Here is a 142912-nt window from a genome sequence, read left to right as displayed (position 1 = left end):
TGCGGAACCCAAGATGTTTGTCTTGCAGGTTCTGAAGAGATGAAACATAGCTGGAAGAAATCATCATGGAGGTCTGGATGAAGAGGAAGAGGGAAAGTGACGCCTCAGATCAAAGAAGACGTCACCTGTGAGTCACTGTATGACAGTTTTCTTATTTTGTAGAACATTATTTAGTAGGGGTGCCCCGAGCTAATTTTTTTCCCAAGGGGTGCACCGAGGTGGAAAAGGTTGGGAAGCACTGGGCTAAAGGGTAAATATGCATGAAAACGAGGAGGAGGAAGTAGTGGTGAGGCATGCGCCAAGCCACTACTCCTTTTTTTACATTTATGTGTCAAATGTTTTTCTAATTACAGGTATTCTTTAATTTGGAACAATATATAAACATGCTAGAATATTATATGACTTTGTAACAATAACCGGCATCTTGCCTATTAGATCTATAGGAAAGTACAGTCGCTACAGCACTGCAGAGTTTAGAAAGCTGTACCGAGTGCAATGATACATGTGAAAAATGAATACAAGAGCAGGACTGTAATAGGAGAAGATTTATAGCTGATCTGTCTGGACATCAAATATTCACAAAATCTTTTATAATCAGACTAGAAAATAAAACATGGGCACGCTGCTCCTTCTCTCCTGATTATATATGCGCTCTAAATATTTATAAAGGTTTTACTGCCTAAATGTTTACTGAGATTTATTTCCTGGCGTTCTTCATAAACAATAAAGATCAGGCATCTGGGATAGAACCAGAGGATGAAAAGAAAAAGGCGAAAACTGAACTTCAAAAGGAGAATTCACATTTATTGCATATTTAACATTTGTGCTCATTTTATTACATGTTTTGTAATTTAATATTTAGTATTAAAACATTTCAAACCCTCTCCCCCCCTCCAAAAAGTCAGATCTAATAAACAGACTGGGGGTTAAAGGGATACTCTGGTGAAAAAAAAAATCTTATATCAACTGGTTTCATAAAGTTATATAGATTTGTAATTTACTTCTATTGAAAAATCTCCAGTCTTCCAGTACTTAACAGCTGCTGTATGCTGTCCAGTCTGACACCACCTCCTGTATGTGTCAGGAAATGTCCAGACCAGGAGCAAATCCCAATAGAAGACTCTTCCTACTCTGGACAGAGGTGGCAGAAGAGAGCACTGAGTACACCACTACACCACTTCCTGCAGGACATACAGCAGCTAATAAGTATGGGAAAGACTAGAGATTTTTTTTAAATAGAAGTATATTACAAATCTATACAACTTTCTGAGCTCAGTTGGTTTAAAAGAACACTTTTTTTTACTATACAACTTTCTGAGCTCAGTTGGTTTAAAAGAACACTTTTTTTTACTGGAGTACCCCTTTAAATAGTAGTCATTTATGATAAATTACACTTAAGTTTAAAGTGTAAGGGCTAAGGTCCTTATGTTGGCCAAACCCGCCGCTCAGGGCGAACTCTAAACCTATAAGCAGCAGGCTACACATTTGAGTCCCACTGGTAAATGGCTTGAACATAGTCACTAGCAGACTACTAAAGGGGTTATACAGGATTGGAAATAACAGGTACTTTCTTGCAGAAACGGCACCACCCCTGTCCTCAGGATGTGTGTGGTATTACAATTTAGCTCCATTCACGTCAATGGAACGGAGCTGCAAAATGAGGAGAGACAAGATGCTTTTTCTGGCAGAAAGTGGCCATGTTTTACAAAGCCTGGATAACCCCTTTTTAACTGCATGGACTCACTACTGGTACACTGCAGTATATGTTGAAATAGACTTGACAGGGTGCAGACTTATACCTACAATGCACTTAATAAACAAAGCGTGAACCCAGTCTAACTCTCAGTTAAAAGGAATTTTCTAAAACAGTCATACAGTGTATCACAAGTATAAAATACATCAATTGATAATAAAATTGTCTTTTAAATCATTATAAAACTGAAATGTTATCAGAATGTTCCAGGAACGCTGGAATTTGCATAGTCAGTGACATACATTGAAAAACAACATGTAAAAATGTTGCTAAGTGAAAGATACTAGATAGACCTTAGAATACATAAAACATAGCATTTAAAATGTTTTACTTAAAAAAAAAAAAGTGCAGGGACACCAAGGATTTTCTTAGCTGAAAGCAACATTATATGCGATCATGGCTTTATGTTGATGTGGAACACTAAAAATTTTAGTCTCTATAGAAACGGATTATGGTCCATTCTTCTGCAATCACATGAGCAGTGTATGGACATCTACCCAAGTAAGCAGCCGCTGCCAGAGAGGTGTATATACCAATGTTAGTCTTATCAGTCAACCTGACGGATTTTAGGTAGTTGTTACCAGCGGGGGTTTCACACTTGTTCTCAGACACTGGTTCTAATCACAGTTGACAGGTTCATTCCAGGAGTAACATTGACCCCCTCTAAGGAGGTTACAGCAACATTCAGAGTATTATTTTGAAGGAGCTAAAAGGAAAGAAAATACAAAATTCTAGTGTTTCAAAAAGTAACCGCAATAGAAATTTTAATATGAATTACTACATTACTTTAAGTAGATTGTGATTTTTGCTTACTTTAAACGGGTTATCCAGGTTTAGAAAAAAGCACGGCTACTTTCTTGCAAAAAACAGCACCACCCCTGTCTTCAGGTTATATGTAGTATTACAACTCAACTTTATTCACTACAATGGAACTGAGCTGCAAAACCCACACCGAGAGGACAGAAGAAGTGGTGCTGTTTTTGGAAGATAGCAGCCATGTCACTGTAAGCCTTGATAAGCCCTTTGAGGTCTAGACTTGTGCCTACCAGCTCTACCACTGGGAAAAGGAAGACAGCCTGACAGCTAGATGTAAATTAACAGATGATAGAGGCCACGAGGACTAATCATGCTTAAAAAAATCTTTTCTTGTTCTTGTAATGAAATCTGAATGCATTTCGTTGTTGTAATAAAGGGATATATTTTGATGGTTAACTCTAGGTTTATCAACCTTAGCCAGTTGAGAAAATCTCTAAAAGTACAACTAAGCGATTGCAGGGGCGATTGCTATTGTGGCCTCCTGCAATCCCAAAAAGGGGACTTGAGTATCCTGTTAGAATGGAACAGCACACCACTGCTTCATTCATTCTCTATGGGAGCTGCTGGATAGTTGAGTATAGTGTTCGGCTGTCTCTGCAGTTCCTATATAGAAAGAATGGAGCAGTAGCGTGCATGCATGACCCACTGCTACATTCATTACAGGAGACTTTGATCCCTGTTCTTAAGATTGTGGGGGGTCCTTTAATCGCTTTCAGATTCACGGACTGAGTGCATTAAAAAAAGAAAAATAAACAATTAATATGTCAGTGGCATATTAAAATTTTTGAACGACTGGGGTCTGAGTGTGCGGACTCTGGCTGATCAGGAGAACAAGCTAGGAGAAGGCTGCGCTTAACACATTCCACTCGACTTAAAGGCACATGACCAGAAAGGACTCCCAATGTATAACTATGAAGCCGTCCTGGTCATGCACTTACCAATAAAGTTGGCCAAAGTTGAACCCTAACAAAAAGCCCATCCCGTGGGTCTATAGAGATGGGGCCATTTTTTTATCACGTATGAGCAGTTTAAACAACTTAAACAGCCAATATGGACTAAAATGTACAAGGCTGAGTCTATGAAAAGATCGTCACATCATCACATGTATGTTTGTTCAGCCATCACTTTTTTTTTAATCTAATGTGTATGTTATCTTAACACTGTTAAAGGTTACTGCCTTCAATAATGTAAAAGAAAAATGAAAAGTCAGTTATCAGCAACTGAAAGAATAATATAGGAATGACAATCTAGGTTAGATAGGATAGTCTCTTTTAATACATACCTGACAAAGTCAGGTGATCTAGAGATGACGTGCTGGAATTCAGAGTGATTTATTGTACCGTCTTTATCAATATCTGACTCTTCAAGGATCTAGGAAAGAAAGCAGAAATGTAACTGGTATATCCATGCCATGTAAGCACATTATAAAGGTCTAAAATATCCTGAATAACTGTGGAATTGCATTACTAGCAACCCCACAACAAATGAACACTCCTGGTAAAACCTAATATTATGTTATGCCTAGTACAAGGCACGGCAGGCCTTCTATCTTTCTTTTTACTGAATTCCTGATTTAGGCAGTATATACATTTTCCCCTTAAACCTTTTACGACCCAGCCCAAAATGGCGTAAATGACTGCATCAATTTTCACTTTTGCATTTTAGTTTTTCCTCCTCCTCTTCTAAGATCTCTAGCGTTTTTAATTTTTCTACAGGGCCACATAAGGGCTTGTTTTTTCAGGAACAAATGTACTTAGTAATGGCACCTTTCAATCTATCTTAACAAGCATGAAGGAACCCAAAAATCGAAAATAAAAATTGGTGAAATTGGGGGGGGATGCAATTTTGTAACTTTTGGGGGGGTTCTTGTGCCTACATAATGCATTTAACAGAAAAAAAGTGACATGTTAAAGTTAGTCCAAACACAATGATATGCAAGTTTACACAGATTTTCTAGTGTCTTATTTTTTCCGATGAATTTTAATTCTATTTTATGGAGCTGTATGGGGTGTCTTTTTGCGCCATGATTGTAATTTATTAATACCACGGACATTTTGATCAATTTTTATTATAATATATATATATATATAACCAAATAGATAAAAATAATGAGCAATCCTGGTGTTTTTTCCCCCTCTTTTCATTTACGCCATTCAGGATCACTATTGTTATATGTTAATAGATTTGACAGATATGCACGCTTCGATATATAACATGTTTATTTGTTTAATTAGGTTTTCATGTTTTATCAAAAAGACTGCATACACTAATCATTGCTATGCCATAGTTCATGACCAGTGTTATCGGCGTTCTGCACAGTCTGCCTGTGGCAGACTCTATAAGCAGATCCCTGGCTGGACCACATGGAGGTAAGCAGAACTCCTTTGGCAGACCTGAAAAGTGATTGCCGGGTCCCGATCATTAAAGAGGAAGTCCAGTGCGGGGGGTGGGGGTGTTGTGTTAAAAAGAAATCACTATGGCAAGCGGAGGGGGAGGAAATGAACTGCTCCCTGAGCCCGTGCTGTGCCACACAACGGAGCTTCTGGATGCGTCTGCCTGTCATTTTCTCTGCAGTTTCAGTTACGTCACGACCCGGCATCCTTGTCACAGGCTGGTGGGATTTCGCCTCACTGATTGGCGAATAGGTGAATATAACGGATTTTTTTTATTTTCCCCCGGCACAATGTCCTTAAAGTGTCACTGTCGCTATAACTTTCAAAATCTAAATCAACAGTAGATGTGATATAAAGCAACAGTAGATGTGATATAAAGCAAGTTTTCAATTTACATTCATTATTATTTTTTAGTTGACATGGAAAACACGGCACTTCCTGTTTTCTGACTTTTTTCTCAAAAATCAGGAACCAGTCAAAAAACAGAAGTCCTGTGTATCCCAGGCTATCTGAGCGCTCACAGAGAGAAGGCAGTCATGTGATTGATGGACACATTGAGCCGTGATTCTGAATCTGTGATGGTCGGAATTCCTGTGTTTAGTCTGTTTTATTCAAGCAGCATAAGTCAGAAAATCTGCCTCAGGAGACTGAACCCAGATGTCTGGTAAGTTTAGTTTTGTGTTACAGCATGATAACAAAAAGGTATATTGCAAACTTGTTTTATATCACATCTGCAGTTGATTTAGATTTTAAAAGTTATAACGACAGGTACACTTTAATGATTTTTTTTTTTTTAGTTCCCTGCCAGACTCTCCTTTAAGTGACAGGAGCTGCTTCTGTCACCTATACTTAAATGCAGCATTATGTCCCAGCGCCAAAAGCAATTTTTTTTTTTAAAAACACCTCCCGCGTACCTGTGCCCCATAACCTCTGTGGTACACGTACCGCAGGTTGAAAAACACTGGTCTAAGCTACTGAGCATGGATGATCACCACAACTGCGCACATTAGATGGAAATTCTCAAAGGGGAGCGTAACAAGTATCAAAGAAATTTTGAGGAAAAGGGCTATTTTAATGCATTAACAAAGGACAAATATAAATAAAATGTTGGCAGAATAGATAGCCTGGTGTACTCTAAAAACACTGAATAGCTAAGCTATATAAAGAACGCGTCTCTACACTATATGGATTCATGTCAGAATTTCTGTAACCATGCCCCCTGGTTAAAGATACTATATTTCCAGGCAACACTGCTGGTTATATTACGCACGAGGAGTCAGGTTACCGGTTTGTACACTACAGGCCATTATACCATTACCTGTCTTGTATTCTCTGAGACCTTGTCACCTGAAGCATAAATCAGTCACCTGTCATTATCCAGCTGAAACTGAGACTGGCCATAAGTGGCTGAGCTTTCAGTTTTTGGCAGGTACAGCAGTCTCCAAAAATAAGATCCCAAGGTAATGGATTATGGCTGAAGGATCAAAGTTGTAGGATTTTTACAGCTGCACAAAAAGTCAAGTCAGTCGATAAACGGGCATGTTGCTCGACGGCTGATCTCTGGTACTTTTACATGGGTGGATTATTGGCTAATTGAGCTTTGCTAGGAATGCTCCTTAGCAATAATTGGTCGGTGTTAAAGGGCTTTCACACTTAAGAAAAGTTGCTCGAGAATTGATTTTCAAGTAGAATACAAGTATTTAGTAAAAAAACAGACATGTCAGAAGTAACACGAGTAAAAAGAAACAAAATACATATTAGAACACTTAAATCAGATGACAACACATCAGTCCTATCACTGCAATAACACTGAACTTACATTTGCAATAAGCTGCCGCATCTCATTGTTACTTAGTTTTGAGTCATCTTCTTCCCCTGTCAAATGATTCACCAGCGTCTCCAAATCTCTTTCATTTAGTGCACCATCTCCATCAAAATCTACAAAAAGACATGTTTGTCAGTAAGTAAAAATAAAGACCTCATACTTACACTACAAGGCTATGTTCACAGAACATAGCAATGAGTAATGACAACTACAGCCATTATTAATGATCATGAACATCAATAACAGCTGTTTATATGTTGTGTGAACATAGCCCAACAGTGGAGACACCAGGTAATCAGATTAAGTAAAAAAAATGTTTCCCTTCTGCTTTACTGTATGGCCTGGGACGAGGTCAACAGGGAGATGGAGATTTAATTATAGGTCAATCATCCTGCTGGAGGACTAGATAAATGATGGCAATAATATACCTGTATGCAGCTTAACTTTTATATACCTGTTATACATGGTCTTTATTTCCTGGAGACTGACAGTTCTCGGACCATTTATTTCAGCTGCCATAAAGTAGCTGCTAACATGTCGATTCACCCAGCTTTACCAAGAATTACAATTTTTACCTAGAATGGGACTTTTGCAAACACAGACACCGTCCTGCTTCAGGCTGTAGGGTGTGTTGGGATTCACAATGTCTCCTGATGGTGAATGACACAAGACTAATAGCTAAATGGTGAGCACCATGATGGGCAGTCACCTGATGTTAAAAGGGTTATCCAAAACATGGCCACTTTTCCCCTCTTGTCTCCAGATTGGGTGGGGTTTCAAACTCAGTTCCATTGAAGTAAATGGAGCTTAATTGCAAATCACACCTGAACTGGAGACAAGAGAGGGGGAAAAGTGGCCATGTTATTGTAGCTCTGGATAATGCCTTTAAGGTGGCCAAACACCTTTAATAATGGACAACTGAACAATCATCCAGCTGTCAGATCTCTCTTCCGTCTGGCCCCTGTGCTCCCTATACACAGGAACATTCAGCACAGCTGAGTGATCCTGTGTTCTCTAGGGGGAGGAAAGGGTTAAACTGCAGCCAAAGAGCTCTCGAGGGGTCTGATATTAAAAGGAGTTTTGGTCCCTTTGACAAAATTACCCAAGGGCAGGCAAAGGCACAAAAATGCCATATTTGCCCCAATGCAGGGTTATCACTCTGGCCTGCTCTGCTCAAATACTCTAAAGATGCCCCAGTACACTCAGCACAAGAGGCACTTACATTCAGTGATGGCCGCAGCAGTCATTTATATGGGGATATTAGTGAGGCACATCAGTTAGTCTGTTACCGCAACAATACTGGACTGGGAGCGAGTGGAGGGACAAGTATGGTTCATGTTTGTGACCACCCCTACAACACTAAACTAATGGGGATACATGGAGCATCTTTTATGTTCAGGGCAAAAAAAAAAAAAATCTAATAAAGATGTAAAAGTTCTTACCAAAGATTCTGAAGGCGTAATGAGACTTAACTTCAAGAGTAGCAGAGTCACTAAAAGCACTCAGCATGTCAAGGAAATCTTCAAAGGACATGCTGCCATCTCTATGTTCTGAAGTGGAGAAAACATAGCAAATCCGTTGCTTAAAGGGGTTTGCCTGCCAGGAATAAAAGGTGAATTTACAAATGTATTTATCATAACCTCAGTATCATACTAATACTTCTTATCACTTCTGCTGGCCTCTATTCTCTCATATACAATTATCAATAGATAACAAGTGGAAACAGAGGAATCCGAGATGATGTGAATCTGTATGCATAAGACGTGGGCACAAACTTCTATAGGTGTAAATTAGACTACAAAAGTTTGACAAATGTTAGTGTGGGATCGCCATGGTTAGCAGCGTCGATACAGAAGCAAAGTGAATTGGTGCCAGGAGCACATCCTCAACCACTGCTACATTACAGCTCCAGGTCACTATAGTCGGGCAGTGAGAAGGAATCAGAGACCTAAGATGCCAGTTCTTATGATCAGAGAAGAGCCGACATTTATCATCTGTCTTTTGGATATGATAAAACCGTTCGCAGGGAAACTCCTTGGACAATTGTCATGCTGTGTATGGGAATGTGTAACCTTAGACTAGTACCTGACTGGTCCAGGATCCACCCATTGTCCTGGTAGTGTTTCTATAGCCATGGTACTACACAGGTTAGTAGTTTGCTCAGGGGAGAGGAATGACGTTGTACAGGACGGTCTGGGTTTATGATCAGACAGCATTTACTTTACCAGGAAACACAATTACCTTTAGTTCAGGCAAAGTGAGAAACCTTTCCTTGGGGACTCTGACAGATTCAATGTTGCTTCTCTGTTCCTTCTGTATCATTTCACTGAATCTTTTATGAGCACTTTAAAATAAAATGGAAACAAAGGACGTAATTATCAAGTGTTATAAATAATATACAGCTGCACAATTCACTGTGAACCATCCTGCGGATAGATATGCAAAATGCAGAATTCTGCTGCAAAATGGCAAGTCAATTAGGCTCTATTCACACCACCGCCATGGCTTCCGCTACAGCGGAAACTGATCAGTGTCTGATAGATCCAGAACTGCCCACACCCCATCAGGTTCCTTCTTTTCATAGGAAAAACAGCGCTGCATACAGCACTATGCTTTCTGTTATAGTTGCAGATATAGGGATGGTAGTATGAACCCCCAAAAGAAAAAGAAAAACCTGCATAATGCCTGCAGTGCCCTGCTCCCTGCGTATTAGGAGCCTGCCCTTTCAGTATTTTCATATCAATGCCTTGATCACCCATAAGCCATTTCAGATATACTAGAACCACTTTCTCTACAGCTAAACCGCATTCCCTGAACCGCATCACGCCTGTACTGAGGTTGTGTCTGAAAGAAAAAATATTTTCAAATATCCAATCAACAAATTCTAAAAAAAAAATAAAAAATGATGGGGGTCCCACTTTTTGGGGTTTCATCAATTAGCAACTGTGGCTATAATGTGCATCTATCTCTCTGGAGAACCTGGCATGTTCCTACACTACAGGCAGGAGGAGTGTGTGTAATTCTTCATGTAAAGCGACTCTGTACCCACAATCTGCTCCCCAAAACCACTTGTACCGTCAGATAGCTGCTTTTAATCCAAGATCTGTCCTGGGATCCGTTCGGCAGGTGATGCAGTTATTGTCCTGAAAAACAACTTTTAAACTTGCAGCCCTGTGTCAAGTTGGCGTGGCCTAGAGTGTCTATGCATTAGGCTGGCACAACCTCTCTGTCCCTCCGCCCCGCTCTTTTCATCATTAGGAATGCTCCAGGCAGGTATTCTCCTATTCATCACTTGTCTGAACACTGCACAGGTGCCTTAACGATCCAGCCCATGTGCCGTGCTAACACAGCTGATGAATAGGAGACTACCTGCCTAGAGCATTCCTAATGATGAGGAGGGCGGAGAGGAGGGACAGAGAGGGTGTGCCAGCCTAATGCACTGACACTCTAGGCCACGCCAGTTTAAAAGTTGTTTTTAGGACAATAACTGCATCACCTGAACGGACCCCAGGACAGATCTTGGATTTAAAGCAGCTATCCAAAGGTACAAGCGGTTTGGGGTGAGCAGATTGTGGGTACAGAGTCACATTAACCTGTGGGGGCACTGTAGGGAAACTGAACACACTGCAGATTACAGCTAATCTCCTAGCTTCTCTGCAGCAATATACCCCATAATCTGCTTTTTATTGCAGGAACCTTCTAAAAGTAATTCCCCAAAGAAAACATCCTCCTTATAGGCTGAGCTGAAATAACCATACAAACTAACCATACTATATTAAAGGGGTAGTGCAGCGTTTAACTCTTATTTACTAAATAACACACATAAAGTTATACAACTTTGTAATGTGTGTTATTTAAGTGAATGGCCCCCTTCCTAGTGTTCCCCCCACCCCGGAAGTGTTGGTGCATTATACTTATGTGTTCGCTGCGAACGCGCAAGTATAATGCACTAACACTTCCGGGGTGGGGGGGGGGGGACATGGGGAAGGGGGCCATTCACTTAGATAACACACATTACAAAGTTGTATAACTTTGTTATGTGTGTTATTTAGTAAATAAAAGTTAAACGCCGCACTACCCCTTCAAATCATTGTATAACTGGTTAGAGTTGTTGTTCTAGACTGGAGTAGAGTGCCAATCCTTGTGGGATCTACAGTGGCAGCTATATTGGTTGTCAGCTACAAAAAGCTGCAAATAAAAATGTCTGGGGAAAAAAAGTCTTAAAAGAGAAGACATCCTGTTATTTATTTACAGTGTGGGGCAGGCCATAGAAACATTTAGCAATGCTTAGTGACAGTCAGGAACAATTCCAGTACATAGAACTGAGCAACCAGTAACATAATGAGAAAACAAGGAAACTGAAGTAGTAGTTGGACACAGTCATAAAAACAAAGTACATAGATGGATTTTGTACTCTGCAAGCAAAGACATCAATATGAGCTCATAAAAAGCCTTAATATGGAGTGTAAATCAGATTTTATAACACAATAACAGCACTATGGCTGAACCTGCACTATAGATGCCAAAGGACGATTATGTTGTATATCTCAGATATTCACCCATTGTGCTTTGAGGAAGAGTGACAACTACAAAGACACTGGTGAGTTTATATCAGGGATGGGGAACATTTGGTCCTCCAGCTGTTGCAAAACTACAATTCCCATATCTGGAAAGCCAAAGCTTTAGCTTTGGCTGTCCAAGCATGATGGGAATTGTAGTTTTGCAACAGCTGGAGGACCAAATGTTCCCCATCCCTGGTTTATAGCATTGTCTAGAAGGGTTGACCAGCAACCAATATAACCAAAACTATGGCTCCCATAAAGGGTGTCAGTCAGCTTTTCCAGCTTCTTAAATGGAAATGTTTTTTCCCTATTATGAAGCATTAACATTGTGGACAATGGCAGAGAAGAAGCGGGTGATGAGTCTCCCTATGGTCCTGATGAGACAATAACTACACGTTGGATACATTAAAGGGGTTGTCCGGCGAAAAAAAATTATTCACAGAATAACACACATTACAAAGTTATACAACTTTGTAATGTATGTTATGTCTGTGAATGGCCCCCTTCCCCGTGTTTCCCCCCACCCACGCTAGACCCGGAAGTGTGGTGCATTATACTCACCGCATGTCGTGTCGTCCACGGTCTCCGATCGTCAGCAGTGACGTCTTCTTCGGGAGCTTGGCGGATCTTCCCGAGTGCCGGCCACCCTCTGCAGCGTCATCCGAAGCTCAGCCGCGATTGGCTGAGCATAACTGTGCTCAGCCAATCGCGGCTGAGCGGCTGATGACGCGGCCACGTCATCAGCTGCTCAGCCGCGATTGGCTGAGCACAGTTATGCTCAGCCAATCGCGTCTGAGCTTCGGATGACGCTGCAGAGGGCGGCCGGCACTCGGGAAGATCCGCCAAGCTCCCGAAGAAGACGTCACTGCTGACGATCGGAGACCGTGGTCGGCACGCGACAGGTAATGTATAGCGCACCACACTTCCGGGTACACGGGTGGGGGTGGTGGGACACGGGGAAGGGGGCCATTCACAGACATAACATACATTACAAAGTTGTATAACTTTGTAATGTGTGTTATTCTGTGAATAATTTTTTTTCGCCGGACAACCCCTTTAAATTAAACTAGGAGCCACTAACAACTGACTTCAAAGTGCCGCAGACCGATGTAAGGATTGTCCCTCCCACTCCTCCCGGCTCGCTGTCTGTGCGTGTAATAGCACAGTGCAGTGAGCGTAAACGAGAGGGAAGCGAGCAATGAGCTGACAGGAAGATTGGCCCCTGTAATATGGCTTTTACTCAAATTCCTTACACAGCAGCTGGTTTAGCAACACAGCCCCTTCATTCAGCGCTGATCAGAGACCCCACTATCTGTGATCAGAAACTCCTTTAAAGGGGTACTCCGGCCCGGGGGTATTTTTAAGCTATGGCTGGGGAAGGGGTGGTTATGGACGGCGGAGGTCACTTACCTCCCTGGTTCTGGTTCCGGGTCCCGGATTGTGCCGCCCGGTACACCCACCCTGCGGCGGCGTCTTGGTGTGAGCTGCCGCATGAGACCTGACGTCTCAAGGCAGCTCAGCCATTCAGCGGCCGAAGCTGAACTCCGCTAGGAACCCGGCGCTGGAACTGGGGAGGTAAGTGACCTCCACCGTCCATTACCACCCCCTCCCCAACCATAGCTTAAAAATACCCCCGGGCCGGAGTACCCCTTTAAGGCATAAAATGAATACGTTAATTGGATTGCAAAAACACAGTGTGAACCCAGCCCAAGAGATTGGAAATTAATGCATGAATAATCATTTCTGGGGAGGTTCCTCACGGCTTTCATCTACCATTCTACTTCTGGCTGCACCACATGATAGTAACACATACACACATCAAAGATAAGGTATAATAAGCCACATACAGCAGGATTTCCTGTTTTGTCAGGTACGTCAGCTCCTACAAGAAAAGAAAAAAAAAATTAACCCGAGTAAGATTTCTGTAGGCATTGTGGCACAGAGGAAGCGAAACAGCGTTGGAGTGAGGTGTGAGGCCAGCGGACTGGGACACACTACATCATATTTTTGTGATTTATTTTATTGCACGTGGTTTACTGGATTGCATTTTGCACATACTCTGTTCAGCGTACTGTGAGCATTTGAGGTGCGGCACTTGCACTTTACTATTATTATATGCATTTATGCTGATGAGTTTACAGAACGGCCATTCATTATCTGCACATGCACTTTATATTTCTCATGTCCCAGTAGTGGGACCTCCCAGGTCTTGTTTTTAACTTGTTTGTGGTAGATTCAATAACGTCTTGTTATGTTTTTCAATACATCAGTATTATGTGTTAGTACTCTTGGGCACAAGTTGGTTAATAGGTGTAGACTACATGACTAATGTGTCATCTTAGAAGGAAAATTTACTCCCTAGCCGCAGGATAGCAGACCACAGGGACGCTCAACAATGCCCCATGTGCCCCCAAGATTTACAAATTCCACTTCTCCACATATCTCATGTGAAATGGTTACTTATAGCCAGGTGGTGGAAATCTCATGACATTGCTGGCTCCTCAGAAGTTCTAAACATGGTTTCTACAAGTTATAACAGTAATGGAAGTCTATACGGCAGGTCTCTTATAATATGTATGCATTTTTGACAGCTGTCAGTTTGTGTCACTAGATCCGCAGCCAGAGAGGGACTTACATATGTAATATAGATATAAAAATGCATCCATATTACGCTTGTGTGAATAAAGTCTAAGGATGATTGATGGGGTTATCCACCCCAGGGAGCCCACCTATCAGACCGTTGACCTTTCTATCCAGGAGTCTGGCACATTCACATTACTAAGGATAAAATGTAAGCCAGTTACCATTAAAGGTACAGTCAATGGGCTCTAAGTATATACTCGCCCTCATGGGGTGACCGATCACTCATCACATCATAGGGGAATCAAAGTGGTTGGAACACACTATATAGACACCCTGCCTCCTGCTTCCACTATCTGCCCCCCCATACACTACACAGACACCCTGCTTCCACTATCTGCCCCCCCCCATACACTACACAGACACCCTGCTTCCACTATCTGCCCCCCTACATACACTACACAGACACCCTGCTTCCACTATCTGCCCCCATACACTATATATACACCCTGCTTCCACTATCTGCCCCCCATACACTATATATACACCCTGCTTCCTGGATGCAGTACCTGTCCCCCATACACTATATATACACCCTGCTTCCTGGATGCAGTACCTGTCCCCGTACACTATATATACACCCTGCTTCCTGGATGCAGTACCTGTCCCCGTACACTATATATACACCCAGCTTCCTGGATGCAGTACCTGTATACACTATATATACACCCTGCTTCCTGGATGCAGTTCCTGTCCCTATACACTATATATACACCCTGCTTCCTGGATGCAGTACCTGTCCCCGTACACTATATATACACCCAGCTTCCTGGATGCAGTACCTGTCCCTATACACTATATATACACCCTGCTTCCTGGATGCAGTAACTGTCCCTATACACTATATATACACCCAGCTTCCTGGATGCAGTACCTGTCCCTATACACTATATATACACCCAGCTTCCTGGATGCAGTACCTGTCCCCGTACACTATATATACACCCTGCTTCCTGGATGCAGTACCTGTCCCCGTACACTATATATACACCCAGCTTCCTGGATGCAGTACCTGTCCCCCATACACTATATATACACCCTGCTTCCTGGATGCAGTACCTGTCCCTATACACTATATATACACCCAGCTTCCTGGATGCAGTACCTGTCCCCCATACACTATATATACACACTGCTTCCTGGATGCAGTACCTGTCCCTATACACTATATATACACCCTGCTTCCTGGATGCAGTACCTGTCCCCCATACACTATACAGACACCCTGCTTCCTGGATGCAGTACCTGTCCCCATACACTATATATACACCCAGCTTCCTGGATGCAATACCTGTCCCCGTACACTATATATACACCCAGCTTCCTGGATGCAGTACCTGTCCCCGTACACTATATATACACCCAGCTTCCTGGATGCAGTACCTGTCCCCGTACACTATATATACACCCAGCTTCCTGGATGCAGTACCTGTCCCCGTACACTATATATACACCCAGCTTCCTGGATGCAGTACCTGTCCCTATACACTATATATACACCCAGCTTCCTGGATGCAGTACCTGTCCCTATACACTATATATACACCCAGCTTCCTGGATGCAGTACCTGTCCCTATACACTATATATACACCAAGCTTCCTGGATGCAGTACCTGTCCCCATACACTATATATACACCCTGCTTACTGGATGCAGTACCTGTCCCCGTACACTATATATACACCCAGCTTCCTGGATGCAGTACCTGTCCCTATACACTATATATACACCCAGCTTCCTGGATGCAGTACCTGTCCCTATACACTATATATACACCCAGCTTCCTGGATGCAGTACCTGTCCCTATACACTATATATACACCAAGCTTCCTGGATGCAGTACCTGTCCCTATACACTATATATACACCCTGCTTCCTGGATGCAGTACCTGTCCCTATACACTATATACACACCCTGCTTCCTGGATGCAGTACCTGTCCCCATACACTGTATATACACCCTGCTTCCTGGATGCAGTACCTGTCCCTATACACTATATATACACCCAGCTTCCTGGATGCAGTACCTGTCCCTATACACTATATATACACCCAGCTTCCTGGATGCAGTACCTGTCCCCATACACTATATATACACCCAGCTTCCTGGATGCAGTACCTGTCCCTATACACTATATATACACCAAGCTTCCTGGATGCAGTACCTGTCCCTATACACTATATATACACCCTGCTTCCTGGATGCAGTACCTGTATACACTATATATACACCCTGCTTCCTGGATGCAGTACCTGTCCCTATACACTATATATACACCCTGCTTCCTGGATGCAGTACCTGTCCCCGTACACTATATATACACCCAGCTTCCTGGATGCAGTACCTGTCCCCGTACACTATATATACACCCAGCTTCCTGGATGCAGTACCTGTCCCTATACACTATATATACACCCAGCTTCCTGATGCAGTACCTGTCCCTATACACTATATATACACCCAGCTTCCTGGATGCAGTACCTGTCCCTATACACTATATATACACCCAGCTTCCTGGATGCAGTACCTGTCCCCGTACACTATATATACACCCAGCTTCCTGGATGCAGTACCTGTCCCTATACACTATATATACACCCAGCTTCCTGGATGCAGTACCTGTCCCTATACACTATATATACACCCAGCTTCCTGGATGCAGTACCTGTCCCTATACACTATATATACACCCAGCTTCCTGGATGCAGTACCTGTCCCTATACACTATATATACACCCAGCTTCCTGGATGCAGTACCTGTCCCCGTACACTATATATACACCCAGCTTCCTGGATGCAGTACCTGTCCCCATACACTATATATACACCCTGCTTCCTGGATGCAGTACCTGTCCCTATACACTATATATACACCCAGCTTCCTGGATGCAGTACCTGTCCCCGTACACTATATATACACCCTGCTTCCTGGATGCAGTACCTGTCCCTATACACTATATATACACCCTGCTTCCTGGATGCAGTACCTGTCCCCGTACACTATATATACACCCTGCTTCCTGGATGCAGTACCTGTCCCTATACACTATATACACACCCAGCTTCCTGGATGCAGTCCCTGTCCCTGTACACTATATACACACCCTGCTTCCTGGATGCAGTACCTGTCCCTGTACACTATATATACACCCTGCTTCCTGGATGCAGTACCTGTCCCCGTACACTATATATACACCCTGCTTCCTGGATGCAGTACCTGTCCCTATACACTATATATACACCCAGCTTCCTGGATGCAGCACCTGTCCTCGTACACTATATATACACCCTGCTTCCTGGATGCAGTACCTGTCCCCGTACACTATATATACACCCTGCTTCCTGGATGCAGTACCTGTCCCTATACACTATATATACACCCTGCTTCCTGGATGCAGTACCTGTCCCTATACACTATATATACACCCAGCTTCCTGGATGCAGTCCCTGTCCCCGTACACTATATATACACCCTGCTTCCTGGATGCAGTACCTGTCCCTATACACTATATATACACCCAGCTTCCTGGATGCAGTCCCTGTCCCTATACACTATATATACACCCAGCTTCCTGGATGCAGTACCTGTCCCTATACACTATATATACACCCAGCTTCCTGGATGCAGTCCCTGTCCCTATACACTATATATACACCCAGCTTCCTGGATGCAGTACCTGTCCCCGTACACAGTGACTGGGAAGTGTCGGAGAGCCGCAGCTTGTTGTCCGGAGCCGTCTCCTACCTGGTACTCGTTGAGGAGCTGCTTGGACAGCTGGCTGGATGAAGCCCCCATACTGGCCGCTCTTCCTGCTCCTCTCACCCCCGGACAACAACTTCTCCTCACTAGAAACAACACTAAAACTTCCGCAACAACGTCACCACCTGCTGGGGAAACGCCTAATTTGCATATTTAATATGACCCCGCCCGCAGCTCGTACATGGGCGTGGTTAGATGTGGCACGGGAGGGGCGGTTTATTCTAAAGCAGGTGGGGGGTGGAGTTCCCTGAGCACAGGTCCGTATACAGTGCCACTGAGAAGCCGGCGATGTGGAGCGTGCATCCATGTCAGCTTCGGGGGAGTCACTATATGGAGTTTCCTTTTGGAGACACGTTCTACTTTAAATGCATAAATGTATCATATATTATAGCTGGGGTTACTGTGTAGGAAGAAAAACGTTATGTTATGAGCTGTTTGCAGATTCTCTGAGGGAGACGGCTGATTGCTTTAGTATTAGAACACCCCTATTGTTGTCACTTGTTGGTACGGTCGGACCAGGAAGTAAGTGCTCTGGTGCTGACAGTGCCCGGCAGGCGGTGTATGAATGAGAGGAGAAGAAAGGGGTCACAGGTAACGGGAGGGGAGGAGGGGGGGGGGTGGTGGTGGTAGTCTGTAGTATATGTTATAATGGAGTTATTACTGGTAAGCCCTCCCGGGAGCAACTTTATTCTAGACCAGTGTTTCTCAACCTGCGGTACGCGTACCCCAGGGGGTACGTGCCGCAGGTTGAGGGGGTACGCGGCCGGAGTGTAAAAAAAATGAAGTTTGGCTTTGGGTGCCGGGACACTGCTATCACCCAGCAATGTCCCGGCACCAGTCACCGCGGCAGCTCTCTCCTTTATTCCCCCAGCAGCAGCTCCTCAGCAATCTGTGGGGGACGGGAGATGCTGCGGGGGAAGATGGAGAGAGCCAGAGAGATCAAAGGGGGATCAGGGCACCAGCAGCGTCTGCTGCATGCTATCCCCTTGCGGCTGCCGGAAGGTCGGCAGCGGGTGAGTGATGGGTGCAGAGGAGGTGGATTTTGCGTCAGGGTCTAATCGGGACGGGAGGGTCTTATTCTGACCTGAGAGGGGTCCGGCCAGCTCCCAGACTACTGGGCCGGCAATGAGTGGTGGTGCGCGGGGCTCCCCCACCCGGGCTGTGACAGATGTGGGATGCAGACTGGAAGATCGGGTAGCCCCCGCGTCCACCGGCCTGCCTCCCGGGCTGCCCCATCTTCCGGTCTGCATCCCACATCTGTCACAGCCCGGGTGGGGGAGCCCCGCGCACCACCACTCATTGCCGGCCCAGTAGTCTGGGAGCTGGCCGGACCCCTCTCAGGTCAGAATAAGACCCTCCCGTCCCGATTAGACCCTGACGCAAAATCCACCTCCTCTGCACCCATCACTCACCCGCTGCCGACCTTCCTCAAGCCGCCGCTCCCGGATCCGGCAGCCGCAGGGGGACAGTGTACAGCAGACGCTGCTGGTGCCTTGCTCCCCCTCTCAGCCCCCATCACCTCCTCTCCACCCCCCATCACCTCTTCTCAGCCCCATCACCTCCTGTCAACCCCCCATCACCTCATCTCACCCCCATCATCTCCTCTCACCCCCATCATCTCCTCTGAGCCCCCATCATCTCCTCTCAGCTCCATCATCTCCTCTCAGCTCCATCATCTCCTCTCAGCTCCATCATCTCCTCTCAGCTCCATCATCTCCTCTCACCCCCATCATCTCCTCTCACCCCCATCATCTCCTCTCACCCCCATCATCTCCTCTCACCCCCATCATCTCCTCTCACCCCCATCATCTCCTCTCAGCCCAAATAATCTCCTCTCTACCTCTATCATCTCATCTCTCTTCCTCTCTCCCCTTCACCTCCTCTTTCTTCCTCTCTCCCCTTCACCTCCTCTCTCTACCTCTCTCTCTTCCTCTCCCCCCTCATCTCCTCTCTGCACCCATCACTCACCAGCTGCCGACCTTCCTCAAGCCGCCGCTCCCGGATCCGGCAGCCGCAGGGGGACAGTGTACAGCAGGCACTGCTGGTGCCTTGCTCCCCCTCTCAGCCCCCCATCACCTTTTCTCAGCCCCCCAATCACCTTTTCTCACCCCCATCTCCTCCTCTCAGCCCAAATAATCTCCTCTCTACCCCTATCATCTCCTCTCTCTTCCTCTCTCCCCTTCACCCCCTCTTTCTTCCTCTCTCCCCTTCACCTCCTCTCTCTACCTCTCCCCCTTCACCTCCTCTCCCTTCCTCTCTCCCCTTCACCTCCTCTCTCTTCCTCTCCCCCCTTCACCTCCTCTCTCTTCCTCTCCCCCCTTCACCTCCTCTCTCTTCCTCTCCCCCCTTCACCTACTCTCTCTTCCTATGCCCCCATCACCTCCTCTCTCTTCCTCTCCCCCCTTCACCTACTCTCTCTTCCTATGCCCCCATCACCTCCTCTCTCTTCCTCTCCCCCCTTCACCTACTCTCTCTTCCTATGCCCCCATCACCTCCTCTCTCTTCCTCTCCCCCCTTCACCTACTCTCTCTTCCTATGCCCCCATCACCTCCTCTCTCTTCCTCTCCCCCCTTCACCACCTCTATCTTTCTCTCTCCCCTTCACCTCCTCTCTCTTCCTCTCTCCCCTTCACCTCCTCTCTTCTGCTATCCCCCTTCACCTCCTCCCTTCCCTGTCCTCCTCTCCCCCTTTCACCCCCTCTCTCCCCATCACCGCCTCTCTCTTCCTCTCCCCCCATCACCTCCTCTCTCTTCCTCTCCCCCCTTCACCTCCTCTCTCTTCCTCTCCCCCCTTCACCTCCTCTCTCTTCCTCTCCCCCCTTCACCTCCTCTCTCTTCCTCTCCCCCCATCACCTCCTCTCTCTTCCTCTCCCTTCTTCACCTCCTCTCTCTTCCTCTCCCCCTTCACCTTCTCTCTCTTCCTCTCCCTCTTCACCTCCTCTATCCTCCTCTTTCCTTCTTTTCCCCCTCAGACCTTACTCTCCCCTTAATCTCCTTGTGGCTCAGAGGCTGGAGAATAGAGGAAGATCCCCTCCATGGGCGGATAACGTGAGTATGAATTTTTTTTTTTGTTTGTTGAGGCAGGAGGGGGAGGGAGTAGAATGGTGGGCATTACTATGGGGGCAGGGCAGGAGGCATTATTACTATATGGGGGGGTCATAGAAGGAAATATTATTTTTAAATGAGGGATCCTAAATACGGGGACAACCCACACACCTACTCACTTTACAGCGCATTACACCAAACAGCGAAATTATTACTGTATGGGAGCCTATAGGTAGGAAAAAGGGACGGAAGTTAAAGGAAAACTGTGACGCCTAAGATGTTTGGCAGGTTCTCTGGCAAGAGGTAAATTGTAGCTGCAAGAAATCATCATGGTGGTCTGGGCCAGATGGAGAGGAAAATGAAAAGTGATATATGGCTACATGGGGAGGTATCTGGCTATAGAAGGAGGTATCTTAACTACATGGGGAGATGTCTGGCTGCAAGGGGGTAGGTATCTGGCTAGATGGGGGAGGTATCTGACTACATGGGGAGATATCTGACTACATGGGGGAGATATCTGACTACATGGGGGAGGTGTCTGACTACATGGGGAGATATCTGACTACATGGGGAGGTATCTGACTACATGGGGGGAGATATCTGGCTACATGGGGGAGGTGTCTGACTACATGGGGAGATATCTGACTACATGGGGGAGAGGTATCTGCTACATGGGAGAGAGGTATCTGACTACATGGGAGAGGTATTTGACTACATGGGGGAGGTATGTGACTACATGGGGAGAGGTATGTGACTACATGGGGAGAGGTATGTGACTACATGGGGGAGGTATCTGGCTACATGGGGAGATATCTGACTACATGGGGGAGATATCTGACTACATGGGGGAGATATCTGACTACATGGGGGAGGTGTCTGACTACATGGGGAGATATCTGACTACATGGGGGAGATATCTGACTACATGGGGGAGATATCTGACTACATGGGGGAGATATCTGACTACATGGGGGAGATATCTGGCTACATGGGGGAGAGGTATCTGGCTACATGGGGGAGAGGTATCTGGCTACATGGGGGAGAGGTATCTGCTACATGGGAGAGAGGTATCTGACTACATGGGGGAGGTATTTGACTACATGGGGGAGGTATGTGACTACATGGGGAGAGGTATGTGACTACATGGGGGAGGTATCTGGCTACGTATAAGGGGTATCTGGCTACATAGGGGAGATATCTGGCTACATGGGGAGATATCTTGCTGCATATAAGGGGTATCTGGCCACATATAAGGGGTATCTGGCTACATAGGGGAGATATCTGGCTACATGGGGGGAGGTATCTGACTACATGAGGAGGTATCCGGCTACATGGGGAGATATCTTGCTACATATAAGGGGTATCTGGCTACATAGGGGAGATATCTGGCTACATAGAAGAAGGCCTCTTGACCACATGGCGGAGGTATCTGACTACATGGGGGAGATATCTGGCTACATAGAAGAAGGCCTCTTGACTACATGGGGGGAGGTATCTGGCTCCAGGGGGACATATCCATCTCTGTGGGATATATCCCACCTGCTTCTCTGGCACCCGGTTTACTGACAGCCTGCTCAGCCAATCAGTGCACAGTCCCACCGTAGCCACTGATTGGATGAGCGGGCTGTCAGTGAGCTGGGAGTCAAAGAAGCAGGTGGGAGTACAGGGAGGTAAGTATGATCTGTTAAGGGCCGGCAGCTAATTAGGTAAATAGGCAGCGGCTACATTCTCACAGCAGATAGAAAATCCTCTGTGAGAATGCAGAGCCATAGGCCATAACAGTACAGAGTATCGCAGTGGATTTTGCTGTGAAACATACATGTAAATCTACCCTGGGCAATGTTATTAATGGATGGCATCGTTGGGGGTACTCGGCTGGAGCATCTCGTCGCATGGGGGTACTTGGCCTGAAAAGGTTGAGAAACACTGTTCTAGACTGCTCAGTACTGAACTCTCTAGAATGATCCTCGCCCCTTATTAAAGGGGTTATCCAGCGCTACAAAAACATGGCCACTTTCCCGGGGACATACTAAAAAGCATGAACAAAAAGAATGAAGAAAGAGAATGAACATTATTTCCTATAGGGAGACATCTAAAATATGGTTTTAATTGGTTTAATTAGTTAGAAAGACCAGGAATGAACGGCATTTTTCTGTAGTGCTCAGTGGACTGAGTGTATGTACTGTAGAAACCGATGTGTAATACCTTACCTGTGCAAGGTACACCTGGAATGAATAGGATAAGTAGTGACATTAAAGGAGTACTCCGGTGATCATGGAAAAAAAAACTAATTTATTCATACATCTGTACGATGTGTCACCACTTTGTCTTGTTGTGTTTTTTTTTTTTTTTACTCCCCTTTGTAGCCCCCATTCACCTGCATAGATTCAGTAAAAAACGTATCTACTTCCTGTTTCATCAACATCTCCAGGCATGCTCTCCAGTCTGACTCTCTATATTCCCCTCTGGCTGTCAAGACGCTCTAGGTGTCCCCTGGCCTCTCTATGGTCCCCTCTGTTTCTCCTCACTGCCCTACCTCATAACAAACTGCCAATCCTGTTGCTAAGCAACATACTTGGTGTGTGACGTGTGTCCTGAAAAGCAAACAAACCCCTGCTGACATGGTCATGTTGTAAATACAATGTTGTACAAAATGGGAGTTGTAGTTCTGCCACCTCAAGCTCTCCTGGAGAGCTCCAAGTTGCAGAACTACAACCCCCATTATCATCTTTTTGGGTAAATACTCTATGGGAGTTGTATTGTTCCAGCTTGAAGCTCTCCTGGTTGCATAACTAAAAGCCCCATCCTCATCTTGTGGTGATGGTACATGATGGGAATTGTAGTAATGCAATGCAATCAGGAGGGCTCCAAGTATGAAAACTACAACTACCATCAGGTATGTTCCCTGCAATGTTAGGATGGGGCCTGTAGCTATGCAAGTTCGACAGCTCCAGGTTGCAGAACTACAACTCCCATCTTATACTGTCACCACAACATGAGGATGGGGCTTGTAGTTATGCAACCAGCTCTACTGGTTGAGCTCTCCTGGTTGAGCTCTCCTGGTTGCATAACTACAAGGCCCATCTTTATGTTGTGGTGACAGTTCAAGATTAACTACAACTCCCATCATGTAATGTCACCAGGGCATACTGGGAGTTTTAGCTGTGCAATCTGAGGAGCCACACTAGATGGAGAGTCATAGAGGGGGTGACAGGGAAGCCTGTAGTGAAATCCCCCACCCCTACAGAGCCACCAAGAGGCTGGGATGTTTATCTATCTATCTATCTATCTATCTATCTATCTATCTATCTATCTATCTATCTATCTCCTATCTATCTATCTATCTATCTACCTATCTATCTATCTATCTATCTCCTATCTATCTATCTATCTATCTATCTATCTATCTATCTCCTATCTATCTATCTATCTCCTACCTATCTACCTATCTATCTATCTATCTATCTATCTATCTATCTCCTATCTATCTATCTCTCTATCTCTCTATCTCTCTATCTATCTATCTATCTATCTATCTATCTATCTCCTATCTATATATCTATCTATCTATCTCCTATCCAGTGGCGGTCTTTGGCACCAAGCACCCCAAGCGATGGCTTAGGGCCCCCAACATCCAGGGGGGCCCCCACACCCTGCTCTTGTGCTCAAGACCGCTGGACAGGGCCGCTGCCCCGCTCGCTGCTGCCATCTGAACTGTAACTATGAGCGCTCATAATTACATGCAGCAGCACTGACAGGGCGGGAGACATTGGCCCCCTTCCTGTCAGTCACTCTTGTGGCCGCAGGAAGGGTTTTCTCTGCGGACAAAAGTGGCAGCTTTGTCCATTTGTGGTGCCGGCGCTCCAGTGACATCACTGGAGCATCGGCGCCAGGACAAGGGGAGTGCGGTCTCTTGTGATCGCAGGGAAAACCCTTCCTGCGGCCACAAGAGTGAAGAGAAGAGGAGACGACCGGACCCAGGTGAGTAAGTGTTTGTTTTATTGTGTTATATACTATATGGGAGGGGGAGCACACAGGGGTCTGTTTAACTGGGGGAGCGCACATCGGGGGTCTATATAAATGGGGGAGCACACAGGGGGGCTATATAACAGGGGGAGCACACAGGGGGGCTATAGACTACTGGGGCTTCACAGAGGGGTCTATATATTACTGGGGGCAGCACACAGGGGGTCTATATACTACTTAGGGCAGCAGAATGGGGTCTATATACATCTTGGAGAGCACACAGGAGGTCTATATCCAAGTGGGGGAGCACACAGGGGGGCTAAATACCCCTGAGGGAGCACACAGGGGGCCTATATACTAGTGGGGGAGCACACAGAGGGTCTATATACAACTGGGGCAGCACACAGGAGGTCTATATACTTTTGGGGGAGCACACGGGGGGCTATATATAACTGGGGGAACACACAGGGGTCTATATACTACTGGGGGAAACAAACAAGGGGTATATACTATTGGGGGCAGCACACAAGGAGTATATATTACTGGCGGTAGCGCACAAGGGGTATATACTACTGCGGGCAACACACAGCAGTCTATTGTTTTGGAACGCATGTCGAGGAGGGGGCCCCAGACATAACTTCGCTTGGGGCCCCAGAAATGCCAAGACCGCCCCTGCTCCTATCTATCTATCTCCTATCTATCTATCTATCTATCTATCTCCTATCTATCTATTTATCTATCTATTTATCTATCTATCTATCTCTCTATCTATCTCTCTATCTCTCTATCTCTCTATCTCTCTATCTCCTATCTATCTATCTATCTATCTATCTATCTATCTATCTATCTATCTCCTATCTCATATCTATCTCTCTATCTATCTCTCTATCTCCTATCTATCTATCTATCTCCTATCTATCTATTTATCTATCTCCTATCTCATATCTATCTCTCTATCTCTCTATCTCTCTATCTCTCTATCTCTCTATCTCTCTATCTATCTATCTATCTATCTATCTATCTATCTATCTATCTATCTCTTATCTAAATATCTATCTATCCATTGTTCAACTGGGCTACTTGTGCACACCTCCCAACTTTGGCTGAGAGCAAAGAGGGACATGGACACGCCCTAACCACACCCAACGACACACCCATAACCCACCCACACCTTAAGACACGCCCCCTCCTCTTGTATGAGTGTGTATATAATACACTGCTGTATACCCACACAGAATGGAGAGGTATATACACACAAATACAGGAGGATAATAAGTTTATAATACACTGCTGCAGGGTTGGGTGATATGGCCAAAAAAAAAAAAATCTTGATTTTAAAAAACATGTTCTCGATTTTCGATTTAAATTTCGATTTATAATTTTTTTTTGTTTTGCTAATTATGATGGGTGTAGTAGTAGAGGCTTGGTGGATGAGGGGTGTACTAATATTAGAGGTATAAAAGATGAGGGGTGTAGTTGTAGATAAGGGGGGTAGTAGTAGTGACAGTAGTGGGTAGTGGTTAGTAGTAGTGGGGACACTCTTCTTAATGTTATGGTGTCACTTCAGTATAAGGGCTCTATGTTATGGGGACATTCTTTAGTGTGGGGGCAACTATATTGTGGGGGAACTCTTCAGTATGGGGGCTCCTCTCTATGTTATGGTGTCTCTCTTCAGTATGGGGGCGACTATAGTGGATCGGTCTATGCTGTATCCCCCCCCCCCCCCAGACATCTACTGTATACTGATCACACTATGTACAGTACCTGGATATTGATCCAACTATATACAGCACCTAGAGACACAGTTATATATACTGATCACACTATATACCTGGGTACATCTATGTGCTATATGGAGCTAATATTATATACAGTGACTGTCCACAACTCCTAGATACATCTACTCAGGGGCGTAGCTAGGATTCACGGGGCCCCATTGCAAAATTTTTTAAGGGGCCCCCCTCGAACATATAGTACTGTATTTTTCGCTTTAAAGGACGCGCCTTTTAATAAGACGTACCCCTGATTTTAGGGGGGAAAATAGAAAAAAAATATTTTGCTCATTGTCACAGTTTGGAGATAGCAGCAGTGTAATTGGTGCCAATCCCCCCATATAGTGCCCCACATAGTAGCCAATGCCCCCATAATATAGTGCTCCCCATATAGTAGCCAATGCCCCCACATAGTGCCCCCACATAGTAGCCAATGCCCCCATATAGTGCCCCCCATATAGTAGCCAGTGCCCCCCATATAGTAGCCAATGCCCCCATATAGTAGCCAATGCCCCCATACAGTGCCCCCATATACTAGCCAGTGCCCCCCACAGTAGCCAATGCCCCCATATAGTAGCCAATGCCCCCATATAGTAGCCAATGCCCCCATACAGTAGAAAATGCCCCCATATAGTAGCCAATGCCCCCAGACAGTGCCCCCATATAGTAGAAAATGCCCCCATATAGTAGCCAATGCCCCCAGGCAGTGCCCCCATAGTAGCCAGTGCCCCCATACAGTGCCCCCATATAGTAGCCAATGCCCCCATACAGTGCCCCCATATAGTAGCCAATGCCCCCAGACAGTGCCCCCCATAGTAGCCAGGGCCCCTTATAGTAGCCAATGCCCCCATACAGTAGCCAATGCCCCATAGTAGCCAATGCCCCCAGACAGTGCCCCCCATAGTAGCCAATCCCCCCCTGCGACCAGAAAAACAACAAACAGGCTACTCACCTGTCCGCCGGCCCCAGCAGCTCCTCTCCCGACACTCCGGTCTCCCGTCATCCTCCGGGCACAGCCAGCGGGGGACAGAGAGACTGCCGCTGCAGAACACTTCCGGGACACAGGCAGAGTCTCTGTACCCCGCTGCCTGTGCCCGGGGGATTACGGGAGACCAGAGTGTCGGGAGAGGAGCTGCTGGGGCCGGCGGACAGGTGAGTAGGACAGCGATCCCCTCCGCCCGCCCAGCCCGCCCCCTCCATCGCCGCTTAGCCGATCAGGAGCCCAGGAAAGTGCTGCTCATTGCACTTTTCCGGGCTTCTGATCGGCTCAGCTGAGCGGCGATAGAAGGGGCGGGCTGGGCGGGCGGAGGGGATCGTCCGATGGGGGGGGGGGGCAGTCCTATCGTGAGGTGTATGTTGTGGTCCGGTGGGGGGGGGTTGGATTATGCTATCTGGAGCTGTGAGTTGCGGTCCGGGGGGGGTGGGGTGCTATCGGGAGCTGAGAGTTGCAGTCCGGGGGGGGGGGTATGCTATCGGGAGCTGAGAGTTGCGGTCGGGGGGGGGTGCTATCGGGAGCTGAGAGTTGCGGTCCGGGGGGGGTGCTATCGGGAGCTGAGAACTGCGGTCCGGGGGGGGGGGGTGCTATCGGGAGCTGAGAGTTGCGGTCCGGGGGGGGGGTGCTATCGGGAGCTGAGAGTTGCGGTCCGGGGGGGGGGGTGCTATCGGGAGCTGAGAGTTGCGGTCCGGGGGGGGGCTCTCGGGAGCTGAGAGTTGCGGTCCGTGAGGGGGGGCGGGTATAGTAGGATAAGGAGATACGGAGGAGCAGATCACTAGCTCCCAGCTTTCATCTATGCATGAGCGAGTCACTGTGTGACCCGTGCATGCCCAGAACAGTACTAGAACAGTGAGGCTGTGCACAGGGACGGCGCTGATTGGCTGATTCCGCACCAATCAGGGGAAACCAGGAAGACACGTACTGATGGCAGCTGAGACTGAGAAGTTCGTTAGTGACGTATCGTCGGCGGAAAACGGGGGTCGACAGTCAAGTGGAGGACTTCAGGTATACAACTTCCTGTGGACTGGTGCAAGGTTCAATAAGAAGAGCAAGCTGCAGGAACCCATTATGTAAGTATATTGCAAAGTTATATAATTTGACTTAACCCTTCCATTGCAGGTCATTTTTTTTTCACCGGAGTACCCCTTTAAGGCTTATTCCATTATAAAAAGAGGTGTAGTTCTTTCCCCGTGCAAGATAGACCCGGAATGAACAGCATGTATCTGGAGTGCACAGAGCAAGGAGCGTTTGTACAATAGAAACCGATTGGTAATACCTTATCCGTCCAAGGTACACCTGTAATGAGTAGGATACATAGTCGATGCAAGGGCAGAGAGATCCATCCTTCTGGACAAATAAGAACCCTGCTCCAGCTAAAGAGGAAGACTTTCGGAAGAAGCCCTTTTGCAGGTTATCCTTGATGTACGCAGACATGGCTTCAGTTTCCGGATCAGAGGGTGGATACACTCTACCACGAGTGGGCGTAGCACTGAGAAGTAGATTTATGGGGCAATCTTATGGCCGATGAGGTGCTAACATGTCAGCCTTCTTTTCGGTGAACACATCAGCAAAGTCCTGTTACTGGTCTGGGAGACCAGGCAACGGCTTGGAAGAGTCAGAAGGTGGTGGAGGTACCCGGTTGTGAGAGGTCTGCAGACATCGTCTGAAGCAATCTGGCCCCAACGCAAGACCTCCCTGGTCTTCCAGTCAAGGCTAGCAGCTAACAGGGTGGCAGAAGAGGAACGAGACAGAATGTAGAAGGTGATTTTCTCTGTACTGGGACTTGCCAGAAGTTTGTCGAGCAGGACCACAGGGAGTAGCCACTTCTGGACCAAGGATGCTGCAACGAAGTTGTGTGCTGAGCAAGAATCCAGGAAGGCGGTGGACTGGAATCGCTGTCCAGAAGAAGCAGAGATCGTAATCGCCAAGGACAGGCAGGGAGAGGAAGCATTCACACCTAGGGAGGTCTCTCCTACCTGGCGTAGGTGTAAGAGTTTCCCGTCTGCTGAGGATGTTGAGCACAATTCAGGTGGAAGTGATTGGGTCTAGCACAATAGAGGCACAGGTTTTGCTCCCGACAATAAGTTCTCTCTTCTGCCGTCAAACGATCTATGTCCACCTGCACGGGCTCATCGGAGGCTGGCGGGGACAAAGCAGTAGGTGGTCTTTTGAAGGCAGTTGTATACGGCGAGGACATACCAACACGTTCTTGACAAAACTCCTCTTCCCTTACGGAGAAACGAACATCAATCTAAGTGGCCAAGTGGATCAGGTCATTCAAAGAGGAAGGGAGGTCCTGGCTGGAAAGCATGTCCTTTGCCCAATTGGAAAGGTGGCGACTAGGCAGCATTATCCCTGTCAAGTTTGTGAGCCAGCGTGCTGATCAGTTTTGCATACTACCTGACAAAGGAGTTCTTCTTTGTCCCCGCCAGCCTCCGATGAGCCCGTGCAGGTGGACATAGGTCATTTGACGGCAGAAGAGAGAACTCGTTGTCGGGAGCAAAACCTGTGCCTCTATTGTGCTAGACCCAACCACTTCCACCTAAATTGTGCTCAACATCCTCAGCAGATGGGAAACTGTTACACCTAGGCCAGGTAGGAGAGACCTCCCTAGGTGTGAATGCTTCCTCTCCACGCCTGTCCTTGGCGATTACGATCTCTGCTTCTTCTGGACAGCGATTCCAGTCCACCGCCTTGCTGGATTCTGGCTCAGCACACAACTTCGTTGCAGCATCCTTGGTCCAGAAGTGGCTACTCCCTGTGGTCCTGCTCGACAAACTTCTGGCAAGTCCCAGTACAGAGAAGATCACCTTCTACATTCTGTCCTGTTGCTCTTCTGCCACCCTGTTGGGTCTCCCTTAGCTACAGCTGCATGCCCCTAGCCTTGACTGGAAGACCAGGGAGGTCTTGCTTTGGGGGCCAGATTGCTTCAGACGATGTCTGCAGACCTCTCACAACCGGGTACCTCCACCACCTTCTGACTCTTCCAAGCCGTTGCCTGGTCTCCCAGACCAGTAACAGGACTTTGCTGATGTGTTCACCGAAAAGAAGGCTGACATGTTAGCACCTCATCGGCCATAAGATTGCCCCATAAATCTACTTCTCAGTGCTACGCCCACTCGTGGTAGAGTGTATCCACCCTCTGATCCGGAAACTGAAGCCATGTCTGCGTACATCAAGGATAACCTGCAAAAGGGCTTCTTCCGAAAGTCTTCCTCTTTAGCTGGAGCAGGGTTCTTATTTGTCCAGAAGGATGGATCTCTCTGCCCTTGCATCGACTATGTATCCTACTCATTCCAGGTGTACCTTGGACGGATAAGGTATTACCAATCGGTTTCTATTGTACAAACGCTCCTTGCTCTGTGCACTCCAGATACATGCTGTTCATTCCGGGTCTATCTTGCACGGGGAAAGAACTACACCTCTTTTTATGATGGAATAAGCCTTAATTTCACTACTTATCCTATTCATTCCAGGTGTACCTTGCACAGGTAAGGTATTACACATCGGTTTCTACAGTACATACACTCAGTCCACTGAGCACTACAGAAAAATACTGTTCATTCCTGGTCTTTCTAACTAATTAAACCAATTAAAACCATATTTTAGATGTCTCCCTATAGGAAATAATGTTCATTATTTTTCTTTATTCTTTTTGTTCATGCTTTTTAGTATGTCCCACTTTCCCCCTACTGTTGTCTCCAGATTGGGTGGGGTTTCAAACTCCGTTCCATTGAAGTAAATGGAGCCTAATTGCAAACCACACCTGAACTGGAGACAAGAGAGAGGAAAAGTGGCCATGTTTTTGTAGCGCTGGATAACCCCTTTAACTGGTTATCCCACAAAGTCACCCCATACAAATCTGGAGGTCCTCCATACAGTGACTCCAATCTGCTTCACTGCTGAACTGACCAGAATAGAGTAGCTGTATGGAAGTTTATGTGTATTATACAGTATATAGTTGGTATAAGGCCATCCTTCATACAGGGACTCCAATCCATTGCTGAATTGTCTAGAATTCTTTTTATTTCAATCATGCTGGTCACTAAAGGGTTAACCCATTCAATGCTGGGATGTAAAGCATCACAGCATTAAAATGGCTGAATGACAGGTGCCACACATGTCAGTTATAGGATAGAAAGCCCTGCAATGTGATTACGGCGGCCGATCAGTTACTACAGTAGCCACATGCCTTTCCCTCACCTCCATTCCCCCCAATAGAGTCTATTAGGAGACCCCACATCTGACCCATGCTATAACATAGCAGTGACCAGTATTAGCAAGCTGACATATGCTTATGAATTATTATTTTTTTATGTGCTAAAATTGTATGTATAATCTTTAAAATCGCAAGATTTTGGAGCCTTACATAATGAAATACTATGTCTTTTTTTTTTTTTTTCCTTAGGGCACATAAGTGATGGAAGCATGGCGTTAAAGAGCTCAGTTGGTTTCAATGGAGCCATATTGGAAGAATATAGATATACAGAGGACGAATATATACTGCCAGGAATCACATGGCAGGTGAGGAGAGAATACGCAGAAGACAGAAGTTTTCTTTCTGATTTTGACAGAGCATTGCAGTCCAGATGGGTAGAAAAGATGGAGCAGGGTCTCTTTCGCTATCCACTGTGGAGCCTGCAAACCAAGATCTTGCCAGGTAGTGTGAAGTATGTGGCACAGCTCAATGTCAAGAGGGGCATAGAAAGGAGGAAGCCTCAGGACATAAAGAGCATCCGGGAGAAGTTCAACCCAAGCCAATTCAACTTCAATAAGATCAAACAGGAGGAGATTCTGTTTCAGATGGTCAGATCCCCCACTGAGAGGGTGTCCGGTGCAGATATATCTCCTAACCATGTCATCAGCTATACCCCCACCCTGGCGGTCATCAATGTTAGCCCTCTAGAATTTGGCCATGTTTTATTTATACCAGACCCATCACTTTGCTTGACTCAGATTTTAACCCCAGATGTAACATTGCTTGGGCTGTCATCCCTACTTCTCAGTGGTCACCCGGGGTTTAGAGTTGGTTTTAACAGCCTGGGTGGGTTTGCTTCTGTAAACCACTTACATTTACATGGATTTTATTTGGATGAAGAACTGCTGATCGAGTCCGCTCCGAGCAAACCTTTGTGCCCCCATATTAACTTCCACCAACTAACACATTTCCCAGCTCCAGGCTTCTTTTTTTACACTGATGGGAAAGACTTGATGTCCATCGCCAAGACAATATGCCGGGTTACAGATTACTTTGTAAATCGTGACATTGCGCACAATGTTTTCATGACTAGAGGAAGTAATCCAACAAATGGCGATGGTCTGGGGGCACGAGAAGGGATCCGAGTGGTCATATGGGCAAGACAGTCCAGTTTTGGGGCCAAGGAGGAATCTGCATTTAACGTGGCCCTCTGTGAGCTCGCAGGACACTTACCCTTCAAGAATGAGGAAGATTTCAATACATTGACTGAGGAATCTGTTATCCGTATTGTGAAAAGTTATCTCTTCTCAGAGCAGGAATTCAGTGTATTAGCAGCCGAGCTGGTAGAACATCTAACACAGTGACCAGGGGTAATGACGTGACACTAAGCCGACTCCATGCTGGGGTCCACATATCGCCTTATCTGTATACAACTATACTATCAATAAAATAACTTTATGACAGGTTGATCATCTTCATTTCCTTTTTAAGAATGACAGCGTTCGATTTTAGATTTTGCTGTGAGTATCACCAGGGGTGTTTGTACCAGATTTTCCTATGAGGAGATCATGTGATTTGAGATAATGTGTTCCCATTCATATAGTGGCGGTGCTTCCATTGTAAGGCGATAGCCATTGTGTGAGACTCAGAACAAAAGATCCAAATCCAGTTGTCAGCATTTCCGCTGCGTGCGGCCAGGTTATCCCTTCAAGCCCTTTCAGCGGGTGGCAAGCAGCACTGTGTCATTCGACCCTATCCTTCTGCAAAGTCAACTCAGTAATCTGGTTCACAACTGCCTTCCTCTATGTACTGCATCCTTCTTGGTGTCCATGTGGTATCCTCTCTGCTTGTCAGAGGAGTAGAGCGCCATTATGCTAACTCAGCATCTCATCTGACAAGTAGAGAAGATGCTGCAGATTCTGACAGTCTGCTTTTCAATGCATGAATCCCTTTTAGAGATGAGCGAACCTTGAGCATGCTCGAGTTCATCCAAACCAGATTGTTCAGCATTTGATTAGCGGTGGCTGCTGAAGTTGGATAAAGCTCTAAGGCTATGTGGAAATCATGGATACAGCCAATGACTATATCCATGTTTTCCAGACAACCTGAGAGCTTTATCCAACTTCAGCAGCCACAGCTAATCAAATGCTGAACAATCGGGTTTGGATGAACTCGAGCATACTCAAGATTCGCTCATCTCTAATCCCTTTCCATTGCCAAAGAGGAGATATAGTAGTGAAACACAAGGTGGCGCTATAAATTGTTTAAAAGTTATTAGAGCGAACCTGGAGCATGCTCGAGTCGATCCGAACCCGAACTTTCGGCATTTGATTAGCGGTGGCTGCTGAAGTTGGATAAAGCCCTAAGGCTATGTGGAAATCATGTATATAGTCATTGGCTTTATCCATGTTTTCCAGACAACCTTAGAGCTTTATCCAAGTTCAGCAGCCCCAGCTAATCAAATGCCGAACGTTCGGGTTCAGATCGACTCGAACCCGGTTCGCTCATCTCTAAAAGTTGTATAGCATATGAAAGAAACTTGGGGAAAGAAATCAGTGTAAATATCAATCAGTCAGGCTGGGTTCACACAATTTTGCAATCCGTTTTTACAAAAAAACTGATGAAACAACAGATACATCTGTGTGCATCCATTTTTCTATTGACTTTCATAAAAAAAAATCAAAATGCATCCTTTTTTTAATGTACACAAAAATTCAGTTGTCTACGTTTTTGTGTACATTAAAAAAACGTGTTCAGATTTTTTTTTTATAATGGAAGTCAACGAAAAAACGGATCAAAACGGATATACCGGATATACACAAATGTATCAGTATTTTTTGTAAAAACGGACAACAAAAATGGATTGCTAAAACTTAGTGTGAACTTAGGCTGGGCTCACACTACATGTTTTTCATCTGTTTTTGCAAAAGAAGGAAAAAGGATGCATTTGTGTGCATCCATTTTTACATCGACCATACGTTGTGTACGCTAAAAAAAAGATGCATTTTGATCCTTCTTTTATAATGGAAGTCAATGGAAAAACGCATGCACACAAATGTCTCCATTTTTCCATCTGTATGGAAAAAAATGTAGTGTGAACCCAGCCTGTGATTAATAGTTACATGGATTTCTTACCACAAGTTTCTTTTCTATGCTGTACAACTTTTAAACAACTTATAGCGCCACCTAGTGTTTCACTGCTGTATCTCCTCTTTGGCAGTGGAAAGGGATGAAAAAAAATATAGTCTTACTGTTATAAAAATAAATAAACACACATATGTATAAGTAATTCTTTTAAAGGCATTGTTCAGAGTTAGAAAAACATGGTTACTTTTTTCTAAAAACTGCCATGGCTATTCACCGTTGTGTACCTTTTAGGGTATATGGGACTTTCAGTTTTTTTTATTATATTTTTTTTTCCAGAGATATGATGTGACTAGAGATGAGCGAACCTGGAGCATACTCGAGTCGATCCGAACCTGAACTTTCGGCATTTGATTAGTGGTGGCTGCTGAAGTTGGATAAAGCCCTAAGGCTATGTGGAAATCATGGATATAGTCATTTGCTGTAACCATGTTTTCCAGACAACCTTAGAGCTTTATCCAAATTCAGCAGCCCCAGCTAATCAAATGCTGAAAGTTCAGGTTCGGATCAACTCGAACCCGAACCCGGTTCGCTCATCTCTAGATGTGACCAATCGGAAACCTTCCTGAACCACCAATGACTGTACTATAGATTCTGCTGCCCCAAAAAAAACTGTTTGTCCTGGCTCAGAAATGGCCGCCCGGTCAATCAGTGACTGGGGTGGGACATTGCTGTAGTCACTGACTGGCAGAGCAGGCCCTTCCCTGAACCCAGGAGAAACTGGAGCCTGGCAGTGGTCGGGGAGCTGTAAAAGGGGTTATCCAGCGCTACAAAAACATGGCCACTTTCCCCCTACTCTTGTCTCCAGTTTGGGTGGGGTTTTGAAACTCTGTTCCATTGAAGTAAATGGAGCTTAAAGGGGTTATCCAGCGCTACAAAAACATGGCCACTTTTCACCCTACTGTTGTCTCCAGTTCAGGTGCGGTTTGCAATTAATCTCCATTTACTTAAATGGAACTGTGTTTCAAAACCCCACCCAATCTGGAGACAACAGTAGGGAGAAAGTGGCCATGTTTTTGTAGAGCTGGATAACGCCTTTAATGTGCACTATAGGGGCACAGGGACATTTAAGTTTTGCTTCTTTTTTATGTTCCTGCACCCCTTTGACATGTTTTTTTGGTTTGGGCTGGACTTCTTTGAGGCTATGTTCACACACAAGAAAATAAAGCTAATGTACAGCAATATTTTCAATATAATAACATGCTCTATTGAAGTCAATGGGCCGGCAGTACTCACACCATATAGAATAATGTCCGTAATTGCCACCTGCTTTAGCAAAATACGGACGTTTTACCCACCTATCCACACGTTTTATTTTGGCTTATAATTATGGTGGTATTTAGCTTTTATCATACTCCTATATTCCCCCAATCATACACAAAACTAATCAGCTGTTACTAAATATCTTTATTGATGACAATGTGTCCATATAAAACACCAGAGGTCTGGGAATCCCATGTTAGCACAGCCAACATTAAAAAAAAAAAAAAAGTTTTAATTACAGGCATGGGGAACGTGTAACCCTCCAGCTGTTGTAAAACTACACTTCCCATCATGCCTGGACTGCCAAAAGCTCTACGGGCATGATGGGAATTGTAGTTTTACAACAGCTGAAGTCCCCACCGCTAAATGATACAGATGAAGTGATGTCAGGCGCCCTCTGCTGGCGACACTAGTAATCTGCACACAAGCATTAGGGGGAGATTCACGCAAAAAGAGTCCCTATGTGCCGGCAGCAGGAGGGTGTCTATATAATAATAAGACCACTAGGGATCAATGAGCGCCCCACTGCGGCAAGTACACGCAGATACTGACCAATACAGACATTGAGGTGCCTGATGGGTGGTGACCCCATGGGGTAAGCCTGGGTACAGAGAGCTACACACCAGCCATCATCCTGTCAGTATACATGAGAGGGGGTGTGAACAGCGGCTTAGCGCAGTCTCCGGCCGGGCTCTCTGGTGACATGGCGGGATATAGTTACAGTGGTGGATCTCTCGGGGATATACGGTAGTATATGTTACATGTACAGTGGTGTCCTGGAGTGTGCAGTCACCCGGCGTCCTGTCACTCACTCCGCCCCCAGCCGTGGCGGCTATGCCCGGTTTCCATGGTTACCGCCAAGTTGTTGTCCCTGGGAGGCCCGGGAATCGGGTGAGGATCTGGCTGCGGTACCGTATACCAGGATGAAGCCGTAGTCACCCGGGAGAGTGAGGCCATCTGTACGGTAGGAACCGGCTGTGGGGAGAGAGGAACCGAAGCAAAGCGTCCATAGCAACGGTGCCTGGTTACCGCAGCCTGCCCGTGTACGGGATGAAAGTTTTATAAGTGATCTGCAGTTACACTGCTATACATGGGAGGAAGCTGTATACATTATATATACATGCTGCTTCATGGGAGGAAGCTGTATACATTATATATACAGGCTGCTTCATGGGGAGGAAGCTGTATATATTATATACATGCAGCTTCATGGGAGGAAGCTGTATACATTATATATACGTGCTGCTTCATGGGAGGAAGCTGTATACATTATATACATGCTGCTTCATGGGGAGGAAGCTGTATACATTATATATACATGCTGCTTCATGGGGAGGAAGCTGTATATATTATATACGTGCTGCTTCATGGGAGGAAGCTGTATACATTATATACATGCTGCTTCATGGGAGGAAGCTGTATATATTATATTTACGTGCTGCTTCATGGGAGGAAGCTGTATATATTATATACATGCAGCTTCATGGGAGGAAGCTGTATACATTATATATACATGCTGCTTCATTGGAGGAAGCTGTATATATTATATATACGCGCTGCTTCATTGGAGGAAGCCGTATATATTATATATACGTGCTGCTTCATGGGAGGAAGCTGTATATATTATATATACGTGCTGCTTCATGGGAGGAAGCTGTATACATTATATACAGGCTGCTTCATGGGAGGAAGCTGTATACATTATATATACATGCTGCTTCATGGGAGGAAGCTGTATACATTATATACATGCTGCTTCATGGGAGGAAGCTGTATATATTATATATACGTGCTGCTTCATGGGAGGAAGCTGTATACATTATATATACATGCTGCTTCATGGGAGGAAGCTGTATATATTATATATACATGCTGCTTCATGGGAGGAAGCTGTATACATTATATATACATGCTGCTTCATGGGAGGAAGCTGTATATATTATATACATGCAGCTTCATGGGAGGAAGCTGTATACATTATATACAGGCTGCTTCATGGGAGGAAGCTTTATACATTATATATACATGCTGCTTCATGGGGAGGAAGCTGTATACATTATATATACATGCTGCTTCATGGGGAGGAAGCTGTATACATTATATATATAGGCTGCTTCATGGGAGAAAGCTGTATACATTATATACATGCTGCTTCATGGGGAGGAAGCTGTATACATTATATATACATGCTGCTTCATGGGAGGAAGCTGTATACATTATATATACAGGCTGCTTCATGGGGAGGAAGCTGTATACATTATATATACATGCTGCTTCATTGGAGGAAGCTGTATACATTATATACATGCTGCTATACATGGGAGGAAGCTGTATACATTATATATACATGCTGCTTCATGGGAGGAAGCTGTATACATTATATACATGCTGCTTCATGGGAGGAAGCTGTATACATTATATATACATGCTGCTTCATGGGAGGAAGCTGTATACATTATATACATGCTGCTTCATGGGAGGAAGCTGTATACATTATATATACATGCTGCTTCATGGGAGGAAGCTGTATATATTATATATACATGCTGCTTCATGGGAGGAAGCTGTATACATTATATATACATGCTGCTTCATGGGAGGAAGCTGTATATATTATATACATGCAGCTTCATGGGAGGAAGCTGTATACATTATATACAGGCTGCTTCATGGGAGGAAGCTTTATACATTATATATACATGCTGCTTCATGGGGAGGAAGCTGTATACATTATATATATAGGCTGCTTCATGGGAGAAAGCTGTATACATTATATACATGCTGCTTCATGGGGAGGAAGCTGTATACATTATATATACATGCTGCTTCATGGGAGGAAGCTGTATACATTATATATACAGGCTGCTTCATGGGGAGGAAGCTGTATACATTATATATACATGCTGCTTCATTGGAGGAAGCTGTATACATTATATACATGCTGCTATACATGGGAGGAAGCTGTATACATTATATATACATGCTGCTTCATGGGAGGAAACTGTATACATTATATACATGCTGCTTCATGGGAGGAAGCTGTATACATTATATATACATGCTGCTTCATGGGAGGAAGCTGTATACATTATATACATGCTGCTATACATGGGAGGAAGCTGTATACATTATATATACATGCTGCTTCATGGGAGGAAGCTGTATATATTATATACATGCTGCTTCATGGGAGGAAGCTGTATATATTATATACATGCTGCTTCATGGGAGGAAGCTGTATATATTATATATACAGGCTGCTTCATGGGAGGAAGCTGTATACATTATATATACATGCTGCTTCATGGGAGGAAGCTGTATACATTATATACATGCTGCTTCATGAAAGGAAGCTGTTTAAATTATATATACATGCTGCTTCATGGGAGGAAGCTGTATACATTATATACATGCTGCTTCATGGGAGGAAGCTGTATACATTATATACATGCTGCTTCATGGGAGGAAGCTGTATACATTATATATACATGCTGCTTCATGGGAGGAAGCTGTATACATTATATATACATGCTGCTTCATGGGAGGAAGCTGTATACATTATATACATGCTGCTTCATGGGAGGAAGCTGTATACATTATATATACATGCTGCTTCATGAGAGGAAGCTGTATACATTATATATACATGCTGCTTCATGGGAGGAAGCTGTATACATTATATACATGCTGCTTCATGGGGAGGAAGCTGTATACATTATATGCAGGCTGCTTCATGGGAGGAAGCTGTATACATTATATATACATGCTGCTTCATGGGAGGAAGCTGTATACATTATATATACATGCTGCTTCATGGGAGGAAGCTGTATACATTATATACATGCTGCTTCATGGGGAGGAAGCTGTATACATTATATACATGCTGCTTCATGGGAGGAAGCTGTATACATTATATACATGCTGCTTCATGGGGAGGAAGCTGTATACATTATATGCAGGCTGCTTCATGGGAGGAAGCTGTATATATTATATACATGCTGCTTCATGGGAGGAAGCTGTATACATTATATATACATGCTGCTTCATGGGAGGAAGCTGTATACATTATATACATGCTGCTTCATGGGGAGGAAGCTGTATACATTATATACACGCTGCTTCATGGGGGACTGCTGTGTATATGGGGAGAGGGAGCTGTATACATTATATATACACGTTGCTTCATGGGGACTGCTGTGTATATGGGGAGAGGAAGCTGTATACTTTGTATATACAGTGGTGCCTTGGATTACGAGCATAATTCGTTCCGGGACCATGCTTGTAATCCAAATCCACTCTTAAACCAAAGCAAATTTTCCCATAGGAAATCATTGAAATGCAGACAATTGGTTTCACAACCCAAAAGTAATGATTTAATATTCTGAATAACGTGTAAAACAAATAAACAAACAATGAAAAACAGCTGAATATGTGATATTATAAGTTACTGTACAGTATAGCAATCACCATGTGGAGTATAATGTATACTATGTGCAGGGGCGTAACTAGAAATGGCTGGGCCCCATAGCAAACTTTTGATTGGGGCCCCACCCCCTCTCGATCGACCACTATGCCATCAACACACTCAGCTCTACACAGGTTCTGTACACCATATAAATTACAGTACAGTTACATCAGGTGACTTACAGGGGACGTCTTCTCTGATCGGAGTTCTTCCCTTTTCATTTTCTTTTCCATCTGCCCTGTGCCGTTATGAGAACCTTTCCGGGCCACGAATCCACAGAATCTGCCAGACAGACATATTAGGCTCCACACTCTGTCACCATCCTCATCTCTAACAACTGCACATCTGTATTGGCCCCTTTACACCCACATTTAGCGGGTAGGCTGACTCTATGTGATCCCATTTTAGTATATGGCCCTCCTCTCTGTCGCCCCTCCTTATAGATAGCTTCCTTATGTTGCCCCCCCACCGCTGTCCCCCTTATAGATGCCCCCCCATGTTGTCCCCTTATAGATGGTCCCCTATGTTGCCCCCCCCTATAGATGGCCCCCTCTTCCCCTATATTGTCCCCTTATAGATGGCCCCCTTTCCCCCTTTATTGTCCCCTTATAGATGTTCCCCTCTCCCCCAATGTTGTACGTTTATATCCCCCTCTCCCCCTATGTTGTCCCCCTCTCCCCCTATGTTCTCCCCTTATAGATGGCCTGCTCTCCCCCTATGGTGTCCCCCCCTTATAGATGGCCCTCTCTCCCCCCCCCCCCCCCCTTATAGATGTCCCCCTCCCCCCCTTCATTATAGATGGTCCCTCTCTCCCCCCTTCCTTATAGATGTCCCCCTCCCCCCCTTCCTTATAGATGCCCCCTTCTCTTCTCCCCCCATTCCTTACAGATGCCCCCTTCTCTTCTACCCCCATTCCTTATAGATGCCCCCTTCTCTTCTCCCCCCCTTCCTTATAGATGCCCCCTTCTCTTGCCCCCCCCTTCCTTATAGATGCCCCCTTCTCTCCCCCCCCCTTCCTTATAGATGCCCCCTTCTCTTCCCCCCCTTCCATATAGATGCCCCCTTCCTTATAGATGCCCCCCTCTCTTCCCCCCCCCTTATAGATGCCCCCTTCCTTATAGATGCCCTCTTCTCTTGCCCCCCCTTCCTTATAGATGCCCCCTTCTCTCCCCCCCCCTTCCTTATAGATGCCCCCTTCTCTTCTCCCCCCCCTTCCTTATAGATGCCCCCTTCTCTTCCCCCCCTTCCATATAGATGCCCCCTTCCTTATAGATGCCCCCCCTCTCTCCCCCCCCTTCCATATAGATGCCCCCTTCCTTATAGATGCCCCCCTCTCTCCCCCCCCCCCCTTCCTTATAGATGCCCCCCTCTCTCCCCCCCCCTTTCTTATAGATGCCCCCCTCTCTCCCCCCCTTCCTTATAGATGCCCCCCTCTCTCCCCCCCCCTTCCTTATAGATGCCCCCTCTCTCCCCCCCCTTCCTTATAGATGCCCCCCTCTCTCCCCCCCCCTTCCTTATAGATGCCCCCCTCTCTCCCCCCTTCCTTATAGATGCCCCCCTCTCTCCCCCCCCCTTCCTTATAGATGCCCCCCTCTCTCCCCCCCCCCCTTCCTTATAGATGCCCCCCTCTCTCCCCCCCCCTTCCTTATAGATGCCCCCCTCTCTCCCCCCCCCCTTCCTTATAGATGCCCCCCTCTCTCCCCCCCCCTTCCTTATAGATGCCCCCCTCTCTCCCCCCCCCCCCCTTCCTTATAGATGCCCCTTCCGAGGAAAGCAAGTTTAAAAAAAGAAAAAAAAACTCACCTAACAACACGCTCCCCCGTCGAGCCTTTTTCCTGTCACCCCCTGTCTGATGCGCGGCTGTCGTCTGATGCCGCGTCCTAGCCCCGGCATTGCGCCTATCATAGAGTTCTGTGTGGGCCTGTGGCCGCGACTTCCGGCACACGTCTCTGTGCCGGAAGTCGAACCGCAGCACAAGCCCACACAGAACTCTATGATAGGCGCGCTGCCGGGGCTAGGATGCGGCATCAGACGGCAGCCGCGCATCAGACGGGGGGTGACAGGAGCGCTGTGGACCGGTCCCGTGCTCCTCCTGGCCCAGTGACTCCTTTTCCCTATGGTTGGGGAAAGGAGTCTCCGGGTCGGGAGGAGCACGGGACCGGCCCCCGGCTACAGCACCCGGGAGGCATGCTCAGCCGCCGGGTGCTGCAGGCTATGTAAGCTCCAGGGGCCCGCGTCACGGGCCCCTGATGCGGCGGGGCCCCGTAGCAGCGGCTACGGCTGCTACGGCGGTAGTTCCGCCAGTGACTATGTGCATAAACCTGAAAAACAGCAGCAGTTTGTAAATACAGGATGAAACTGCAGATCCCTATGATGCAGTAGTGTAGTACAACAGGCTAGAATAGAGAAGCAGGGCTGCTGTCAGAGGTCTTTGTGGTCACATGACAGCAATGGGGAAGGGGTGTGTGTTCAGCATGGACCAATCAGGACTGACAGACTGCAGGGAGCATGAAGGAATGAGCAGGGAAGATGTGGGCACATACATGCAGCACTCTCTGTCCGGTGAAAGAGGGGTTACAGCTATGGAGAGATTACCCCCACAGTTCTGTCCCCTGATGCAAGCCCCAGCCTGAAGTGGATCTGCTATGATTTGGAAGGTGAGGGAGACTTCCTGGGTCTGGGTACAGTGCTGTAGACCCCGCTATGCAGGCCTTGCCCCTCCCCCACTCGCGCTCCCACCCAGTACAGGGAGCTCTTAAACCAAAGCAATGCTCTTAAACCAAGTCACAATTTTGAAAAACTGTGAGCTCTTAAACCAAAACGCTCTTAAACCAAGTTACTCTTAAACCAAGGTACCACTGTACAGGCTTCTTCATGGGGGATTGCTGTGTATATGGGGAGAGAGAGCTGTATACTTTGTATATACAGGCTGCTTCATGGGGGATTGCTGTGTATATGGGGAGAGGGAGCTGTATACATTGTATATACGTGCTGCTTCATGGGAGACTGCTGTGTATATGTGGAGAGGAAGCTGTACACATTGTAAACACACGGGGCATACAATAAGGTGGCTGTACACATTGTATACACACGGGGCATACAATAAGGTGGCTGTACACATTGTATACACACGGGGCATACAATAAGGTGGCTGTACACATTGTATAGACATGGGGCATACAATAAGGTGGCTGTACACATTGTATACACACGGGGCATACAATAAGGTGGCTGTACACATTGTATACACACGGGGAATACAATAAGGTGGCTGTACACATTGTATAGACATGGGGCATACAGTAAGATGGCTGTACGCATTGTATACACACGAGGCATACACTAAGGTGGCTGTACACATTGTATAGACATGGGGCATACAATAAGGTGGCTGTACACATTGTATACACACGGGGCATACACTAAGGTGGCTGTATACATTGTATACACAGGGGGCATACACTAAGGTGGCTGTACACATTGTATACACACGGGGCATACAATAAGGTGGCTGTACACATTGTATACACACGGGGCATACAATAAATTGCCTGTACACATTGGGGTACAGTTGTCATCCCAAAAAGGTGTATTTTCAACAGAAAATGCCCAGATGTGAATAAACTTATTCGCAAATGGCTGCTTTGCTAATAAATATTTGCATTTGGCCATTTTCCACCCCCTGCACCAGGAAGGCATGGAGGGGATGGAATGGGAAGGGGGGGATAGAAGAAAAATGATAAGGAAACCTACACCAGCTCTGAGCTGGCGTTGATTTCCTCGGCCCACACACTGGTGCGCACAGGATTTATGTAGAGGCAGTGTGCGTATCTGCGTACTGTTGGCGCTGCTGGGACATTTTTAAGCCCAGTGCAGAAAACGCTGTTCTTAATAAATGTCCCCCATTGTATACACACGGGGCATACAATAAGGTGGCTGTACACATTGTATACACACGGGGCATACAATAAGGTGGCTGTACACATTGTATACACACGGGGCATACAATAAGGTGGCTGTATACATTGTATACACACAGGGCATACAATAAGGTGTCTGTACACATTGTATACACACGGGCATACAATAAGGTGGCTGTACACATTGTATACACACGGGGCATACAATAAGTTGGCTGTACACATTGTATACACACGGGGCATACAATAAGTTGGCTGTACACATTGTATACACACGGGGCATACAATAAGGTGTCTGTACACATTGTATACACACAAGGCATACAATAAGGTGTCTGTACACATTGTATACACACACGGCATACAATAAGTTGTCTGTACACATTGTATACACACAGGGCATACAATAAGGTGTCTGTACACATTGTATACACACGAGGCATACATTAAGGTGTCTGTACACATTGTATACACACAAGGCATACAATAAGGTGTCTGTACACATTGTATACACACAGGGCATACAATAAGGTGGCTGTACACATTGTATGGACATGGGTAATAAGGTGGCTGTACACATTGTATACACACGGGGCATACAATAAGGTGGCTGTACACATTGTATACACACGGGGCATACAATAAGGTGGCTGTATACATTGTATACACACTGGGCATACAATAAGGTGGCTGTATACATTGTATACACACTGGGCATACAATAAGTTGGCTGTACACATTGTATACACACGGGGCATACAATCAGTGGCGGTCTTTGGCACCAAGCACCCCAAGCGATCGCTTGGGGCCCCCAACATCCAGGGGGGCCCCCACGCCCCGCTCTTGTGCTCAAGACCGCTGGACAGGGCCGCTGCCCCGCTCGCTGCTGCCATCTGAACTGTAACTATGAGCACTCGTAATGAGCGCTCATAGTTACATGCAGCAGCACTGGCAGGGCGGGAGACATTGGCTCCCTTCCTGTCAGTCACTCTTGTGGCCGCAGGAAGGGTTTTCCCTGTAGTCACAAGTGGAAGCTTTGTCCTTGTGGTGCCGGCGCTCCAGTGACATCACTGAAGCATCGGCGCCAGGACAAGGGGAGTGCGGCCTCTTATGATCGCAGGGAAAACCCTTCCTGGGGCCACAAGAGTGAAGAGAAGAGGAGACGCCCGGACCCAGGTGAGTATAAGTGTTTGTTTTATTGTGTTATATACTATATGGGAGGGGGAGCACACAGGGGTCTGTTTAACTGGGGGAGCGCACATCGGGGGTCTATATAAATGGGGGAGCACACAGGGGGGCTATATAACAGGGGGAACACACAGGGGGGCTATACACTACTGGGGCTTCACAGAGGGGTCTATATACTACTGGGGGCAGCACACAGGGGGTCTATATACTACTTGGGGCAGCAGAATGGGGTCTATATACAACTTGGAGAGCACACAGGAGGTCTATATCCAAGTGGGGGAGCACACAGGGGGGCTATATACTACTGGGGGAGCACACAGGGGTCTATATACTACTGGTGGGGCACACAGGGGGTCTATATACTACTAGGGGAACATACAGGGGGTCTATATACTACTTGTGAGGCACACAGGTGGTCTATATATAACTGGGGGAGCACACAGGGGTCTGTATACTACTGGGGAAGCACACAAGGGGTCTATATAATACTGGTGGGGCACACAGGGGGTCTATATACTACTGGGGGAACCACACAGGGGGTTTATATACTACTGGAGAACACAGGGGTCTATATCCAAGTGGGGAAGCACACAGAAGGTCTGTATCCAAGTGGGGGAGCACACAGGGGGGCTAAATACCCCTGAGGGAGCACACAGGGGGCCTATATACTAGTGAGGGAGCACACAGGGGGTATATATACAACTGGGGGCAGCACACAGGGGGTCTATATACAACTGGGGCAGCACACAGGAGGTCTATATACTTCTGGGGGAGCACACGGGGGGGGGGGCTATATATAACTGGGGGAACACACAGGGGTCTATATAGTACTGGGGGAAGCAAACAAGGGGTATATACTACTGGGGGCAGGACACAAGGGGTATATACTATTGGGGGCAGCACACAAAGAGTATATATTACTGGCGGTAGTGCACAAGGGGTATATACTACTGGGGGTAACACACAGCGGTCTATTGTTTTGGAATGCGTGTCGAGGGGGGGGGCCCAAGACATAACTTCGCTTGGGGCCCCAGAAATGTCAAGACAGCCCCTGCATACAATAAGTTGGCTGTACACATTGTATACACACGGGGCATACAATAAGGTGGCTGTACACATTGTATGGACATGGGTAATAAGGTGGCTTTGCATATTAGACCTGTGCACGTCCTTGCAGAACTACAACTCCCAGTGTACCTGAGAAGCGTGTTGGGAGTTGAAATACTGAAACAGCTGGGCACCACAGATTGCGTAACACTGCTTTAGTTCTAAGGTTGGCAGAACTACATAGATTCTGGCTGTGGTAAGAACACATGCATGCTCATCCAAACCAAGCGTGCATGTATATGGGAATGGAAGAGGTATTCCAGCCCCAGAAAAAAAAATATAGAAGAGAGTCAGTTAATTATAAAATTTAAAAAAAAAACATACTCACCTGCCCCCACCCTCTGCAGCTGCCATCCTGATGGCTCCCAGTCCCTGCCGCACAGTAACTGCAGGCTTCTCCATTTTCTTAGGTGGGTCTCCACTGCAGCCCAAAGTGCAACTGCATCGCGGAACGTGGCGATTATTAGCTATGCTGAGTATTAATGACAGCAGTCAATATTTATGTAAGAGTGAATAAAGAAATCCTCAATACCTTCACATACTCCTCTGCTACTGGACTAAATGTCTGGTCTGGAGAAAAGTTTGCAAAAATGAAATTAAAGGGGCGGTTGACTAAAATGCCATCAGTTATTTCTGTCTGACTCTACATAGTGGTTACGGCTATCCATCAGCCTTCTTATAAGCAGTGAATTATATCACCAGTAACTATAGTGGGACTACTGTGATCTTATAAAGCCAATTGTAGCTACCCAGAATACTCTTGGAATAGTGGCTCCTATTTACATGCATTGGATCATATCATTCATTGATAAGACTTTTTCCTGGGAGGTTGGTTGTCAGTATTGCTTTGAATCTGACTGCAAGAAAGAACTGGTAGATTTTTTTTTTCCTGTATAATTTTGCTATTTCTAATATCTTTTTATTCTTCAGGCTAAGGGTTACCTGAAAAATGAAAGTAGAAACCCAGGCGAGCAGTGAATCGGAGGATGATTCAGGGGATGATGAAGAAGATGAGGAAGAGTCAGAAACGGAGAGTTTGAGCAGAACATCCCCAGCTGACAAGGAAACCACCATTGAGAATCCAGATACCCAACCTACTAATCCACTAGAGGAAAGCCAAAGTCACGACAAATGGGACCAAGAACTAGAAAAGCCAAAGACAGACTTCACTATGGACACAAGCGACCAGTCCAACAAGAAAAAGAAGAAAAAACGCAGGTGCTTATTGTGGGGTCTGCCACTAGGGAAGTGTGGCATAATGACAGTAGTGGCCATATGTGAGAGATTTTTCTTAATATTCATCTGGCTATAGAGATTAGTCAGCCATATCTTCTGGTTGTTAGGGCATCATAGGCAACTATGTCCCAAACAGTAACAGAAAGTATTTGCTGATCTTGACATCCATTTGGCAGTATTAGGAGCTGAAAAGAATCCAACCTGATGAAGGTGGCGTCAATGGGGAGGGGGTTCATTATAAGCTCTGTTAAAATAAAAGCTGAGATGTGATCGATTGTTATGGGCAAAACTAGACCTGAGCCACTATGTTTACTATCAGTATATTTTATGACCTTCTAACTATTGTCTTTTATTTCAGATTGATTGGTATCAATTTAACAAACTGCAAGTATGAGAGTGGTAAGTTGATGAAATACAGTTGCATACATCCAATATTATAATAATAACTTGGCATTTGTAAGACACACAGGGCTGGTTTCACACACAGCAGTTTTGTTTTTGAAAACCACTGCAGTTTTTGTGACAAAACCAGAAGAGGATCCAACAGAAAAGAGAAATGCAAATCCTCCCTTTATACTTTCCATCCCATTTGTTCTGACTAGACTAGATTTCTTTCATTTGAACCCTTTCTGTTTTTGTTTTTTCCATTTTTTTGCTTTCCAATTTAGCACCCTAGGGAGGGTTTGTAGAAAAACCAGCCATTTCAGGCTCTAAATACTTGCGATTTTGGGGCATAAACAGCCCATTTAATTTTACAGATGTTTTATGCCTCAAATTATGTCTAAAAATGTTAGAACACAGCATACTTACTCTACTTACTGTTGGTCCAAATGGCATAAATAACTCATGTTCTTTTACATGAAAAGACATCGGCTGAGTACGGCCAACCAGTGAGATAATCCTTTACAAGGCACAAATAACCATGCTGCTGGGCCGCACAAGAGATCTAATCGGCCGAAGAGCTGGGCACTTTTACATGGTCCGATTATCAACTAAGTGAGTGCTCCTAGGAACGCTCGTTGGTGATTATTGGCCCATTTAAAAAGGACAGACTCTAGTATAGTCTATAGGCTTAAGGGGAGTGCTCCCTCTCCTTTACCAGTGATTGTAGTAAATAAATATATATATATATATATATATATATATATATACACACACACACATGGGAGCCAACCTACACTGGTCAGTAGACTGTTAGTCTATTAGTCCCAAAAATGATTGTGCTATTTGACTAATATGAAAGCTGACCCTTTCTGCAATATGCTGTCCCCGGGCAGCAAAACTATTTTAGATGTTATTCTCATAGTATATACATCTGATCATTTCTTACTTTAAGGCAAATTCAGTTTCAAGATTGAAATGTACCATTGGGATACTGATCCCTTGGGACATACAATGCAGATACATAATGGCAATTGCAAGAATATTTTTGATGCATACAATATTCTGTTATAAATCTTGTCTTGTTCTTGGCTGCACATATACTTTCCCATATATACTTTCACACTGGTTTCCATTTTTATATTGATTATGATATAGGGCATGCCTTATGGCTTGCAGGTTGGTTGCTAATGTAATATGACATTAGGTGAAGTAGAGATGCGGCTAAAATGGCAGCATTTGCTTGTGTTTCAGTGCGTCGTGCTGCACGTATTTCTGGATTGAAGGAAGTTGGCGATGAAGAGGAGTGGACGGTTTACTGGACAGACTGCTCCGTCTCACTGGAGCGTGTAATGGAGATGAAGAGATTCCAGGCAAGTTCAAAAGGGAATAAATAGCTTTGCAAATTGAAAGAGTCAGCTTTTTCTTCTCTATTACTGAATATATCTTTTCTCAACAGAAAATCAACCACTTCCCAGGAATGAGTGAAATATGTAGGAAGGACTTGTTGGCAAGAAATATGAATCGTTTACTAAAGCTTTTTCCTAAAGACTATAACATCTTTCCCCGAACCTGGTGCCTGCCTGCTGAGTAAGTACCAGGATTTGACGGGGTTCACTAAGCCTTATAAAGATTCAAGTTTCCTGCACCTTTAGGCTATGTTAACATTATGTAAAAACAAGGGCCGTATTTCATAACAAACAGACGTTTTTGAGCATAATTGTTATGAAATACGGCTGTTGTTTTTACATAGTGTGAATATAGCCTTAAAGGGTTGGTTCAGAACAATAACATTGATAGCCTATCTGTACAATAAGCACTTAGGGCCCTATTACACGGGAATCGTTCTGTGTAATTGCAGGCAGTGATCTAAAAATCGTTCGTATGTCAATCGTTGATTTAGATCTGAACCTAAAATTATCATTAATTGTTCGCTAATCGTTCGCTGTAATTCCGCATTTTTTCAATAATCGTTTAGTGTAATTGCACATTATTTATTGTTTTGCTGGGATCAGAAGGAATAAACGATCATAGTAACTATCGCAATAACGATTGTAGTAATGATTGTAACTAACGACCATGGTTCTGGTATAAAAAAATCTCGTTTGCGATAGTTTATCGTTAAAAAATCGCTCCGTGTAATAGGACCCTAACTGTTTCATTGGTAGAAGATTGACACCCAGCACCCTTGCAAGCTCCTTCATTACTGTCTTAGGCAAAATACTTTACTGTTGGAAAAGACTGCAGAAGAGAAGGATTTAGGGGTAGTGATTTCTGACAGCCTTAAAATGAGTCACCAGTGCAACCAGGCGGTAGGGAAAGGTAATCGCCTGCTGGGCGGTATAGCTAGAGGTATAACCAGTAGGAAGAGGGAGATTGTGATCCCACTGTATAGAGCTCTAGTGAGACCAAATCTAGAATACTCTGTCCAGTTCTGGAGACCTCACCTACAAAAGGATATTGATACAATAGAACGGGTCCAAAGATGGGCTACAGAAATGGTGGAGGCATATCAGGAAAGATTTAAAGGGCAACTGGCCAAAATCTATTTTTAATATGTTATTTCATAAGCAAAGTTAGAGAAATTCCTAATATTCACTAATTATGGGAAATGCACATAATTAGGCAGGCTTCAATTTCTCTAAAAAAAATGTGACGTCACGACCCGGTCTATACCTCAAGGGTCCAGCAGGGGGCGCAGTATTTGTAGAAATTACATGTAAAAAGTAAAAAAATATCAGGACCCTTTCTGTGCTTTCATCTGCACGGCACAAAATTCAGCTATTCGTTACCAATTCACTATCCGGCTTGCTGGGGGGGGGGGCTCCCGGCATCCTGACGTCTCACTGATGGCCTAAGAAGGCATCCAGCGCACTGATGGCCTAAGAAGGACGTCAGGATGCCAGTAGCCCTGGAAGCAGGCAATTCTTTGTGTTGACAGGAGACCAGGAAGTGGTGAGCAGTGGTGACCTGGAAATGTGGAAGTGGATCACAGCAGATCACAGCTCAGCCTGGCCACTATTAAAATTTTGAAAAACTTGATGTTATCACTGATAACAAGTTTCCTTTAAAGCATTTTGTAGTTAAAGCGTACGTGATTGTCATGCAGCCGCTCCTGCCGCCGGAAGATCAGGTAACCATGGATACATGTCGGGTGGGCTTTGTGCATTTGCCCTATTAAATCAGAATAGGGCTCATTCACAGAAATCACCAAGCATGGAAGTATCTATGATTACCCGATCTCCAGTGACAGGAGTGACTGCATACCGATCAGGAAAACCTGCACAATGATAGGTACTCTTTATTAAAAACAAAAAAAAAAAGCTTTTAAGCATCTACAAGCTGTAACTACTTGGCTCCATCCATACGGAACCTGACATAAAAAACGAAAAACGTATTCTTCCCTAAGACACTGGAACAAAACGCAGGCCTAATGTGTGGTCATACATTTAATGGACGCATTGATATGTCCCAGTACAACAGGAAAATTGTGCAGTGTCATAATACATTTGCATGTATGAGCCCTAATATGCAGCCGGTTTACCTGCAGTCCTGTGCAAAACATATATCAGCCACCTAAGTCTTATCAGAACTTTGTCTTTCTTCTATAAATTTTGATTTCTATTTTGTTCTGTATTATTACATGTCTACATTAGTCTATAAAATGGTGCATTTACCACAGGCTCATTCATGTCCGCCGAAGATAACATTTCATCATCTGTCAGATTATGTGTTTTTTTTTCTATAAATAAAGCATGGTTTATTGGTATACTATTTTTATGGATTGTATTATTATTGTTTATTATTAGTCCTTTTATATTTTTCTATATATATTTACTGCAGTTATGGTGACCTACAGGCCTACTGTCGCACCAAGAAAAACAAGACCTACATCTGCAAGCCTGATAGTGGCTGCCAGGGCAAGGGAATTTTTTTATCCAAAAACATGAAGGACATCAAGCACGGTGACCACATGATCTGTCAACAGTATGTCTCCAAGGTAAGATTTATTTCATCATTTGCAGAAAATTTCATCTCCAAGCAAACAATGTAAAAGATCATTGCTGACAAATCATATTAATCCCCATTTTTCTTTTCTTAATGTCTAAGCAAAATTATCCGTATCGTCATGACTAAAATATTATCATAGTGATTGCTATCTGTATACTTTCGCAGCCCTTCCTGATTGATGGGTATAAATTTGATCTACGTATATATGTCCTCGTGACATCTTGTGAACCTCTGCGTATTTTCATCTACAATGAAGGCCTTGCACGATTTGCAACAATGAGTTACACGGAGCCTAGTCACAGCAATCTGGTAAGTAGATTTTGGAAATAGATTTTTTAATATGGTTTTATTGGACCTCAGTGGTCCATAACAATATCTTTACCCCCTAAAATATCCATAATGATTTAAAAGTATTTTTCATTTCTATATTTGATTGAACAGTACATTAAGGCTATGTTCACATCCTGCATATTCTTAGTGGGACTGTAGCAGTACTGTGTCTATTCAGTAAAAATGCTGCAGTATTGCAGTTATACTGCAACGTGTGTGAACACAGTCTAATGGAAAACTCATTCTGACAGGATGAAGTCTGCATGCACCTGACCAACTATGCCATCAACAAACACAGCGAAAACTTTATCAGAGATGATATGACGGGAAGTAAGAGGTAAGTGTTGTGTAGTGCCTAATGATGTCATGGTGTTCGCAGTGTGAATACACTATAAATATCCATTTTTTTCAAAGCCACTGTTTCATGAAATCTCATTTCAATAGGTCAGACCTGCCATTGTTTTTAGCACAGTCTAGATTAAGGTGCATCCATCTCCCTATTGTGTTTAAATTTGGAAACCTCACATAGCACCAGTCCTGTTGCTGGCTTTGGACATGCTCTATTTAAAAAACACAAGACATCATATTTGAAAGTGCAAGTAACACTTTAAAATAGAAACACTTAGGCTATGTTCACACTATGTAAAAAACACGGCTGTATTTGCGCAAACAACGTCCGTTATTTTGCAAATAACGGCCGTTGTTATGAAATACGGCCGTGTTTTTTACATAGTGTGAACCCGCCCTTAAAAGGGAAACTATCAGCAGGTTAGACAAATCTAACTCATATCTCCCTACAGCACTCAGGGCACTGAGGTTTGGTGCCCTGGGGCTGGGACTGCCACCCCTAGTGCACTGATCTACCCCCAGCTTGCCCCTTCTAAAGAATATCAGCGGAGTGGACCAAATCAGTGCACTGGGAGTGGTAGTACTGCCCTCAATGCTGCACCAAACCACCTTTTTAGCATAGCAATTCAACTGCAAACTGCACAGACACGGCACAGTGGATGAAGGGAAGAAACTTTATAGGGAGACAGCAGGTTAGATTTGTCTAACATGCTGATAGCTTTCCCTTAAAATAAACTTTAGTATTGCTGAAATTATCCAGACCCATGTAATAAATGTAAAAGCAATCTGTTACCTGTCTATGAGCATGAGTACTGACATGGGCAGGTAGCTGAACAAAACATACCTGTCTCTTAGCTGATAACTGTTTTTAAAGTTATAAAATTATGTTTTTCTCCCAAGGTCAAGTGTTATACAGATTGTGTTGAGCTGTAGCATGCATGCCTCCTCTCTACTCCACCCCTCCTTGCCCTCTACGATTGTACAAAGCTCAGTGCTCTATAGAAATCATGCAGAACAGGGAGGGGAAAGGAGGAGGCATATATGCTGCAGCTCTACAACTCTTTTTAGCTGATGGCAGAATGCAAAGTTATGAAATTATGTTTCCCTTCTAAGAGACAGATATGATGAAAATTAGATATAATTGAAAATATTGTAAAAATCATGGTACTGAGAAGGGCATAAAAGAAAAGTACATTAATGGTAGACTTTAAATTCATTTTGTGAGCCACATTAAGATTCTCATTTAGCCCCATGTGATTTTTCTTATTCTAATATAATAGAAAACTATCCACTTTGAGGACCTGGCTTGAGAAAAACAACTACAACACAGCAAAGCTCTGGGAGGATATTGAAGATGTCATCATCAAGACCCTGATATCTGCACACCCTATCCTTAAACACAACTATCGAACATGCTTTCCAAATCATATCGCAGGCAGCGCTTGCTTTGAGATTCTTGGATTTGACATCTTAGTGGACAAGAAATTAAAACCTTGGCTGCTGGAGGTAAAATTTCTCATTGTGTCCAGGGCTACAGATATTAATGTTGTGACTCCTTTTGAATTTAAACTTGAGTACCATTAGCTCATTCATATGTAGCCGTTCTAGAGCGTTTTTTTTTTACTGAACACGATCAATCGCGCCACCATTTGGAGGGACCCCTTCCACAAGCCTGGTCTAGGTTAACGTCATCTTTCTCTGCTTTTGAATTTAAAGTATACCTAAAGTTTCAACAAACTTTTGCTATGTCAAACTTTTGCTTTTGCTATAGCAACATATTGCCACCTCTGATGTAAAAATGAATGTAAAATTCAAAAGGGCTGAACGCTATGCCCCTTAATCTCTCTTTCACCAGAAAGCTGCACGTGCAGTGCACTTTTTTTTAAACCCATACACTGTTCTTTCTGCTTTCTGAATAGAGGCAAGCATAAATGGGCACAGTGCTTAGACAAGTGCTTCTGCCCTTTCAGTCCAGTGTTTAGTTAGAGTCTCAGCACCCAGACCCCCACCGATTCAATGGTTTAAAGTTTAGGTACATTTTAGGGTATACTGTAGGTTGTAGTAAAGTAATATAATTGTTCCGTGGTGACTTGTATTGAACAATGCTAGCTTTTTATTTTGTATGAAATGTTTATGGTTTTCTGTGTAACCTAGATGATATATATGTTGTATATACAGGTGAATCACTCCCCAAGCTTTACCACGGACTCCCGCTTGGACAGGGAAGTGAAGGACGCACTGCTTTTTGATACGCTCAATTTGATCAATCTTCGGGCTTGTGACAAAAGAAAAGTTCTTGAAGAAGATAAACGCAGAGTTAAGGAACGTTTACTGCAGCGGAATCTGCCCAAGGAAAACAGGTGACAATAATAGATTTCCCCTAGTACATGGGATATATTTATTTTTAATATTTCTATCAAACCATCTATATCACAGGTGTCAAATTTGTGGCCCTCCAGCTTTGGTTGTCCAGACATTATGGGAATTACAGTTGCGCAATAGCAGGGGGGTTGTGAGTTTGATACCCCTGATTTATATTTTTAAATCACATGACATATCACATCATATCCTATGATTAAGAATTAACAGTATGTTCATGGGGGAATTAAAAAGCAATACAATTACTCAACCGTTAATTTTGCAAAATAAACTTCTATTAATCAGAATTTAAAGCGAATATACCAGTAGTACATTGTTGTTGTTTTTTTTACATGAATAGACTGGCGGCAGTGTGGGATGCTGAAGTCGCAGTCCTTTTTTAGGACCGCCAAGCACGGTGCCGGATTTCCTTTAAAGTGCTATTATTTGTCTCTAATATTTATTGTGGCTATAGGTGCAGTAGAGTAAACCCCTGCAGGTAGTTCCTTCCTCTTCACCCCCATTGTTGTGTTCCTCCATGTTTGGTTGTCTGCACTTATGTTTACTTAAAGGAGAAGTCCGGCCAAAATTAATTTTTGATATGTTGTTACTTATGAAAAGTTATACAAATTTCTAATGTACATTAATTATGGGAAATGCACATATACTGCTATTTCCCTTAATTTAGTAGATCAGGAAGTGTTAGAAATATCTCTGAAGAAGTGACGTCACGACCCAGGGTGTAATTCCTATGGAGTGTCCAGCAGGGGGCGCTCTCTATATAGAAGTCTATGGGACTTTATTGTTTCTATGGGTTTCTATGTAATGTAATGTAATGTAATGTAGTGTACAGTGCTTTATTGAATGAATACATCTATGGAATACTTTGGGGAGCAAGTGTCCTTGCTCCCCAAAGTATTGCATAAATGTATTCATTCAATACACAGTAAGCCCGCCGATCCGCCGCATTTCCGCCGATCCGCCACACGCTGATCCGCCGCATTCCCGCCGATCCGGACCATATACATTGAACTACAGCTCCCATCATCTGCTTCTGGTATGAACAGGTGATGGGAGCTGTAGCTGGGTAATGGATATGACATGCCGCCGGGCGCAGGGGGGAGCCGCTCAGTACACAGGAGCGCTCCCCCCTCCTCCTCCTCCTGTGATAACTTCCGCCTATACCAATGCTGACTCCCTGCCTGGCCGCCGCTCTCCGCTCACATATACCGGCTCCCGGCATCAGCGCGGACACCAGGATGCATCGGGAGCCGGTATGTATGGGGGGAGAGCGGAGAGCGGCGGCCAGGCAGGGAGTCAGCATTGGTATAGGCGGAAGTTATCACGGAAGGAGGAGGAGGAGGGGGGAGCGCTCCTGTGTACTGAGCGGCTCCCCCCTGCGCCCGGCGGCATGTCATATCCCTTACCCAGCTACAGCTCCCATCACCTGTTCATACCAGAAGCAGATGATGGGAGCTGTAGTTCAATGTATATGGTCCGGATCGGCGGGAATGCGGCGGATCAGCGTGTGGCGGATCGGCGGGAATGCGGCGGAAATTCGGCGGAAATGCGGCGGATCGGCGGGCTTACTGTGTATTGAATGAATACATTTATGCAATACTTTGGGGAGCAAGGACACTTGCTCCCCAAAGTATTCCATAGATGTATTCATTCAATAAAGCACTGTACACTACATTACATTACATTACATTACATTACATAGAAACCCATAGAAACAATAAAGTCCCATAGACTTCTATATAGAGAGCGCCCCCTGCTGGACACTCCATAGGAATTACACCCTGGGTCGTGACGTCACTTCTTCAGAGATATTTCTAACACTTCCTGATCTACTAAATTAAGGGAAATAGCAGTATATGTGCATTTCCCATAATTAATGTACATTAGAAATTTGTATAACTTTTCATAAGTAACAACATATCAAAAATTAATTTTGGCCGGACTTCTCCTTTAACATTTATACACACAGGCGTGAGCAACTGGAAAGCACCCAGGCTGCTTGGCTGGAACAAGTAGAAAAGTATGAAGACAGCCATCTGGGAGGTTTTCAACGTATTTACCCACAAGCAACGACAGACAAGTACGAGAGATTCTTCAAACACAGTGGTTCTTTGTTCCAGGAGACCGCTGCTTCAAAGGCCAGAGAGGAGTGTGCCAGGTAATCATTAAGTTAAGAGTGTGACTTTGATTCCTGATGCTACCATGGCAGCCAACTACCTAATTGATCTTGAAATTGGCACATTATGGTAGACGCTTAGTACTGAATGTTAGGATTGGCAGCGAACTGCCATAACTATAGACTGCACAATGCTGCCAAGAATAGGTAGTCAAATTACATATATAGTATATGACCATAGCATATTAACAGCCCGTATGGTGTTAGCTTTTTTTCTCAAAAGGTGCTCAGTTCTGGTCATGCTTAGGACCAGTTATCTAGTTTTCACAATTTGGTCCTTGTTGTTAAAGTCCAAATTACATTTTCTCCATTGTCCAAAACATCAACGTCGCTAACTGTTTACCTGCTGCCAACTATATTGTATCCTTTGACAGGTGCAATTGTCGCAAAATGTCATTTACTTTTGGTAATGTTACTTATGCCAATGTTACGACTGATAAGTTGGTGTTCTTGCTATACATGAGGCATGCAAATTGCTGCAACTGGAGTTTGGATTCCTATGGGTAAAAAAAGCCAAAGTTTTATAAATGATAGATATATATTATATATAAGTAAACGCGTTTCGTGACAGGCAGCAGCTGGAAGAACTGAAGTTGAAACAAGAACAAAAAGAAATACCTAATGCAAAAAAGAAGAGAGAACAAAAAGATGCCTTGCAAGGAGAGTCAGCAGGTGAAAAGCCAGTAAAATGCAAGGTGACAAGAAGACCATCTACTCGCTCTGTGTCCAGTCGCTGTAGAACTGCAGAGAAAAAGGTAGACATGCAATTCAAATACGAATGTAAAGTCTATCATATCTACGTCTGCTGCAGAAAATTAACCAGAAGCTGGCTCTTGTAAAGGCTTCATTTTTACACAGTATATGACACTGGAGATAACTTACAAACACTTGCAATTGTCTAGCACAGAAATTGAAAGAATCACCATTGGAAGGTGGTAGAAACTGCTAAATGAGTACTCCTTCTCCAAAAGTGTGTAAAGAAAAATTCAGATTTAAAGTGTCCTTGTTGCTTTAAAAGACTTTTGACACATACAAGAAAGAAGAAATGGATTCCTCCAGCTCATGTAAAATTCCACTTTATTGTATCAAACGTCTAAAATGATAGCCGACGCGTTTCGAGCCTATTCGGCTCTTAGTCATGGCATCTGCATCTGCACAAAATTAGGGGGAAATTCATCCCAAAAAAAGGGGTCACCAGGAGACAACTGGACTCTCCAATGCCATAGCTGCAGGAGAGATTCAAACCACCGCCGTTCGCCTCGCCGGCGTCTCCCGGCAAGGCAAACGGCAGTGGTTTGAATCTCTCCTGCAGCTATGGCATTGGAGAGTCCAGTTGTCTCCTGGTGACCCCTTTTTTTGGGATGAATTTCCCCCTAATTTTGTGCAGATGCAGATGCCATGACTAAGAGCCGAATAGGCTCGAAACGCGTCGGCTATCATTTTAGACGTTTGATACAATAAAGTGGAATTTTACATGAGCTGGAGGAATCCATTTCTTCTTTCTTGCCTTTGACACCCCGAAATCCAGGGGTTTCATCCCCCGTGCTCTACATCTTCCACGTGATCTATGAAAAGCTAGATGATTATTGGGAGCTGACCACATCTACTGTCTTTTCCTTTTGACACATACTCCAGAAAGAGTACAATATTTATTTCTAAAACATTGCTTTAACAAACATATATTACTTTGTAATATAACTTTATTAGAAGAAATGTATAGTTTTTTTTATATACACATATGCTTGGCCCCTATTCTGCCACTTACATTTGTGTCAGGAACTGCAGAACGATCTAAGCCCTGCAGTTCTTGATCCCCTGCTTTGATCTAGTGCTGCTGCACAGTGCTATACAGAGCAGGGCCCCGTTCTTTTACTGTATATTCTTACATACAGAACATAGGGGGAAGGCTGTCCAATATGAATGCTGTGTGCAGTAGCCTCTGCCAAGGGACCAGTGACTGCTATCACTGTTCGCTGTGCAACTGGTTATAGCACAATGAGTGGTAATAGCAGTCACTACTCGCTGTACAAAGGCAGCCGGACACTCCGAATATACAGTACACGGGGGAAACAGGATCCTGCTCTGTATAGCTCCGTGCAGCAGTGCTAGATAAGAACAGTGGATCGGGAACTGCAGGGCTTAGATAGCCCTGCAGTTCCTGACACAAACGTTTGTGGCAGCAGAGGGGGCTTACTGCTGCCAGTCAATGAAAGTCTATATTTAAAGAGGATGTACCATCACGTACATCCTCTTTAATCTGACCCAGGGATAGAACGGCACCGTCACGGGAAGCCGGTGCCGCGGTCCGTTTTTTGAACCGCGTCCCGGTTCTCGTCTACGGCGCTGTTCTATCCACGAGTCCTGGGCCAGAGCTGAAACACAGGAGGCAGGCCAGCCCGCCCCCAGTGGGAGGGAATTCCCTCCCCTCTATGAGGTGGCTTCATTAGAATCAATGGAGCCATGTCATACAGGGGCAGGGGATTCCTCCCACTAGAGGCGCGCCGGCGTGCCTCCTGTGCTTCTGCTCTGGCCCGAGACCCGTGGATAGAACAGCGCCGTACACGGGAACCGGGCTGCGGTTCAAAAAAAAGGCTGTGGCATCTGCTTCCCCGTGATGGCGCCGTTCTATCCCTGGGTCAGATTAAAGAGGATGTACCTGATGGTACATCCTCTTTAAATAAAAGAAAATCTACACATTTTTTTTTATAGTTATATCACAAAGTAAAATTACTTTATTAAAATAAATGTGTATTTTATTTATATATTTTTTTTATTACAAAGTAATATAACTTTATTGAAGCAATGTATAAGCAAAAAAAATATATTTTTTTTACATTTGTCCAGGCTACTGTGCTTGGAAGTTGTTAACTTCTTTTCCAGTTGCTATCTCTTTTCACTGTAAGTTTTTTTCTAGGCAGAAGAAGTGAAAGTAGACTCCATGAAGCCAATAGAAATAGATGAAAAAGAGGAAATCGAGCGACTACAAGGTCTTCAGCAAAGAGAGAAGCTGATTCGAGCTATGGGCATAGTGGATCATGTATACAGACTGCTGAGCATCCAGGAGCCCAGAACCCCTGACTTCAAGGCGTCTGACTACAGTCTTATAGATGCTCAAACTAGAAACCAAGTATGAAATAAGTAATTCTGATATAATCATGATTATCATGCGAAAAATCGTTATATCGTTCGTATTTAAATGATAATTGTTCTGTGTGATCGAAAAATCGTTTGTGTGTTGTTGATTATATCTTTTAAGCTGACCCTCAAATCATTGCTAAGCTTAAGTGTATGTACAAATTTTTCCTTCTTTTGCTGGGATCAGAAGGAGGGTGCGTTTACACAGAGAGATTTATCTGACAGATTTTTGAAGCCAAAGCCAGGAATGGATTGCAAAAGAGGAGATATCTCAGTCATTGCTTTATGAGCTGTTCACTGGTTATAATTTGTTCTTGGCTTTGGCTTCACAAATCTGTCAGATAAATCTGTCTGAGTAAACGCAACATAGTAATGATCTTATTAACAATAATTACTATAATTAATTATAGTTACGGACGAAAATCGTCCCGTGGAATAGAAGGGAACGATCAGCCGACATGGTTCATGTGATAGCAGCGATCTGCTGCAGTCGCTCCGTGGAATAGGAGCGCCGGCAGCAGACCGCCACTATCCTCTATGGGCTGCCCAGGCGACCTAGCGATCACCCAAGCAGCCCCCCCACAGCTTCCCGCGGCCCCTGCCGCATTCACCCGCTCACTGCTGCCACGGGCAATAGCGGCGGCAGCGAGCAGGGAACGAGGAGCAAACAAGCGCTGATAGCGCTCGTTTGCTCCTCACTGTCAGTCCGTGGAATAGGGGCTTAACAACTGTTGTTTTGCTTGTTATGGTGAACAATTTCATGTCGTTCCCAAAAACGCTAGTTTGTGATCCTTAATCACCAAAAACAAAAAATCACTCAGTCTAATAGGACCCTTACTCATGTAGCCAAATCCATCACAGATATGTAGGACCCAATCTGTACTTTGCAAAGACAACCAGTTCTTTTAAATGGGTAGTCCGGCCAAGCATACTCTGCGTTCAGCTGGAAGCGTGACGTCACAGCACAGCTGCATTCCAGCACTGGCATTCTGTACCGTGATGTCAGCTGCAATAGGCGTCTCTTGTTCCAGGCTGTGCCGCCCTCCTCTTCAGACACATTGCTTGTGTGCCGTACTCTTATAACATGTTACAATGCCACAAATGTTACACAAGCGCCATGTCTGAAGAGGAGGGCGAAACAGTCTGGAACAGGAGACGCCCATTTCAGCTGAGATCACGGCACAGAATGGCGGCTCTGGAATGCAGACGTGAGGTGATGTCATACTTCCGGTGGCAGAGATGAACGCAAAGTAAGCTTGGCCGGAGTACCCCTTAAAATATAAACATAGGATGAAGGAATGTTTCATACTTATCCCATAATTCCTATACACTCTGGGGTTACATACATATATCCTTAAAACCTCAGATATTTATTCTAGAAAAAAAATATTTTATTAACTTCATGATAAAAAAATATATGTTTATGGTTTATAGATTCTGTCCAAGCTAAACTGAATGGTGGGTAGTCTTGTAAGTTCTGATTGTATGATTTTTTCTTTCAGCCCCGGTTTCAACACGCACTAGTGATGTGTCAGGACACAGATGGAAGTATGACCCATGTTCCGGTGTCTTATCTAGGAAGCACCGCCGTAGATACCATAGCACAGACAGGTGCTGCAGTCAATCCTTTTAGCCTTGGCTATTCAGCAGGTTTTACCAGCCTCCTGGGTGCTATTGGAGCACCACCTCCAACACATTATGCAGCCAGAAGATACACACACCGAAAAACTTTAACATGGAATGGAGCCCCAAGTATACGAGCTATAACTACTGTAAATGACAATAGTTCTAACCAGCAAATTAAAAGTGGAACCCACATAAGACTTTCTAGTGCCAAAGCCAAGGTGGAGCTGAGTAAGTGCACAATACCTTACAACTTCTCAGAGCTAGTTTGCGCTCACAATGTGGTTTACTATATATATATATATATATATATATATATATATATATATATACATTTTCTTTCTAAAGTGGCAGCCACCACTATATAGTAAAATTGTTCAGCATACAGTAAGTGTACTCACTGCACTTACTGAGAGCAGCTCCATGTGTACCTCATACAGCTAAAATCATGCTCCCCTCCCCCAGGCTGTGCTGTCCCGCTCTGTGGTGATTCCGTTCATAAGATCGCCAACATGGAGGTGCATGTACCCATGCCCCACCCCCAGTGTCCTCCATAGGCATATACAGGCTTAGTGGTGGACACTGGAGGGCAGGACATATGGGATAGTGTGTTTTCTGTAGAATGACAACAGCAGAGTCACAGTTAAAGCGTAACTGTCTTTTCAGGGTCATTTTTCTAAAAACAATAAATATCAACAGTACAAGCGATTTTAAGAAACTCTGTAATAGGTTTTATTTACCAAAATAGTTTCCTTCTGTACTGAAAAAGCTGTTTTCCCAGGTCCCCCCCTCACTTCAGAAGAAGCAGGGTTTCTGTGTCTATGGAGAGGGAAGGGGCTGAGAGGAGTGAGTGAGCACGGAGCAGTCCTGCACAGCACAACATCCTGCAATCTCCTCTCCTAGATAAGCACTGACCTTTCTGACCTCCGAATCATCTAGCATTTTCGGTGCCACATACAGTCTACAAACAGCTGACCTTCATGTCTCTTCTTCCTGCTCACTCATCTCCCTCGGCCCCTCCATAGGATATAATGGACACAGCAGAACCCGTCTTCACTGGCTTCTCTGTAATAAAGATGGATTTGCCTGATAATGAACAGATAAGAAGTCAGGGGGAAGGCTGGGAAATTGCCTTTTGAGTACAGAAAGAGGCTTTTTTGCCTATTAAAACCTATTATAGAGTTTCTTAAAATCGCCTATACTGATTTCTACAATAAAAAAAAATATGACAGTTACAGTTTAAGAGAGGAAACCAGGAAGTGATCAGATAGATGCAGGAGAAAAACTGCTCAGTGATGTAAATTACTTAACTACTAACAGCACATTTGTATTCCTTTACATATATGTATGCGGTACACATGCGATTTTACTAAATTTGTTTTGTGGGACAAAAGGATATTCTAAAACTAATACAAAATATTTGAAAAATCAAGCCAATGGCATAAGGATTCATGACCTTTGGGTGCAGCAAGAATTGCACCAAATTCTGGTGCACATTTAATGGCCTAAACCTAAAGGGGTATTCCAGAGACAACAAATGTATGTTTCATACATCGCTTTAATAAAGTTATGTTACTAATATAACTTTTTCTAAAAATGTGTGTATATATATATATATATATATATATTTATATATACACATACATATACTCACTTCCAATTACTGGTAACATTAACCCCTTAGCGACCCATGACGTATCTGATACGTCATGGTGCCGCTCGGGGTGTTCAGAGCTCTGAACGGCGCTGATCCCGGCTGACACGTGCAGCCGGGCAGTGCCTCTGTTAGCCGGCGCGGGTCCCGTTGCCGCGCCGGCTAATTAAGCCTCTAAATGCAGCTGTCAAACCTGACAGCTGCATTTAGAGGCACTGCGCCGCACGTCCCTGGTGTCTAGTGGGACGGATCTCCCCCCCGCGATGCGATCGCGGGGGGGAGATCCGTTCTTCTGCCCGTGCCGGGCCTCAGCGTCGGAATGACGCTGATCCCGGCTCGGCAATAGATTGCTATGGCCTGCAGCAGGCCATAGTAATCTATGACCGATCTAATCGATCTTTGCTGTGTATATACACAGCATTGATCTCTATGAGAGATCAGTGCTGTCTATATACAAGTCCCCCAGGGGGGTTTCTAGTTACAGTTTCCCATTTTATAAATATAAATTAATAAATAAATAAATAAACATATTTAGTATCGCCGCGCGCGTAATCGCCCGAACTATTAATTAATCACATTCCTGATCTCACACGATAAACGGCGTCAGCGCAAAAAAATTCCAAAGTGCAAAATTGCGCATTTTTTGTTGCATCAAATCCAGAAAAAATGTAATAAAAAACGATCAAAAAGTCGTATATGCGCAAACAAGGTACCGATAGAAAGAACACATCATGGCGCAAAAACTGACACCTCACACAGCCCCATAGACCAAAGGATAAAAGCGCTATAAGCCTGGGAATGGAGCGATTTTAAGGAACGTATATTTGTTAACAATGGTTTGAATTTTTTACAGGCCATCCGATACAATATAAGTTATACATGTTATATATCAAAGTAATCGTAACGACTTGAGGAACATGCATAACAAGTCAGTTTTACCATAGGACGGACGGCGTAAATGCAAAACTCCCCGAAATCAAAACAAATTCGTTTTTTTTTCAATTTGACAGTGCAAATGATTTTTTTCCGGTTTCGCAGCATATGTTATGGAAAAATAATGCCTGTCATTGCAAAGTACAATTGGTTTCGCAAAAAATAAGCGCTCATATACGTCTATAGGTGAAAAAATGCAAGCGCTATGGACTTTTAAACTTAAAATGGAATAAGCAAAAGCGCAAAAACGAAAATAGGCTTTGACCTTAAGGGGTTAAAGGGGTTATTCAGCTAAAATCTTTTTCTTTCAAATCGACAGGTTTCAGAAAGTTTTATCAATTTCTAATTTACTTCTATTTAAAAATCTCCAGTCTTCCAGTACTCATCAGCTGCTGTATGTCCTGCAGGAAGTGGTGTATTCTTTCCAGGGCATACAGCAGCTGATAAGTATGAGAATACTTGAGATTTTTAAATAGAAGTAATTTATACATCTATATATTTTCCTGAAACCAGTTAATTTGAAAGACAAAGATTTTCGCTGGATAACCCCTTTAAGGGGACACATGACCCACTCAGAGCAGGGTCCCGTTCCCCCTGTGTAATTTATATTCTTATATATGATACATGGGGGGGAAGCTGCCTGACATGATCAAGGTGTCCAGCAGTCTCTGTAGAGTTGATGGTGACATCTATCACTGCTCACTGTTCTAGAAGGTTGTGTCCACAGAAACTTGCGTTGAAGAAATAACCTTTTCTTTTTTGTCTTGCAGGAAGTCCATCTAATAAAAAACCAAGCCGCTTTATTGGGGCCTATGCTGGGTCCCTGAATAACTTGCCTCCTAGTGGTAAAGGCTCCAATACAGCTTTAATAGGCTGCACTCTGCCTGCTGTGGGGGGATCCTCCTCTGCTGATGGACTATTAGCCATCTCATCATGCTCAGCTACCCTTGCCCAGCGCCCTGATCATTCAAGACAGTATATAAACTGGTAATATATCATTTTTCTCCTGTTTTTCATTAAACTCTATAGTCCAATATTACTTGTTATAACTCTGAAAGTGGCAGAAATTTTGTGGCACATGTGCAACCAAGTATGTGCCACGTTTAGAGGCCGATACCCACTTTACATACATTGTGACAGGTGCTACCATAAAACAGTTTGAGAAATGATGAAAAGTAAAAACCACTTCCTAGTAATTTTTTAACATATATTGTACGTGTTCAAAGATGGCATCAGCAGGCATCTGTGTTATGGCTAAGCAGTGTTGAGTAAAGGATTATGGAAGGTAATGTAAAAATGTTAAAGTTCCCTAAGGGGACATAAAAAGTGTAAAAATAATTATTTTAAAAAGTTTAAAAAAACATGTTATAGCCCCCCCCCCCCCATAAGAGTTTAAATCACCCCCCTTTCCCATTTTATAAAGAAAACACATAAAAATAAATAAATAAACATATTTTATACTGTATCGTGCGTAATCGTCCGATCTAATAAAATTAATCAATATTGTTCCCGCACGATGAACAGCTTAAAAAAAGCGGTAAAAAAAAATTGATTGAATATTTTTATTACATTTTATTTAAAATGATAAGTTATATCTCATCTCCACACTTATGGTATTAATAAAAACTAGAGATCATGGCGCAAAAAATGATGCCCCATACAGCCGCGTACATGAAAAAATAGAAACGCTATAAGTGTCAAAAAAAGGGCCATTGTAATCACACCTATTTGCAAAAAAGTTTTACTGTTAATAAAAATAGTAAAATATAAAAAACTGCATATCTCTGTATTCAGACTGGCCTATAGAATAAAGATAAAATGTCAGTTTTACTATAAAGTGCATTACATAAACAGGGAACCTCCCCAAAATTTGCAGAATTGTATTTTTTTCCCAATTTCACCCCATAAATGATTTTTTGGGTGTTCCATCATACATGGTATGGTAGATCAAAAGGCGCCTTTACAAAGTACACCTATTCCTGAAAAAAGCAAGCCCTCACATGTAGCTGTAAAAAATAGCTAGGAGTTATAGCTCTTAGAAGACGAGGAGGAAAAAATGAAAACGCTAAATTAAAAATAGTCCCGGTTCTTAAAGGGAACTAATCAGCCCAATTGGGCTGATACGGTTCCTTGAACCACTGTATACAGCTCCTGCAGCAGCCACGGCACGTAACGGTCGCGGCTGCAGCAGTAGCTGTATACCCGAATAAAAAGCAGTTTAATCCCCAGGACGTGTAACAGCCAGCGGTGGGGAAGTAGTCATCTGGACGGCTCCGCGTCCGTATCTAGTCACAGCTCTCTGCCTGTCAGCACGCTCCAAGGGGATGAAATGACGGGGGCCAGTAGGGGACAGATTGGGGATATGGGGGTGGGCTCAGTAGACCATGGAGCAAAAAACTAACTGCATCGAAATGGCGCAGAAGAGGAAGGTAAGGGACATACCTTCCTCCTCAGTGTCTCCTGTGCAATAGAGACATAGCAGCAGATTAGATTCCTCTAACCTGTGGATAGTTCCCCTTTAAGTCTCCAGAGTACATTTTACACTTCTCTCCTGGGTCTTAATATAAATAGCATTTTCTAAATAATGGTATATGATAATAAATAAACTAGTCATATACTTGAATTACACTATGAAATATTTGTTCTTCTTCTAGGAAATGGACTTAAAATGTGCCATGTGACAAAGACCACCACCAATGCTGACTTCAGCCTTCCTTCTTCACAGTCTTCTTCATGTGCACGGCAGAATTCCACTGTAATCCTGGAGGATAGCTGAAGGATTTAGCGTGCTGCACATTGTTTTTGCACAGAAATAGTCTAGGGATGTCATTTGCACCATCACTATTACAATCACTAAACGCTCTAAAACTTCAAGTATTCTCACTTTGTCTAGTATTAGAGGAAGGACTGCAAGATCATAGCCAATGGTCAAACACTGTGAATCTTTTGTCAAGCCCTTGATTGTAAATGAGTATTAAATAAATACAAGCTGATCTACAGCGAAACACATTAGAATCTGTGTGATGTATTTGTTGTAACCTTACAAAACCCTGCTCCATGTTTGTTTCATATATGTAAGTGGACTACTGTATGTGCTGTGTGTACACTGTAATGTAAGTCTGATCATACAGAAGGAAACTCTCATGAATTTCATTTTGGCAATTGAAGACCTAAAAGACAAACTTCGTTGGAGTAAAATGTGCCAGGTTTATTGAGCAGTACACAATTCTTGATGCATGTTTTACATCAGAGCTGGAAGTCTACGCTTTGTGAAGTCTATCATACTGGTAACTCTGAAGGGGGTAATGCCTCTCCTAGTTAACATCAGTGATAAGAAATGATGCATTATTGTATGACTAGACATTAGGGTTAGCTTCTCATCCCATTAGATTATTATGTCTCTGATTGCACAAAGGGTCCTTTTATACACACAGATGGCTGACAAATTTTTGAAGCCAAAGCCAGGAACAGACTATAAGCAGAAAACAGAGCAATCAAAAGACAGCACATCACACTAACATTTGTTCACACTATGCAGTTTGCACGCAGCAATGGCTAATAAGGAGGCAAAAAAAGAAAATTGCTGCAGCAAACTGCAAGTGCCATTTGTTTTTTAAATGAGGCTCTTAGCAATCCTTCTGATCTGACAGAATGAACTAACAGTTTGCTGTAGCAATTTTCTGTTATAAACAGAGAACAGGAAAGACGGGGGAGATTTATCAAACTGGTGTAAAGTAGAATTGTCTTAGTTGCCCCTAGCAACCAATCAGATTCCACTTTTCTTTCCTTACAGACTCTTTGGAAAATGAAAGGTGGAATCTGATTGGTTGCTAGGGGCAACTGAGCCAGTTTCACTTTACACCATGTTTGATAAATCTCCCCCTTAAGGGTCCCTTTACACACACATTTATCTGACAGATTTTTTGAAGACAAAGCCAGGAATCGATCTAAAAAGAGGAGAAATATCAGTCTTTCCTTTATGATTAGAGATGAGTGAACCTTGAGCATGCTCGAGTCCATCCGAACCCGAACGTTCGGTATTTGATTAGCTGGGGCTGCTGAACTTGGATAAAGCTCTAAGGTTGTCTGGAAAACATGGATACAGCCAATGACTATATCCATGATTTCCACATACCCTTAGGGCTTTATCCAACTTCAGCAGCCACCGCTAATCAAATGCCGAAAGTTCGGGTTCGGATGGACTCGAGCATGCTCCAGGTTCGCTCATCTCTATTTATGACCTGTTCTCTGTTAGGGGCAACTAAGACAATTCTACTTTACACCAGTTTGATAAATCTCCCCCTTAGTGTCTGCCTGGGTTTTTGAGTGTGACTCGATGAAGCTACTTGCACCATTTTGCACCAAACTCCACCAATAAGGATGAGCAATAGAGATGAGCGAACCAGGTTTGAGTCCATCCGAACCCGAACTTTCGGCATTTGATTAGCAGGGGCTGCTGAAGTTAAATAAAGCCCTAAGGCTATGTGGTAAACATGGACCATATACAGTACAGTAGTAGTACAGTCAGTGCACTACCATCTCCCATCCTGTACTGTATAAGATTGCTGGAGTGCATATACAGCACAGTAGTAGTACAGTCAGTGCGCCACCACCTCCCATACATTACAGTGCCTGGATGGGGGGGGGGGGGGGGCACTATACAGTAAAGGATGAGAGGAGCCGGTGACTCCTGTACTATAATTGCTGGATTTGTTGGATGTTTCTTGTATATAATGTACTGTACAGTATAGTGATGTTCTGTAATGTACTGTACAGTATAGTGATGTTCTGTAATGTACTGTACTATATAGTGATGTTCTGTACTGTACTGTATAGTGATGTTCTGTAATGTACTGTAGTGATTATACTGGGCACTCATCAATGTAATAAATGATACTGTAGGTAATTATTAATGGGGGCCGGAACCAATTAAACACATTTGCATTATTTCCTATGGAAAGACACTGCTTGGTTCAAGAACCGAGGAACCACTGTACTTCTATTTAAAAATCTCAGTCTTCCCATACTTATCAGCTGCTGTATGTCCTGCAGTAAGTGGTGTTTTCTTTCCAGTCTGACACAGCGCTCTCTGCTGACATCTCTGTTCCAGACAGGAACTGTCCAGAGCAGGAGAGGTTTTCTATGGGGATTTGCTGCTGCTCTGGACAGTTCCTGTCTGGGACAGAGGTGGCAGCAGAGCACTGTGTCAGACTGAAAAGAAAACCATTTCCTGCAGGACATACAGCAGCTGAAATAGAAGTAAATTAGAAATCTGTATTTTCTTATGTACCCCTATAAACTCCTATTAAGCCTGGCCAGCCAAAAGCTCTCCATGTATGATGGGAATTGTAGTTTAGCAACATCTGGAGAGCTAAAGGATCCCCATCCCTGAAGCAGACTGAGACATAGGTGTATAAATGGCTGCACATATATTGCTCAGCATCTCCTATGGCAGTGTTCACCGACCTTCGCCTGTCCAGCTGTAAAACTACAACTCCCATAATCCTCGGCGAGCCTTTGCCCGCGCATTATGGAGGTTGTAGCTGTACGGCCATAAGCTGGGGAACACTGCCCTGTGTAAACCCCCGGAACCCCGGTCACCGGAGACCTCTGCAGCTGAAGCCACCCGGACACTGAAAGAGCTTACTACTAGTAACTTCCGCTCGCTATCCCCGCCCCCCGTTTCCATGGTGCCTCACACTTCCCGTGCTTGACAGAACCCGACAATGTCCGTCCCTTTTTTTCTTCCCCCGTTTGACCATTTGACTTTTGTTCCTAGTTCAGACCCACCTTCCTGCTGTATACGGGGTGGATTTGTGGAGGCTACGGAGGAGGTCAGTGCAGTGGCTGTAGCCAGGGGGAAGCCGGGGTCTGTGAGCGGGAGAGCTGAGGGAGGGTCATATGGTTTATGTACCGGGGGAATGAATAGTAAGCCGCTCCTGCTGTCATGTAGCGCTGTAAGAGCTGTCACCTCTTCAGTATGCTGCCTGTCCTATATACAGTATGAGCCTATACGTGACTACACCTAGAGGTATATGGGCCCAGGAGGCAGCTCTGTGTATGCTAGGGATTATTGCACAGTTTAGTAGGCTACACTTATTTTCAAGCCTACAGACCCCCAGGGAAGGGCTGTCAGGGCAGACTGCAGCAAAAAGAAGTAAATCCGACAGCAGTGGCTAGTAGTGACTGAATACAATCAGTATATACCCTGAGTCATCCTGTATTATACATAGCTGGCAGCATGGTGGCTGCATTATGGTCACCTGGCAGATAATACTCTGCATTTGGTTCCCCGCTGGCTGCATAGGTTGGCGAACGCCAACATGTTGACAGGTTTGCTCAACACTACTGTTGACCTCTCCTCTGTACAGCAGAAGGCGACATGTGCCAGTCATGGGTAATCAACAGGATTATACTGTGTGTCATTGGGCTTTACTGGGGGATCATTGTGGAGTGGCTGCACAAAGGGACCCACTACTATATGAGGGCTGCACAAAGGGACCCACTACTATATGAGGGCTGCACAAAGGGACCCACTACTATATGAGGGCTGCACAAAGGGACCCACTACTATATGAGGGCTGCACAAAGGGACCCACTACTATATGAGGGCTGCACAAAGGGACCCACTACTATATGAGGGCTGCACAAAGGGACCCACTACTATATGAGGGCTGCACAAAGGGACCCACTACTATATGAGGGCTGCACAGAGGGGCCTAATACTACACGAGGGCTGCACAGAGGGGCCTAATACTACATGAGGGCTGCACAGAGGGGCCTAATACTACATGAGTGCTGCACAGAGGGGCCTAATACTACATAAAAATATGTAGAACACGGCACTTCCGTGGCAGTGGTGCTCGAGGTGAGAAAATGTTCAGATATTAGGAAGAGCCCGGCACTCACCAAGTAAATTATGCTTCTTTATTGTAGTGTAGCAAACATATGGTACAAGGACTCGTTTCGGCCAAGCATTGCCTTCATCAGCTTAGGAGTGTACAATGCAGTGAGGTCACCAACAGGTATATATACATAACAAAAAAAACGCCAAAGTATATGGGCGGGGACAAACTTTGTGATGTCATCACGTTTGGCTCCGCCCATATACTTTGGCGGCTTTTTGTTATGTATATATACCTTTTGGTGATCTCACTGCATTGTACACCCCTAAGCTGATGAAGGCCATACTTGGCTGAAACACGTCCTTGTACCATATGTTTGCTACACTACAATAAAGAAGCATAATTTACTTGGTGAGTGCCAGGCTCTTCCTAATATCTAATACTACATAAAGGCTGCACAGAGGGGCCTAATACTACATGAGGGCTGCACAGAGGGGCCTAATACTATATGATGCCTACACAGAGGGACCCAATACTATATGATGCCTGCACAGAGGGGCCCAAAACTATATGATGCCTGCACAGAGGGGCCCAAAACTATATGATGCCTGCACAGAGGGGCCCAATACTATATGATGCCTGCCTAGAGGGGCCCAATACTATATGATGCCTGCATAGAGGGGCCCAATACTATATGATGCCTGCATAGAGGGGCCCAATACTATATGTGGGCTGCACAGAGGGGACCAATACTATATGTGGGCTGCACAGAGGGGCCCAACACTATATGTGGACTGCACAGAGGGGCCCAACACTATATGTGGACTGCACAGAGGGGCCCAACACTATATGTGGACTGCACAGAGGGGCCCAACACTATATGTGGACTGCACAGAGGGGCCCAACACTATATGTGGACTGCACAGAGGGGCCCAACACTACATGTGGACTGCACAGAGGGGCCCAACACTACATGTGGACTGCACAGAGGGGCCCAACACTATATGTGGACTGCACAGAGGGGCCCAACACTATATGTGGACTGCACAGAGGGGCCCAATACTATATGTGGACTGCACAGAGGGGCCCAATACTATATGTGGGCTGCACAGAGGGTCCCAATACTATATGTGAGCTGCACAGAGCGATTTATATTATATAGGGAATATACACAGGGGACCTTACACTGTATGAGGCTGCACAGGGGGACATAATACTATATGGAAGCTGCTTAGATGAGGCCCAATACTATTTGGGGGCATAGAAATGGGCCCAATACTATTTGGGGGCATAGAAATGGGCCTAATACTATATGGGGCACAAAGGGCTTAAAGGGGTTATCCAGGATTATAAAAAGCTCAGCTACTTTTTTGCATAAATATTGCCATCCCTGCCCTAGGTTGTGTGTGATATTATAGGTAAAGTGACTGTACCACCAGTCCCAGGCTGAAGCACTGGAGGCGGGCCAACCCACCCTTAGTGGGAGAAAACCCTAGCCCCTCTATGATAGGGTTTCATTGATTCTAATGGAGTCACGTCATGGAGGGGCTATGGTTTCTTCCCACTAAGGGTGGGTCGGCCCACCTCCAGTGTTTCAGCCTGGGCCTGGTGGTACAGTCACTTTAAGCCGCTCACTTCAATAAAACTGAGCTACAAAACCATACCCAAACTGAGGACAGGATAGGTAATTTTTCTTTATGAAAGCAGACATGTTCTTCTATGTCTGCATAACCCCTTTAGGCCTATTTCTCAGATGAGAGAAAATGTCACCTGTGACTCACTGGATATAACTGCACTGTAATCGCTTATACATGTAGGAAACATTGGTATTTGTATAGTGAATTTTATTCAGTAGCAGGTGTTATTAGTTATTCTGTGGTGGTAATATAAGGTCATGATGTGACAGTATTTGGCCCTTGTAAACTGGTACTATTAGTATTGCTGTACTGGTCAGTAAGAGTATGGTGGTAGTGGTTAATGCTGAACACGGATGCAGGCAGGCAAAGGCCTAAAACATTAACACGTTGACAGCACTGATTGTGGGCATGGCACTGACAGTTCCTGCCCCAGTACACCCAGCATGGGCTGGCAAAACTTTCAACAGTCACTACCATTGTGGTGTTGATGAGTACAACATGCTATATCTAGACTTATGTCATTATGTCAAGTAACACAAATGATTGACTTATGTAGTGATATATAAACTGCTCCCATATCATAGTACAACTCGATTATTTATTCCAGGACTCTATCCCAGCAAGATTAAAAGCTTTTCTTAGCCGAACACAGCCACAACTTTCCAAGGTGTTTATTGCAATCTTTTATTGTCATACATGCATTGGTGGCTGCGGTTGGCAGGGCTTTTTTAGGTGATAGATTACCTTTAAATACCTAAGAAATGCAATTTTACCCTTGGATATATTTAGTGTAAGGTGTACTTACAACAAAACACAAAATAAATTTGTATTTGAAGATTGAAAATGTTACCTTATTGTCGACCTTTCTCTTGTAGGTGGGTTACTAAGTGAGATCAATAATGGCTTCAGAAAGATTAGATGCTCCAGAGCTTCCGGACTTCACCATACTAAAGAGGCTGGCACGAGACCAACTTATATATCTTCTAGAGCAGGTCATTGTCTTCGCAGATCCTATACCATTTACATGTTCAAATTAAATTACCCCTTAAAGGGAACATGTCACGATGGGGATCAGGGCAAAACTCACCCTACCCTGTAATAAAGATTTGCATACTTACCCTCTGGGTCCCAGGGACGCTCTAGATGCCATTCACATTGCTGAGAAATCCCTTCTTCTTTTCTTCATGCTCATTATGCTAATCAGCAGAGATGAGTCTGATGTCTATATAAATGATTTCCTAAGGATGTCGGACTTATCTCTGCTCCTTAGCTTAAATGAGCATGAAGAAAAGAAGCAAGGATTTGTCAGCAATGTGACTGGCATTCAGAGCATCACCGGGACCCAGAGGGTAAGTATACAAATCTTTATTATGGTGTAGGGTGGGTTTTGTCCCGGTCTCCAGCGTGACAGGTTCCCTTTAATGCAAGAGATGGCTACAGTGGCCTACAGCCTGCTAATGTAGCCTAGGCTTATTTAATCTATACATAGGTAATCTAAGGCCTACCAATGAGGTCTAGCTACTTTTACAGGCAGGTCATATTCCATACTACTGCTTTGCTGTGTTCCGTAATCTCCGCAAGTTTGATTTATACCATCACATGCGTAGTATGGAAAAAGCGGGCACCGCTATACAAAAAAAGACAGCAACCGTGTGCAACACATGTACGTAAGCTAGCAGTATTGTAAAAGAGAAGGACAAAAAAGTATGTATATAGAAATGTGCACATCAAAATTATTAGCAAAAAATGTATGTACTTTATTAAGGCTACAGCTCAACCAAATAACATTAAAAACATTTAAAAACATGCCAAACAACACCGTGGGATAAAGGGTGTACACCCCTCTGTGCAAGGCCTAAAATTTGTCCTTTAAATACGTACTTTTTCTTATTTGTTTCCATTCATATAACATGTCTCAGTTTTATCTATTGTGTTTTTCTTACAGCTCCCTGGAAAAAAAGACTTGTTCATTGAACCCGAGTTGATGAGCCCATTAGATCGTATTGCAAATGTCTCAATATTAAAGGTAGCATAAAATATGTATGGGATGGAGCATAGAGGGATTACAGATATTAATAAACCAGATTAGTGAAATGTGCATTTCTGTTATTTTTTAGCAACATGATATTGACAAACTGTACAAGTTGGATAACAAACCCATTTATACCAACTCAGATCAGTAAGTAAAAAGCATCTATTTTTCTTCCTTTCATATTCTATTACATACAGTAAATATTCTTGTTCCTTCTTTTTCTTATTTTTTTAATGTAATATTAAAGGACAACTCTGGCCAAAATTTATTTTTTAATATGTTGTTACATAATCAAAGTTAGACAAATTCCTAATGTACACTAATTATGGGAAATGCACATATAGTGCTATTTCCTTCAATTTAGCAGATCAGACAGGCTTCAATTTCTCAAAAAAAAAAAGTGATGTCACGACCCCGTCTATACCTGAAGGGTCCAGTAGGGGGCGCAGTATATGTAGAAATTACATGTAAAAAATGAGAACCAGGGCTCTGTGTTGGCATACAAGTGAGTAAGGTGAGTATATAGCTTTTCTTTTTTCAACCATCTTCTTGAGAATATTAAAGGGGTTATACAGACTTAGATCAACATGGCCACTTTCTTCCAGAAACAGCACCACCCTTGTCTCCAGTTTGGGTTTGGGTTTGCAATTAGGCTTTTTTGCTTTAATGGAACTGGGTTGCAAAACCACACCCAAACTGGAGACAAGACAAGCCCTTTCAGATAGCCATGGACATTATATACTTATATGGATTAAATAATAAAATTATTACTAACATCACAGATTCTGCACAGTTCCCACCCCCTCTGGCGACAGTCCTCTTTAATGATGTATCATGCATAGTTACTACATGTCATTCAGCAGCTAACCAGCACCCCCAGCAGTGACATTTCTTTCATAATGATATTTTACGGATGCCATCTGCTGCCCAGTGTAGTCATCATGTAAGTGTAGTGCATTATGTAAGCCCATCAACTGAGTACAGCAGGGAAAGGAGCACACTGACAGTGGGTGGACTGTGCAGTGTAAAGAAAAATGGATTATCTTTCTATTCAAGCCCATAGACACTAAGGTTAATAATGTATATATGTGTATATAGTTGTGATTGTGCTTTTCTAGTTCTATATTTTCTTTAACCTGAAGTATATTTTCTTTATTCTGGAAATATTCTACCAACTATTGTCTAAACGATGTGGAATCATTAGCTTAGCTCTCTATATCATTGGTAGGCTGGATTGTGATTTTACCCTGAGTATATAACTGCAGCACACTATTTTTTCATGCAATTTAATAACTTGTGGGCATATCTGTCTCTAGGTTGTGTTTTCTAATCAGACCACGTGTCAAGCATGTAAGGCATATTGCTAGTAAGTAATGTTTCTTTCTTCTTCCTTCTTTCCTCTCTCTTCCTTTTCCTTCTCATATTCCTCTTCAGAAGCTTGCAAGACAAGAGAATATAACAGTGTATTGCACAAAGCTTGGTACATTTGCTCTTGCATATTCACACGAAAACCTTCAGAAGTACCTTAAAGGAGTAGTGCGGTGCTACACATTTATTCACTAAATAACACACATTACAAAGTTATACAACTTTGTAATGTGTGCTATTTAAGTAAATGGCCCCCTTCCCCGTGTTCCCCCCACCCCGGAAGTGTGGTGCATTATACTCACCGAATTACTGTCGACCCCGGCCGCCATCTTGGGACAATGACGTCATCTTCGGGAGGCCGACCAGACCACTCCAGCCCTGCCTCATGCCGGCCCCCCTCTGGCGCGTCATCAGCTGCTCAGCCTACAATTGGCTGAGAATAGTTATGCTATGATGTCATTGTCCCAAGATGGCGGCCGGGGTGGACAGTAATTCGGTTAGTATAATGCACCACACTTCCGGGGGTGGGGGGAACACGGGGAAGGGGGCCATTTACTTAAATAACACACAGTACAAAGTTGTATAACCTTGTAATGTGTGTTATTTAGTGAATACATGTGTACCACCGCACTACCCCTTTAATTTAGTACACATTCTGCATGTTTTCTTTGATGGGCGTAATACAAGCCTCTTAAACAAAGATATTAATATGAAGATATATAGGACTGTTACCCAATGCAATACGCATATTTTACGCACTGGTAGCACACCCATTGGGAGATATTCACCCTCACAAAAGCCATCAATCGGCATTGTATAGTATATGACACATAAAATATTAATGTTTGCCTTCTTTTTACAGATCTTGTCAATGCCGATAAGAAAGCAGGTGTGAGCAGGAAGTACAAGATCATCTTTAGTCCTCAGAAGGTAAGTGCAGTACATATTATGTTTCTGAATTGATACCTGTTCACTGGAACTATAGTGGCTAATAGATTTCTACCATTCTTACTTCAGTTTTACGTGTGTGATATGATTTTGGAACAGGAAGGAGTTTATGGTGGTAAGTGCGATTTTTAATTTTTAAATCCTAACTCATTTTTTTTTAATTCTTTGAAAGGGCTAACAAACTTCCTAAGTGTTATTTTAAATACTTTTAGGGGTGCAGTTTTTAATAACGGGGTGATTCATGGGGGTTCATAACATACAGGCCCCCTTAAATCTACTTCAAAATTGAACCTGACCCTAAAAAATCTGATTTAGAAATCTGCTTAATTTATAAACCTAAAGTAAAATTGCATTTCCCAAGTGTTGCCAGCATAAAGTTGTAAATGTGAGTTGTTAACTAATTTCCATGTGTCTTGGGGGGGGGGGGGTAGTTTTATTTATAACTTTTTTTGACCATTTATTTATTGCCTAGATGTAACCAGTGATGAATGGTCTTTTTATCTTCTGCCATTGGATAATGATATCATCAGTATGGAGCTACCAGAATTTTATCGGGACTATTTCCTTGTGAGTAATACACATAAAATAATCACAGTGTCAGTATTCATCATGAATTGACAGGAAATGTTTCTACACGTGACAGTAGCCTCATTCTAGTTGAATTGGAAACTATTACAAAAAACAGCCGCATTTGTACGACATCGGCCGTTACGGCGATCATCATCTTGTGTAATAGAAGGCAATGATCAGCCGACATGAACGATGTCGGCTGATCATTGCATGTTGAAAGATAAACGACTAATATAGCAACAATATGCAGCCCCCCGCGGCTCCCTCTGTACTCACCGGCTTGCTGCCGCCACAAATAATAGCGGCAGCAGCGAGCAGGAAACGAGGAGCAAGAGAGCGCTGATCGTGCTCATTTTTTCCTCTCAGTCGCCCTGTGTAATTAGGGGCCTTGAGATAAGTATGGGTCCAAGTGGTTCATCTGTCAGACATTTATGACATATTCTGTGAATATGCCATTTATGTCCAGAAGGGAAAATCGCTTTAAATCCTGTCAAATCCAACACCGTGGCTCCAGTGCTTCCTGACAGCTTTGTTTAAAAGACTGCAGTTACCTTTCCTGTATTTTTTGTGTCCCTGCAGCCATTATCAGAAATATATGGCACAAAACCACTGATCGATGCAGTGGCAGTATACAGGCATGTAAATTGCAGCCGACAAGGAAGACTGGTGTTGCATGGCCAGAGACATCAGGGATTAAAGAGATGAGCATAGATTATTTAATTTTCGCATAATAACAAGTGGTACGATAATTTTTAATGTGCTGGACAGCCCCTTTAAGAAATCCCCTAACTTCTTTCTGATTTCTGATTTATTTTCTGATTTCCTACTGGGCTGTAAATTATTCTGGAATATTAGATACTGAATCATGCATACAGTGTACATGTAAAAAAAGATAAAACACAGCCAATGTATGCATACAAACAGAAACATACACAGGTGTGCATACATTTGCATTTCATTTATATCTTTTATTTTTAAGGCCATGGGGTTTTTTTTTAGGTTTATTTTATCAAACAAACATTTCCTGCCATTTTACCGAAATGTCACAATATTATTTTTGTTATGTAACATTTATACGTTTTTTCTCCTCTCGCCCTATGACGGCACCCCTGGAGAGGACCACCTCCTCCCATTGGACAGGAAACAGGACCACTGGACCTTTAAAAGAAGCATCTCGCCCCACTCACGCCAGTTTCTGTTTCCTGTCCATGGGAGCAGGACGTGCAGGAGTGTATATCCTCCTGCTTGCTGGTTTTTTTTCCTTTTTCATGAAGCTTTTAGGACTGGGGCACCCGGCGTACCTATAGTGCCGTCATCCCGGCCGTATAAGTCTCCGCTGTAGGAGCCACGGCCAAGTCTGCCCTCCGCCCCAGCACCTCCTGGAGAGGGTCCCCGTGTGACCCCGGCGCTCCAGTCCCGAGCAGCGTGGTCTCCTCTGGTGCTGGGTCCTGCTTGGGCCTCTGGGCGCAGCGGCGCGCGCGCGCCCTGGTGGTTCCTGGCAGCCGCCGTCGGCGTGCGTGCGGGGCGCGCTTACGTCACGACGCAGGACGCCGGCGCCCCGAGATGACGTCACGCGCTGGGGCCTGTGAGTAGGATATCCTGCGGCCTTGCCGGCAGCATCCGGGCCTCGGCCTGTCGGGGGTGGGGTTCCACACACACGGGAGGGTGTGCCGCATCAGCGCCGCGGCAGGGGGCGGAGCCAGCCGGTCTTCTGTCAGCAGGTGCCAGGAATAAAAGCTGGATTCTGTCGCTGAGGCAGTGTACATCCAGGAGAGCTTGCTGCTAGTACAGGTGTACTCAGCCACTGTTTGGTGGTTTTTTTCTCTTTACAAACTCCCAAAAGTTCCAATAAGAAGAATATCATGGAGTCACAAGGCGCTGAACAATCGGATAATCCTCAACCTGAGACCATTGCGGTATGGTGTGGGTAAGAGGGGTTCCCCCCAATGAAGTCTTGTTTCTTATTAGAGTCTAAATAGGTTTTTTTTTTTTTTTTCCTCTCTCTCTCTGTATATTAATCTAGGAGGTTGCTAGAGCCAGGGCTAAACCTAGGGATTGCCCTATATGTAAGAAGAGACTAAGTAGTTCCTACACAAAGACCTTATGTGGGGGCTGCATGAATAGAGTGCTGGATGACCAGGGACCAGCATTCTTGAGAAGTATGAAGGGATTAATTAAGAGGCAGATTCGGGTAGGTGTGTTAATTCCTATTTTTTTCTTTTAAAAGAAAAAGAGAGAGAGAAGAGAATATTTTATAGTACATTTTTTTCTGTGTATTTCAGGCCTCTCTCCCTTCCACATCCACTTCTACTCCCCCTGCAGTAGATCCCGTGGTGGAGATCCCTCCTGGGGAAATCCCAGGTCCTAGTGGGGAGGCTCCGAATATTCCCTATGAGGAGGTGGAGGATGAGGAGGAGGAAGAGGCTGAAGGGGATGAACAGCTATCTGGCCTGGAGGAACCAGGAGAGCTTTTACAGACCATAGAAACCCAGGGGGAAGATACGGCAAAAAAGCTCATGCCAGTTGAGCTGGTGGACAATATTGTAAAGGCTGTCAGGCAGACCATGGCCATAGAAGACAATCCACAGCCTAAGTCCATTCAGGACATTATGTTCGAGGGTCTGGCCCCCAGACAACGCCCAGTCTTTCCTATACATCAGAGTCTAAAGACATTGATTACAAACGAATGGGCTCGCCCGGATAGAAAGTTCTTTGTTCCTCGGGCTGTAAGTTCCACAGACTGTGGGTCTCTCCTTTTTTCTACAAAGGATACCTTATATTATTCCTTGTACTTACTTGAATTTTTTCCTTTCTTAGTATAAGAGAAAATATCCGTTTAATGCTGAGGAGGTATCAACGTGGGAATCAGCACCTAAGATTGATCCTCCGGTGGCAAAATTAACAAGGAAAGATGCTTTGCCCTTTGAGGATTCCGCATCCATGAAGGACCCTATGGATAAAAGGGCAGAGGTCTATTTAAGGAAGAATTGGGAAGCAACTACTGCCACTTTTAAACCTCTCGTAGCTACTACCTCGGTAGCAAGGGCTACAGAAATCTGGGTGGCACAACTAAAGGAACAGATTAGATCGGGGGCCACTACGGAGGAATTGCTGAGCAAGTTTCCCATCATAGAGGGTTCGGTTTCCTTCATGGCAGAGGCCTCTGCGGATGCTTTAAGATTGTCGGCCAGGTCGGCAGCCCTTTCTAATTCTGCGAGGAGGACCCTATGGCTTAGGGACTGGAAGGGAGATGTCACATCCAGAGCTAAGCTCTGTGCGGTCCCTTGTGAGGGCAATCTCTTATTTGTCTCGGCCTTAGAGAAGGTACTAGAGAAGGCCTCAGATAAGAAAAAGAGCTTCCCACTAGTCTCTACACAAGCAACCAGGCCTTCCAGAGGTAGAGGCAGAAGAGGCAGAGGTGGCACCCAAGTAGGAAGAAAGGACTGGAGGCCCCCTAAAAAAGGTAGAGGTCTTATGTTTTCAGGAGGGGATACCTCTAAGAAACAATCACAATGACGCCAGATTCCTGTGGGAGGGCGATTACAATTTTTCTGTTCAGAATGGTTTGCGATTTCCAACAGTTCTTTTGTGTGTGACATAATAAAGTCTGGACTTAAGATTTCTTTTTTGTCCTCCCCAGGAGAAAGATTTATTATTACTAATGTTACCTCTAATCCCGAGAAACATACGGCCATGGTGACGGAGGTCAGGTCATTAATAGATAAACTGGTCCTTGTTCCGGTACCGGAGGACCAGAAAGGTAGAGGGTTTTATTCGACCCTCTTCTTGGTTAAGAAGCCCAATGGCTCCTTTCGGACCATTATCAATCTCAAACCCCTTAACCAAGCTCTCTCCTACGAAAAATTTAGAATGGAGTCCATCTCCACGGCTATTCTAAACTTATCCCATAATTGCTATATGGCCACAATTGATCTTCGGGACGCGTATTACCACATCCCCGTTCATCCAGATCACCAAAAATTCCTGAGAGTAGCAGTGAATATAGAGGGATCGGTGTTTCACTATCAGTACACGGCCATGCCATTTGGTATTTCCCAGGCACCTAGGATTTTCACCAAAGTTATGGCTGAGGTGATGGCCCATGTCAGGGAGAGAGACATTATTATTATCCCATACCTTGACGATTTTCTTTTGGTCGGTGAGTCCATGGCCTCAGTGACAGCAGACATCTCCATAGTGGAAGAGGTGTTCTCTAGGCTAGGATGGGAAGTAAATGATGAAAAGTCTAATAAGACCCCATCACAGTATTGTAAATTTCTTGGAATATGCCTAGATTCGGTTTCTCAAAGATCCTTTCTGCCTGAAAATAAGATACTGTCGGTCATCCAAAAGGTCCAGGAACTAATAGACCACCCGGAAGTTGCTATTAGAGGAGCAATGTCAGTGTTGGGACTTTTTACCTCCTGCATCCCGGCAGTTCAGTGGGCCCAGTATCATTCAAGGACCTTACAATTACAGATATTAGAGGTATGGAATAGAGAGACTGACAATCTAGACGATGTGTTTGTTTTATCTCCACAGACTCTCAGGTCGCTATCCTGGTGGACAGAAAGAAACAACTTGAACAAGGGTATGCCTTGGAACTTACGAGAGTTACTAACGATAACTACAGACGCAAGCCCATACGGTTGGGGGGCTCACTCAGACTCACTAGTTCTTCAAGGGGTATGGAACCCGGAGCACTCCAGACAGTCACAAAATGTGAGAGAACTAAGGGCAGTGTTTCTGGCACTATCACAGGCACTTCCAGTCATCAAGGGAAGAAATGTGAGAATCCTCACGGACAATGCGACAGCAGTAGCCTACCTAAACCACCAGGGGGGCACCAGGTCAGTGGAACTAATGAGGATTTCCCACTTTATATTCAGGCTGGCAGAACTTCACCTTCTCTCCCTCTCAGCTCTACATCTCAAGGGGGTAGACAACTGCAGAGCGGACTTCCTGAGCCGACATCAGCTGCACCAGGGGGAGTGGGAGTTAAATCAGGAAGTATTCCAGCAGATTTGCCTTCTATGGGGCTATCCACAGATAGACCTATTCGCCTCCCGTCAGAACAAGAAGACCAAAGTATTCTATTCCCTATGCCAGTCGGACAAGCCACTAGCGCTGGACGCGCTTGCACAATCATGGCAGAGGGGTCTACTCTACGCCTTCCCGCCTATTCGACTCCTACCACGAGTCATCAGGAAGATCAGGCAGGACAAGGCACATATAATATTAATTGCTCCATTTTGGCCCAGAAGGGTATGGTTCACTTGGCTCCGCAAGATGTCTCTAGCGGATCCCTGGGTTCTACCAGAACGAACGGATCTCCTGAACCAGGGCCCAGTATACCATCCAGGAATTGGGAGCCTCCATCTGACAGCCTGGCTTTTGAGAGGCAGTTACTGAGAGACCGTGGACTCTCGGACGAGGTAATATCTACTATGCTGGCTAGCAGGAAAAAGGTCACTTCGGACATTTACTTCAGAACCTGGAGGACCTTTCTCCGATTCGTTGGTCATCCCGTTAACGTCCTGGAACCACCCAACATCCCTCTGGTTCTAGATTTCCTACAAGAAGGTCTCAAAAAGCACCTCAGGCCAAGTACTATCAAGGTACAAATTTCTGCCCTCAGTGTACTGTACGACTTTAAGCTGGCAGAGCATCCTTGGGTCAAGCGCTTTGTTAACGCAGCAGTAAGGCTCCACCCGTCAGTGAGAAACAAGCTGCCGCCATGGGATTTAAATCTGGTGCTCTCAGGACTAACAACATCCCCCTTCGAGCCAATTGCAGAGATACAGATCAGATTTCTTTCCTGGAAAGTGGCATTCCTTCTAGCAATCACTTCCGCTAGAAGAGTTGGAGAGATCAGAGCTTTCTCCATCACTCAGCCCTACATGGTTATTAGAGATGATAGAATCACACTCTCCCCTGATCCGGCCTTCCTTCCTAAGGTAGTGTCAGAATTTCACAGATCTCAAGAGGTTATCCTTCCTTCCTTTTGTGTAGATGCATCTAACGATATGGAGGCTTTATTTCACACGTTAGACGTTAGGCGTGCTATAATACACTACCTTGAAGTTACCAGGGAATGGAGGATAGATAACAATATCCTGATAGCTTTCCAGGGGAAGAATAGAGGTAGGGCAGCCTCTTCACAGACGATATCTAGGTGGATTAGACAGGCCATCAAGGAATGCTATAGAAGTGGTAATAAGGAACTTCCTACTTCTATAACAGCACACTCTACTAGAGCAGTCTCTACTTCATGGGCTGAGAGGGCCGCAGTGTCTATAGAAGAGATATGTAGAGCAGCTACCTGGAGTTCCCCGCATACATTCTTCTGACATTATAGGTTGCAACTCTCTCCTTCGGAGGATCTTAGCTTTGGCCGTAGAGTCCTACAGGCGGTAGTCCCTCCCTAGGCGGATATTCCTAGTCTACTCTCCAGGGGTGCCGTCATAGGGCGAGAGGAGAAAATATAAAATTACTAACCGGTAATTTCTTTTCTTTGAGCCTATGACGGCACCCCGCCTATACCCACCCATTATAAGTTATTACACTTAATTTAGGTTATGCACATAGAAAGATAGTTATATATTCTAAGATACTTTCACTTGCCTAGCACACATGTGTTACACTTGTTGCTGTGTGTCCTTTTCTACATGTATGTTTGTTAAGCCTTCGCTCCTAGGTTCTTGCTAACAGACTGGCGTGAGTGGGGCGAGATGCTTCTTTTAAAGGTCCAGTGGTCCTGTTTCCTGTCCAATGGGAGGAGGTGGTCCTCTCCAGGGGTGCCGTCATAGGCTCAAAGAAAAGAAATTACCGGTTAGTAATTTTATATTTTTCCATTAAAAAAAAAAAAAAAAAAAATGTGTAAAGGAAGCTAGAAGCTACTGGCACAGTGTGTGGTTGTGTGTGCCCAGTGTGAATGATCTCCTATGGTCTGCTGTGTTTCATTACTGACTGACTTGACATTACATAAACTGATGTTTTCTTATATTTTTTCAAGGAGGGAGACCAAAGATGGATTGGAACTGTGACAAGAGCTCTCCATTTACTGAATTCTATCTTTGGGCCAGTGGCAAAGGTTTATGGGATAGGAAGGTGTGCTAAGGTAATGATTTCATTATAGTGTTATGCACCTTAGGTTACGCATGGTTGCTCTTGTACACACACCAAACAAATTCAGGGTGTATTTATGTATTCATCAGACCATTATAACTGTACATACTTTATATGTCATCACAGTAGCGTAAGTTGTAGCTTTCATATGTCATTGTATGCCCCATAGGGAATAGCAGATTCAATGTAAATTGATGTGTTTGTTCACCTGGATTGTAATGTATATATTCATTACAGATGGTGTATGAAATGTGGAAAGAAGTCCTTGAAGATGAGGAGGGTACACAGAAGGAGCGAAAGCCAGATCTGGGACTTGTCTTCATGATTGACCGAGGTTAACATTTTATAGATATGGGCTGTTCAGAATTATCGGTTTAATTATTCATTGCTAGGTAGGTTAGTGTTATTAAAGGAACACTCCAGGGAAAACCGAAATCCAAGAAGTCATGTACTGCCCTTCAGGCTCTGCACCAGACATAACACAATGTATCAGTTGTTGTCAGAGGTTAATGTGGCAGAAATTACATTATTTTTTATCATCGTGAAAAAACGGCACCACAGTACTCCAGGTTGGATGTAAAGTCTCAACCTGACTGAATGTATATCAGTATCAATGCATAGTAAGCAATGTTTTTTTACATTTAGCCTTTCAGCTTGGACATTGGGAAAAGCTCAGAGTGAATAAACCATGTGGTGCTCACTGCCTTTTCTCTCCATAGTTACTAATAATCACCATATCGTGATAGTGTAGATTAGCCAGCAGAGGTCAGTCTTCAAAGGGAAACCATCAGCAGGTAAGAAGCCTCTAACCTGCTGTTACATCTCCATAGTGCATGGGGTGCTATAAATAAAGGTAATTTTCTTACCTTCATCCTCAGTGCTGTTTTTGGAAAATCTTCTCTTTTTTCACTGTGAAATGAGGTGGTTTGGTGCATCAGTCTCCCTGCCAGCCTACCTCACCTAATGAGTGTTCATCCTGTGCTCTGCGGTGATGAGCATTACTGCAGAGCGCCATACACATATTCATTAGGAGGGCGACCCGGCCAGGGCACATAGGTCCTATCACCAGTGCACCAAGCTGCCTCATTTGCATAGTAAAGAGCGAAGAGTTCCCAAAACCAGCAGTGAGGATGAAGGCAAGAAAATGACCTTCATCCTCAGTGCCTTGTGCACTGTGGGGACATAAAAGCACATTAGATGCTTCTTGAAGTGTTTCCCTTTAAGGAGTCTTTGAAATAAAACAAGAACTAGTGAAGAACATCTTCAGTGGTTTTGTTTCAGGAATAAAAAATCCCCTCCCCAAATAAAAATTTAAATCACCCCCCTTTTCCCTTTTTATAAATAAAAAAATAAATAAATAAACATTTGGTATCGCCATGTGCGTAATCGCCCGAACAATTAAATTATCACACTCCTAAATGGTAAATGGCGTAAAATCCACCAAAGTGCAAAATTGTGCATTTTTGGCTGCATCAAATCCAGAAAAATTTTAATAAAAAGCGATCAAAAAGATATGGGCTGTTCAGAATTATCGGTTTAATTATTCATTGCTAAAACTGTTAACTAATAATGTAATGGAATTTAATGGAAAATGGATCCTGACGGATGGCACACAAAGGCATCCATTTTCACCATCCGTTTTCCATCTGTCTTTTTCCATAAAATGGTTACATTAAACGGACAGCAAGAATGCAGTCTGACTTAGAGCTAGGTTCATGCTGCGTTTTTGCTGTGCATTGAACGTATCTGTTTTATGGGAAAAAAATGGATGCAGTTTTATGCCATCCATTAGGATTCGTTTTTCCATTGACTTACGTTATCACGTGGTTGACCATGTTTTCTGTACACTAAAAGTAAAATGGATCCATTAAACAGACTGCAAAAACCCAGTGTGAACCCAGCCTACAGTCAGCTGTCTGTTTATTCATAAATGTTCTAGAGCAGGGGTGGGGAACCTTTTCCATGTCGAGGGCCGGTCGGGCATTAATAAAATCATTCGAGGGCCGCATACCGTGTGCGGCAGTTAGTAGCGTGGGTTTGCAGCACCCAGGGCAAGGCAAAGTATTGTTCCCCTAGTTCCCCTGCTATTGTAGTTAACCCCCAGTGATGCCCCTGCTATTGTAGTTAACCCCCCCAGTGATGCCCCTTGTAGTCTAGTTAACCCCCAAGTCATGTCCCTGGTAGCCTAGTTAACCCCCCAGTGATGCCTCTGGTAGGCCTAGTTAACTCCCATCAGTCATGTCCCTGGTAGCCTAGTTAACCCCCATCAGTCATGTCCCTGGTAGCCTAGTTAACCCCCATCAGTCATGTCCCAGGTGGCCTAGTTAACCCCCATCAGGCATGTCCCTGGTGGCCTAGTTAACCCCCATCAGGCATGTCCCAGGTGGCCTAGTTAACCCCTATCAGGCATGTCCCTGGTGGCCCGGTTAACCCCCATCAGTCATGTCCCTGGTAGCCTAGTTAACCCCCATCAGTCATGTCCCAGGTGGCCTAGTTAACCCCCATCAGTCATGTCCCAGGTGGCCTAGTTAACCCCCATCAGGCATGTCCCTGGTGGCCTAGTTAACCCCCATCAGTCATGTCCCTGGTAGCCTAGTTAACCCCCATCAGTCATGTCCCAGGTGGCCTAGTTAACCCCCATCAGTCATGTCCCTGGTAGCCTAGTTAACCCCCATCAGTCATGTCCCTGGTAGCCTAGTTAACCCCCATCAGGCATGTCCCTGGTGGCCTAGTTAACCCCCATCAGGCATGTCCCAGGTGGCCTAGTTAACCCCCATCAGGCATGTCCCTGGTGGCCTAGTTAACCCCCATCAGGCATGTCCCTGGTGGCCTAGTTAACCCCCATCAGGCATGTCCCTGGTGGCCTATTTAACCCTCCATCAGGCATATCCCTGGTGGCCTAGTTAACCCCCATCAGGCATGTCCCTGGTGGCCTAGTTAACCCCCATCAGGCATGTCCCTGGTGGCCTAGTTAACCCCCATCAGGCATGTCCCAGGTGGCCTATTTAACCCCCATCAGGCATGTCCAAGGTGGCCTATTTAACCCTCCATCAGGCATATCCCTGGTGGCCTAGTTAACCCCCATCAGGCATGTCCCTGGTGGCCTAGTTAACCCCCATCAGGCATGTCCCTGGTGGCCTAGTTAACCCCCATCAGGCATGTCCCTGGTGGCCTAGTTAACCCCCATCAGGCATATCCCTGGTGGCCTAGTTAACCCCCATCAGGCATATCCCTGGTGGCCTAGTTAACCCCCATCAGGCATGTCCCTGGTGGCCTAGTTAACCCCCAAATAAAAAAAAATAAACATCCCACTCACCTTACCTCCGTTACCCACGCTGCCCATGTCCTCTTCTGTCCCAGGAGTTCTGTGCCGGTCTCCTCCTGCAGGCGGCGCGCGATGAAATGACGTCATCGCGCGCGGCCCGCAGGAGACTGAAGACACGCGCCGCTCTGCTGGGGAAGAAGCCGGCATAGACAGCATCCTCCAGCAGCTGTCACAGACACCGGAGGATGCTGTGTATGCCGGCTCCTTCCTCCTCCAGAGCGGCGCGCATCACAGGGGAGCTGCGGGCCGCGGGTCGCATCGGGAGGTCTCAGGGGCTGGATGCGGCCCGCGGGCCGGAGGTTCCCCACCCCTGTTCTAGAGAAATAACAGAGGGATGGCACAGTGCAGAGTTTGAAGAATAGATGCTCTAGAATTATTATTTAATAAGGAATACGAGTATTTATTAAGCAGGTGAGGAGATGTAACAAATTGTCCTTAAGTTTGCATTTTTGACCTCTACAGCATTGCGTAGCATTCAGCCAACCTTTCTGTAGTTAAAGGGGTTTTCCGGGAAAAATTAACTTTCCCCTATCCACAGGATAGGGGAAAAGTAGGAGATTGCAGGGGTCCGAACCCTTAACCCCCTGGCAATCTTTATATCGAACCCCGCTGGCTCTGTTATCCTGTGGATAGGGGAAAAGTAAATTTTTCCTGAAATACCCCTTTAAGTATGTTTATTATGGGATAATGCCAATATGTTGTAATCTTGGTATCGCAGATGTGGACTACATCACCCCCATGTGCTCTCAGGTCGTATATGAAGGACTTGTCGATGATGTCTTTGGAATAAAGTGTGGTGAGTTAAGTTCTGTGACATTAACATTAGAAACACACACTGGTTGACAAAAAGAAAATCATGATATATTTAGGTAGTTACTGTATGAGAGCAAAAGGATAAAATTATTAGGGAAGGCCATACAATATAGATAAGTCTCTAATACCCTGTTGGTCCACCTCTAACCTGGATGCAATATGAGATCTGGTTGGGCATAGCGGCATACAGATTCCATATGGGATATTTGGCCACAGATGTTGCAGCTATGCCTGTAGATCCTCACTGGTTGCCAAAACTGGCTCCACTATAAATGCTCAATCTGTCCACCAGACAGGCCAAGGAAGTCTTGCAGTCCGACTGATACATTCCTGGGAAACCCTTGCTGTGTGTGGGTGACCATTATCCTGCTGATATTGCCATTTGGAAGCCTCCGCCATAAGAGAAACACGTGGTCACGGGATTTTTGCAGCAATCGGACCCTTTTGAGTACATTATTATTTTTTGTCAATGAGTAAATATTTACATTTGCTAGGTTAAACTGTAACATCCGAGAATATTTAGTAGAACTATACTAGTAAGTGGCATCATCTTACAGACCTGTAACAGGATTTTGGTTTTCCTTCTGGTAATACCATAAAATGTTTTGATTCTTGTATGCTCTGTAAAAGTAAAAAATAGTATACGAAACCGAACATGTACCTACATTTCTGTATGTATTAAATGTTTTAGGAGGTGTGGAGTTTGGGCCTGAGGTGACCTCATCTGATAAAAGTGTGAAAATTCTTCTAAACTCTCAGGATAAGGTAACAAGCCAAAGCCATTTTACATACTTTTATAGTCCGCCTAGGGCAGCATTATTACTGCAATAATCATGGAATTTGCACTCGATTGCTTCAGGCTGCTGAAGTCAGCCTGAAACAATTGCCAAACTAAGAACCACACTGGGACAAAGAAGAGGCCCTGTGCAGAAGTAAAACGATCGTGGCATGCTGATTTCTCCCCCCTCCACTGGACTATCAGTAAAGGCATTTAAACAGTATAGAAATGCTGCTGTCAGTTTTGACAGCGGTACTTCAATGGTTAAGTAGCTCTGTTCCCCACCTTACCGGCACCATGATGCAACTTGACGTCGTGGTGCGGAAAGGGGTTTATCATAATACTAACAATCCTCCATCTCCCCCACAGTTATTACTTTTATTTTATAGATCTTTAGAATTACACATATTTGTGTTAGTGATACCGTACTAGCTATTTGATTCACAATAAAATAGTTAGGATTAGTTGACTCCATGATAATTTTGTCTGATATATTATGTGACAATAGGAGACTTAATAATAGGTCAGCTTGGATAGCCCACCAAGAAGACACAGTATAGGCTAGACAATGTTCCTGGGGGAAAATATGCAAAGTAGCTCTCTCCTAGAAGGAAAGGAGCCTGCTCTCTAGTGCCATCTGTTGGAAGTAGCTTTCCTGTAAATCAATGCTTTCCCAGATTCTGCATACATAGATTCTGCATACATATGAACATTCATTTGTGTACTCTATGGGAAAAGAAAAAGTAAGCCACAGCCAGACAGCTCTGGTGTTGACTTATGCCCGCCAAGTAATGACCTGACCCTGCTCTCCACTGACATTATCTGTTGGTAGAGAGTTGGGAGTCCACCATTCACCCACTAATGGTGTCAGGTTCGGCCATCTTTACACAGTCTTTCTGTAACATCCATATGCCCTAATAAGACAAGTCCTTTATGATACAACCACCCCATTTACTATTTTACTGACATGCTGAGATTCATTTGAGGTTACCGGCGTCTGAATTCACTAGGTTTGTTAGGTGCAGTCTCAGAGATTTTATATGAACTCATTATTACTTTACAATATTATCATCAAATACATTTGTTATCCAAATTATAGTTTCACAGTCTTTCCCCTCATATTCTTCATAGAGCTTACATCTATCTAGACTGAGAGCTGTGCTATGTACATTCCACATGTGTACAATGATATTATATTTATTGGTGTTGAATATCGCTGGTAATACTATGTTTCTTCTATTACTAGGTATTTGAACAAATTCGTAATGAGCATTTTTCTAATGTGTTTAGCTTCCTGAGTCAGAAAGCCCGCAACCTGCAAACCCAATATGATGTAAGTAATTTGTGTGCGCTTTATGTTGTGATTGTTGGAAACTTAAAGGGAAATGAAACAGCAGGTTAGAAGCATGGAACCTGCTGTTTTGTTTCTATAGGGCAAAGAACGCTGAGTGTAATGAAGAATGTATCTTCATTACCTTCATCTGCGGTGCTGTTTTTTATTTTTTTTATGTAAATTTTTTCCCTTCGATCTTCAATAAACATTATTGATGGTATTTCTAGAATGTATTGTGAATGCTTAACCCTATGTGGTCCTGATATCATAAGTGCAACATGTGTAAGAATGGAGCCATAATTTAGTGATGGTGGTTAGGTGTGTTAAAGGGCTATTCACGTCTTGGATTGACGGCCTCCTGTCCTCGCCAGGCCTTTTTGTGTCTGTCAGTGGTGGTTTAAAAGCCAAAACAGCCAAGCTGGCTCTTTTATGTGATTTTCATAACTCCCTTTGACTTTCAGTGGGAGTCTTGCCGATATGTCTTTTCTTATGACAGGGAAGATAGCGCTGCATGCAGTGCTTTAACAATGTAATTTGTGACAGAGGCTACTAATGCAGATGTAAACGTAGCCTTACATGTGTATACTGTATATATATATATATATATTGGTAGGAAGTTTGCTCCTTAAAAACCATGTTGCCTATAACGTATTATTTTGTATATTCCAGAAACGTAGAGGAATGGACATCAAGCAAATGAAAACTTTTGTTGCACAGGAACTGAAAGGATTAAAGCAAGAGCATCGCATGCTGACTTTACGTATGGAATCATGTCTTTACCTATTAGTTTCTGTTTGTTTTTTGTTTTTTTAAAGGGAACCAATCACGCCCAAAACAGCCATAACGCTAAGGAAACAGTCTGTTCCATCACCCAGCACGCTTCCCACACATACTCCTGTAACCTGCGTCCCCTGCTTGATTAATCTGGAGTCTTACTTTTATAAAGTCCTGCGCTGTATGCTAATTCGTGCCAAGTCGTCATCTGGGTGTGTGGCTCCTCCATGTAATCACGGTCCTGGGTGGGCTTTAGCGCTGTAATCACGCCACTCTGGGCGCGATGGAAAGCGCTGTACACTGTGAAATCACCCGGGGGGCAGCATGGCACGGCGGCAGAGTGCCAACCAGCTGGAGGAGATGCTGCTGTACTGCGCCTGGGCGTAGTAGTACAGCAATGGGTCCTCCCGCTGTACTGTGCATGCACAGCGTAGCAAAGACGTCAGTGCGCTGCCGAAATGCAATGCCAGCCCCCGGGTATTGTCACAGCGTACATCGATTTCCATTACGCCCGGAGGGGCATGATTACAGCGCTGAAACCCACCCAGGACCGTGACTACATGGAAAAGCCACACGCCCTGATGACTATTTGGCCCAAATTAGCATACAGTGCAGGACTTACAGAGGCATACAGAGCAGGGGATGCAGGTTACAGGGGGATGTTTGGGAAGCGTGCTGGGTGATGCGCGTTTCCTTAGCTTTATGGCCGTTTTTGGCATGATTGGTTCCGTTTAAATTCTGATTTTATCAAATGTTGTAAACAGGCACCATATTGACGTGGGCAAAAATACCATGAGCAAAACAAATGACTTGGAGAAAAGGTATAAACATCTATTAAGGGTAAAGGCGAGGAAATACCAAGGGCGATGGACGCCAAAACCCAAAGGGAAAGGAAAAGCAGAGAAAAAGAGAGGGGGAGGGGGGGGAGGCCACGAGAGAGGCTTCATCTCTTCTCTCCCTGGCCACCTGTCTGTGGTTGAAAGATTTCTCCTTTTCACCTATTATAATCAGAAGGGAGGAGAGGGCAGTGTAAATCTGTATATAATGCAGAGGGTCTGCAGTGTGAGTTAGGGCAGATTATAATTAATGGATAAAAGTTTTATGTTACGGATTTATCACTTGCTGATTTTTGATAAGAGAGGCAGATTAGGGCCATTTTGGGCAGATAATAAAGATGATGACTGTGTAAAGAAAATAATAATAAACATTATACTTACCCGTCCACTCTCCCCAATGTCCTGCTGCCTTTTCCCTGCATTCCTCGCTCACTGCAGCTGCCACTGGCACTTCTGAAACTGTCTCTGAAGTGACAGACCACGCAGCCAATCCGAGACTGGACCAAAAGTGCCAGCAGCGGCTGCGATTTATCTTCTCATCTAAATGCCTATTGTTTAAAAGAAAAAAATCCTTGCTTTTCGTAAAGGGACCATTAAGGTCCTATTACACGGCCTGATGCCTCCTGTGAGCGCCAATTAAGCAGATCATTTTCTGAGCCTATTACACGTCTCGACAATCATTCAGCGAGGGCTGCAAGAACATTATTAGCGATGTCTGTGCAGCCCTTGCTCTTAAACTGGATACATACCACTCCAAAGTCCCTGATGTTCTGCCCTCTTATCTTTTGCTGGAGACGCTGATGTAGCTTCAGAGCGGGTCTTTGAACTGACAGGCCGCTTAGCCAATCACTGGGTGGGACAGCCACGGACATTGATTGGCTGAGCGGCCTGTCATTTCAGAGACCTGCTTTGAAGTTACATCGACGGCTCTGGGAATCGAGCAGAAGGAAGAAGAACACGGGGACCATGGAGAGGCGTGTGTAGTTATTTCTTTATACACAATCGTCACTGTGGCTGATGATTTTAGGTCAGGAAAAAAAACGATCAGCCGATAAGCATTGTCATTGGCTGATCGTTGTCTCTATTACACGAAGCGGAAAAGGAAAAAGAAATACGATAATTGTATCATTCAGCGAGTAGGATGCAGCCATTAATACAAGTGATAAATGAATGTTGCAGGGTGACTGAAGTGAGTTCTCATATTACTTATTTTGTATTTTTATAAATTAAGTAATTACATACAAGTAACAGAAATAACTAATTCCATAGTAATGCATAATATTCCCAAAGCTACCATGTAGGGACTGTTGTCATTGTGTACCATCATTTAATGATGGAAATGTGTTGTAACCTCGGAACATTACTGATCCCTGTTCACTAATTTAGTGAAACAGAGGATATTCGAGAAATGTTGGCTTAACTTTTCTTTTTTTATACAGATATTGGAGCCTGTGAATCTATAATGAAGAGGAAAACTAAAGTGGACTTCCAGGAGCTACTGAAAACCGAGCATTGTAAGGGTTGTATGTTGCTTTTAAGGGGATCACACCTGCTTTGTGGTCCTTTTACAAACTGAAGGGTTTCACATCACACCCCATGACCTCCATTTCCAACAATGTAATATTTCGCACTGTGGATGATGAGTAAATGTGCAGCACCGTGCAAAGCAATCTTCTATACTAAGGGCACTGTCCACATTGAGCTACATAAGGCAGTAAGGCTCTGTTTACATCTGCATTGGAGGTTCTGTTAGAAAATAGGAAAACATACAAAATGTCAGCCATCACTAGTCACTTATCTCTTAAAAAATAAAGATCCAAGTAATTGCATACACGTATACTATGGCAGGTGTTGACTTTGCTTAAAGGGAACCAATTGGCACGATCATGCTGATATAGTTCCCAGCTGGACCAAATAGAGCTTCTAAACAGCTCCTCTACCATATTTGCCCATATTTGTCTTCAACAGTAAGTGTAGTTCCAGGAATAATGTCTTTTATTTTAGCGTGCGAGGCAAGGAGAGAGGCTTGAACTAGTCATCTGAGCAGACTAGGTTGTAACTAGTCACAGCTTTCTGCCTGTCAGCGTGCTCTGCTGGGGTGATTTGACAGGCAAAGAGGCTACTAACAGGCCGCACTGACAGGCAGAGAGCTGTGACTGTCTGTCTGTGCTTCCAAAACATAAAAAAAATGTTTTATTCTTCAGTTCGAAGTGTCAGAGAGGCATTGCCAAGCCCCTGAAGCACAGCAAGCTGGAGTGCCTCCTTGCTCCTTATCCCATACATATCCCTGATTGATTGACAGCAAACTAGAAGACTAGCTGTAAGCAGGGTCACGGATAGGAGGGAGATGGCACCTAACAAGCTTGGAAAAGCTCATGTAATACTTAGCACCAGAAAATAAAAGTATTTTTCTGCATTCTGGAAGCACAGACACATATATGAAAGGTACCATGTGTCTCCCTGACCTAACAGTGTTAGCAGTTCGAAACCTGAATTGCAGCTTCACATTAAGGGTGCCTTCAAACGTACCGGATCCGCGGCTGATTTCACACTGCAAATTCGCAGCTTAATTCACTGCTGATTCAGTGCCTTTTATCCCTATGAGAGCACATACTCGAAGCGGGATTGACATCTTGCTGTGAGTTAACCCCCCGCAGCCCGCCGCTGAGGGCATACTTTTCCTGCTCGGCCCTGCGGCTCCATGTGAGGCTTCCGGTTCCGGTCCCGCTCAGCCAATCAGTGCTGCCTTGCACTGATTGGCTGAGCAGGACCGATAGGAGCCTCTCCTGGAGCCGCGGGGCCGAGCAGGTAATGTATGCTCTCGGCGGCAGGCTGCGGGGGGTTAATTCACATACTTACAGCAGGATGTCAATCCCGCTGCCAGTATGTTCCCTGATAGGGATGAAAGGTACTGGATTCGCAGCGTGAAATCCACTGCGGATCTGGTACTTGTGAAGGCACCCTAAAGGAGTTTTCTGATATTTTTTTTATTAATGGCCTATCCTCAGGATAAGTCATCAATATCTGGTGGGCATCCAACAGCCGGCATTCCCAGCAATAAGCTGCTTGACCTGACCCCCTCAGCACCTCTTCCAGTGGCAGCATTGACCCCTTCAGCACCTCTTGCAGTATTGACCCCCTCGGCATCTCTTGCAGCATTGATAACCTCGGCTCCTCTTGCAGCACTGACCCCTCAGGCCTTTTGGATCACTTGCACCTCACTTCCTCTTGCAGCAGAGACACTTAAACCCCTCTTCCGGTGTTGGCTGCCCTCGCCTCAGTTCTCCCTCACACCACTTCCCAGCCCCAATATCTGTTGTAAAGGAGTGAGGAGCCACCAACAGAGGGAACCCTGACAAGTGGAAGTAGGACAAGGCTATTTTCCTGGTGATATATTAGCCTGCCCAGTAGATACTGCAGGTGAGGGAGAAGGACCAGGAGCTCTTCTCACCTCTGCTGTAGCTCCTCAGCAGCTCCCCTGCACCCTCCATACTCAACAGTACTGAGTAGCTGAGGGAACTGTGAGATCATAGTCATGTGACCATGAAATGATATGTCCTTTACCAATTCAAACTGCAGGGACTACACTCATAATGCAGGGCTGCCTGAGTATTGCCAGCATCAGAGTGGCTCCTGCACTGTATGCTCGGCTCTCCCTGGTGCTGTGTATCTCTACCTCTCTATCTGTAGCGTTAGGTACAGCATCCAGTACAGATGTACAGACATAGATAGGATACGTAGCAGGGATATAGGATTAGGGGGGAGGTGAAGTAAGCTGAACTGGTTAATAAAGTACATTGGAATAATGTTTTAAATCCCCCCTTTTTATAATATAATGTATAAAAACTTTGAGAATTACACTTTGAACTGAGCAGCAGGAATGATTATGATAAATTAGTTAATGATAGCATTAAATCTTTTTTTTTCCCCCAATTCTACACAAAGCATTACTAGAAGGATTTGACATTCGGGAATGCATCAATTTAATAGAAGAACATATAAACAGACAGGTGAGTGTTTTGAATAGCAACAAGTGTCAGACAATGCTTATTTCTTACATACATACAACTGGCTATTGTTGCATTTCCAGGTTTCGCCCATTGAGAGTTTACGATTGCTTTGTCTACTGTCACTCACAGAAAATGGTAGGTCTCGTCTCTAGTGTCACTAACCATGTAGACTTATGGGCCTATTACACCGGTCGTTTAGAGAAGCAAACGAGCGCTCTCAGCGCTCGTTTGCTCCTCGTTCCCCACTCGCTGCCGCCGCTATTCTATGCGGCTGCAGCGAGCGGGTGAGTGCGAGAGGGGGCGGCGGCGAGCTGCGGGGGGGCTGCCCGAGGGATCGCTGATCGTCCGGGCAGCCCATAGGATATAGCAGCGTCTGCTGCCGACGCTCCTATTCAACGGAGCGACGGCAGCAGATCGCTGCTATATCAGTCGCTTGTTTTTCAACATGTTGAAAAACAAGCGACTGCAACGATCACCCGACATGAACGGTGTCGGCTGATCGTTGCACTCTATTCCACGGGACGATTATCGTCCGTAGCGGCCAATATCGGCCGAATACGAACGATAATCGTTCCGTGGAATAGGGCCTTTAGTTACTTGTGTACACAGAAAGTGTTTAATTTTACTATTTATTTCTTTAGGTTTAATAGGAAAAGATTACAGATCGTTGAAGACTCAGTATTTACAGGTATGTGTGATTGTTGTTCTGTCCTGGCTACCTGTTGCCCTTGTAGCCTATGTGCAGTTTTACATAGAGGTAAACCATCTATTCTTCAATGAGGTGAGACTGTATAGTGAAGTCCTTATAGTTTTTGAAGTGTAGGAAATGGTGCAACTAAATAAACAGTGAGAAAACATGAATAAACACTTGCTTTTATACTAGAAACATAATACAGTACAATCAGAAAAATGGCTGAAATATAACCTAAGTACATACATGTTCATAACATGAGGCGAGCTAGTCTGCTGTTAAAATGCTATATTCTTACCAGTCTGACACAGTGCTCTATGCTGCCACCTCTGTCCGTATCAGGAATTGTCCAGAGGAGTAGCAAATCCCTATAGAAAACCCCTCCTGCTTTGGACTGTTCCTGAAATGGACAAAGGTGGCAGCAGAGAACACTGTTTCAGATTTGAAAAGAATTAGACCTTTTTCTGTAGGGCATACAGCAGCTGATAAGTACTAGAAGACTGGAAATTTTTTAATAGAAGTAATTTACAGATCTGTATGTCTATCTGACACCAGTTAATTTAAAAATTTGCAGTTGCATAGGTGTTTCCTTATGTTTAGTGCACTGATCACTTTCTCGGTCCTCCTCTCAGCAATCGGTGACAACTTTAGCGTCCAATCAGGAAAGCGCTAGAGCTGCCACAAAAAATACTGTTAGTTTCTTCCATATTTTTCATGCTAAACTAATAAAGCCCTGTGATAGCCTAGTTTGTGTCTTGGCTGAACTCATATAATGCACTTTTAAAATAATTTATATATGAAAAGAGCCTTTAAATACTATACTAATGCAATGATTAAGAGGAAACCTTGTAATAAAATTAGGAAATACAACAACGATGTCTCATATGGTTACTGTAACATAGTTATCCCCAGTTATATTGATTTGCCAGTGCAGAGTCAGTTAAAATAAGCAATGATAGATAGTTTGATATTGATATGCTTTTAAACAACTTTATTCTTGGCTTCAACTCCTTGTTTTATGCTTTGTGCAGAGTTATGGCCCTGAACATCTGCTCACATTTTCCAATCTAAAACGTGCTGGTCTGCTTACCGAACAGGTTCCAGGAGAGACACTGACTGCTGTGGAGAGCAGAGTGAGCAAACTGGTCACGGACAAAGCTGTAGGTGAGGTTGGCTCTTCTGCCTAAAAGTTTTACAGGCGATTTCACTAATATATAACAACGAACGCAATAGCAAGGTCAATACAACCGCAAGAACGATCATAAGTAACGATAATCGTTCCCGTGTAATTGGGTGAACGATTTCAGGTTGTTCGCTATAGCGGTCGTTTAAAATAGTTTATCATTAATTGCTGATCCTTGAAAAATTGCTTTGTGTAATAGTACCCTAAATGTACCATCCGCGGGCACAATGGTTGATTGCTATGCATAGGGCTCACCAAATAAGTTTTCAGAGGCAGAGGAAACCACCATAAGAGCTGACTAATTCCATTCCTCCCTTATCTTGGAGAGATATTATGTAACTTTAGTGAACAATAGTGATAGAATTTGACATTTCTGACATTGTATCTTTGTGTATGGCTTACAGGAAAGCTTACTGATGCTTTTTCATCTTTGGCAAAAAAAAGCCATTTCAGAGGGATCAGTAAAAAGCTGGGACTAGTAAGTAAAGTTTTTCGAACATATTATTTCTATATCTTGCTTTTAACAGTATCAGTCTTATGCGTATGTTAGGATCCTTTTACACCTGCCAATTTCGCGAGCGGCTGCAAATAAGCACGGATCAAGAAGATCGCCACTCGTTTGCCGTGCCTTTATACTGCAGAAGAAATCGAGGGCCCAAGGTGCATGATCACTGTATTATCCGTGCAAAACTGAGACCCCAGATATGTATAATCATAAGCAGTCTATACTTCACACTGCTTGTGATTCGGCATCTGGCTTCTCCGATTCTCTGGCTGTATCTTCAGGGTTACCTGACACACATTACTATTACCTCTTTACACAGGAAGATGTGTGGCTGACAATGATAAATTTTAAAACCTGCACTAAACAGACGATCAGCCAAGGATTGGGTGTTTTCGAGGTCCTTGGCTGATCGCTGTCACCTTTACACGGGCCTATTATCGGCTGTGTTTCTAGAAATGCTGCTGCCTGATAGTCGACTTGTGTAATAGGCCCTTAACTATCCCCATGACAGCAGATATTGGGACAAGAAGAATTAGAATTGTTTCCATGGAAGATAAATTAGACTAGGTGTCTAGTAGCAGCTTATTTTCTCTCCACCACTAACATGCACCCTCTGCTGAAAAGAGGGTACATGTTAGTGGTGGAGTGGAGAGAAATAGCTGTTGGAAGGACTAACATGCTCTTTTGTATGGCCAGGTTTATTTTTTCACATCATTTTTGCCACTTTAAATGTCCAGAATAACATTATATGCTGCACTGTTGTATCCAGTAAAAAAACTTATATAAATACCTGACAGACATTATCATTGAGGGGAACATGGATTATATTGGTGTAGCCATGTATCCTGTAAATATAGAAGCAATGACATTTGTGTGAACAGAGTTTAAGGGTACTTTGACATGGGCAAAACGATATTGTAATTTTGTTGGATATAGAAATGTGCTCATATTTTATGTCCAAAATCCTGCTTCAATGGAAGTCAGCACATTGAAAATAAGTGATGTAATATATATATATTTTTTAGCGCAGTTTAGTACCGAAGCTCTCATTTAAGTCGATGGGATCTTCAGGCTTGGTGCCTGTGCTCAGTGCCTATGTGAACATACTCTTAGAGTTGTTCTAGGTTAATAAGACTGCGTTCATATCACATTTGTGCCTTCCATTGTACTTCTGCAGTGGCTACCTGTCAAAATGGGTGCTGACATACACAGACAGACACAGGCCCCACTGAATTCTATTTTAAATACAAAAATGTTTATGCTCAGAAAATGGGTAACGTGCCTGCCTGGGACAATGCATACTGTACATGCCACAAAGGGCACAGTTGTTATGTGAGCCAGCCTAATAAAGAAAACCACTTTGTTATGTAACGTTTTATCACCATTGTGGTGTGACTTCAATAGGAGAACATATTTGCTACTACCTTAGCAACACATAGCCAGTCGGGTATAGTAGTGGTCTGCATTAGCTGGGTGATCACTATGGTTGGTAGAATGGCAAAAAAGCTGAGACATCAATAAGCGTTTCCTGGCTCTGAAGGGTGTGGGTGACTAGGTTTTCTCTGCAGATAAGGATAGTGGCAAGTAATTCTCAAGGTATTAAGCCATGTACTCCCTATTTAAAAAAAAAATAACATCAAAGTAGGCAGAAGCCTATGATCTTGTTATGTGGAAAGTGTATGGTACATGTAAATGTTTGCAGTATGACAATTCTTTTTGATGGAAGAGCATTTGCCTGATAATTTTCCTGGATAGTGTATTCAGGAATATTGTATGCCAGCAGTTTCCTTCTATGGAGCCTGACATTTTTTTAATTATTTTTTTTTGCAGATTCCTCGGCCAGGTGGAGAATATGACCTGAAGACTCCAAAGGACATGGCCTATGTTTTCACTGGTGCTTACACACCACTAAGTTGCAAAATAATTGAACATGTAAGTCAGCCATCCGCTGTTGTGTATCTACACATGTATACCTTTAGTGTAGCAGAGTCAATTGCTTGTAATGTTCCTTGGAGTTGCATCAGTAGAACAAGGAATCAAAGTACAGGATCAGAAGATATTCTGATGTTCAGTTAATATACTGAATTAATCAGATTTCACTCCGGTAGCGTCTTAAACGCGGACAATTCTTCAACATGTCAAACATATCCTCCTGAGGCCATTTACATCGGTTACCGTTTGTCAGCTTTCATTCCAGTGTTCTAAAAAAACATCAGTGTTATAAACACTGTGCACACGGTATATTCTTCTCAGATTCCGTCACTAATAGGTGTAAAGTCATGATCCCTTTGAGCCCTTTACCTCCTAAAATGACATTTAGCACACTATTACTTGCTAAACGATGGCTGATTAGCTATATCCTTAGGCTACCAATAATTGTCATTTTACACACCTGTCTTAAGTTGATTAGGGACTGTATTACATGGCCTGATCACTATGGTAAATGAGCGCTGATCTGCTAGATTTACACGGCTTGATTATCATGCAGCAATGTTGTTAGCGATGTCTGTGCAGCCCTTGCTTTAAAAGTGTAGTTCATATATTACCACTCCTCGCTCCCTGCAGCTGCCAGTGCAGCTTCAGAGCGTGTCTGTGAAGTGGTAGGCCAATCAGCCAATCACTGGTTGCTGCCGTCCTCTCACGGCCAGTTATTGGTTGAACAGCCTGCCCCTTCGCAGACACGCTCTGAAGTTGCAGCAGAGGCACGTGGGGCTGTGAGTAAAAGGCAGCTGGCTGATGAGCGGATTGCAGAGATAACAAAGCGCTTTGCTTTATTACTGTAAATTCGCTCATCTGTACTTTTCACATTTCACAAAGACCCCCAACCAATCAAAACTTTTGGCATGTCTCTGCTTTTGAAAATGATAAGGGACAATTGTTAAATTGTTATTCACCGAAAATTTATGACAGCAATCAGATATGAAACCTTTAAATTCAGGAAACAACTGAAAATAATGTGTTGCATAACAAACAACAAGACAGTTCTGAGGAAACATATTGCAAAGGTTCTTTGAGTTTTCTGAAAGGAATCTGTAAGGCTGCTTTGATGCTGGTGACATGCTCTTCAGTATGTGTATAGAATGTATAGCAGTGTGCTGTGTGCTTACAAGTTTATGCATTTTTTTTAGGTTTTGACACGTAAAGGCTGGACAGGTCTTGAAGAAGTGATGCGTCTGCTCAATAGCATTGAATTTGCAGGTAATTATCTTTTCTATAAAATTATGATGGAAGTTTGTGAACCTATTTAAGAAATGTTATATCTTGCTTTTTTATGCAGAACAACTCTCGGAGAGGAATTCTTTATCGGATTCTCATAGGACCGTTGTTGTGGTTTTCCTTGGAGGATGCACATTTTCGGAGATCTCCGCTTTGAGATTTCTAGGAAAAGAATTAGGTACAATATATGTAATATAAGCCATAAATAGTGAATTTATTTGTAATTTTCCCTGCATTTGTATGATCACATGACCAGGATAGTTCTTTGTAATGAAAATTCCCATTAAATAACAGCAAGGAGATTTTAGAAGAATTTCATTATGAACAATCCCACATAATAATACTGTTTTATGACTATTAACACTTGATATAAGCAACTTACTCAAGCATTAGGTTATATTCACATGCAGCAGAAATTTCTGTTACTGAAAAACTAATGCTGTCTCAGTGGGTGGATTTCTGCAGCCTCCATTCAGATGCAGTTTTAGAAATTTGTGTAACAAATCTGCTACATGTAGCTAGCTATATCTTTGGGTATGTGTACATTGACATTTTTTATGGTGCCGATTTTAGATCTGAATCTGTGTAAAAATCTCATGGACTCTGTATTCTGTATTCATGGAACCTGTATTGTAGTTAACATGATTTCCGATGAATTCTGTTAAATTATTCCGATACAGATTTGAAATCTGTGTTGCTGAAAGAAGACTTTTGAGACATGGAGTTCACATCCGGCTATCTGGATTAGCTAATTTGTGCTCAAAACTGTGGCCAAATCCACAGCATACAAGATCTGCAACAGACTTTTCAGTCATGTAAACATGGCCGTATAGCCAATTTCCTGACGTTACCAGGATTGCATCACCTTCATACTAGAGATACAGTTATAATGTCTGTAAAATAATTTAGCCTGCCTATGTGTATAGTACATACATACATACATACATACATACATACATGGCCCATGTAGTCGATGGATAGCTCATTACTCTATTTTGCTTGGGAAAGCAGTGAAAAGAATTCTTTCTCTGCAGTACGTAGTCTTTACATGCTGTACCATGCACTGCAGTTTTTAGAGGGAAGCAATCCTAGGAATATGTGCTACCACTGTTTCATATACATATTTTGTTCTTATTTTTAGGTTACAAATTTGTCTTCCTAACCACAGCGATTACAAATGGGGCTCGGATACTGGAATCAATGACAGAGACCAGGTCATGAGCCGTCGGGTTGGTCTCTCTTTTCTAGACTCAACCACTGGGATTCACGCACTAAAAGCTTTGGTGTATCAGAAATGATCATTCCTAGAAATACATCTTCCATTGCTTGTTGAAGGGAGAATGAGATAAGACTAACAGAGAGTCTCCTGGTGTCACGGTCTTATAGGACGACAATAGGAATTCATCTGTCAGACACTTAGAGAAATGGCCTTCTAATTCCTAATTTGACTGCATTCATATTTTTTTGCTAGACTATTTGATTTCTTGTAAATATATCATTGTACAAAGGACTTTTGGGTTCTCTACTTTCCATTCTTTGTTCTCATGTGCCAGTGGACTACTCAGGTAAGTATAGGAAATGACACCACACAAACCCATGTTTCTGTAACAACTGAAGCTTTCCCTCTATCCAGTTGCAAAAGGTATGATGATCATCATCCATCTGAGAAAGGAAGATTAGAATGGCTTTTATCTTTTTTTTTTTTCTTCAGATTTTTGTTGATGCACCAAAAGAATATACCGTATAAGGAAAAAATACAGAAGTTTGCACCGTTTTAATGTGCTAAATAGCAGGCTATGAATTAAACAAAAAGAAGATTGATTTATGGATAGATAATGTATAAATTGCACCTAGTAAATTATATGACTCAGATATTAGGTGGTTGTGTTTCAAGCCTATGTTCCAAGGTGCCAGTGTTTGAAAATTTACCCACTGTCTATGAAAAATAGGGATTTGTTTTCTCAATATAGAGTCTATTTTTTCTTTCGGAGCTGAAGGAATTTGTGCCAATAAGGTTGTTTTCACATTTGTGGCCTAAGTTTAAGTTCCGCCAATACAGTTTCATATATCACATTTAAAAAAAAATGTAATTAAATGGGAATTGTGTAAGTTTGCCCCTGCAGCTCTGTTCTTCTGCATTTTCTCTGCTTCCAAGACAAGAGCTCAGAGCAGGAACTGCTATCTCAGCCAATCACTGGCTAAGACAGGACACTGCTGTGGCCTGTGATTGGCTGACCAGGCAGATCATTCAGTATGCTCTCGTCTTAGAAGCAGGAAGAAGAAAGAGGAGGAGGCTGAATGGGATCTGCATGTGGCTGGAAGTGGGAGCTTTTTTTTCATATGAATTTTTTCAAAACACCAGAATACCTGTTTAAAAAAAATAACCACGCAAATAACCACACTATTTAATACAGCTGAAAAAAGGACTGCCTAAAAGGACTCTCTTTGGCATTCATCAGGGAAATTGGATCTTATGGATGCGTTTGGTGTGTGTAAAGGCATGTACAGTTCACAGTAAATGCTGTTAATATGTTTTTTTCATTTTACAAACAATATAAGGCTGGGATATATTCACAGCATCATAATGGTTTCTGTTACAATGCAAACCATAATGTCAGTGCCAGATTAGTCATATGACAGGTGAAAATGTGGGTTGACAGACTCCACTGAATTATAATGAGGTTTGTTGGCCTTCCATAACTGGTTTCCAACGCTAGGAAATACAGTGCTGCATGCTAATGGAGGCGCAGAATGGGCCATTTGATAGTAGGGTGCCCAAATTGTTTTTTTTTTTTTAAATTATATGGAATAATCTATACATTTTTATTGTTAATTCCCATTCTACTTTGCTGTAGATAGATGCTTCATTTTACGTCTACAATCAATTTGCAAAGTCCTTAGAGAAATGCTGTATAAGGCTATGTTCACGCAATGTACGAACAACAACCGTTGTTTGACACTCAAAAACAATGGCCGTTGTTGCACTGAAAATTGCATTGATTTCAAAGCACAACGGACAAAAATAATTAACATGTCAATTACTTCCAAGGCCAAACCAAATAACAGCCATTGTTCAATACATTGTATGAACCACGGCCATTGTTTGCATTGACTTTAACACATTATTCTATGACAAGAACGGCCATGGTTTCAATTGCATGTTATGTGAGTATAGCCTAAAGCTGTATGTTTTTACACACGCATGCAATGCAATGAGTTTTAAATATGAAATTGGTAGAAGTGGGCACAATCCAAAGGACAGCAAACTGTAGTTTTCAAGCATTGTGAGGTACAAGGGTAGATACTGTACTAGTATTTAATGGACATCTTGTGCTATTGCCAGATTATCAGCTTCCTATGTATTGGTTAGTTGTTCTCCATGTATGTTTACAGAACCCAGATGTGAATCGCTCATGGTGATCACTGTATGTGACTTACAAGGGCTACACAAAAATGCAAAGATTAACTTCTTTTTATTGGCCAGCGTATTTTATATGTTGTGGTTTATGCCTTGGCGATCTGAACCGGTTTATAATAAACATATAGCAGGTACTGCAATGAAGAGGGCCTAGCTGTAGTTTGCATATAAGATATGAGACCAAATACTTAAATGCTTATAGTGATGAAGTGCCATTTAGGCTGAATTCACACGCAGTTTTTTATGCAGTTTTATTTTAGCCATGAGCCAATACTAGAGGAAGGTAAAGTGTAAAGAAGGAACTGCCCCTCCTCCTCCTTCCTTTTGTATTCAATACTGTGCTTTGTTAAAAAACCCATTGTGTGAATCTACATGTACAATGTCTCGGTTTTATTTTTATTTATTTTTGTCAGAGGTGTAATAATAATATGATGATGATGGATAATTGTTGGGAATGTGATTTCAAGAGAACCTATAGCTTAACAGAGAAGATCTAAAATGTATATCATTTTACGCAAATTGTAATATTAAAAATGTTTCTGTAACGTAGATTGTGTATTTGTCAATATGTTTCTGAACTTGAAAGTGTTAGGGCCCTATTACACCAACAGATTATCTGACAGATTTTTGCAAACCAAAGCCAGAAGTGGATTTGAAAAGATGATGAATCTCCGTCTTTCCATTGTTACCTGTTCTCTGTTTATATTCCATTCCTGGCTTTGGCTCAAAAAAAATCTGTCAGATAATCTGTTGATGTAATAGGACCCTTAGAGAATGAAGCAGTTGTGTCCCCATTCCTGGGATTGGTGGGGGTCCAAGCGGTTGGACCCCTAGCTATCTGAATACCCCTATTAATTGCACATACAACATGTTTTGACATTTAGATAATATCAGAATAAACTGCTAAAAACTAGGATATGCAATGCATACAGAAAGTCCATACACCCTTTTAGGTTTATTTCACAATTTGCTATGTTGCAGTACCCAATACTCTCTAAAGATAAAGTGAATACTGAGTTGAAGAAATGTTTGCAAATTTATTGAAAAGGAAAAACTAAAGATTTTGCTTAGGTTTACGTATTCAGACCCGGAGTTATTTAGCTATGGCACTTGATGTTTAGCTCTGGGGACCTTCCATTTTTCTCGATCATCTTTAGGAAGCTCTTCCACATTGCAATTTTTGCTTCAGCTTTGATGCCAAAGCCAGGTGGGATCATAATGATTTAGATAATATAAAGAACTACTACCCCTCTCTTTTATTTCCACACCAGGAGTGGTTTCAATAAAAAAGTAGAAGTAGAATCTGTTAGGGTATGTTCATATCTCGTTTTTAGCCGCACGTCGGGCTACACGGCAGAAATCCGTGAAAAAAGGATGCTGCTGTGCAGCCCGAAGTGCAGCCCGAAGTGCAGCCGACGGCCACATTGACTTTAATGAGCAGGACGGAGTCATTATGTGACTGTGTTCTGCTCATTTGCAGGACGTACACGGCTTTTGGGCAGGTCTCGAAAGCGTAGTCGACTACGCTTTTGAGTCCTGCCCAGAAGCTGTGTCTGTCCCGCAAATGAGCAGAACACAGTCACATAATGACTCCGTCCTGCTCATTAAAGTCAATGTGGTCGTCACGTGGCCGTCGGCTGCACGGCAGCATCCTTTTTTCACAGATTTCTGCCGTGTAGCCCGACGTGCGGCTAAAAACGAGATATGAACATACCCTTATTTATATTCTAATGTATTTTGATCTCCACCTAGTTTTGGCTTCAAAGAAAGAACTGCATGCATTTTTTACAAACCATACTGCAAACTATTTTCTAGCACTCTACTGTAGTGGCTGAGCCTAGTACTGAACGTCTGCCCCATTCAAGTGAATAGACTGAGCGTCAGAGAGTTGCAGTACCAGACACAGCCACTATGAAATGCTGTGAGCTCTGCCAAGTTAACACTAAAAAAGGCTGCAGCTCATGAGGGGTGCCAGAAGTCAGACCACCACCAATCTGATATTGAAGGACAAAATCTAGATTTCATAGATCATCCTTAAACTCCTGAAAAACATTTATGTGATTATTCTGTCCCCAAAGAAATAACACAATTATACCAAGTGTGCATGTTTATGTTGGAGTTTGGTAACATAGCTCATGTCTGTGTCTGGCCAGCTTATAGCATCATGTTTACTTCCAGAGGATGAGAATCTGTTCTGGCCATGTGATGGTCACACGGATGTACGGTCTATTACAGTACAGCTATGCACCTACATAGTTATCACAGGGCAGACCCTTTCTATTCCCTAATCACAGGCAACAAACAGATCTTGAAATCTGTAAAGAATTGATACAGCCAGTATTAAAAAAAAAAAAAGCATTCATTTGCAGATGTTTTTTGTGCCTAAAACCTGAAAATATCCCTGTTAATGAATGACTGGTCATTGACTGAGCCATGACAGCTACTCCACTATTAATGTGGTCAGTTGTGCTTCAAGTATTGCTGATAGCATAAACAGTGCTGGAGACGTCTGTCACAGCTTTTGGAACCCCCGATGCATATAAACCAATCTATCTCTCCTGCCTGCGCCCCCGCTTGTAATCTGCAGACCCTCTCCATTCATCTCAGCATGATCCCAATGTAACCGTAATATAAAGCCTCTGATCAGCAGGTGATGCCACTAAATGTATTTCCTTCTGCCTCATACACAGGCTGGAAATTGAAAAGAGATTTTTATCTCAGGCAAAATAAAAACTATCCGTCAATTATTTCAAAATGATTTCTCTCACGGTGTGAATGTATAATGCGTTCAGGGAGTCTACAGACCCTGTCGTGTTTTATTATACTGTTATATGGTAGAGTTGTGCTAACATACAAAATGGATTTTCCCCATTATTCTGCACTCAGTTCCACCATAATGACAATGTTTAAAGTGAATGTTATAAATTGCTGCTAATTTATTGAAAAGAAAAACTAAAATCTTGCATTGACATAAGTATTCAGAGCCTTTAGGGCCAGTTCACACAGAGCAAAAGCGGCAGAATTCCACAGTGGCCAGCCTGCCTCAGCGTGTCTATGGGAGGGCTTGTGCGCCTCTGCTTTTGACGCTCTCCATTCAAAGAATTGACATGTCAATTCTTTGAGCAGAGAGTGGCGGAAGTGGAGCCCTCCCATAGAAACAATGTGCGACACTGAGGCAGGCAGGATTCCACAGTTGATTCTGCTGCTTTTGCTCCGTGTGAACTGCCCCTTACTCAAGCACTAGCTGAAGCCCCTTTGGTAGCGATTCCAGTCTTCTTGGGTATGATGCCACAAGGCAGTGCTTCCCAACCTTTTCCACCTCGGGGCACCCCTTGGAAGAAAAAAAATAAGCTCAGGGCACCCCTACCAAATGTTTTTCAAAATACAAAAACTGTCATTCAGTGACTCACAGGTGACGTCTTCTTTGATCTGAGGCGTCACTTTCCCTTTTCCTCTCCATCCAGCCCAGACCACCATGATGATTTCTTATGCCCCCAGTCATGTCCCCCATGATATGCCCCCCGTCATGTCCCCCATGATATGCCCCCCGTCATGTCCCCCATGATATGCCCCCAGTCATGTCCCCCATGATATGCCCCCAGTAATGTCCCCCATGATATGCCTCCTGCTATGCCCCCAGTAATGTCCCCCATGATATGCCTCCTGCTATGCCCCCAGTAATGTCCCCCACGATATGCCTCCTGCTATGCCCCCAGTAATGTCCCCCACGATATGCCTCCTGCTATGCCCCCAGTAATGTCCCCCACGATATGCCTCCTGCTATGCCCCCAGTAATGTCCCCCACGATATGCCTCCTGCTATGCCCCCAGTAATGTCCCCCACGATATGCCTCCTGCTTTGCCCCCAGTAATGTCCCCCATGATATGCCTCCTGCTATGCCCCCAGTAATATGCCCCCCCTAATGTCTCCCATGATATGCCCCCAATACTACTGAGCCCCCCCACCTGCTCTGCACTAATAGTTATAAAAAAAAACAAGAAAAAAAAAACAAAACATCAACCTAATCCAGCTGTGTGTCCACAGGGAGCTGCTCTTTTCTATTTTTAGGCTCCAACTTGCGAGCTGCGAGGACGGCGGCCTATGGAATCAAATGTAGGAGCAGGATGCTGACAGGTCCTGCTCCTACACTCTGTTCACTTTAACGTTCCACCTGCTCACAGTGCAGGTTGAACATCAAAGTGATCCGTGCATCCCTAAAAGCTGCGCGGCTGCCGCTTCTGGGGATGCTTAAAGTGACAGTGCACATTTCCCACCGGGATCCCGCGGCACCCCTAGCGGCTTCTCCCGGCACCCCAGTTTGGAAACTCTGCCACCAGGTTTATACACCTGGATTTGGGAAATTTCTGCCATTTTTCACTGCAGATCCTCTCAAGCTTTGTCAGGTTGGATGGGGACCATTGGTGGAACCATTTTCATGATGGAGGCCTGACAGACAAGCACCAGATTTATGACGTTTCTGTGCCACACTTTCAGTCATATAAGTGGGATACAAGGCCACCTGTTGTCTTTGGTGTCACCTAGTTTCGCCCCCATTGTATGTAAAGGTCTTCATAGCCTCCTATTCACTACCAGCCATAACCTGTCCGGTGTGTGTTTACTTTACACCACAATAAACCTGCCCTGTAGGATGTGCGAGCTCTGGTGGCCACCCATGTCTAATAACTTGTGGTTATAACATGGCCCAAACATGTGTCTGTACTATTACCTAACACAGTGTTCCCCAATCTCTGCTCTCCAGGTCATGCACAACTACCACTCCCAGCTGGCAGGCATTCTGGAAGTAGTAGTTCTGCAACAGCTATAGACATATTGGGGAGAAGTGGTCTAACAACCCATAGTTCTATAAGCACATAGCATCTGCGGTTTTAGCTCCACTGTGTGAACAAACTACAACATACATACTGTAGTAAATAGTACTATATATATATATATATATATATATATATATATATATATATATATATTAGTACGATTTATATATATAATTTTCTCCGTTCTCATCTCTGCAAAATAATCGCAAATCCCAAGTCACGTGGCAGCATCGCTCAGTCCAGTCATTCAGGTTTCCAGGCGTAGAGGGATTTGAATCCCCACGCATGCGCAGTCCTTCATTCGCCACTGAGGTGTGGAGCTTTGTATCTGTCATTCCAGCCGTTCCTGTGGAGACGCGTGACGTCATCGCTGCCGGCCAATCGCAGGGCAGGGAGATGTGTTCTCGAGGCAAATTTGAAAAGTTCGTGCGGCTGAGAGGAAGAAACGGTTGTAGTAGCAGCGGAGACAGCGGAGAGCACCGTACACACCGCAGTACCGGGAGCGGAGCGCTGCCGCCATGAGGAGAAGGTGAGCGCTCATTGGGTGCCGACCGGACAGTAGACTTATGTCTACAGAACCGGAGCCGCCGTGTGTGAATAGAGCCTGCCACATGCATAGAGCTCAATGGGAGTCAGTAACGTATGAGGGCTGGTGCTGTATTACATCTTATGGGATCGGGGTATGATATATCATGTGTAACCAAGGGCAACGGCTGCAGCATAACGGGGCGCCGGGCTATCCTCTGTCATAGTGTCACCCCCTCAGGTTGGGGGGCAGGGGGCGCCGGGCTATCCTCTGTCATAGTGTCACCCCCTCAGGTTGGGGGGCAGGGGGCGCCGGGCTATCCTCTGTCATAGTGTCACCCCCTCAGGTTGGGGGGCAGGGGGCGCCGGGCTATCCTCTGTCATAGTGTCACCCCCTCAGGTTGGGGGGCAGGGGGCGCCGGGCTATCCTCTGTCATAGTGTCACCCCCTCAGGTTGGGGGACAGGGGGCGCCGGGCTATCCTCTGTCATAGTGTCACCCCCTCAGGTTGGGGGGCAGGGGGCGCCGGGCTATCCTCTGTCATAGTGTCACCCCCTCAGGTTGGGGGACAGGGGGCGCCGGGCTATCCTCTGTCATAGTGTCACCCCCTCAGGTTGGGGGGCAGGGGGCGCCGGGCTATCCTCTGGCATAGTGTCACCCCCTCAGGTGGGGGGGCAGGGGGCGCCGGGCTATCCTCTGTCAGAGTGTCACCCCCTCAGGTTGGGGGGCAGGGGGCGCCGGGCTATCCTCTGTCATAGTGTCACCCCCTCAGGTTGGGGGACAGGGGGCGCCGGGCTATCCTCTGTCATAGTGTCACCCCCTCAGGTTGGGGGGCCGGGGGCGCCGGGCTATCCTCTGTCATAGTGTCACCCCCCTCAGGTTGGGGGGCAGGGGGCGCCGGGCTATCCTCTGTCATAGTGTCACCCCCTCAGGTTGGGGGGCAGGGGGCGCCGGGCTATCCTCTGTCATAGTGTCACCCCCTCAGGTTGGGGGGCAGGGGGCGCCGGGCTATCCTCTGTCATAGTGTCACCCCCTCAGGTTGGGGGGCAGGGGGCGCCGGGCTATCCTCTGTCATAGTGTCACCCCCTCAGGTTGGGGGGCAGGGGGCGCCCATTATTTGCATACATACCAGTGTAGAACCACAGAGCCCAGCATGGCTGCCAGTCTCCCGGTGCAGGTTGCTGGCACTCTGCCACGCCCCGAAACCATCCATTCCCTGTGTGTCCGGGATACAGAGAGCCGATTGTTGTAGTAGGAGAAGCAGCCGAGCCGTGTGTTGTGGTGCCAGGATGCCCTGCAGGGGGCGGCCATCAGCTGGCACCAGTCCCTGCACTGGGAGCCTCAGCCGGGCACCTTGCAGATGGGTTTTCCTATAACTTACTGGTGTCTCTTACCATTGTGTGTGTGGCTGCTGGTTGTTACTGGGCAGGAAGCTGAGATACCGGCTGCTGCTGCAGGAAGATACAGGCTGCTGCTGCAGGGAGCTGAGATACAGGCTGCTGCTGCAGGGAGCTGAGATACAGGCTGCTGCTGCAGGAAGATACAGGCTGCTGCTGCAGGGAGCTGAGATACAGGCTGCTGCTGCAGGGAGCTGAGATACAGGCTGCTGCTGCAGGAAGATACCGGCTGCTGCTGCAGGGAGCTGAGATACAGGCTGCTGCTGCAGGAAGATACAGGCTGCTGCTGCAGGGAGCTGAGATACAGGCTGCTGCTGCAGGAAGATACAGGCTGCTGCTGCTGCAGGGAGCTGAGATACAGGCTGCTGCTGCACAGGGAGCTGAGATACAGGCTGCTGCTGCTGCACAGGGAGCTGAGATACAGGCTGCTGCTGCTGCACAGGGAGCTGAGATACAGGCTGCTGCTGCTGCAGGGAGCTGAGATACAGGCTGCTGCTGCAGGGAGCTGAGATACAGGCTGCTGCTGCAGGGAGCTGAGATACAGGCTGCTGCTGCAGGGAGCTGAGATACAGGCTGCTGCTGCTGCAGGGAGCTGAGATACAGGCTGCTGCTGCTGCAGGGAGCTGAGATACAGGCTGCTGCTGCTGCAGGGAGCTGAGATACAGGCTGCTGCTGCTGCTGCAGGGAGCTGAGATACAGGCTGCTGCTGCTGCTGCTGCAGGGAGCTGAGATACAGGCTGCTGCTGCTGCTGCAGGGAGCTGAGATACAGGCTGCTGCTGCTGCAGGGAGCTGAGATACAGGCTGCAGCATGAATGCAGGGATATGACTTGGATAGGAGTACAGAATATGAAATCTATATACCATGTTTTCTTTTGGGTACACTGACCACTACTGCTGATCACCCAGCTTTCCCAGTGTTCTGTATGGCCATTCTGTTGTGTTCTTTTCTTACTAAACAACCAGGCAGAGTGTATATAGAAGCATATTGACTGCTCATCCTGTAGGAGATGTAACTATACCCTGTCACCCAGCTTTCCCAGCCTCCTGAATGTAATGCAGCAGTGCTTTCCCCTTACATATAGAATAGTTTTGGCTGATGGTCTCAGTAGGGGATGTAACTGCAGCCTGTCACCCAGCTTTCCCAGCCTCCTGAATGTAATGCAGCAGTGCTTTCCCCTTACATAGAATAGTATTGGCTGATGGTCTCAGTAGGGGATGTAACTGCAGCCTGTCACCCAGCTTTCCCACTGTAATGTATGACTATTCTGTTGTGTTCTTTTCTCACTAAACAACCAGGCAGAGTTTATATAGAATGGGTGATGGTCCCTGTATCTCTGTAGGAGATGTCACCCAGCTTTCCCAGGAATAGATGTAATAGAGAAACTCGCTCACCTGCTTTGTCAGGAGAACAATGCGTTCTTAGCTGTTGTATTTGAAGCAATGCTATACCTGAGGTGGCGGCCATTAGTGCTCAGGAATCCTGCGTCCTGGGTAAATATTAACACTTGTACTATGCAGCTCTGAGGTCTCATATTACTAATGCGTAATAACGTTATATACTTAGGTGTGAATAGGGCTGTGTTGGCATTCAGTACACAGCAGGGAGCAAGGGGCCGTAATACCTGTTGCTGCAGCCATTTATTTAAGGGACATAGTGTAACCTTGAAATGCATTGGCCTGCAGTGTATAGGTGTTGTCACTACGTCTGTCTGTATAGCAACCTACAGTAAGTGATCAGTAAGTAATGGCATGTCCTAGTAATATATACCATCAATATCTATGGAGGCAAAACCCCTCTGAGTATTTTCCTGGTAAGGTGTTGTATAGGAACTGTCTGTGACCAGGTAAACCTCACCTACCCCCCAGAGGAGGCCTCTTTATCTCCTGTAGCCAATACACTTAGGCTGCATTCACACGTTCAGTGTTTTTCCCGGTCCGTGATTGTGGTTCGGCAGCTACCTCCGTGATCCGTGCAAAACAGTCCGTTTTTCATCCGTTTTGTATTCGTGTCCGTTTTTTATATGGATTTGTGTTAAAGCATTTTAAATTACATTGATTACATCACATCCTTGTTTTTCACGGGTGAACACGGATGTCACATCCGTGAAAAACACGGATCTCATTGACTTCTATGGGGAATCCTTTCCGTGCATCCGTTCCGAGTAATGACATGTCCTATTTTTTAACAGAACGGATCACGGATCCGTGAAATCACGGAACATCTGAATAGCCCAATAAAAAGCAATGGGCTGTAAAATTGTCCGTGAGCACGGACAACTTCCCGGAACGTGTGAATGCAGCCTTAGGGTATGTTCACACTGCAGAATTCTCAAGGAATTGCAGAGGAATGTTTTCTGCTTTATATTCCTCACCTATTCAGCTCTGGCAGAATAGGAGCTGAATGCAAGCAGAATTAAAGCCTCCATAGACTTCTATAGGATTCCTCTAGCAGAATCTGCCCAAAGACTTCACACTGAAGAATAGAGCAGAAATCTCTTTGAACCCAATGGTACATTGCTCTGTACATATTTTACGGGAGGAATTTCAAGCTGAGATAAGAGCGAATTCCTCACCTAATTCCTCAGTGTGAACCTACCCCTACAGTGCATATCAGGGTGGGCATGTGTACAGTGAAACCCCCCATGGTCTGTGTATCCAGCAGCATACAGGCCTTGTGCACTGGTTCCCTCCCTGTCAGGACTGGACACACACATAGAACATCACAGCATGGATCTGAGCATGTGCAGAAACTGTAACCAGATACACCAGAATAGCCAGTGGGATGGGATGTTTGGTGCAGCCAGTCTGATGTGCGGTGGATATTTTTACAACTTTTGGAATTGGAGAATATGCCTGGTGCAGCAAAATCCATTACTGCAGTTTTTTCTGACATAATCTGCAAGGAAATTTGCATGATTTGCTTGTGGATTTCTTGTGTAAATGTTCAAAAGCAACCTGTGTCCATCCCTTATTTACCCATAGGATATGTTCACACAGCATATCCAGAAGAGAACAATACATGGTAGACATTGGGGGTAGCCTCAGATTACTTCTGTGCACTTTGACACCTTGGACCATATTTTTATTTGCGGTCATGGATGCCATCATCCCAATTCAGTGGGTTCAAACAGTGTCCTGTATCTCTGATGTGTGATCCTGAGGAATACACCAAGAATAAGAGACTTGTCACCTACTCTGGTGTAGCTGAAATGCAGTATGAATTGCAGCATGTTTTGCCATTGGACAATAGGACATGCATAGCAGCATATATTGGTGAGAGAGAGCTGGCAGCCATAAGAACAGAACAATGTGTGGTGGGGGGACAATACAAATGAGCTTTTTTATGTATATGCAAATAAGCACCAAGTGTTCAGCAGATGGTTACTAATTTAAGGTTTTGCATTTTGGTGCTTTTAACCCCTACTTGCTGATTAGTTATTAGTTATGCCATGTGTAACCATCTGAATGTGAAGAAGCTTCAGTGTTTACCAAGCAGAGCTCTGCAGAAGGCAGCAGGAGCTGTTACTTTTGTAAAAAGGCAGATTTGTTGGAATTCTGCCACTCTTCATTAGGTTGGCACTGCCACTTTAAACAGCTTTTGACCTGTCTCTATGACATTGTCAAAAGTTATGAAGTGACATGGGTTCATACAGGTGACTGGGGTTATTTCTGCAGCATGTGGATCCCTACAGGCCCCTTTTAGATTAAGGAATCTGATCTGCATCAAATCTGCCAAATGTGTGATGGTGCGTTTACACAGAAATATTTATCTGACAGATTAGTGGAGCCAAAGCCAAGAATGGATTTAAAAAGAGGAGAAATCTCAGTCTTTCTTTTATTACCTTTTCTCTGTTAATAGACTATTCCTGGCTTTGGCTTCAATAATGTGTCAGATATCCGTGTGCATAAAAAGACCCAAAGTGACAGCTCCTGCTGCCTTCTGGGGAATCCTTGGTGGGAAAACACTCCATTAGGACATGTTCACACTCAAAAGGGTTTGTCTGGTCGGGGGAATTTTACATTTGCTGCAGGAAAAATAACAAAGAAGCATGCTTACCATCCTGCTCCATAGCCAATCACTTTGCTGCTTACCATCCTGCTCCATAGCCAATCACTTTGCTGCTTACCATCCTGCTCCATAGCCAATCATCATTTCGCTGAGCAGACAGTTCTTTTCCACATTTCACATAACAGAAACCATGAAGAAGAGGATGGTGGGGTGGATGCTTGGGAAAGCTGCTGTGGCCTGTACAGATGTGTTACATATAAACCCTTTGCAGACAGTCAGCATGGAGTGAGGTCATGTTGTCTTGCAGGGTGGGGCGGTGAGCGCTTATTATATCTCCGTGTAGCCGTTACATTCCTGCCTCATGTAGTCATTGTGGTACAGAATATGCCTAGTGTTCTACCAGTTCATTTACTGGGTTTAGTGACATTAATGGGACAATATGGAGTTTACAATTACTGAAGTACAGGGGGAAGATGTAAGAGGTGATGGGATGAATAAGCAGGCTGTAGGGGAAGGTTAGGAGCCTCTAATAAAGCAGTACTGGGTCTTCACCAGCCACACCATGGTGATTCCTGTATGACACCATTGCTTGTAGTTCATGACAATTGAAGTTTACTTTGATATATCCTTCCTGTCTCCTGTACGCAGCGGAGCAGTATAATAGAGTGTCCTAGTCCAGGGTATAAAGCTTGTGGAGGATATAATGCACATAATACACACTAAGTTTCAAGTCGCCATCATCATAAATTGCTTTGTTGTAAAGACATTTCAAAAGTCAAAGTGTTCAAACCCCATCAGCCTCTAGATATAGCCTGGAGAAGTATGCAGATATGTGCTTCACTCCCTACATCTCTCTCTTCATAAGATGAGCTCCATAGACTTATAGTGGGGTCCACCTCAAGACTGACAATGCAGAGGGCCTGCATGTTTCTGCAAATATATATATCTATATAGCGCTGACATATCCTGCACTGCACAGATCATGTCATCACTCACTGGGGATCACGGTCCACATTCCACCATATCATTATTTTTGAAGCATGCTAAGAAAACATAGTAAACAAAGGTAACCCAGGCAAACATGCATAGGGTGTATAGACTATCGTTTACCATGTGTGCTTCTACCCCAATACCTCAATATTGCACTGCCACGGTGCTACACCATGCTTTACTGGAGCTCATACCATAGACCACACATAGGCAATGTAGATCATATGTGGCCCTTATACCACATGACTGCTTTAAAGTCTTAAAAGAAAATTAATTAATTAATTAATTAATTAGACAGAAATGAAATTGTAGCCCCATGGATTATCAAAAAATGATAATCGGCTTAAATTTCTGTGCTATAATAATGTGTCTGAGCCCCTATTCTTGCTGCCATGCATTAGGAAAGAGAGTTTTCCACTCAGTCACGTGCTGGAGATGGTAACTATGAAGAAAGAGCGGGAAGCTCCCTGTCCTAATACATAGTTATATACGGCAGGCAGAGCGGGAAGCTCCCTGTTTTTATGTTTAGTTATATGTGATGGGCAGAGCGGACGCTCAGAAGTATATTCCTGTGTCTTATTCTAAATTAATGCATATTAGAAAAACGACCATCGTGCACAGTGCTAAGCAATAGGGATTTTTCAGTATTCACTTAATGATTGGCCATCAGGTAGCCTGGATAAGCCCTTTTAACATAATTGATCATAGTTGGGGTCCTGTCACTAAGTCAATTTTATAACTGACTTCCAAATATAATCATCTCATTTTCACTTGTGTTTTCCAGTGAGGCAATTGCTGCAGAGTCTGTAGCGTGCTTAAACTCTGCTTTAGTACGTCTTCGAGATATCTGGGAGGAAATTGGAATACCAGAAGACCAGAGACTGCAGAGGACAGATGCCGTCAAGAGACATGTAAACGTAAGAACTTTGCTTCTTTCTGTTACAAGAGAATTCCCGCATCTTTTAAGTAAAAAAATAATTAAATAAACAGAATCCCACACAAAAATATTTAGTGTTTCATCCTATGGAAGTATTGTGCTAAAAGGATTGTTTCTAGGGGGCCTCACTGTAGGGCTCCGTTCACACGGAGCAAAACTGGCGGAATCCCGCCAGCCTCCCTGTCATAATGACAGTCTGTGGGAGGCTCGCACACCTCCTCTCTCCACACTGAAGAATGAACATGCTCATTCTTCAGAGCAGAGAGAGGAGGCACGCGAGCCTCCCATAGACTCCTATTATGACATGGAGGCTGGCGGAACCAGTTTTGCTCTGTGTGGACGAAGCCTAATATAGAGCTATACAGCAGGGCACATCATAGCTATGGATCTGGAGTACAGAGATGCTTCATGCTCACTATTGTGCAGGAGTCGGGGTGATCACCAGAGTTTGCTGGTTATGTGTTCTCAGCTTTTAGATTAAAAATGTTGAATTAAAAATGCTGAATTGACAAAGTGACAGCATGAAAACTACTTCAGTAAGTGACTCTTTGTTGGATACATATGCAGCCATATTGACTAACTTTAGCTACTGTTCAGACTCACTATTACTTGGGTGTTTTCCCCTTTTACACATAAATCCATTTGAATTGATTTGACTGAAACTTGAGGAGCATGTAAAGTATCCTTCTCGAACAACCCCTTTACCAAGTTTTTTTTAAAGTATTACTTCTGTGTACCAGATTCTGTTGACTCGAATGATCGAAGAAGAAGAAAACTTAAAAGACCGTCTTCTAAAGAGCATTGATATCTGCCGCAAAGAACTGAATACACTTTGTGAGGAGCTGCATCTTCCGCCATTTGAAGTGAGTATGTAAGACTGTATATGGGTAGATGTGTTTATACTGAATTATAAAGACTTCTTTGAATACTTCTTCCTTTTCCAGCTTTCATCTGGAAATAGGTTGACAGCAACAATACAGCCTGTAAAATGGCAGCCAAGGAGTTGAGACAAGAAGCGTACATTTCTCTGTACACACTTAAATCTTGTAGTCTTATATTAAAACAAGATATTAGTAACCCCATTAACAAACTCATTTTAAACCAGTGTCCTCTGTCTGAGCCATAGTCATGAGGGCTTTGCCATGGCGTAACTCTACCATAAACACACTTTACGTTGGCTGACCACATGATAATTTTATCACTAGGATAGCAGGATAAACGACTACCAAACAATGAGGTGTGCGTGACAAGTTAAAATATGTTCATTACTTCACGTAGATGAGGTCAGGGACTTTCTGAGAGTAACCATAGACATGACCCTGAATCCCACCGAAACAGAGGACATCCCTTTGTATGGCAAGCTGTACTCCCTAATAATTTTAACCCCTTAAGGTCAAAGCCAATTTTCGTTTTTGCGCTTTTGCTTTTTCCATTTTATGTTTAAAAGTCCATAGCTCTTGCATTTTTTCACTTAGAGACTTATATGAGCGCTTATTTTTTGCGAAACCAATTGTACTTTGCAATGACAGGCATTATTTTTCCATAAAATATACTGCGAAACCGGAAAAAAATCATTTGCGCTGTCAAATTGAAAAAAAAACAACGAATTTTTTGATTTCGGGGAGTTTTGCATTTACGCCGTTTGCCCTATGGTAAAACTGACTTGTTATGCATGTTCCTCAAGTTGTTACGATTACAATGATATGTAACATGTATAACTTTTATATTATGTGATGGCCTGTAAAAAATTCAAACCATTGTTAACAAATATATGTTCCTTAAAATCGCTCCATTCCCAGGCTTATAGCGCTTTTATCCTTTGGTCTAACGAACTGTGTCAGGTGTCATTTTTTGCGCCATGATGCGTTCTTTCTATTGGTACCTTGATTGCGCAAATACGACTTTTTGATCGCTTTTTATTACATTTTTTCTGGATTTGATGCGACCAAAAATGCGCAATTTTGCACTTTGGCATTTTTTTGCCCTGGTGCCGTTTACCGTGCGAGATCAGGAATGTGATTAATTAATAGTTCGGGCGATTATGTGAGCGGCGATACCAAATATGTTTATTTATTTGTTTATTTATTAATTTATATTTATAAAATGGGAAAAGGGGGGTGATTTGGACTTTTATTAGGGGAGGGGATTTTTTATTAATTAAAACACATTTTGACTTTTTTTACATAAACTAGAAGCCCCCCTGGGGGACTTGTATATAGACAGCACTGATCTCTCATAGAGATCAATGCTGTGTATATACACAGCAAAGATCATTGTAATCGGTGATAGATTGCTATGGCCTATTGCTATTGCTGCAGGCCATAGCAATCTATTTCCGAGCCGGGATCAGCGTCATTCCGACGCTGAGACCCGGGCCGGCCAGAAAAACGGATCTCCCCCCGCGATCGCATCGCGCGGGGGGGGGGGGGTGGAGATCTGTGCCGCTAGACACCAGGGACGTGCAGTACAAAGCACTTTAATGCAGCTGTCAGGTTTAACAGCTGCATTGAAGTGCTTAATTAGCCGGCGCGGCAACGGGACCCACGCTGGCTAATAGAGGCACTGCCCGGCTACAGATTGCAGCCGGGATCGGTGCCGTTCAGAGCGGGACCCCGCTCTGAACTCCCCCCGCGGCACCATGACGTACCAGGTACGTCATGGGAGGCTAAGGGGTTAATGGGAGTTACAGGGGAGATCTAGCCCCATTTTTGGGAATGCCTGGGATGGAGAGTTAGGTGAATATGTGATGTTGCCAGGCTGCAGAGCCACAGGTGGGACAAAACACAGCAATCGCTGAGCTCAGGGAGACCAGCAACAAAAAAATCAAGTGTACTCACTGAAGAGTCTCCACTAATGCACTGCCCCCCATAAATTTAAATATGCAAAAGAAGGGTCCGTGGAGCCTCAGTTACGAGTCTCAAAACACAGGAATAGCCAGATATCCCTCCAGGGGAGGGAAGCCTATTGCCAAGGGGGTGCCTCCCAGTGGGGAGATCACCAAACCACCCTGATACGTAGCCCCTTAAGTCCCACTCTGTTGCGAGTATTGGAACACAAATAGGGAAATACCAGGGTGGCCCCTTGTACATCAAAGTCTAACTCTGTGGCGAGTATTGCGACATGACAAGGGTTTACCAAGGCAGGCAGGCATCCATCCACAGACGATTGTTTCGGGGTAGTTGCCCCTTGTCAGTGTGGAGTAGGATTCTGGCTAACAGGGGCAATGAAAAATAGACCAACAAAACACAGCAATCGCTGAGCTCAGGGAGACCAGCAACAAAAAAATCAAGTGGAGTACTCGCTAAAGAGTCTACAGATGGGGCATCAATACAGCTGCTGAGTGGCTGAGTAAGTCACATCTTAAACCCTGCACAACAGGGATTTGAGTGGCCGCACATCGGGGATCAGAGTGCCAGAATGCAGGCAGGAGCTAGGAAAGTAAGTGGATGTTAATTTTTTTTCACTCGCCCCCTTCCCGGGCATTTCTAAAAAAGGAGTCCTGGCTGGACAACCTCTTTAAAATGAACGTGTTTTTTTTTTTTTTTCTACAGCTATGCCATTTACATGTAGCAGCCTGAGCAAAACATGCACATGAAGTGACCGAATTTTCATATATAATTCTAAAAAGCATAGTTGTGTATTGTTATGAAGAGATTGGTTGTCTGTATTTCAGGAAGATGAAGAAAACACTATATTGCAGTTGGAAAAAGACTTGCGTACACGAGTAGAAGTCATGTTAAAGCAGAAGAAGGAAAGAATGCAGGAGCTAAAGCTGTTAAAACAACGTGACCAAGACTTGTGTGACATTCTGTGCTCTCCTCCGTACTATATTGACAGTCACCGCGTTCCAAGTCTGGATGAGCTTGATCAGTTTCGGAGGCATTTGGCTACACTTTCTGCAGAAAAGGTTAATTCAGATACGTTATACCAATACTTGCATATATAACATCCTGGCTGATCACCAGTCTGAGTTGTTAGGTTCTTATACAGTTATTTTAACCATAGGAACAACGTGAAGCAGAATTTGTAAAAACGAAAAAACAAATAATTCTTTGCATGGAAGAATTGGACCGATTGCCTGACACAAGTTTTGAAAGGGATGTGGTGTGTGAGGAAGAAGAAGCTTTCTGTCTGTCAAAAGATAATCTTGCGGCGTTACACCAACTCCTTTTTCAGGTTTGAGACAAATTTTCTCTTTTTTTTTTTTTTTTTTTTTTTCTCCTGTCTTTCACTTGCTGTGTTTTTGATGCAGTGTGTCATGGTAACAATGTCTTGTTTGCAGTTAGAAGAACAGATCAGACAAAACAAGGCATTATGTGAGGAGCTGCGAGCCAAAGTAAAAGAATTATGGGATAGACTTCAGATACCTGAAGAGGAGAGAGAGGCATTAGCAGTTCATATGTCTGAATCAAAAGGAAAAAACATACAAGCGGTATGAATTTGTAAAATTGTTATTTAAAGTGTACGTCGACTTGCACAAACATCAATCAGACTCTTCCCTTTTATTTTTCTTCTTCTGTTCCACAATGTCTTTGTAGGAGAACTGTATTGAAAATTATAATATTCCAGAGGGCAGGGGGTTAACAAAAAACAAGTCCTACTTATCTTTCCCTGTGACTCTGCAGCATTGCGTCACAGGCTTCATGGTCTTCCCCAGCGCTCACTTTTTTTCCGAGTTGTGATGTCGTCACTGACTGGCTGAGCAGGCAGACCATCAGCCTTTAGAAGCAGATGCAGGAGCCACGGTCCAGGAAAGGTAAACGGGCGCTGCAGAAACACTGCGAGTGGTAAGTAGAGCTTGTTTATTATATTCCTCTCTGCTCCTGGAAAATGATGATTTTCTCCAGACTTCTCCTTCAGGTGGACATTCTGGTAAATGGTTCTTAGTTGGATTACATTATACTGTAAGGCTTTATGATGTATAATATACTTTCGTAATAGTACAGAGTAAAAGAAGTAAACTTTTTATCTTTTTTTCCAGTTACAAGAAGAAGTGGATCGTCTCCAGGAGCTGAAGCTTCAGAATATTAAGAATGTTATAGAAGTCATAAGAACAGAGCTGTCAGCCTACTGGGATAAATGTTTTTATAGCAATGAGCAAAGGGAAGCCTTTGCTCCGTTTTATGACGGTGAGATTATTTCTGGGAGTTTTGTATAAGTTGCAATAAATATCTAGTAGTTTTAGAATAACCTAATGGCTAGCAGAATATAATTGCACGCTTATTGTCTCCTTAGAGGACTACTGTGAAGACCTTTTAAGCCTTCATGATGCTGAAATTGAACGCATCAAGCAATACTATGAGATCCACAAAGAGATGTTTGAAGGTGTTCAGAAATGGGAAGAAAATTGGCGTCTCTTTCTGGAGTTTGATGTAAGTAAATTGCATCTGATATGCTTGGCTTGCACTTTATAAAGAGGACACGTGGCTTCTCTTGATTTACTCTTTCTGCTTTAGCAAAACCCTGGATTCCCCATTAAATAACAGTTCTGGAATATATTTTCTTATAGTTATATATGTCAATTAGGTGTTACCATTTGTAGGTTTGTCCCTGCTTAGCCTGACATTATCCAATCAAAGTTGACATTAACAGGTAGTGTATGAACACAACCCCAACCAGTAATGCCCAGGGTTAAGAATAAAAGCTGAATAGCCCAACACAGGTCTTATGGGACAAGGTGTTAGAATGATAATGTGATATATGTTAAAGGGGAAGTCTGGGCAATATAAATTTAAGATATGTTATTTCCCAACAAAAGTTATGAAAATTACTAATAGGTACTTATTATGGGAAACGCACCTATAGTGTATTTTCTCTGCATTTACTACAGCATGGCCTGTTCAAGTCTCTGTGAAGTTGGTGATGTCACGTCACATCAACTGCTGACACCTGCTGCAGCGGTGGGACAGACTAGAGCAGCAGGTGTCGGCAATTTGTGACATGATATCACCAACTTTACAGAGACCTGAACAGGCACTATAGGTTCATTTCACATAATAAGTGTCTATTAGTAATTTTCATAACTTTTGTTGGGCAATAACAAATCTTAAATTTATTTTGCCTGGACTTCCCCTTTAAATTACACATGTGGAACTCTTGTCCTGGTGTATTGACAATGTCACAGCTTCCTTTCTGTCTACTTTTTTTGCTAGTCTCTAGCATTAGTTTATCATAACTTATCTATAGAATTATAAGCCTTATGCTGCGTTTACACGGAACGATAATTCGCCCGATCGTACGATTACCGATTTCAAAGTAACAATTTTTTTTTTTAATAACGATCAGCGTTTAGACGGAACAATATATCGTACGGAAAATTCGTTTTGCGATCTTTTTGCGATCGCTTAAGCCTATCTCGCACATAGGAAAAATCGGGGAACGATCAGCGAATTTTTTGCGAACGACTATTATGAAACATGTAAGATCAAAATGAACGATTTCTAGCTCGTCGCTTGATCGTTCGCTGCGTTTACATGTACGATTATCGTTCGAATTCTATTGTTATCGTGCAAATTCGCACGATAACCGTGTAAATGCAGCATTAGTGTGCTTACTGAGATAAATGTTAATGGCTGTTCCAGCTTTACAACATTATGGGAATGTTTCCTGAATGGAAGTATTTACTGCTGCCTGTACTGGATCATAACCTAAAAAGGCATACAGCACGTCTGCGACCTTTTCTAGTGTTAGAACAGTAGTGGCCTTTTCTGTGTTGCATACTTTGCACTGTGAGTCTGGGTTGTTCATTATATTATATTATATTATATTTATGTAGCTATGGATATAATGCAATTATAGTGATTTATGGATCTCCCCCCCCCCCCCCACCTCCCCCTTAGAAAAAAGCAACAGACCCAAACAGATTCACAAACCGGGGAGGAAACCTTTTAAAAGAAGAGAAACAGAGGGCAAAGTTGCAGAAAATGCTTCCAAAGGTAAGTAAATAGCCATCACCCAAGAAGCAACAACAGTTTATTTTACGACAGTAAATGGGTTAGTGTCTCTACAGGGCACTTATTGCTTTATTGTCAAAAATTGCAATTTAATAACCTGATTGTCTGAACACACTTAAAAAGTCTATGGGCTTAGTAGCCTGGGTGGGATGGATCAATCCTTCTGGAAGCATCATGTTGATGTAATATTACTGCTGGGGACACTTTTGTATAGCTGCAGACCCTTCTCTATAAATCTATCAGCTCAGTCACTCTGAGGCAGAATGTACCTGGTGAAAACATACCATTGAGGAGTCAAGTATGTTACTAAGTGATTGGTGCAACCATAGGACTATGCAGAAGATACACGTTTCTGTAAAACATCATCCTCACCAACCACTGAGGGCACCTCACCAGTGAGGACACTTCATGGTTAAAAGCAGGGTTTACATCATTTCTTCTCATACTAAGTTATAATAATAAATCTGTAGTAACCGGTCAATGTCTCTTTTACATGATATAGTAATGTATATTTACTTTTGTGGATATTTTCCTTTTAGCTGGAAGAAGAGCTTAGAGTTCGAATTGCAGCTTGGGAAGAGGAACAAACTCAGGAATTCTTTGTAAATGGGAAGAAATTCATGGAGTATGTCACAGAGCAGTGGGATCTGTTTCATTTAGAAAAAGAAAAAGAGAAGCAAGAGAGGGTAAGAACATTTGTTTTTCCCGCATAATATTGTACTGCTATCTTTGGTATGCATAGCAATTTCCACTATGTATAGCTAATGCTTGATTTAACCTTATTTTATATCCATGCAGTTAATGAAAAAAAATCGTCAGCTAGAAGAGGAAATGTATTATGGGAGTGCTCCAAAGACCCCAAATAAAAGAAGAGTACTTGGGACAACAACACCAAGCAAGATGCGCAAGGTCTGCTTTATACTTGTCAGTGCTATTGAATGTGCAGCTGTGGTTCAATGTCTTTACCTAAAGAGGATTTCTGGGCAAAAATGAGTGGTGGCCTGTCCAGAGTACAGATCATTGATTACAGAGTACAGATCATTAAACTGCCACACATATTCTATTATTCACATTCGCAGTTATTGCCCTGCAAGGTTAGAGGAATAACAGTTGTAATTTATAGCCATGTCAGAAAAGATCCTTTGTCTGTCTGTGGTAATAGGGGGGCAAAGCAAACTGGCTTTTGCTTCTGTTGCCCTTTTTGTTAAAGGGAAACAATCAGCATTGTTCCCGGCAGCAAAGTATCGATCTACTGTGTAGCCCGCGGAGCATACCAGCTGCATCTGCAGCAGTAGCTTTACAAAGGGGAAAAAGAAGTTTTATTACTCCTTACACTCTCTGCAATGCAGACATATGTGCAACTTTTTTTTTGAATACTTCACACAATTCTATTGCATGTTTTATAAAGACAATTTTAAGTATCTAAAAACAATAGTTGATACAAAGCTTCATTCATGTTGCTCACAGAATGCTCCACACTGCCCCCTGTCTAGCACAGCTTAACCAGTGTATTCTATGTAGTAATTACTTGGTGTATAATTATGCAGTTATAAGTAACACTGACATGCATGTGCATTTTTGTTCCTACCTATTCCTTGCACTAACCTGCCTGCTTTCCCCCCTCAGCTTAATGGCACATCCGTTTCCTGTTCTACCAACACAACGCTGCGTTCTGCATTCGGTGGAACAATGTGCCACTCTCCCGTATCACGTCCGCCGCCTAGTGGTGGCAAGGTCAGTTAATATCACAGGGACATGTTTAGTCTATTGTTCAGCTTTAGCTGCCTTACTTGCATGTTTGCATATCAGTGAGCATATACTGTGTTCTACATGATAAGCACACCTATGATTCCAGTTGAATTTGCAGAATAAACCATTTTTGGATTCATCAAAGCCATCAGTGTCTAGAATCTCCAGACACCCCAGACACATTCAGTAAACATTAAACCCCATTAGATTACATTTTATTAAGTAGAATTCCCTGGGAAAATGTCATGTGTACAATAATCTAGAACAGTTTAGAAAAATGGGTTAAAATGTACTTGGTTTACTTGCTTCTAAAACATATTCATAATTCTTTTTAGCCTGGGCTGCCCCTCCGAACTCCAACCAGACCTTTCAAGACCCCACAAGCCAAGCGATTGGAAAGGAATAAAGAGAACATGTCACAGTTAAATGGAACCGCCATGAGTGGTGGGTGCCGCCTGACAATTCCTGCCCAGCATAACCTCAGCGTTAACTCTGTTGCCAGCACCTATTCTGAGTTTGCGGTAATTCACCTTTTCTTAGACAAAACACAAATAACAGCAGCAGCACACAGTCAGGGGGTAGAAGGGGTTTGGTTCAACGCACTATAATGTATAAGTGCAGTATTGCCCATGATTCTTTAGCCTATGTGTAGACTCTTTAATCTTGATGTAAAAGAAGCAAAGATTTTCCAAATGTCATTCTGATGATTGCCTTCTAATGAACCACAGTGGAGATACTTCTAAGATGCTGCTTTCTAGGAGCAAACAATGAAGGACTTGCAGCTTTCCAACTGCAGACTTCATTGTGCCGAACTGGAGATTTTTTGGGGGGGATAAGATCTCCACTATTTAAACAAGGCTAAGTATAGGCCACCAATATGTATGTCCCAGAGAACACCTTAACCCCTTTCTGCACTGTATAGTACTAATATACAGCAGTCACCTTCCTGCAATGGCTGGAATCAGAGATCATTCAACCCCTTAGATAACATGGTCAGTAGTGACCACATCATTTAAAGGAAACCTGTCAGGTTCTGTGCCAAAGTGAACAGCAGTTTACAAACATTTTTACATTGAGGATTACATGGTGTATGTGCCTAGTGCTGCCAGAGAAGAGACTCTTGTATTCATTAGCAGCTTTAGAAGTTTGTTAAAATGATAGGTACCCATTAAGTGGTTTTACAGAGAAGGCATTAATTGTTTGAGATAGAGAGCTATAATTTTTTATGATATAGCCATAAGCCTAACAAACACAACCAGGCCTGCTATGTATACAATCCTATTAGGCTTTGCAATGGAGGCATTTTGATGGTGATCAAGGCATGACAAGTTTAAGACCCTAGGCTTAAAAAAAGTTTATTGAAGCTAAAACTCAAAGGAAGGGGCAAAAGCCATCATTCAGATAGCAAAAACGGTTGTATCTCTCAAAATACAAAAATGCAAAAAAGTTCTGAATCGATCTATGGACCTCTTAAAACTGATTTATGAGGGAGCCTTATAGGTTCACAGAATACACCTTGTAAATTGACAATGTCTTGACTGATCTGTACATGTTTTCACTGGTATTCTGTGTTTATAGAAGGAATCCACACACATTGACTCCACATCCATATACTCCAGGTCTGTATCCACCACATTACACATACCCGGTGCATGCAATTGGGGTTCACCTGTTCTTCCAGCTGCTGTTTCCCCTAAGGTGTCATTTAACCTCTCTAACACACTCTCTGGATACCCACAGTGGTGGAAGGGTGACGGGTAACCTAAGCATCTCAGTGGGATATTAACAATGACCCACCCATCTCTAATTTCAGCAGCATCCCAACCCATCTGTGAAGCTTGGTATATAGGATTGCAGTGCACTCTTCAATATATTGTTTACAGTATTAAAGGGGTAGTCCACCAAAAATTTTTTTCTTTCAAATCAACTGCTACCATGAAGTGCCAGAGATTTGTAATTTACTTCTATTAAAAAATCTCAAGCCTTCCAGTACTTATCAGCTGCTGTATGTCCAACAGGAAGTTGTATTATTTCCAGTCTGGAGAGCAGGAGAGGTTTTCTATGGGGATTTGCTCCTGCTTTGGACAGTTCCTGACATGGACAGAGGAGGCAACAGAGAGCACTGGGTCAGACAGGAAAGAAAACACCACTTCCTGCTGGACACACAGCAGCTGATAAGTACTGGAAGACTTAAGATTTTTTAATAGAAGTGAATTACAAATCTCTGGCACTTTATGGCACCAGTTGATTTGAAAGAAAAATTTTTTTGGTGGACTACCCCTTTAAAGAAACTTTTATAGGCAGAAAAAAGAACCTGACTGTGTTGCTGTTATTTAACCTGGGTTTTGTTTGCTGTTTATTTGCTGTTATTAACCCTCTGTGTGTTGACATTATTAATGTGACTTGCTGTAATGTTGTATAATACCGTTCTGCCTCTTCCCCTTTTTTCCTTCTTCCTTATTGATGTTTTACTTCATTCATTTACACTTCATGTGTATTTTTCCCCTTTATATTCTACTACATCTATGCTTTACTATATTAGCAAAACCATGGCAATGCTTTAACCACTAATCCCTTGGCAGTTCACTCAATTTATACACGTCACCACATTTTTTTCGGCATCTCATTGCCTAGCTTAGCTTTGGATATGACCATTATAATCATTTTCACTGTTACTTATTCTACATATCATTTGTTTTTGGTAAATATGATGGATCTGCTGGGTGTTGGCCATGATAGAGAAGTAATGGCAGCTTGTCCTAAATCATCTGATGGATGAAATCTGCTTCACCTCCCATTTAGAGTAAATAGTTGCATACACCAAACATCGCCAAATTTTCTCCTTCACCTGACAGAGGCCAGACAAGTGTCCTCTTTACCTCCATTTGAATGCAATTCGTAGGCATACTATTTTTTTTTTCTGCCACCATTGTTTTTCTAAGTTTATAAAGAAATACTTGTGGCATCTAACACCCTGCTTTACTGTACTGTCTGTGCTGACTGTTCTGCTGCAGCAAATAATCAGCAAGCCTCTCTACTGCTGAGAACACACACTGAGGGCTGGCTGACATTTCTGAAAGGTGCAATGGAATAAAAAAATCTAATGGTTTATAATTCCCTGTTCCAGAGAAGGACCTGTCATACCCGTTGTGCCAATCCACTGCTTTTTTTCTTCTATTAGGATAAAAATAAAATGCAGCCCATGATGTCCAGTCATGTATTGTACCTTTTAGAAATGTTGGATATGTTAATTACAAAAGAATGTTTAGAAATACAAAAAAAAGCTATAAGACTCTGTTTCCACTGATCCCCTAATAGAAGTCATGACTGCAGTGTGAACAGTGTTTATTTTCTTTTTGACTGTTTTTGTTTGTACCAATGACTAAAATAGATTATCCAGGATGAGAAAAAAAAGTAGTTGCTTTACTGAAATGTCACTCTTGTCCCTGCTTTGTCTGATTGTATTGCAGCTCATTTCCATTGAAGTGAACAGAGTTAATTTTTTATTTTTATTTTTTTGAAGAAAGCAACTATATTTTTCTAATCCTTGATAACCCTTGTAAACAGTTGACTCCGATATACAGTGTACCTTGGATTATCAACAATGTTCTATAAATCGGTAGTGTAGATGAGGATAAACGTTTAAACCTCTAATTACAGAAGATTTCTTAATAAATGACAACTTCCAGACTTTCTCCTTGGGTTATCCAGGCTTAGAATAAACATGGACACTTTCTTCCAGAAACAGCAATTTACTTATTTCCAGTTTAGGTGTGATTTTACAACTCCATTCTATTGAGGTTAATAGAACTGGGATGTGATGCCAACTATCTGACACACACCCCTCTAACAGGTGGCTCCGGGTTACAATAATACTATGAAATCAACCCACAGGCACCCAGCCCGGGGTACAAAAACCCCTTCATAAAGGCGCCCCGGGCCATGTGCCTGTGGGTTGAGTTCATAAGACAACAAGCAACCTGGAGACAGGGGTGGTACTGTTTTTGCAAGAAAGAATCAGATTTTTTTTCTTATCTTTTAAAGTGTCACTGTCATTAAAATCTATTTGCAGAAATCAACAGTACAGGCGTTGTTAAGAAACTTTGTAATTGGGTTTATAAGGCAAATATGCCATTATCTGCATTTAAAAAGACTTTTCCCAGGTCCTCCCCCCACACCCCCTCCCTCCTTTCTGTCATCCACTGCTCATTATCAGGAAATCTTGACTCTTTTACATCAGTCTGATCCTGTCTGTGCTATGGAGAGGGGAGGGGGAAAAAGGAAGGAGGGAGATTAGTTGGCAGCAGAGAACAAAGGATTACACAGCAAAGAGCCGCTGAAAGCCCCCTATTCAGAGGTCAGAGAGGTCAGTGCTGACATCAAAGGACAGAGCCTGGTGATGTAGTTGTAAATTAACTCTTTGTCCAGTTTTGGTGCCGTATCCCCTCCCCTCTCCATAGACAACTATGAAGACAGGGGGGAGAGCTTCAAACTGCTTTTTCATGATAAAAATTTGCATTTTTCGGCTAATAAACCCAATTACAAAGTTTCTTAATCGCCTGTACTATTGATTTCTGCAAAAAAAATTAACAACAGGGACACTTAAAGATTACTGTGTAATTACAGGCTTAATTTGTGGTTTAATCTGCCCCTAACATCTGGAAGCAGATTCTGTGCAAAAACGGTAAAAGGTCCACATTGGATTACCCCAACTGATTGGAACTAATCTGTGTGTGGATCTGTGGCAAATCCAATTGCATTCACAGCATCTAATCTCCTCCATAGACATCTATGGAGATCTGTAACTTGATATCTCAGTGACGTTGTACTCCGCTACACAATTTGTCAGTAATTTCTAAATGACTGAACAATAAATGAAGGGATCCCACAGCATCCGATGCAAAATAAAGTGTGTTTATTCACACATCAGGGTACAGAAGTGCAACGTTTCGGCCTATCAGGCCTTTGTCAAGCATATGCTTGACAAAGGCCTGATAGGCCGAAACGTTGCACTTCTGTACCCTGATGTGTGAATAAACACACTTTATTTTGCATCGGATGCTGTGGGATCCCTCCGTTTTTTCTACAGCTTAAGTGCTCACACCAAGGATTGTGAGCCGTCCTGCGTGCATCCATCCTCTACACTTTGATCAACTTTTTTGGAGTATCTCCAAGGTGCTGTTGGGGCTTTTTTTATTTTTTTATTTTTTATTTTTGAACAATAAATGAGGCAGGGGGTGGAGGGTCAGAGTCTGAGTGTAGTAAAAGGCATTGTTTGTTCGGAGGTACACTGTAAGAAGGATTTGTATCTTTTTATAGCTGCCTTTGCATTCTCTGACCCCTTTCTTGGCTCTTGTTTAATTTCTTAACCAGTAGTAATCCATACTTATTCTTCCTTTTTTACAGCGAGAACTTTCAAAAGCTACAAGAGCTAACACCAACCCCCAAGTCCTCAACTCTACCATAACGCATATGTGATATGCTGTCCAGCAATAGGACTGAAATGGACCTAAGGCAGGTGTACATTTTTCCTTAGTGGTCACTGCAGCTGGCCACAATGTATATACTGTGGTGGTCTCCTAGATGATGGGTGCTCTCCCAGGACTCTGCTTCGAGAGGGACTTGCACCAAAGTCCATGCTAAATTTTGCACTGTAAATTCATCTCTTTGAGCTTATATTAATAAATAGTTTCTGTCAGTGATCTCAGAAGATTGGCGGATGTTGTTAGACCTGCTACATTCTGAAATACTTTGTACTGTATAGGCGTACCTCCTTGTATACAGTTGTTCTGGCTTCTGCTGTCACGACCAAGTTTCATGTTATTTTTGTGTCTGTATATATACGGTTCTTAGTTCTGCCAATATCATGAACACTTTGCACATGTATTTCCTTTTTTTAGTGTCACTACAGCGATACCACAAAATAATTTTATTCTCAAATGATAATATTGAAGTGGCTTGTGGAAATGGAGTTTTTAGAGATTTTTTTTTTAACACTACTTATATACCCTATTTTTCAGTTGTTGTTTTTTTCACTTGGTACCTTGACAGAGCAAATTCAGAGGTGACAAAGTACTGTAATATTAAGCGGATTGATTAGTACAGAGAGATGACAGGACCTATTGTTTCACACTCGTGTGCATAGAAAAGCATTGACAAGTAGTCCGATTATTCATTTTATTTTATTTTTTAAAAGAAATTTCCTCTTCTCTACATGTAATGAATATAGAACCACAAATCACAGTGACTCATTGACATGAATATTCCATAATTGTCCTAGTGCAGGGTGTTGCATGACACAGGAGTCTCCTTGGTGTTGTCGTGCCGTGACCTGCACTTGGCATTACACAGAGAGGGAAGGAAATGAAAACTGTCTGGCTTTCTAACCAATTAGAGCCCAACTTTCATACATTAACAGTTTTATTTTGTCAGCTTACCAGGAGTTTCCTTTAGGGTATAAACCCACACACTGTATACGCAGCGTATTTACTGCTGCGATACGCAGCAAATACGCGACAAATACGCAGCAGATTAGATCTAAATAACTGAACACAGCATCAACTCTGCACCATCAAATCTGTTGTGTATTTGTTGCGTATCTGCTGCGTATACGGTGTGTGGGTTTGTACCCTTAATGTTTTAATAACACTTCTAGAACAATGTAAATTATATGTGGTCACAGATTTGGCATTTTAGCAAGCTAGGAAATGTCAGCTTTGAGTGATACTCAGATACATCATTGGGAAAAATACCGTATGTCCTTCATGACTTTCAGGACCCATTCCACGGTATCATTTGAGAAAGAAATCTATGGTGTGGTAATGTGCCTGATGTATTGCTTTTGACATTTTGTACAGTTCTTGTATAGTAAATTAAATCTATCTTGTTAAAGCCACTTATGGTTAAGTGTTTTGTTCTTTATATACAGTCTTTATGTATATGCAGCTATGTGTAGTTAAACCTTTAACACTAATAGTTAACTATTACATACCCAATCTTCTGGATTGTCGGGGGTTGATATAGGTGAATCAGAACAAGACAACACCTTTTTAAAGGAAATCTAGTATTAGAGATGTGAGCAACTGGAGCATGCTGAAGTCAGATCGCTCTGCATTTAAATACCGTGGCTGAAGAAGTTGGATGCAGCCCTAGGAGTCCTGGAAAACATGTATGCAGCCATAGGCATACCCGAGTTGGGATAATGTCCATATGAGAGGCGGACCGTGGCACTGATTGCTCAATAGAAGTCTATGGGATCCATGTTTTTCACTGATCCGTGGAATCTGTAAAGAAAAGAGGGATCCCTGTTTTGTCACTTGCGAGCTGTCACCTTCATCCCCACAGGCGCCCTCCACCCTGACCTGGCAGAGCATTCCCATAGTTGAGCATCCCCCACCCCCAGACTTGACAGAGCATCCTCATAGATGAGCTGTAGGGATGCAGGTGATTGCTCGCAAGTGACATGACGGGTCTGAGTGACAATGGGAGGGAGGGGGAGGACTCGTTCAGCTCTGCTACACCTGAGGACATAGTGGAATACACTAGGGTGATCACTTCGGTAAAAATAACGGACACAGATGCAATTACCACAGATTGTGGAGGATTTTGCTGGTCAGAAAAAAAATTCTGAACATGTGAATGAGGCCTAAGAGACCCAAGCTGACAGCAGAATAGATCACTATCAATAAGGTTGTTCCTAAACAATAACACAGATGCCTAAAGTGAGCCGAACTCATTGTACCTAATAGGGGGAAAGAAACCACTGCGCTGTCAGGAAAGCGACCTGTGGTTCTAATTGGTCAGGGGGAGGCTATGACGGCAGGACAAGCATCGGTCGTGGTGGAAAAAAAATGAAAGGGGCACCAGATTTTGGCACATGTCCCGACCTGGGGAAACTTTTAAAAATGAGCTGCGATTGCATAAAGCATCCCTAGCCTACTGAAGCAAATTGCCCTGAGTTCCAGGGTGTTAATTGGAAAAGGAGGTGGCCACTAATTCCCAAAATTTACCAATCCTTAAAGATAAGCAAATTTACAGTACTAACAAAGCCCTTCGCTAGGCTCTGTGGTCAGCTTGTCAGCTGGCTGCCTTTTGAACTCTGTGACGATCCTCTCCGGGTGCCTGGGAAACCAGAAAGTTTTTTTTTTTCAATGAAATTAACACCCGTTACTTGATAATGACAGCGGTAAATAATGCAAAAACCATGTATTCAACAGTATTTTAATCCTTGGCTTATACAAGGGGCGCAGTTTTCATCCAGACCACAGATCTGTCAGTCCAAAACAGCATATATAGTAGAAAACGGTGGATTACAGCGTCCAATGCAGGTAAGGTAATGTGCTTTAATTTCTCCATAGTAAAACAATGCAGTAACGTTTCGACTCTCACAAATCTTTTTCAAACTCTGATCGTCATTTAATTTAGCATAAAAAGACATTGTGTGACCATAGCCTTAGGGCCTACTTACAAATCCAAAATTCTATCCGCAATTGCAGACAGAACATAGGGTCAATGTATTTCAATGGCCCCATCCACACATCCTTAGGTGTCTACAGGGCTGTGATCCGTGCCGCAAAAAAAAAAAAAAAGCACAGGTCCTAATGCAGTCATATCTATTTTTTTTTTCTTTCCTCTCCAATCAGTACATTCTAGTGTGGACTGCAATTTCTGCACGGATATACCAATAGAACTCTATTGGATCTTTCTTTGTGTGGAGACTATCTTCACGTGGAAGTAGAAACTGGACTCTCTTACATTTTCTTTTTGTGGTTTTAGAGTTAAAAAAAAAAAAAATTTTTTATCTCAGACCAATTGATAAATCTGGGCCAGTGTGTTTAATAACAATGTGAATGTAATTGCTAGTACATTTGCTATACCTGTGACAGCAGTGCTGCAAGATTTGGTTTCATGCTTCTACCCTTTATTTCAAGTATTGTCTCTAAATCAGAGCTTCTCAAACTATTTCTACTGGAGCCTCACCCAACAGACAAAGGCAATGCCTGGGCCTCGCCAGACTGACCAAAATGGTGCCGGGGTCTCACTATCTGTGGTGAAAGTCCATTTAAAAGTTGAAAATAATGCTAGAGCTATCTTTCACCCATCTCCCAAGCTCTATATACTAATAAAGCAAGTACAAAATAAATTAATAATGTTGCTAAAATGGCAATTTTTGCAAACAGCAAAAGGACTGTGCAGATCATAGTTACCGTATTTTTCGGACTATAAGGCGCACCGGACTATAAGGCGCACCTTCAATTTTAGCCTGCTAAGCCATCTAGGTTCATATATAAGGCGCACCGGACTATAAGGCGCACCGGACTATAAGGCGCACCGCATCTAGTTTGAACAAACGAAAAACGATCATACAAACAAAAAAAAAAATTATGGCAATAATGTGCATCTGATGCTGATTCTCTTTAAATGAAACAAAACTCAGACCGTAAATCATACCGTACTTTATTTAACTTTTTAACACTAACTGACAACTTGTTTAGTTGTAACTGTAAATCAGTACACTTGCGGTATATTCTCAATTCATTCCTCCACTACAAATCCATCAAATTCTTCATCTTCAGTGTCGGAGTTTAACAGTTGGGCGATTTCGGCATCAAGCATTCTCTGGTCCCCCTCATCATCATCATCATCATCATCATCTGAGTCGGTCTCGTTGCTGCTTAGCTCTTCAGTGATGATTCTAGCCTTCCTGAAAGCTCGGGTGACACTGGAGACTGATACCTTCTCCCAGGCATCCACGATCCATTTGCACATAGTAGCATAACTTGCCCGGCGTTGCCTCCCTGTGTTGGTGAATGTGTGGTCACCTTCTGTCATCCAATGCTCCCATGCAGCTCGCAATTTAACTTTAAATGACCTATTAATGCCGATATCTAGCGGCTGGAGCTCTTTGGTTAATCCACCTGGAATGACGGCAAGCTCCGAGTTAGTTTTCTTCACTTGGGCTTTGACAGCATCGGTCACATGGGCGCGCATGGAGTCACAGACCAATAGGGATGGGGATTTGTGAAAAAAGCCATCCGGTCTCTTGACGTAGACCTCCTTTAGCCACTCACTCATCTTCTCCTCGTCCATCCAGCCCTTTGGGTTAGCCTTGACGATGACACCAGCAGGAAGCTTTTCTTTTGGCAAAGTCTTCCTCTTGAAAATGACCATGGGTGGTAACTTCTGGCCATTAGCCTGACAGGCGAGGACTACAGTGAAAGAAGACTTCTCGTGTCCTGTGGTACGTATAGATACTGTACTGGTCCCTGTTCTCTCAACAGTACGTTGTACAGGGATGTCGAAAGTGAGGGGTACCTCATCCATGTTAGTGATGTGTTCTGGTTGAATATTCTTTTCATTTATTTTGGTTTTGCAGTAGGTGCGGAACATGGCCAGCTTCTCTTCATAATCCTTTGGCAGTTGCTGGCAGACAGTTGTTCTGGCGCGGATGGAGAGATTACGCCTTTTCATAAAACGAAAGCACCATGAAGGACCTCCTTGAAAGTCCTTGATCTCCATGTCGCGTGCTAACGCTGTGGCTTTGAGTCGGATAGAGACAGTGGAGACACTTCTCCCTGCAGTTCTCTGTTCGATAACCCACTGTTCTACTTTATCCTCCAAATGTGGCCATCTTGCTTTGTGTCCTCTGAAACTCAGTGTGCTCTTCTTTACCTGGCGTAGGGCATCTTTTTGTTTCCTCCAGTTACGCACCATAGATTCATTAATGTTAAATTCCCTTGCAGCTGCTCTATTTCCATGCTCTGCTGCATAGCTTATTGCTTTAAGCTTAAAATCAGCATTATAAGCATGTCTTTTAACAGGAGGCATTTTTGGGGTCTGCTGCAAGTCACCTGTCACCTGTCACCTGTCACAGTACTTACTGAAGCTCCTTATGTCACAGTACTGAGGAATCTAACTATGGTGGCCCTAATGCACCATGCAGGATAGGCAGAATTCTGCCAACGAATCCCGTTGTCAGAATTCTGCATGGAGCATTGTGGCCACCATAGTTAGGAGCCTCAGAGCAGGGAGAGCGGGACAGTGGGAGAGAGGGGGCGTGGTTTAGCCACTGAGGAGAGCGGCTGTGTCCTGGCCAAGCTCCCGCTTCAAACGGCTGCTGCACTGCACAGCAAGGCTTTATTTTACTCTAAACCCTTCATTGATCCAGGCGAGCGGCGGAGGAAGCTGCACAGAGGAAGCTGGAAGCCTCTCTCCCCTCTGCCCGGTCAAAGCAACATGGCGCCGGAGTCCCTGCGGCTCCCTCTCCCTCCTGCTCATATGCCGGCGGCGGAGCGGTGTGGCAGACTGCTCCGTCACACACAGCATCAGCGGGGACACGCAGGGAGCCCATGGCAGCCCGTACTCTTCCCTCATCTGACAGGTAAGAGTGCCTGACAGAACAGCCTGCCTGCAAATACCGTCTCCCCCGGACCCTTGCCGAGCTTACCGCAGAGCCGCAGCATTAGGCCCCGTTCCCACTGAGGAAAGGTAGCGAAATTCCGCGACGGAATTGTCCGCCGTGGAATTCCGCTACCTTTCCTCAGTGAGAACAGGGCCTTAGTTTCCCTCTGCCTCCACTCGGGCTCCCCCTCCCCTTCGGAATGCAGACACCTCAGCACAGCAGCGCTCAGCCCCGTCTGGAGAGAGCGGGACAGCACAGGAGTCCAGGTGAGGGAGCGCTGCGCTGTGCTGTGTCTATCTGTGCCATGGAGGCCGGAGCTGTCCACATATAAGGCGCACCGGACTATAAGGCGCACTTACAATTTCTTAGAAAATCATAGTATTTTAAGTGCGCCTTATAGTCCGAAAAATACGGTACTTTGTGAAAACTTGAAGCTGGCCTCACCAACAACTAGGGGGCGCCTCACAGTTTGAGAAGCACTGATCTAAATGATACTTAAAAATTTGACAGCCACTAGGTAAAGAGGACATATACGGGATTTGTCTGGCCTTTTGCCCTCTTGGGAACATGCCACAGATGATTTAGCCTAATTTACATAACAAATAGGCTTATATTTGGTGTTGAAACGGACTATGGAGACTGCAGACAGGTCCACTTCAAAGGGAATGTTTCAGCAGCTTAAGGCATATAACCAGCTGATAGGTCATACAGGACCATACAGAGGCACATGGAGCTCCAGTGCACCGTTTTTATGAACTGTTTGACCAATATTCAAATGAGCCCACCGCTGGGTAAAGTACTGGCCCCACTGCACCAATACAGCCACCAGCCTACTCCTTTTACCACACCCGTAAATAAATCCGAGGCTGGGGGGCGGCCTCGCAATTCATTATGAGTGTGGTAAGAGGTGCAGGCAAGTAGGTGTATCTGTGTACTGAAGGATATGGTACTGGCCCCAGTGCATGGAATGGGCTTATTTCCATATTAATAAATAGGTTAGTTAAAAAAAACTGTGCACCAGAGTCATATTTAAAGGGCACTCCGTGCAAGGTCCCATTATAATGAGGCCCTAACACAAAGATAGATTCCCATTCCCAAGGGGTTAACCCATGGGTCTCCAAACTGCGGCCCTCCAGCTGTTGCAAAACTACCACTCCCATCATGCTTTGACAGCTTTGGCTGTCCAGGCATGATGGGAAATGTAGTTTAGCAACAGCTGGAGGGCAACAGTTTGTAGACCCATGGGTTAACCAGTACCAGAAAAACCTGGCTGATTTCTTCCAAAAACAGTATTCCTCACCTCAGGGGGTGTATGGTGTTAAGACTCTGCTCCTTTCACTTCAGAAAATGCATCAAGAGGGTCAAAAAGAGCAGATCAAGAGGTAGGGGTTCAAAAAGAAGGGGGGGGGGAGCTAAACTGTTGCTATGGAGACTTGGTCCTGGCCTCCCCTTGCCTTAGCATGCCTAATGCAAAGGGATAGAGACAGGTGGGTCTATGTTACCCTCTGTGCTCTAGTCCAACTAGTCCATGAGGTAACCTACAAGAAAAGGACCTAATCAAGCTAAAAGACTGAAAATGTAAATACTGGCCTGGAGATCCCAAACCTGTGTTTGTCCCCTACTTGTACTACACCAGTGCTTCTTAATTCCAGTCCTCAGGCCTCACCAACAGGTCATGTTTTGAGGATTTCCTTAGTATTTCACAGGTGATATAATTACACTCAGTGCATCAGGTATTATCACTGGTGTCTTTGTATGGGAAATCCTCAAAACATGACATGTTGGTGAGGCCCGAGGACTGGATTAACCCATAGCTGCACCAGGACGTTATTGAACGTCCTCGTGCCGCTATGGGAGTTCAGAGGGGGGGTCGCCGCTGCCGCGATCCCGGGTGCCGCATGTAGCCCGGGATCGCGGCTATTAGCGGGCACGGTCCGATCGCCGTGCCCGCTAATTAAGTACAAAGTTGACAGCTGCTTCTAAATACTTGCTCATATCCATCCCTGGTGGTCTAGTGGGGGGATCGTCCCCCTGCGGCGCGATTGCGGGGGGGGGGGGGGCGATCCCCGCATCGGGGTCTGCGCCGTAATGGCGCTGATCCCGGCTCGGCATTCTATTGCTTTTGGCTGCAGCATCTCATGGATTCATGCAGTATAACTATACTACATGGATCTCTATAAGAGATCAGAGTGCATATACTAGAAGTCCCCCAGGGGGGCTTCTAGTATATGTGTAAAGTAAAAGAAAAATGTATTTTTAATAACACAAAATCCCCTCCCCTAATAAAAGTCTGAATCACCCCCCTTTCCCCATTTTATAAATAAATAAATTAATAAACAAACATGTTTGCTATCGCCGCATGCGTAATCGCCCGAACTATTAATTAATCACATTCCTGATCTCGCACGGTAAACTGCGTCAGTGCAAAAAAATCCCAAAGTGCAAAATTGCGCATTTTTGGTCGCATCAAATCCAGAATAATTGTAATAAAAAGCGATCAAAAAGTCGTATATGCGCAATCAAGGTACCGATAGAAAGATCACATCATGGCACAAAAAATGACACCTCACACAGACCCATAGACCAAAGGATAAAAGCGCTATAAGCCTGGGAATGGAGCGATTTTAAGGAACATATATTTTCTTTAAAAGTTTTTAATTTTTTACAGGCCATCAAATCAAATAAAAGTTATACATGTTAAATATCGTTGTAATCGTAACAACTTAAGGAACATATATAACGAGTCAGTTTTACCCCAGGGCGAACGGAGTAAAAACAACCCCCCCCCCCCCCCCCCCCCCCCCCAAAATAAAAAAAAAAAATTTTTTTTTTAAATTTCACCACACATATAATTTTTTTCTGGTTTCCCGGCACATTTTAGGCAAAAATTACATCTGCCATAGCAAAGTACAATTAGTTGCGCAAAAAATAAGGGCTCATTTGGGTCTCTAGGTGGAAAAATGCAGGCGCTATGGCCTTATATACACGAGGAGGGAAAAACGAAAACGCAAAAATGAAAACTGGCTGTGTCCCCTAAGGGTTAAGAAGCACTGCACTACATTACAATGAATTGGCCAGTGGGTGGGTATATCCTGCTGGGAGAGGATGGCTATTTTTTGTTTCAGCCTTCTAGCAGCAGACACCTATACCCACGATTCCTGTGTCCCCCAATAAGACGCCTGAGAAGAGTCTTCATTTAGCTCCGTAGATAGTAAATTAATGGTATGAATGTTTGTGTCAAAGTTAATTGTTTAAGTTACTTTTCATTTCACTGGCTGACAATCTTTTGTGCGGCCATATAAATAATCATTATCAGACGCACATATCAACAGGGCATGTGGGGCAGATATCAGTGCATTTAAATGGCTACGCAAACGATAGGCACTGGTTTACAGTGCACATCAGTCCCTGTTATACGAGCAAAAAACTAACAGCCAACACAAGTTACATCTTAGAAACTGTAATAAAATAAGCATTGTAGTAAATTTGTGCCAAGAGTGATTTATTGATCATATCATATAATGACAAATTACCAAATTCATGACACCACATTGTTCTGCTTGTATAAAACAATGGAATAAATAAGCAGTGCACTGAAAGAAATGCATAAGGAAAATATGGAAGAGTTTTAAAGAAAGAAGGAATGTATGCAGCTACAGCCATTATAGGCATCAAGCATCTGCTATAAGGCA

The 142912-nt window shown here is 43.8% G+C and overlaps 5 protein-coding genes across 14 annotated transcripts; 4 read left to right on the top strand and 1 right to left on the bottom strand.

Moving 5' to 3' along the window:
- Positions 1-783: 783 nt before the first annotated feature.
- On the bottom strand, positions 784-17893 carry CIB1 (calcium and integrin binding 1). The gene is made up of 7 exons (XM_069984348.1): positions 17736-17893; positions 13197-13231; positions 9029-9131; positions 8230-8383; positions 6782-6900; positions 3852-3940; positions 784-2459 (listed from the first exon to the last, which is right to left on the bottom strand). The coding sequence occupies exons 1-7, from the start codon at positions 17784-17786 to the stop codon at positions 2438-2440; spliced, it is 573 nt and encodes a 190-aa protein (XP_069840449.1). The 5' UTR covers positions 17787-17893; the 3' UTR covers positions 784-2437.
- GDPGP1 (GDP-D-glucose phosphorylase 1) lies at positions 17824-33180 on the top strand. Its single transcript, XM_069984334.1, has 2 exons — positions 17824-18007; positions 31935-33180. Exons 1-2 carry the CDS (start codon positions 17932-17934, stop codon positions 33086-33088), a joined length of 1230 nt encoding a protein of 409 aa, XP_069840435.1. The 5' UTR covers positions 17824-17931; the 3' UTR covers positions 33089-33180.
- A 3371-nt stretch (positions 33181-36551) lies between these two features.
- Positions 36552-68025, top strand: TTLL13 (tubulin tyrosine ligase like 13). 6 transcript variants are annotated; one of them, XM_069984303.1, is made up of 16 exons: positions 36552-36661; positions 47742-48029; positions 48406-48446; positions 49683-49801; positions 49888-50018; positions 52272-52428; positions 52605-52748; positions 53021-53106; positions 54398-54623; positions 55296-55477; positions 57466-57654; positions 58244-58427; positions 60587-60799; positions 62310-62661; positions 65788-66004; positions 67672-68025. In XM_069984303.1, the coding sequence occupies exons 2-16, from the start codon at positions 47761-47763 to the stop codon at positions 67682-67684; spliced, it is 2523 nt and encodes an 840-aa protein (XP_069840404.1). In that variant the 5' UTR covers positions 36552-36661; positions 47742-47760; the 3' UTR covers positions 67685-68025. The 6 variants fall into 6 exon arrangements, with proteins under 6 accessions (XP_069840404.1, XP_069840423.1, XP_069840414.1 ...); XM_069984322.1 differs by lacking the exon at positions 36552-36661 and adding an exon at positions 36766-36878; XM_069984313.1 differs by lacking the exon at positions 36552-36661 and adding an exon at positions 36908-37022.
- Positions 68026-70734: 2709 nt separating this feature from the next.
- Positions 70735-106963, top strand: VPS33B (VPS33B late endosome and lysosome associated). 3 transcript variants are annotated; one of them, XM_069984247.1, is made up of 24 exons: positions 70735-70851; positions 74375-74491; positions 75445-75525; positions 75617-75678; positions 76848-76897; positions 77762-77829; positions 77917-77962; positions 78320-78414; positions 85433-85537; positions 85783-85879; positions 89589-89666; positions 90375-90448; positions 91708-91794; positions 92464-92554; positions 94844-94918; positions 97350-97414; positions 97495-97549; positions 98056-98102; positions 99137-99269; positions 99693-99766; positions 101624-101725; positions 102922-102991; positions 103071-103187; positions 104151-106963. In XM_069984247.1, the coding sequence occupies exons 2-24, from the start codon at positions 74399-74401 to the stop codon at positions 104228-104230; spliced, it is 1845 nt and encodes a 614-aa protein (XP_069840348.1). In that variant the 5' UTR covers positions 70735-70851; positions 74375-74398; the 3' UTR covers positions 104231-106963. The 3 variants fall into 3 exon arrangements, with proteins under 3 accessions (XP_069840348.1, XP_069840358.1, XP_069840367.1); XM_069984257.1 differs by lacking the exon at positions 70735-70851 and adding an exon at positions 70968-71048; XM_069984266.1 differs by lacking the exon at positions 70735-70851 and adding an exon at positions 74124-74166.
- A 4700-nt stretch (positions 106964-111663) lies between these two features.
- Positions 111664-134712, top strand: PRC1 (protein regulator of cytokinesis 1). Of its 3 annotated transcripts, XM_069984216.1 has the most exons (15): positions 111664-111788; positions 118965-119097; positions 119858-119980; positions 122791-123024; positions 123123-123293; positions 123400-123549; positions 124099-124246; positions 124353-124489; positions 125957-126052; positions 126610-126756; positions 126869-126979; positions 127697-127804; positions 128155-128340; positions 129398-129438; positions 133226-134712. In XM_069984216.1, the coding sequence occupies exons 1-15, from the start codon at positions 111778-111780 to the stop codon at positions 133284-133286; spliced, it is 1857 nt and encodes a 618-aa protein (XP_069840317.1). In that variant the 5' UTR covers positions 111664-111777; the 3' UTR covers positions 133287-134712. The 3 variants fall into 3 exon arrangements, with proteins under 3 accessions (XP_069840317.1, XP_069840335.1, XP_069840326.1); XM_069984234.1 differs by lacking the exon at positions 129398-129438 and having other exon boundaries at positions 111666-111788; positions 128155-128263; XM_069984225.1 differs by lacking the exon at positions 129398-129438 and having other exon boundaries at positions 111666-111788.
- Positions 134713-142912: the final 8200 nt, after the last annotated feature.

The sequence above is a fragment of the Dendropsophus ebraccatus genome, chromosome 1 (assembly GCF_027789765.1).
Source record: "Dendropsophus ebraccatus isolate aDenEbr1 chromosome 1, aDenEbr1.pat, whole genome shotgun sequence".
Classification (NCBI taxonomy): Eukaryota; Metazoa; Chordata; class Amphibia; order Anura; family Hylidae; genus Dendropsophus; species Dendropsophus ebraccatus.
Note: the sequence above shows the minus strand (reverse complement) of the source record. Positions and strands in the feature narration are given on the sequence as shown.

Coding starts and splice junctions, on each gene's coding strand:
- VPS33B (XM_069984247.1), top strand. CDS start 74,399: ATGGCTTCAGAAAGATTAGATGCTCCAGAGCTTCCGGACTTCACCATA. Junction 77,830..77,916: donor TCATCTTTAGTCCTCAGAAG/GTAAGTGCAGTA, acceptor TTCTTACTTCAG/TTTTACGTGTGTGATATGAT. Junction 78,415..85,432: donor TTTATCGGGACTATTTCCTT/GTGAGTAATACA, acceptor TATTTTTTCAAG/GAGGGAGACCAAAGATGGAT.
- GDPGP1 (XM_069984334.1), top strand. CDS start 17,932: ATGGGCGTGGTTAGATGTGGCACGGGAGGGGCGGTTTATTCTAAAGCA. Junction 18,008..31,934: donor GTGGAGTTCCCTGAGCACAG/GTCCGTATACAG, acceptor TTTTTTCCTTAG/GGCACATAAGTGATGGAAGC.
- CIB1 (XM_069984348.1), bottom strand. CDS start 17,786: ATGGGGGCTTCATCCAGCCAGCTGTCCAAGCAGCTCCTCAACGAGTAC. Junction 6,901..8,229: donor TTACGCCTTCAGAATCTTTG/GTAAGAACTTTT, acceptor GTCTTTTTGTAG/ATTTTGATGGAGATGGTGCA. Junction 2,460..3,851: donor AGATCACCTGACTTTGTCAG/GTATGTATTAAA, acceptor CTTTCCTTTTAG/CTCCTTCAAAATAATACTCT.
- PRC1 (XM_069984216.1), top strand. Junction 119,098..119,857: donor CCGTCAAGAGACATGTAAAC/GTAAGAACTTTG, acceptor TCTGTGTACCAG/ATTCTGTTGACTCGAATGAT. Junction 123,025..123,122: donor CTACACTTTCTGCAGAAAAG/GTTAATTCAGAT, acceptor TTTTAACCATAG/GAACAACGTGAAGCAGAATT.
- TTLL13 (XM_069984303.1), top strand. CDS start 47,761: ATGAAAGTAGAAACCCAGGCGAGCAGTGAATCGGAGGATGATTCAGGG. Junction 53,107..54,397: donor GATATGACGGGAAGTAAGAG/GTAAGTGTTGTG, acceptor CTAATATAATAG/AAAACTATCCACTTTGAGGA. Junction 55,478..57,465: donor AATCTGCCCAAGGAAAACAG/GTGACAATAATA, acceptor TTATACACACAG/GCGTGAGCAACTGGAAAGCA.